At 47.2% G+C, this 142,250-nt stretch overlaps 4 protein-coding genes and 1 pseudogene across 7 annotated transcripts; 4 read left to right on the top strand and 1 right to left on the bottom strand.

Moving 5' to 3' along the window:
* The first annotated feature begins 27,415 nt into the window (after positions 1 to 27,415).
* CHI3L1 (chitinase 3 like 1) lies at positions 27,416 to 36,948 on the top strand. The gene is made up of 10 exons (XM_047752910.1): positions 27,416 to 27,570; positions 27,848 to 27,877; positions 29,031 to 29,232; positions 29,734 to 29,790; positions 30,526 to 30,676; positions 31,439 to 31,560; positions 33,696 to 33,819; positions 35,078 to 35,260; positions 35,993 to 36,109; positions 36,309 to 36,948. The coding sequence occupies exons 1-10, from the start codon at positions 27,546 to 27,548 to the stop codon at positions 36,447 to 36,449; spliced, it is 1,152 nt and encodes a 383-aa protein (XP_047608866.1). The 5' UTR covers positions 27,416 to 27,545; the 3' UTR covers positions 36,450 to 36,948.
* Positions 36,949 to 37,155: 207 nt separating this feature from the next.
* MYBPH (myosin binding protein H) lies at positions 37,156 to 49,351 on the top strand. The gene is made up of 11 exons (XM_047752905.1): positions 37,156 to 40,275; positions 40,383 to 40,517; positions 41,226 to 41,393; positions 43,841 to 43,929; positions 44,316 to 44,511; positions 44,693 to 44,832; positions 45,716 to 45,875; positions 47,730 to 47,866; positions 48,022 to 48,208; positions 48,543 to 48,593; positions 49,086 to 49,351. The coding sequence occupies exons 1-10, from the start codon at positions 39,969 to 39,971 to the stop codon at positions 48,557 to 48,559; spliced, it is 1,536 nt and encodes a 511-aa protein (XP_047608861.1). The 5' UTR covers positions 37,156 to 39,968; the 3' UTR covers positions 48,560 to 48,593; positions 49,086 to 49,351.
* Positions 49,352 to 49,713: 362 nt separating this feature from the next.
* Positions 49,714 to 87,198, bottom strand: ADORA1 (adenosine A1 receptor). 4 transcript variants are annotated; one of them, XM_047752911.1, is made up of 3 exons: positions 86,974 to 87,198; positions 85,728 to 86,124; positions 49,714 to 51,614 (listed from the first exon to the last, which is right to left on the bottom strand). In XM_047752911.1, exons 2-3 carry the CDS (start codon positions 86,066 to 86,068, stop codon positions 50,975 to 50,977), a joined length of 981 nt encoding a protein of 326 aa, XP_047608867.1. In that variant the 5' UTR covers positions 86,069 to 86,124; positions 86,974 to 87,198; the 3' UTR covers positions 49,714 to 50,974. The 4 variants fall into 4 exon arrangements, with proteins under 4 accessions (XP_047608867.1, XP_047608869.1, XP_047608868.1 ...); XM_047752913.1 differs by having other exon boundaries at positions 85,728 to 85,792; XM_047752912.1 differs by lacking the exon at positions 86,974 to 87,198 and adding an exon at positions 86,432 to 86,649 and having other exon boundaries at positions 85,728 to 85,792.
* On the top strand, positions 86,450 to 113,581 carry LOC125112179 (annexin A2-like; annotated as a pseudogene).
* Positions 113,582 to 136,845: 23,264 nt separating this feature from the next.
* MYOG (myogenin) lies at positions 136,846 to 139,782 on the top strand. The gene is made up of 3 exons (XM_047752918.1): positions 136,846 to 137,400; positions 138,181 to 138,262; positions 138,888 to 139,782. Exons 1-3 carry the CDS (start codon positions 136,855 to 136,857, stop codon positions 139,007 to 139,009), a joined length of 750 nt encoding a protein of 249 aa, XP_047608874.1. The 5' UTR covers positions 136,846 to 136,854; the 3' UTR covers positions 139,010 to 139,782.
* Positions 139,783 to 142,250: the final 2,468 nt, after the last annotated feature.

Here is a 142,250-nt window from a genome sequence, read left to right as displayed (position 1 = left end):
GATGGGGTTGTTTTTTTGTTGTTGAGTGGTAGAAAGTGTTTATAAATTTTGGAGATTAATCCCTTGTCAGTTGATTCATTTGCAAATGTTTTCTCCCATTCTGTGGGTTGTTTTTTCATTTTCTTTAGGGTTTCCTTTGCTGTACAGAAACTTTAAGTTTAATTAAGTCCCATTATTTTTGTATTTGTTGTCATTACTCTAAGTGGTGGATCTGAGAAGATGTTGCTGTCATTTATGTCAGAGAGTGTTTGGCCTTTGTTTTCTTCTAAGAGTTTTATAGTGTCTGGTCTTATATCTAGGTCTTTAATCCATTTTGAGGTTATTTTTTGTGTGGTGTTAGGAAGTGTTTTAATTTCATTCTTTTACATGTGGCCATCCAGTTTTCCCAGCACCACTTATTGAACATGCTGTTTTTTCTCCATTGTATATTTTTGCCCTGTTTGTCATAGATTAGATGACTGTAGGTGCATCGGTTTAATTCTGGGCTTTCTATCCTGTTCCATTGATCTATATTCCTGTCTTTATGACAGTACCATATGGTTTTGATGACTGCTGCTTTGTAGTATAGTCTGAAGTCAGGGAGCCTGATTCCTTCACCTTCATTTTTCTTTTTCAGGATGTCTTTGGCTATTCTGGGTCTTTTGTGCTTCCAAACAAACTTTAAAATATTTTGTTCTAGTTCTGTGAAAAATGTTCTTGGTAATTTGATAGGGATTGCATTGAATCTGTAGGTTGCCTTGGGTAGTATAGTCATTTTCATAAAATTGACTCTTCCAATCCAACAGCATCATATGTCTTTCCATCTGTTTGTATCATCTTTGATTTCTTTCATCAGTATCTTATAGTTTTCAGAGTACAAGTATTTTATTCTTTTTAATGTGATGGTAAATGGGATTGCTTTCCTAATTTCTCTTTCTGATCTTTCATTGTTAGTGTATAGAAATGCCATCAATTTCTGTGTATTAATTTTGAATCCTGCAAATTTGCACATTCATGGATGAGCTCTAACAGTTTTCTGGTAGATTCTTTAGGATTCTCTAGGTATAGTATCATGTCATATGTAAATAGTGATCGTTTTACTTCTTCCTTACCAATATGGATTCCTTTATTTCTTTTACTTCTCTGATTGCTGTGGCTAGGACTTCCAAAACTATGTTGAAGAGTAGTGGCGAGAGCAGGCACCCTTGTCTTGTTCCTGATCTCAGCAGGAATTCTTTCAGCTTTTCACCATTGACAATGATGTTTGCTGTGGATTTGTCATATATGGCCTTTATTATGTTGAGGTAGGTTCCCTCTATGTCCACTTTCTGAAGGGTTATCAGAAATGGGTGTTGGATTTTGTCAAAGGCTTTTTCCGAATATATTGAGAGGATCATATGGTTTTTATTCTTCAGTTTGGTAATGTGGTGTATCACACTGATTGATTTGCAGATATTGAAGAACCCTTGCATCCCTGGGATAAATCCACTTGATCATGATGTACAATCCTTTCAATGTATTGTTGATGCGGTTTGCTAGTATTTTGTTGAGGATTTTTGCCTCGATGTTCATCAGTGCAATTGGCCTGTAGTTTTCTTTTTTTGTGGTATCTTTGTCTGGTGTTGGTATCCGGGTGATGGTAGCCTCACAGAATGAGTTTGGGAGTACCCCTCCTCTGCAATTTTCTGGAATAGTTTCAGAAGGATAGGTCTTAGCTCTTCTCCAAATGTTTGATAGAATTCACCTGTGAAGCCATCTGGTCCTGGACTTTTGTTTGTTGGAAGTTTTTTAATCACAGTTTCAATTCCAGTATTTGTGATTGGTCTGTTCATCTTTTCTATTTCATCTTGGTTTAGTCTTGGAAGACTGTACTTTTCTAAGAATTTGTCCATTTCTTCTAGGATTTCTGTTTTATTGGTGCATAGTTGCATATAGTAGTCTCTTATGATCCTTTGTATTTCTGTGATGTCCGTTATTACTTCTCCTTTTTCATTTCTAATTTTATTGATTTGAGTCCTGTCTCTTTTTTTCTTGATAAGTCTGACTAAGGGTTTATCAATTTTGTTGATCTTTTCAAAGAACCAGCTTTTCGTTTCATTGATCTTTTCTATGGTTTTCTTTGTTTCTATTTCATTGATTTCTGCTCTGATCTTTATGATTTCTTTCCATCTACTAACTTTAGGTCTTGTCTGTTCTCTCTCTAGCTGCTTTAGATGTAAAGTTAGCTTGTTTGAGATTTTTCTTGTTTCCTGAGGTGGGCTTGTATTGCTATAAACTTTCCTCTTAGAACTGCTTTTGCTGCATCCCATAGGATTTGGAGTGTCGTATCTTTGTTGTCATTTGCTGCTAGGTATTTTTTAATTTCCTCTTTGATTTCTTCAGTGATCCATGGTCATTTAGTATCATGTTTAGTCTCTACGTGTTTGTATTTTTTGCAGTTTTTTTCTTGTTGATTTCCAGTTGTATAGCATTGTGGTTGGAAAAGATGCTTGAAGTGATTTCAATTTTCTTAAAGTTACTGAGGCTTGATTTGTAGCCCAGGATGTGGTCAATCTTAGAGAATGTTCCATGTGCACTTGAGAAGAATGTGTATTCTGTTGCTTTTGGATGGAATGCCCTATAAATATCTATTAAGTCCATCTGGTCTAATGCTCCATTCAGGGCCTGCATTTCCTTATTGATTTTCTGTCTGGATGATCTGTCCATCGTTGTAAGTGGGGTGTTAAAGTCCCCCACTATGATTGTGTTATTGTTGATTTCTCCTTTTAAGGTTGCTAGCAGTTGGCTTATATATTGTGGTGATCCTATGTTGGTGCATAGATATTTAAAATTTTTATATCTTCTTCTTGGATTGATCCTTTGGTCATTATGTAGTGTCCTTCCTTGTCTCTTAAAATATTCTTCATTTTAAGATCTATTTTCTCTGATAGGAGTTTTGCTACTCCATCTTTCTTTTGATTCCCATTTGCATAGAATATTTTCTTCCATCCTCTCACTTTCAATTTGTATGTGTCCCTAGAAGTGAAGAGGGTCTCTTGAAGACAGCATATATATGGGTCTTGTTTTTGTATCCATTCAGCCAGTCTACGTCTTTTGGTTGGGGTGTTTAGTCCATTAACATTTAAGGTAATTATTGATATGTATGTTCTTATTGCCATTTTATTAATTGTTTTGGATTTGTTTTTGTTGCTCTTTTTTTTCCCCTTCTTCTCTTGTTCTTTCCTCTTGTGGTTTGATGACTATCTTTAGTGTTTTATTAGAGTTGATTTTTCTTATTTGTGCATCAATTGTAGATTTTTGATTTGCAGTTACTCTGAAGTTTTTATGTAAGAGTCAATATATATGAGATTGTTTTAAGTTGTTGGTCTCTTAATTGCAGATGCATCTCCAGTGTCCTGCATTTGTATCCTCCACTTCTCACGATTTCTGATTTTGCTAGAGTAATTGTGCATAGATGATTTTGTATCTTTACTATATGTATGCCTTTACTGGTGACCCTTGTCATTTGTGGTATTTTTGTTTCTGGTTGAAACAAAGAAAAAAAAAAAAAGAAAAAAAAGCTTTTATTTTCTGCCTAGAGAAGTTCCTTTAGTATTTGTTGTAAAGCTGATTTAGTGTTGCTGAATTCTCTTAGCTTTTGCTTGTCTATAAAGCTTTTGATTTCTCCTTCAAATCTGAATGAGAGCTTTGCTGGGTAAAGTAACCTTGGTTGGAGGTTTTTTTCCTTTCATCACTTAAGTATATCATGCCACTCCCTTCTCGCCTGCAGAGTTTCTGCTGAAAAATATGCCGATAAACTTATCGGGGTTCCCTTGTATGTTATTTGTTTCTTTTCCCTAGCTACTTTCTATATTTTCTCTTTGTCTTTAATTTCGGTCAGTTTGATTAACATGTGTCTTGGGGTGTTCCTCCTTGGGTTTATTTTATACGTTACTTGTTGCACTTCCTGGATTTGAGGGAGTGGTTCCTTTCCCATGTTAGGAAAGTTTTTGGCTATTATCTCTTCGAATATTTTTTCTGTCCTTTTCTCTCTCTCTTCTCCTTTTGGCACCCCTATAATACAGATGTTGGTGTGTTTAACATTGTCCCAGAGTTCTCTTAGACTGTCTTCATTTCTTTTCAATCTTTTTTCCCTTTTCTGTTCTGCATCAGTGATTTCCACTAATCTGTCCTCCACCTCACTTTTTTGTTTTTCTGCCTCCTGTATTCTGCTGTTAGCTGCTTCTAAGGAATTTTTCTGTGTGTCTTTTTGCCTTTTCTAGGCCCTCTCCTGTGGTATATGGAGGTTCCCAGGCTAGGGGTTCAATTGGAGCTGTAGCCACCCACCTACACCAGAGTTGCAGCAATGCAGGATCCAAGCCACGTCTGCAACCTACACCACAGCTCATGGCAATGCCGGATCCTTAACCCACTAAGCAAGGGCAGGGATCGAACCTTCAACCTCATGGTTCCTAGTCAGATTCCTTAACTACTGCGCCACAACAGGAACGCAGGAACGTTTCCTGTAAATTATCCATCTTTGCCTCCAGTTTATTTCCAATGTCTTGCATCATCTTCAGAATCAACAGTCTAAAGTCTTTTTCCTGGAGGCTGAGAATCTCCTGATCACTTAGCTGTTTTCCTGGGATTTTTTCTTTCTCCCTTATCTGGGTTATAGTTCTCTGTCTTTTCATTTTTATAGGTATTTGGTGTGGTGACCTTTTTGCAGACAATAGAGTTGTAGCTTCTCTTACTTCTGGTGTCTGCCCCCCTTGTGGCTGAAGTTGGTACAGGGGCTTGCTATAGGCTTCCTGATGGAAGGGACTGGTACCTGTCCACTGGTAGGTGGGGCTGATTCCTATCCCTCTGGTGGGTGGAGTTTTGTCTCTGGGTGAGCTTAGAGGCAACTGTGTGCCTGGGGGGTCTTTAGGCAGCCTGTTTACTGATGGGTGGGGTTGTTTGGCCTGGGGCTTCTCAGCACTGATAGGGGCCAGATTTTCCCAAAATGGCCACCTCCAGAGAAAGGCATGCTGATGAATATTCCCAAGAGCTTTACCTCCAGTTCCTTCCCCCACACAAGCTATATTCATCCCCTGTTTTCCCAGGAGATACACCAAGAACTGCAGTTGGGTCCAACCCAGATTCCTATGGAGACTTTGTTTTGCCCCGAGACCCAATGCACGTGAAAATTTGTGTGTGCCTTTCAAGAATGGGGTCTCCATTTCCCCCAGTCCTGTGGAGCTCCTGCACATAGGCCCCACTGACCTTCAATGCCAGATGCTCCAGGGGCTCTTTCTCCCAGTGCCAGATCCCCTTGTGTGGGGGTTTGACATGGGGCTCAGAGCTCTCACTCCTGTAGGTGAGTCTCTGTGATACAGTTACCTTCCAGTCTGTGGGGCTTCCCACCTGGGAGGTATGCGGTTTTTGCTTATATCATGTAATCACCCCTACTACCTCTTGATATGGCCTTCTCTTTGTCTTCTGAAGTAGGGTATCTTTTTGAAAGTTTCCAGTCCATTTGGTTGAAGGTTGCTCAGCATTTGGTTGTAATTTTGTTCTTTTTATGAGAGATGTTGAGCTCCAGTCCTTCTATTCTGCCATCTTATTCCTGTCTGTCACTGGTATGTCTTGGGTCACTGTAGTGGTAGGGGTTTGATCCCTGGCCCCCAGAACTTCTGCAAGCCAAAAGTGTGGGTTTAATTCAAACAATTCCTTGAATTTTTCAGATAAGCTCCACGCTTGGCAACACTGACATCTCACAGGTTTGAGAGAACACCTAAAGCTCCTCTGTAGCTGCTCCTTTGTCCTTTCCTTGCTTCAATGGTGTTGAAACTCCTGAGTTTAACACCTTTGTTAAACTCAGGAGTTTGCATTTCCAAAATGGGTGGCTTACTTCACAGAATTTATGGGTCATTTAAGATTTGAAAGAGGACTTGAAGGTGGGTTCAGCCCTTTCTCAGTCTCAGAGGCAGAGCATGACCCAGGCAAGGACTGAGAGCCAGGATCCCCAGGGCCTGTCTAGACTGACTGGACCTGGGGTGCAGGAAGCAGGCAGCATAAGATAAGGGTGGAAGGAGAGATTGGGACCAGACTGTGCACGTCTGTGGACTTAGGTTCATGGACTGAACACAGCCATGTGAGAATGAGCCATGTGGCCACTGTGACCCTGGCAGCAAAGTGAACAAGTGCAGCCAGAGCCCTACACTCAGAAGTGGATGGGAGCAGGGATGGTAGTGAGTGGAGGGTCCTCTCCTACAGTCACAGGGGGCTGACCTGGCTTCTCTCTGAGAAACTCAGTAAGACAGATTTCTCTCTTTCCTTCAAGCAGTGAGCAAAACAACCTGGTCAACACACATGATTTCTCAACAACAGGAAATGAAGCAACAGTTTTTGAGACAACACCCTGCCTTGATGGAGGGCAAGGCTCCAGCCTACGGGTCATTTTGCTAAGAAGCTAATCCTGTTTTTAGAAAACAGTTCTCCTCCTAAGGGTGCTAGCTTGTCTGGGAAGGGGTGGAGCCATGGGGGACTGAAGATGGGGCTGGAAAAGAACAGAGCAGGGCTCTGTGGTGCTGACATGAACAGTGGGGTCTCTGGTGGAGGAAGACAAGGGTGTGGAGGATGGGGGAAAAGCTGGGCTCACAGGGACTCAGGGAGTCTCAAGGGAGATCCACCAGATCTGGAATAATTCCAAGCCTCTATGTCCTTTCTCTTCCTCTTCTGGAGGCCCAGGGCCCCTACTACAGACTTGCCCACATCTCTAGTTTCAGGGACCTGAGACCTTGGACCATCTTCTTGTCCCTTCTCTTGGGCCCATCTCTGTGGTACTGCATTGTACTGTAATTACCAGCTCATATACCTGCTCCCATACACTGTGGGACCCTTGAGAGCAAGGGCCTCTTCCACTACCCTGGTGTCCCCAGTATCTGTGGCATGTGGGAACAAGCCTATAGGCTTGATAAATATTTGGGTGAATGAAGTAGTTGCAGCTGAACCTTTTTGATTTCCTCCTCTCTGTCTGATCTCTAAATGTAACAGGGGACTTCTGCCTTCTGGGCCTAGATAATCTCACCCATTCCCATGACTTTAAATAGCATCATTATTCTAGTGACTCTCACACTTACATATCTTCAGCCCAAGGCTCCCCTCTCAGCTCCAGATGCATCTATCTACTGGCTTACATGCCATCTCCACTCAGATGAAGTGTAAACAACTCATCTTCACTATGTTTGAAACAGAGCCCCTTGTTTTAAAAATCTATCCTCACCCCAAGTGTTCCTTACTTTTTAGAAAATTACTGCAATCCTCATCAAGTTGCTAAAAGTAGAAGCCCAGGGTGGTTCCTGATTCATCCTTTTCGCTCATCCCTTTACCTCTAATTCATCAGCAATGTTGTTAATTTTCCCTCCAATGAATGGCTAGCTTCATTTGCCCGCTTATCATCTCCATCCCCACCTGCTTGGTCCAGGACACAATATCTCTTGCCTGTACCTCTTTAATAGCTATTTATGCTCTCACTTCTTCCTGCTCCATATCTTTTTTTTTTTTTTTTTTTTCTGTTTATGGCTGTACCTGCGGCATATGGAAGTTCCCAGGGTAGGGGTAACAAATTGGAGCTACAGCTGATGGCCTATACCACACCCACAGCAACACAGGATCCAAGCCGCATCTGCAACCTACACCACAGCTCACTGCAACACCAGATCCTTAACCCACTGAGCAAGGCCAGGGATCGAACCCACATCCTCATGGATCCTAGGTGGGTTCGTTAACTGATGAGCCCCAAAGGGAACTCCCATATCTATTTTCAACAGAGCAGTAAGAGTGGGTTTTCAAAACAAATCCTATTGAGGCAGAATAATAATTCAGGTAGTTAGTGCGGGAAAATGGGCTTCAATATATTCCCTGATTAATGCCCACGGTTTAAGATTTGTAAAAACTAATCAAGACAAACAGTCCTTGCTTGTTGAAAGACTAATTATTGAAAATACATTTGTTTTACGTCGAGGTGGGAATTAACCCCTGACCTATACATTTGACTGTTAGCAAAAGAATGTAAAGAGTGGTGCCTATAAGTCTAGGGGAAAGAAGCGCAAAAGGCTCGTAAAACTCATGGAGCATACCCTAACTCTAAAGTCCCTATTGGACGAGGCCCGATATAGGTGCTGTGCAAGGCCATTAGGGGGAGGAACTGATAGAAGGACCCCATGTTGGTATCCCTGTCCTTAAGAAATAAAAACCTCCAGGAGTTCCCGTCGTGGCGCAGTGGTTAACGAATCCGACTAGGAACCATGAGGTTGCGGGTTTGATCCCTGCCCTTGCTCAGTGGGTTAAGGATCTGGTGTTGCCGTGAGCTGTGGTGTAGGTCGCAGACGCGGATAGGATCCCGCGTTGCTGTGGCTCTGGCGAAGGCCGGTGGCTACAGCTCCGATTCGATCCCTAGCCTGGGAACCTCCATATGCTGCGGGAGCGGGCCCTAGAAAAGGCCAAAAGACAAAAAAAAAAAAAAAAGAAAGAAAGAAAAAGAAATAAAAACCTCCATAGAACAATAGAGAGGGGGATTTTTCCAGTGTCTGTGCTGGGAGCTATTTGCTTTCCTGTAATAAAGACTTTTTGCTTGCTTGCTGCCTGTGGGTGTTCACGAAGTTATTCTTCTGCTCCGTATACAAGAACCTGGATTCCGGTAACACTATTGTGTACCTCCTTGCTTTAACATTCAGTGGCATCTGATTGCACATAGAATGAAACTCCTCCCCTGGTTTATAAGGGCCTCCTAGGGAGTTCTCGTTATGGCTCAGGGTATTGAACCTGACTAGCATCCATGAGGATGCAGGTTCAATCCCCTGCCTCACTCAGTGAATTAAGGATCCAGTGTGGCCGTGAGCGGTGGTGTAGGTTGCAGACTCTGCTGGGATCCTTTGTTGCTGTGGCTATGGTGCAGCCTGGCAGCTACAGCTCTGATTTGACCTCTAGCCTAGGAACTTCCAAATGCTACTGGTGTGGCCATATGAAAGAAAAAAATAAAAAATAAAAATTAAAAATAAAGGCCCCCTAACCCAGACCTTCCTCTCTCTCTACTGGGCCTCCTGCCTCTCTCCCTTTGGCTCAGTCTACTCTGGCCACACTGGCCTTCTCTTACATTTTTTTTTTTTTTTAAATACCAGAGCTGTTTCTCACCTCTCAGGCTTTGCATATGGTGTTTTCTACCTAGATCATTTCCCACTTTTTTTTTGTCTTTTTTGTTGTTGTTGTTGCTATTTCTTGGGCCGCTCCCGCGGCATATGGAGGTTCCCAGGCTAGAGGTCGAATCAGAGCTGTAGCCACCGGCCTATGCCAGAGCCACAGCAACGCAGGATCCGAGCCGCATCTGCAACCTACAGCACAGCTCACGGCAACGCCGGATCGTTAACCCACTGAGCAAGGGCAGGGACCGAACCCGCAACCTCATGGTTCCTAGTCGGATTTGTTAACCACTGCGCCACGACGGGAACTCCTCATTTCCCACTTCTTGAATGTGGCCAGCTCCCTTTCATCCGTCAGATTTCAGCTTGAGCTCACCTTCCCAAAGAGGCCTCCCTGACCATCCAAGCTAAAGGAAGTCCCCCACCCACTCCTCACCCCGCCCAGCTTAGCCTAGGACTTGGCACCTAACAGAGGCCCAGTAACTGCTTCCTGAAAGAACAGGTAGGTATAGCCCTGGGTCCCAGCTCCTGTGAGCTCTTTTCCTCCTCCTTCCACACCATCAGGGATTCAGCACACCTCCCCCCTTCGTTTTTACACCTTCTCAAAACTGCCCACACAAGCACCATATTGTGGAGTTTGTTTCTCCTCCAAAATTAGCTGCACGCCTGGACAAAAACCCCTTTCTACCTGCTTCCTGGCTGTCACCTTCAGTTTCAAGGTTTAAAAGCTAGTCACGGCAAGGGAACAGTGGGGAGAATGGAAAATCACCAACAGGGAGAAGTGGCAGAGTCCAGGGCTCGACACAGTTCCTGCCGACATGGTCGTGCTCTATAGTTAGCTCCTGACTGCTTTTCTTGGCAGGATCTTACCAGTTATCTAGGACAGTCCTGATTTCAACCCTCCTGTTCTATTGTCTGACTACGTATCATGAGTTTTCTTACCATCTGTCCACTCTACCCTTCTCTTCCTGTTCTCCCCATGAGAGCAACCTTTCTTAAACCGCCCCCACACTCAACAGTTGAAAGGCCACAGTCTGGTTCATGTTATTGCTCTGACACATAACATCTGTGTGTCTCTGGGCAAATTCCTTATCCTCTCCAAATCTCAGTTCACTCATCTGCAAAATTGGGATAAGAACAGTATCTCCATTCCAGGAATTGCCAAAAGGGTGACGGCATCGTATGTGTCAAATATTTGGAACCCATAGAATGTGCTCCTCTCCCCTTCAGGATGGACAGGGTGATGTTTTTCAACCAACAGATGCCTGGGCTCTAGTGAACAGTTTAGTGCTTTAAGCAAACAGTGTACACGTGTAACTGATACGGTACAGGATGGCTGGGACATACTCGTGGCCTGAATGGTGAGCCAGGTCACGTCTGTAGGTCAGGAGCCCAGTCTCCCTGAAGAGGGAAGGGAAGAGGAGTTGGCTTGGGACTATAACTGAGCTACACACAAGCCTTTCTGTGGCCTCCATTTCTTGTTTTTAGGGAATGAGCGTCAGCTTCCATGACCTTCCCTGAGTTCCAAAGGGCAGTTGCCAATCAGAGAAGGGAGAGGATACAGAGACCAGGGGGGAGCAGTCAGGAGACAAGAGCGCAGATTCGGGGCAGGGTCCTGGTTCCTCTGCAAGGAATATACAGAACAATATTTTTTTTTCAATTTTTTTTTGTCTTTTGTCTTTTTTGTTGTTGTTGTTGTTGCTATTTCTTGGGCCGCTCCCGCGGCATATGGAGATTCCCAGGCTAGGGGTCGAATCGGAGCTGTAGCCACCAGCCTACGCCAGAGCCACAGCAACACAGGATCTGAGCCACGTCTGCAACCTACAGCACAGCTCACGGCAACGCCGGATCGTTAACCCACTGAGCAAGGGCAGGGACTGAACCCGCAACCTCATGGTTCCTAGTCGGATTCGTTAACCACTGCGCCACGATGGGAACTCCTACAGAACAATATTTTTGAGCCTTTCTGCAGAACTAAAACCCCCATCAAATGGAAGAATACTTGATGAAACATTCTTCATTCTGGGAAGAAGGAGGACCACCAGAACCAGGGTCACTAAATACCAGCTCTGAAAGACAACACAAGCCTTGCCTCTACCATGATCCTTATCCAGGGCCCTATTTTCCAATCCCCAAACCATAAAACTGAAACTGACAGCACTAACGGCCTGAACCGAGCTAGAACACAGACTGAGACTTGAACGCAGCCTAAACCCAGATGGGGACTCATACCAACATGCCGGGACTTGAACCCAGCCAAAATCTAGATTGGGACTCGAACCCAGTTTTAAATTAGAATCACTCACCGGGTGGCTGGACTCCCTGAGGTTCAGGTTCTTCATACCTCGGAGCAGAAGGAATTCAGCGAGAGCAATGGACAAGAAATAGATTTATTAAGATAGGACGCTTACGAGAGATGCAAGCGGGCGGCAGTTAAGGAGGCTCTGCCCTGGGGATCAGGTGGGCTAGTTTTATCATCAAAGGGAGTGGGGTGGGAAAAGACCGCCTCTTCCCTTCTGGGAGTAGCTCCTTCTTGGTATCCGGTATTCAAATTAGCGGAAGGGTGGTCCTTAAACTCCTGCTCTAGGTCTGAACCTGAATGCAGGCCTCACCCCATCCCCTACGCAACCACCTGAGGCAAATCTCGTGCCTCCATTAGTCAAACAAGCTGGCCTGGTTCTTTTTTGTTTGTTTGTTTTTTTAATTTCATTTTATGGAGGTTCCCAGGCTAGGGGTCAAGTCAGAGCTGTTGCAGCCACAACACCACCAGATTCAAGCCATGTCTGCGACCTACACCACAGCTCATGGCAACACCAGATCCTTAACTCACTGAGCAAGGCCAGGGATTGAACCTTCATCCTTATGGATACTAGTCAGATTTGTTTCTGCTGAGCCAAAATGGGAACTCCAAGCCTGACTTGTTCTGATGCCTTTCTGGAGCAATTAACTTAGCGTGATCTCCCAAAGTCCTCTAGGTTTGGGAGGTTCTATCTTGGGAACCTCCATATGCCTCTCTATCTATGATCTTTTACTGGGACTTCTACAATTACCTGTGCCTACTCCATCCCTATTAAAACCAGCTCTTTGGAGAGCTCCCGTCCGTGGTGCAGTGGTTAACGAATCTGACTAGGAACCATGAGGTTGCGAGTTCCATCTTTGGCCTCACTCAGTGGGTTAAAGATCCGGTGCTGCGGTGAGCTATGGTGTAGGTCGCAGACGTGGCTCGGATGTGGCGTTGCTGTGGCTGTGGTGTAGGCCGGCGGCTACAGCTCTAATTAGACCCCATCCTGGGAACCTCCATATGCCACGGGTGCGGCCCTAGAAAAGGCAAAAAGGCACACACACAACCAAAAAAAAAAAAAAAAAACCCACCTCCTATAAAAGACAAAAAAACAAAACAAACAAACAAAAAAAACTCCACCTCCTAATCTCTCCCAAAGGGGGTACTGTCTTTAAGGCATTAGCCTGCTCTGGCCCCCTTTGCCTGGCAAAGCAACGCAGCTATTTTTTCTCCTTCACCCAAAACTCTTTCTTCACGTTTATATTCGGCAATGGCGAAGAGAGGCCGAACTTCAGCAATAGGACGAAGGGCTGCATTTAAGTGGGGGAAAGAGCAAATCTTGGAAATCAGAGCTGGGAAGACTGGTCTAAGGCAGACAGAAGAGGGATTCCCGTATCTTGGGCTTGGTTCTCTTGGTCCCAGCTTGGGAGCAGTTGCCCCTCCCTGAACAGGGGTTATGAGGTGGTGCCCTTCCTGTGGGCTCACCAGGCGGGGTGGGGAAGAGCCCAATCTCCCTGTGCACTTCCCACTGATACCCTGCAGCCCTCCCTAGAGTCTCATTTGAATGCTGTGGCTCAGACTCAGCTCTGCAGAGGGAAGGTGTGCCACCTTCTGGGCTGGAGTGTTAAGGGACAGCCAGTGTCCCCAAGCACCTTGGTGATAGTCTCTTGAGGGGAGGGTGCATCCTAGTGAATCCTAGGGACGGCGCAGGGATCACATGATCCAGTGCCTCTCCCACATGGGAATTCTTCTCCAAGCAACAACTCTGACAGTCCTGCCTGGAGTTTGTTTTTACTAAGGGAGCTGAAATGCCTCTTTCAACTTATCAGAGGCATTCATTTCACACTATGAAGGTTTCACCTCTCCAAGGCCACTGCATGTTTTCACTGTCTCTGAAGTCAGGTCTGCTTTGGGCTGTGCCTGGTGAAACAAAACTGAAGTCTGGGCTCTAGGGCAGGCTCTGTCACCAGTGGATGAATGACCTGGAAATGTCAACTATTCTTAGTTTCCTTGTTGCCAGCTGGAGAAAACGATCTCTGTGTTAGTTTCTTACTGCTTCTGCAACAAATTACCACAAACTTTAGTGGCTCTAGATGACACATATTTATTCTCTTACAGTTTTGGAGCTAAGAAATCCAAAGCAAATTTGTTTTTGGCTGCACTAGCGGCATGTGGAAGTTCCTGGGCCAGAATGACCCACATTGGAAATTCCCACGAATGGGATTGAACCTGTGCCACAGCAGTGACCCGAGCCATTGGAGGGACAATGCCGGATGCTTAACCCTCTGCACCACAAGGGAACTCCCAAAGTAAGTTTTATGGGGCTGAAATCAAGGTGTCAGCAGGGCTGCATTCCTTCTAGAGGCTCCAGGGTGGAATCCATTTTCTTGCCTTTTTCACCTTTAAGTCATCTGCAGTCTTTGGCCTGTGGCCCCTTCCTCCACCTTCAAAGCTGATCACTCCAACCTCTGCTTCCTTCATTACATCTCCTTTTCTGTGTCTGAAGGACTCTGTGATTACAGCAGGCTCACAAGATAATCCGAAGTAATCTCCCCATCTCAAGATTCTTGACCTAGACACATCTTCAAAGCCCCTTTTGCATGTAAGGTACTATGTTCCCAGGTTTGAGAACTAGGATATGGGTAACTCTGGGGAACCATTATTCTGTCTACCATAGTCTTCTTATAATAATCTGTTCTCTTCAAACCTTATCCGTTTTTCAGGCTCCAGAAGGGACCTTGTTATCTCATCTCATCTCAGGCCAAAGGGCCTAGCTTAAGATCTCTAAGGATTGAGGGTCTATAGATGCTTCTAGTTGCTTGTTTTAGTGTTGAAGAGTCTTTTTTTTTTTTGTCTTTTTGCCTTTTCTAGGGCGGCTCCCGTGGCATATGGAGGTTCCCAAGCTAGGGGTCTCATCATGCCTACGCCAGAGCCACAGCAACTCGGTATCCGAGCCGTGTCTGCAATCTACACCACAGCTCACGGCAACACTGGATCCTCAACCCACTGAGCAAGGCCAGGGGTCGAACCTTCAACCTCATGGTTCCTAGTCAGAGTTGTTAACCACTGCGCCACGACGGGAACTCCAGTGTTGAAGACTCTTAAAGGAATTTACTATTCTCTGAATCATCTCCTGGCTATGATATGAGATCTGTGTAGCTCTGCCCTAGTGCTACACAAATTCCGTACTTAGTGGGGAAGCCAAGAAACATCTCAACTGCAGAAGATGGAAATCCCACAGAAGAGCCAGAAATTAAGGTGGGGAGTGGTGAAGGAAGGTAAACTGCATGCAACCCTTACATACAGTTTAGTCATTTAATCCTGGGGGGAAACTGAGGCTCAAAGGGATAGAATAATATTCCCAAGGTAAGCAAGGGGCAGAGCTGAATAAGAGTGAAAGTGTTCTTTTGAGTCTTCCTCAGCACAGTGTGGGCGTGGGGTCGCGGGCGCCATGGTTTTATATTTTACCAACACTTCTTCGCTCCTGGCATTCCAAGCCATCCCAACGAGAGGACCATTGCTTATGGTGAAAATGGCTATTTAGACAGGTTGGAGCTACACATTTGTAGGTGAGATTTAGAGCCTCCATAAAGGAGAGAGAGAGAGAGGGAGAAAGAGGAATAGTAACTCTTACTTACCTCTGGATATCCAAATGAGAGGAAAAGGGGGAGAATGTCCTACTGGATGGGAGATGAAGATTGTCACCTGGAAAGGAAGGGAGGTCCAGTGAAGAGTCACTAAACACCCCTCTAAATTCACTTTGTAGCTGAGTGCGAGACACCCCTCAAAGCAGTGGCTTGAAATCACCACCACCACCATCATCATCATCCAAAGACATTTGTCAGAGAATTTGGTCCTTGAGCTAAAGAGAGCTGTGGACAGTCATACCTCCGCACAGACATGGTGCTGAAGCTGGCAGAAGGAAACAAAATCCTGACCCTTAGGGCGCACCAGATCTGAGATGGGAAGGAGTAGAGAGGCTTTATTTACCTCCAGGGCGATCCGTGGGCGGCATTTGGAAAAGAGACAACCTATTCCCTCAGCGAGTTCCCAGTCTGAGAGAAAAGCTGGAACACGCAGGCACTAAACACATCACCAAAGAGGCAGTGGTGGTAAAGCCAGAGTTGGGGCAAGAGCCATTAGATGTGAGCTTGGTGAAAGAGGAGGAGGTAAGCCTGGAAGCAGGGAGAGGAAAACTCAAGTGGGGAGTTGGTGCCGGAGTGCTGGGGTGGGGGAGGATCTCGCCAACGTGAGAGGTCTGCGAAGGGGAGACAGGGAGGGGGGAGCAAGCCAGCCGAGGCATTGGACAGAGACTCGCCTCGCCGAGATCAATTGGCGTGGTCATCCTGTCCTTAACTAGATGGGTCCTAGAGGAGAATACGCATGCCCTTAGATAGGTGAAGACTGCTGGCCCCAAGTTCTTGAGTGGTTCCTCACCTGGCTTTCTCTTCCCAGTTCACATCTCAGAACACAGACCCACAGGGAGCCACTGCTCCCTTCAGAGAAAGACACCCACCCCTCCCCGACTCTCACTCCTGGCACGGCCGTCCCACCTGTCCAGGGAGAAATGGTGCCTGGGTCATTTCCCAGCCTGTCTCCTAACCCAGAAACTGATTTCAGGTCAGCCAAGGTGACCTTGTACAACCACCCGTTCACTATCTTCGGGTGGCTTCTCCAGAGACACCATGGTTTTCAGGATCCTGTAATGGACTGTGAACTGCCGTTAATTTAACAAATGTGTGTTGGGCACTGCAGAAACAAAAGCTGACACTGCCCTGTTTCCAAAATGACTAAACATGCACATACACACCACAGTCAGGAAAAAGGGGGAAAACAAACAAACAGGGGTGGTCCCAAATAGCAAGCCTTGCTTATTCTCCAGAAATTTGGACTCCCTAACAGAAACAGTTTGATCCCTGAGTTGTGCTATGCTGGCATCTGAGGGATTGATGTGACTCTGATGACTGTGTGAGAAAACTGCTCTTTTCCACCATGAATAGATTAATGGAAACATGGTCTTCTTGGCCATTAGCAATGTTTTCCTTTAACTATTTGTGCTTTGTGTTTGGCCAGCCAGCTGTCTGAAGGCCAACTCATTCACAGATCTTGCAAATGAATGTTTTCTTCCCTTTTCTAAATGCGTCAGTCTCCAGTCCTTTGACAAATGACAACAGATACATGGAACCTGCAGGGCACCATGTCCAGACCTGGTGCCTGGCTCATCCCTCCCTGATTCCTCTGGGGAATCTCATGTGAGGTGATGGAGCTGAAGCTGATTCTCAGCCAATCTTGTTTCTGACTCTGATGGAACATGGTTGGTTGTGCCCACACTAGTGCCAGCAGGAGTGGTACATAGCCATTAGTCCCCAGTAGTCTTTTGAGGGGAAAATGTGTTTGTTTGAGGATTCTGATATTTCCTGGCATTTGAGAATATAGAGTAGAAAAGGGGTTGGGTTTTGTGTGTGTGTGTTTCTATGACTATTGATAGAATTCTCCATCTTCATATGTTTTATGTTGCTGCCAGTGGGGATTCTATTAATACAGAGCTTCCTTCCTCATCCAAAAGTTCTGGATTAAAAAAATTTTTTTTAATTAAAGTATAGTTGATTTACAATGTTTCTTCAATTTCTGTTGTACAGCAAAGTGACACAATCATACACAGCACCCTATGCTTTTTTAAAGTGTATAACTCATTATAGTCCCAATAGCTAGTAAAAGCCTACAACACTGGCTTAAAATAAAAATCTTAAGGAAAAAAAAAACCTGATTTAATAATTTTGCTTTAAAGCAACTTTATGTCTTCTCCACCATTTAAAAACAATGATTTTACCACCATTTAAAAATAATGTAGACACAATATTATAGTTTGTAACTCCTGGGCTTATTTTCTCATGAAAACCCCAATTACTTTCTGTTTTGTTTTGTTTCCAGAAAGTAAAGTGAGGATTTATTTAAGCAGGAATATCATCTCAGGGGGAGAGTGGGCAGACAAGTGAGTCAAAACCCAATTATTTTGAATTGCCTAAATTTCCTCTACTGTTTTGTCTGGCCATATACCCTAACATCAATTTATTTAAGATTATAAAATTGCAAAATAAAAAGTTCAGCTAAGTAGTTGATAGTGAGTAATATCTTTGTAAAAGGAGATTATTTTACTTGATTTATTTATTTTCTTTTTTGGCCACCCTGGAAGCATATAGAGTTCCTGGGCCAGGGATCAGATCCAAGCCACAGTTGTGAGCTATGCCAAAGTTGTGGCAATGCTGAACCCCACTGTACTGGGCTGGGGATTGAACCTGTGTCCTGGCACTGCAGGGAAACTGCCATTCCCTTTGTGCCACAGCAGGAATTCTGAAATTATTTTATAGAACGCTGAAAGAAGACAGTCTTGATATGTCAACTTAAATTATAATTTCCATATCCTTAGATAACTTTATGTCCTTAAGTTAATACTGTATTAATTTGAGGTAGCAATAAACTGTCTTTGGATACCTGAACAACAATTTTTAAAACACTCCTACTGTTACTTAATACATCCTAGTATAGCTAGCAGTAACAGGTTGAAAGCTTATACAAATGCCTTTGGATTATGATAATGTACACACCAAGTGTTAAGAAAAGTACAAAATGACTGTGACGGTTGGAAGATGTGTGTGCAAGATAATGGATGTGTTTTTGTTTATCAAGGGGAAAAAAGAATAATTTTATCCTAAACTAAAGATGTTCTTGTTGTGGCAAAGCATAAAAGAAAAGATAATATGGAATAAATTTAAAGTTATACCATAAGCTTAGATGGTCTGAAGGGAAGTAAACTTTATTTTCTTGTGTTTAAAATAGCTACAAATAATAAGTTTGAAAGGCATAGTGATGTGTGTTAAATTTTTAAATGAAGTCAGCCCAATGCGAATTAATTTACTCATTAGTATTGTATTCTTTACTGAGATTTTTCTGCCTATATATAATCAATTTAATCTATTCCAAAACAGAAGTCTCTTTTTATCATCAACATAGTCTGTTAACTCTCTGTTCTTTTGGTGTGTTTTTACATTTTAATAAAAATAGCTTCCTTGACATGATGCCATTTGCAGCAACATGGATGGAGCTAGAGAATCTCATCCTGAGTGAAATGAGCCAGAAAGACAAAGACAAATACCATATGATATCACTTATAACTGGACTCTAATATCCAGCACAAATGAACATCTCCTCCGAAAAGAAAATCATGGACTTGGTGAAGAGACTTGTGGCTGCCTGATGGGAGGGGGAGGGGGAGGGAGTGGGAGGGATCGGGAGCTTGGGCTCATCAGACACAACTTAGAATAGATTGACAAGGAGATCCTGCTGAATAGCATTGAGAACTTTGTCTAGATACTCATGTTGCAATAGAAGAAAGGCTGGGGGAAAAATGTAATTGTAATGTATACATGTAAGGATAACCTGACCCCCTTGCTGTACAGTGGGAAAATAAAAAAAAAAAATAGCTTCTTTTTGTAAGAGTTCATGTTTCTAATAATTATAACTACCAATTTCTGTGTTTTTACAAAATGCTGTAATTACTTCTTGCCTTTAAATGCCTATGATGTAATGCAGTTCTGTTTGTGGCTCAGTGGTAACAAACCCGACTAGTATCCATGAAGACATGGGTTTGATCCCTGCCCATGCCCAGTGGGTTAAGGATCAAGTTACTTTTTACCTTATAAAAGGTGAGGTATGAAAAATAGTTTATATTGGACCTTCTCCAGGTGATTGATTAGTGCAACACAATTGTTAGAACCTTTCCATTCAAAACAATGATAACACAGGTTAAGTAGTATGGAAAGTGTCTTTACTAAGATCCTATACTTTTTATGGCCAATTTTCCTCTTTTATAAACTTGAGGCAATGTAATCAAACAAATTGATATAACATTTACTTCTTATGGTCAGATAGATTATTTATACAGGTTCATCAAGAACTCTCCTTTTTCTGGAGTTCCCATTGTGGCTCAGTGGTTAATGAATCTGACTAGGAACCATGAGGTTGTGGGTTCCATCCCTGGCCTTGCTCAGTGGGTTAAGGATCTGGGGTTGCCGTGAGCTGTGGTGTAGGTTGCAGACTCGGCTCGGATCCTGCGTTGCTGTGGCTGTGGTATAGGCCAGTGGCTATGGCTCTGATTCGACCCCTAGCCTGGGAACTTCCATAAACCACAGGAGTGGCCCAAGAAATGGCAAAAAAGCCAAAAAAAAAAAAAAAAGAACTCTCCTTTTTCTTACCAGAATATAATTAACTGAACATCAATTATGCCAAAAATTCTACGTAATTAGATATGATAAGCCCATTATCAAGGAACAAAGACTGAATTTTACATGTGGGAATGACAACTATGAAGTCCTTCCAGGAAAACTTCTCTGGGACGACTTCACGACTTATGAAACTTCAGCCTCACAGGTAGTAAAATGTTCATTTCTTGGCAGGGCAACAGTATTAACAAATACGGGAATCTTAGAAAAAACAGTGAGAATAAGTGTAGCAAAAATTTTTTGACATGTAAAAGTATTCCCAGCCCTAGGAGTTTTACAAATCTTCAGACAGAAGTTCTCTGTTCAGTCTCAATAACAGGTGGCTCTTGTTCTGTTCACCAAAGAGAATGTGTTTATTTGTTACAACACTTCTTGTTATGTCTTTGGAAATAACCTCCGTCACATAAAATGAACTATCAATTCGATAACACTGAGTCAGAAAACTGTCAACTTAAGTTATCTCAATAGCAAGAACTTGCCCACATGAAAAGAAAAACCGCAGAAGCAAAAACTGACTTAGCTCTTCTTCATTCATGACTGGGTAACACGGGGGTGAGGGTGGGGACATTGTGCACATAGAGATTAAACCCCAAACGACAGGTTATCCTGACTTGTTCAGGACTCCAAAGTAATAAACCTTGACTATTTCTCATCAATATGGACTCTCTGACAAAAATAATCTTCTCCCTGGTTTTTACTATGCTAACAAGCTAATCTGAGAGTATGGTGGGCCTTTGAGAATGAGACGGGCTGGAACCTGGGACCTGGGGCCCTTTGCTGCAGTGCTTGCACCAGGATAAACATCCGGAGCAACAAAATACAAAAAACTATAAGGGACTAAACATAACTGTGGGCTTGCACAGTTGGGGCAAATTAGGGACCAGAAGATACCAAAAAACCTTAAAAACCAAGTACTGGAGTTCCTGTTGTGTCTCAGCGGAAAGGAATCTGACTAGCATCCATGAGGATGCAGCTTCAATCCCAGGCCTCACTCAGTGGGTTAACCATCCCGTGTTGCTGTGGCTGTGGTGTAGGCTGGTGGCTGCCGCTCCGATTTGACCCCTAGCCTGGGAACCTCCGTATGCTGTGGGTACGGCCCTAAAAAGACAAAAAAAAAAAAAAAAAAAAACCCAAACAAAAAACCAACCTACCACTTCTGAAGAGTGGAGAGCAAAAGCAGATACTGCACATGCCTCCTGCACACACCACCCCCAAAGAGGTGGGAAGACAACCTAAGCCACCCCTCTGGCCTAACTCCTGGACCCATCCCTACCCTCACCCCATGTAAGAAACCAGCTCCCCCCTCTGTCCCTGAGGAGAGAGCAAGGGAATCTATTGCTTATTTTCACTCCCCTTTGCTGCACCTGGGGCCTCAATAAAGCCTTGCCTGAATTTCTTTTTCTTTTTCTTTTTTGTCTTTTCTAGGGCCGCTCCTGCGGCTTATGGAGATTCCCAGGCTAGGGGGCTAATCGGAGTTGTAGCCACTGGCCTATGCCAGAGCCACAGCAAAGAGGGATCCGAGCCGCGTCTGCAACCTACACCACAATTCACGGCAATGCCAGATCCTTAACCCACTGAGCGAGGCCAGGGATTGAACCCTCAACCTCATGGTTCCTAGTCGGATCCGCTAACCACTGAGCCACGACGGGAACTCTTTGCCTGAATTTCTTGCCTGGCCTCTTATCAATTTCTAATGACTAAGGAAGGTCAAGAACCCAGATCAATAACAAGAAAGCTGCTGATTTCTACCATGAACATGAGCTTTGGTCATTTTTTTTTCCTTTAATACTTGTTGTGTTTTGTATTTGACAAACCAATCTTTCATTCTAAAGTTGGACTTCCTTTTACTTTTTGCAGTAAATTGTTTTCTCATCTAAATGTTTCTGTCTCTGAGACTTCAACAGCATCTGCTGTGTGCTGACGCTAATACCATGCTGCAGTTGAGGACTTGGGAATGAATTTGGAGGAAGAGACCTGCCTGTAAATAAATAACTTCCCCTCAAATACTTGGTGGGATGTTAACACCACCTTCATTGGCTCTGACACTCCCTGCAAAAGGAACGGTTCCTCAAAATAAGCCCAAGAGGTGCTCCTGAGACCCAGGAAATTGTCCTCTGTGGTGGGTCTGTTTACCCGCAGGCTCCTGACTCATTTGTGCCTTCCTTGCCCCCATTCCCGTGCTTTGACCACATTTTTTTTTTTTTTTTGTCTTTTTAAGGCCACACCTGAGGCACATGGATGTTCCCATGCTAGGGGTTGAATGGGAGCTGTAGCCACTGGTCTATGCCACAGCCATAGCAACATCAGATCTGAGCCACATCTACAGTCTACACCTAAACTCATGGCAATGCCGGATCATTAATCCACAGAGCGAGGCCAAGGATCAAACCTGCATCCTCGTGGATGCTAGTCAGATTCATTTCTGCTGAGCCACAACAGGAGCTCCATGCTTCAACCACTCTTGAATCCTTCAAGGTCCCAGAACATGGCAGCCTCTTCCCACCCCAGGCTTTTTCTATTTCTCCTGCCTCACAAGCTTTTGCCAGGCTAGCACCTATCATTCCTTCTCACCTCAGCTGAAACATCATTTCCCCAGGCCTTCCCTGATCACCCACAACTTTCATAAAGTCTCTAACCCTCAGAATGGCCTTGATGAACTTTTCACGGTTGAAATAAAGTACTTATTTATGTGATTCTTTGTTTGATGTCCATATTCTTTGCCAGACCATATACTTCATGAGGACAGGCACTGATTCTGCCTTTACCACCTCCCATGGTGCAAGGCTACTGTCCACTCTCACTAAGCATTGATTAAATGAGCAAATGAACAGTGAGGGTAGCATGAGGGCTTGGAAAGGTTGGATCAGGGAAAGATTAAGTCAGGACGTTTTGTTTTGCAGTTTCATTGTACCTCCTGAGTTGGTTATTCACAGGGTGACAAAAACTATTGAAAGAGGTGAAATTTCTAGAACATCAGGTTCCAAATTCAAAATTTAAGAGTTTGGAATTATGTGCAATCTTGAGATCATGCATTCAGTCACTCAATACATCCTTTACTAAGCATCTACTATGTGTCAAACGTTAGGAATGGATACAAAAGCGAATACTATACTCTAGCCCTTGTCTTTACCGAGTTCACAGTCTAGTGAGAGAGGCAGATATTAATAAGACATTCACACTCACGATTCAAAATGTAAAATTATAACTGAGTCATGTACTAGAAAGAGAGGCACAACATACTCTGACAGCCCCATTAGGGGGTTTTCCCCACCAGAGGGCCTGCCTTTTCTGAAGATGCCTGCTGAGCTGCAGTAGGAAGGATGAATAAGAGGGAACTGGTCAAAGAAGGGCGGTATTGCAGAATTCCTGTCGTGGCTCAGCAGTAATGAATCCTACTAGTATCCATGAGGACGTGGGTTGGATCCCTGGCCTGGCTCAGTGGGTTAAGGATCTGGAGTTTCTGTGATCTATGGTGTTAAGACACAGAGGTGGCTCGGATCTGGTGTTCCTGTGGCTGTGGTGTAGGCTGGCAGCTGCAGCTCCAATTCGACTCCTGGGAAGTTCCACGTGCTGCACATGCAGCTCTAAAAAGTAAAAAAGTAAAAGTAGAAAAAAAAATTTAAAAAGGAAGGGCAGTGTTGGGAGACATTTTTCCATGGGTCTCTTGCATTGCTGCATGTCATATGACCAGAGGCTCTGGCTGCCTTTGTTCCATGCTACTTCTCAATGTTTTTAGAGCAAATAGCCTGGTATGATAGAAATAGCATTTTCCCCTGGAGCAGAAGGCAGGCTTGTTTACTGAACCGGTATAATAAAAATTCTCTCCCATCATGGGAAAGGAGAGGCAGATTTACTGCTCATTATGGAAGATTCAGGTTCCCTAAACTCAGAGTTCCTCTTCTCTGATGCTGCTCTCTGCATGCACAGAATCTCCTGCGCTGCTCCAGCATCACCCCCTGGAACTTGGGTCCAAGGGAACTGTGTTAAGTCGACCTTCAGCTGGTGTGTTTAGGAATATGCACGGTATGACCCGCCAAATGAGGAGGCACCAAGCATCCACACAGGATGGGCAGGCAGCTCCATTATGGTCTGGGCTCCCACCTTGGGGAAATGAAAACCCTGGGCCATTTTGATAGTAGGCATAGTTTCAATACACTCACTCAAAGGAAGTAAAGTGACAAGATTTATTACTTACAGATTCTAGAAACAGAGGAGGGGGGTGGGCTATGAGCCAGGGGAGGGACTGTCCTCAGTCCTGGGTCAAAGGCCATCAGGAGACAGAGAGCAAGCAGTTTTTACTTATAAGGTGCTTGAGGGAGCAGCCCACTAACTTTTTGATAGCTCAACTGTACGTACTTATTTTATTTTATTTTATTATTTTTTTATGTTTTATTTATTTATTTATTTTTGCTTCTTAGGGCCACACCTGTGGCATATGGAAGTTTCCAGGTTAGAGGTTGAATCGGACCTACAGCTGCCAACCTACACCACAGCCACAGCTACATCAGATCCGAGCTTCGTCTGCGACCTACACCACAGCTCATGGCAACGCCAGATTCTTAACCCACTGGGTGAGGCCAGGGATTGAACCTGCAACCTGATGGTTCCTAGTCAGAGTCATTTTCACTGTTCCACGATGGGAACTCCTATAAGTACTTATTTTAAAAGATGCAAAGCAGGACATTATGGCAGGTATCCTAAACGTGGATCCCTATCTAAATATCTAGACTCTGGGTGTAAGCAGTGTCATACTATAAAATGCCCAGGTAACAATTCAAAATAGCTGTTTCTTTTTCACAAGAAGTGATGTAAACATGAAGTTCCTGCTGCTTGCTGTGCCATGAACAAATCCTTTGTCTCTGACCTAGGAGTCTTGCCTTCTGCCAGAATCCATGAGGCTGTGGCTGTCTGTGTCATTGGCTTGCAAGTAGTATAAAATCTTGGGCCCTTCATAGTTATTTTTTAATTTTATTTTATTTTTATTTTTTGGTCTTTTTGCTATTTCTTGGGCCGCTCCCGCGGCATATGGAGATTCCCAGGCTAGGGGTCCAATTGGAGCTGTAGCCACCGGCCTACGCCAGAGCCACAGCAACGTGGATCCGAGCCGCGTCTGCAACTACACCACAGCTCACGGCAACACCGGATCGTTAACCCACTGAGCAAGGGCAGGGATCGAACCCGCAACCTCATGGTTCCTAGTCGGATTCGTTAACCACTGCGCCACGACAGGAACTCCCCTTCATAGTTATTGACAGGCAAGTAGATGGCACATACAAAGGTCCTGAGGTGAGAGAGAGTAGAGTGAATATAAGGATCTGAAAGAAGGCATGCATGGGCGGGTTAGAGGGAGTAAACTGGGCATGGAATGATGTGAGATGAGGCTGCGAGGTGATGTGCCTGGGACTTTTGGCCAGTCCTGCTGGAGCAGGCCCAGGGTTGGAGCAGGCCCAGGGGATGTCTTGGATATTTGTCATGACGATATCATTATTATGTAATTCCATCTTTACAGAATTAATAAACTGGTTTGGGGGGAGCACAGGACAAGGCTTAGGCCATTCTGAGCCTATGAAATAATTCTTAACAAAGAAAGAGGGTGAAAATAGGTGTTTTCTTAGCATCCTGCACTTTGTTAGGAAAAAATTTGCATGCCTGCTACTTTGTAATACTTCTACCAGGGATGGGAGGAAGTTCACTTCCCAACCACCCAAACAAACAAGGATAACTTTTCGTGGACTATCACCATTGTCAATCATTTAGGCTACAAATGATTGTTGCTTGAACAAGGAGAAAAAAATGTCCCTTTAGCATTCGTGAATATGACTCTGGACAAACCACCTTCTTTCCTCTTCTCTTACAATAAAGGGGTGAAGTTGTTTTGGTCTTATAGGAAGAGGAAGGAAGAGAAGGGGGACAGAGGGAGAGACCACCAAGAGAGGGATGTGAAAGCAATGTGGCTAACATCGGATTATTACCTAATGTTACTGTAAAAATAAAGGTATCTGTTGAGAAGCCCTCCAACCCACGCTGGCAATTCAGAACTTTCACTCACTATCTATTAATTAATATATAGCCTGTAAAGAATTGAGCTGACCAGAATCTTTGGCCAAAAAGTTTCCACAAACAGGGGACAAATCATGCAAAGTCTTATTAAGAAGTTTGTTCTTGGAGTTCCCATTGTGGCGCAGTGGTTAACGAATCCGACTAGGAACCATGAGGTTGGGGTTCGGTCCCTGCCCTTGCTCAGTGGGTTAACGATGCGGCGTTGCGGTGAGCTGTGGTGTAGGTTGCAGACGTGGCTCGGATCCCGCATTACTGTGGCTGTGGCGTAGGCCGGTGGCTACAGCTCCGATTCAACCCCGAGCCTGGGAACCTCCATATGCCTTGGGAGCGGCCCAAGAAATAGCAACAACAACAATAACAACAACAACAACAAAGACAAAAGACAAAAAAAAAAAAGAAGTTTGTTCTTGGAGTTCCTGTCGTGGCTCAGTGGTTAACGAATCCGACTAGGAACCATGAGGTTGCAGTTTCGATCCTTGTCCTTGCTCAATGGGTTAAGGATCTGGCATTGCTGTGAGCTGTGGTGTAGGCCAGCAGCTGCAGCTCCAATTAGACCCCTACCCTGGGAACCTCCATATGCCGCTGGTGTGGCCCTAGAAAAAGACAAAAACAAAAACAAAAACAAAAAAGAAGTTTGTTCTTATCTGAAGAGTGATACAAAATCAGTGAAGGATCTAGAAAGGGATAACTTCGTTGAGCTTGCATGTCAAGAGAGAGGAGCTCAAGTTATGGAGATTATTCATCTTCTGAGATTAACCTCTCCTGGGGGAAATCAAAAGTTATCAAAAGTTGTCTCATTTTTACTCCTTGCTACTTTGTTGAAGTCCCAGGCTTGCCAGATCCAGATCCTTTCTCGCACCTTTTTTTTTTTTTTTTTTTCATTTTTGGCCACCCTGAGTCCTATAGAATTCCTAAGCTAGGGATCAGATCTCTGAGCCGCAGTCATGACCTAAGCCACAGCTGTGGCAACCAGATCTTTAAACCACTGTGCCCAGCTGCGGATTGAACCCGCACCCCAGCACTCCCAAGACACTACTGATCCGGTTGCGCCACAGAGGGAACTCCTTTTCTCACTCATTTTCACTGGCTTTTCAAAAAGGAAGAAAAACAGCACCAGGTCTCAGAGCATTCTTGGGAATTTCCCACTGTCTCCAGCTTTTCCTTTGAATAATCTGTACATCAGTTGCTCTCTGACCCTCTACTCTCAGGCCTGGCTGTGGGAAACAGGCTTGGAGAAGGAGAGTAGGTCAGGCAGGGTGCTGCTGGGCTCAGGGAGAGACTAAATAGCAGCCTTGTTTGGGGCACCATGGATTACAGAACTCAATTGTGACCAGTTTCAACCCGACCAAGGGCCTAGGTGGATGGAGTGCTGGAGAGGAAAAGGTAGAAGCTGCCAGAAAAGCCCAGAAACTGCCAATGAGAAAACAGAGAAAAGTGAGTGTGAGGTTGAGTCACTGGCCCTGGGAGCCCCCAGATCATAGCCCTAACAGCTCTTCTGCTGGCAGATGCCTCAGGGAGATCTGGCCCAAGTTTTCAAAACTCTCCAGGGTTTCTCAATCGCCTTGGTGGCAGGGCTCCACCCCCACCACTTTCAAGCCTGGTAGTTCCTTCATTGACACACAGCTCAGTTCCCATAAATGGGATGGTATGGGGTGTGGGGGAGTGGGGTGGGACAGGTATAAGAGGAAGTTCAAGGTCTGAGGAAGTGTCCTGCCTACACTGTGGGCTGCAGGAGGCTGAGGGCACAGGAAGAAGCCACACAGCCACCCCTCTGCTACAGCCAGGATGGGTCTGAGGGTGGCTCAGACAGGTCTCTGGGTTGGCCCTTGAGCCACTGCACAGAGGGACTGGCCTCCTACCTGCAGAGTGGGAGGGGCAGTGGGAAGGAGAGGGAAGGGGGTGGAAAGCAGAGCTGGGGAGGGAGGGAGGAGGAGCCTGGTCTGAGGTGGCCCATGACCTTGATTCCCTGATTGGGGTGGCTGGGGGCCGGGAATGGGGTGGAGGGGTGGGGGGGGGCGGTGAGGGGGAGCAGAAGGATGGGCAGGAGGTACTTGCAGGAGGTGGTCTCACCTTGCATTTCCTTTCAGGTTTTGTGGCCCTGGTGCTGCTCCAGAGCTGTAAGTAACCCCCTTTTAAGTCCCAGCAGGTGTGGGTGTGGCGAGGGCTGTGAGGAGGAGACCTGGGCACTGACAGAGTGTGTTTCCAATTTCTTCTGTGACTTAAATGGCTCAGAAATATTAGCACTTGTTAAACCCAGGTGATGAGGTAATGAGTATATAGATGTTTATCATACTACTACTCCCTACATTTCTACTACTTTTCTATATATTTAAAAAATTTCAAAATTAAAATTTTTCAAAGACTCAGATTCAGTGAAGTCTTCAACTAATGGTCTGGTGGGAACCACTAACAGGAGCCCAGAGGCAGCAACGATGAAGGATGCTCACTGCCAGAGGGCAGAAGAGGCCTACTTTGCAGCAGGAGAAATCAGAATGAGAGGAGAGGAGGAATTGGTCCATTGAGCTATTGTACCCCAGCTTGAGGGATGGACCAAGAGAGCCTGGGGACTGCTGTTCTGGGTGGGTTGCAGGTTAGGGGCACTCCCACAGGAAGGCAGAGAAGAGATGAGCCAGAGAATCTCAGATCAAATACTCCACTGAAGGTCCTGCGAGAATCTCCCCTGAAGGCCAGGGTCTCCTGACACTGGCTGTTGAAGACTGGGCACCTCCTCTCCTTCAAAGCCACTGTCTCCAGGAAGCCTTCTTTACTTGTACCAGGTCCCATTTCATCTTTATTCATCAGCCTGCTCCCCTCGCACCCCACCCTGGCAGTATATTTATCCATTGCATTTGATCTTTTCTAAGCGTTTTCAGAATTGACCTTATTATTTTGCTTTTTAGGGCTGCACCCGAGGCATATGGAAGTTCCTAGGCTAGGGGTTCAATCTGAGGTACAGCTACTGGCCTACACCACAGCCACAGCAATGCCAGATCCTTAACCCACTGAGAGGGGCCACGGATCAAATCCACAACCTCATGTTTCCTAGTCAGATTTGTTTCTGCTGTGCCATGATGGGAACTCTGGAATAGGGCCTTATTTTCATCAAACAGGGACAAAAAGGCAGATGCACCTGAGCCAGACCCTTTCATTTAGGATTCTAATTTTGCTCACAATTCTGTCCATCTATCTGCCCCCTAAAATCCCATTGGTGTGCAGCTTGGGGCTCAGGCTCAATCCTGGCCCAGGCCCCACCCTAGCCTTCTCCTTCAGGTGCTGCCTACAAGCTGGTCTGCTACTATACCAGCTGGTCCCAGTACCGGGAGGGTGATGGGAGCTGCTTCCCAGATGCCATCGACCCCTTCCTCTGCACCCACATCATCTACAGCTTTGCCAACATAAGCAACAATGAGATTGACACCTTGGAGTGGAATGATGTGACGCTCTATGACACACTGAACACACTCAAGAACAGGTTGGGCCATGGGCTGGCCAGGGCCGGAGGAAGATGGAGGGTTAGCCGGGCTGGCTTCAGGGCAGAGTCCCTTTGCCCAAGGGGATGGCCCTCAGTACTCCCCTCTGGGTGGAGAGTAGGAGGGCCTTGGCTTCAGTGGGAGGAGGTGATGAGGGGAAGTAGCAGGTTGTTGGAAGAGGCAGACTGTAGAAGAAGGTGCAGCCGAGCTCCCTTGGGAAAGGGAGGCACGTCTCTCATCACCTCTCCATGGAGCCTCAGAGTGTTCATGGCTCTATTTTGCCATAGCCTGGCTTCCCCATTGGAGGGAATGAAATTGGGCAGCATACCTAGGAGTAACTGCCACAAATACTTAGCAATTCTTAGCCTACTAAATCTCGGGGTTGGAAGGAAGGGCCTCCCACTCCAAGCTAGAAGCCTTCCACAGCCTCCCAAACATGGGGCCACCCCATGCCCCAACAACTTCACTTCACCCCTACCCTCCTGCTTCCCTGTGCCCCACAGGAACCGCGACCTGAAGACCCTCCTGTCTGTTGGAGGATGGAACTTTGGTTCTCAAAGGTAGGACACATTCCCCAGAGGATGATGGAGTAGGAAGAGGCGTAAGTTTCTCCTCACCTGCTGTGTGTGTGGGAGGGGGTCACGGGGACCCCAAACTGGTCAGGCACAGGGTCCTAAATGGTTTTCAGGGGTCTTCCTCATGTACAACCAATAAATCAGAGCCCAAAAGGGAAAGGGACTTGCCAAGAGTCACACAACAAGGTAATGCTTCTGATTTCCTGCAAATGCTCTTTTAAACTGCTTCTCAGACATGAAAGCAAAGACTTTTGGGGGCTACTGTCCAAAGGGGCTGGAAAGAGAGAGATGAAATGAAAGGAAACATTTGGGAGTGGAGGCCCTGGGAAGACTTCATGGAGTGGGTAGAGTAGGAGCTCTGAAAAAGGGACAAGGTATGGCCATGAGAGCTCCCATGCATGCCATGCATCCTGTCCAGCTGTATCACATGTAATCCTCATAACAGCACTACATGATATATTTATGCCCATTTTACAGATGAGGAAGCTGAGGCTCAGGTTATAACCCGCTCAATGTGTCTTGGATAGTAGATGATAGATCCAGGGATATCTGGCTCCAAAGAGTACACTCTAAGATGCCTAGAGATGGGTCTTGTCCCAACCATGGCCTCTTAGAGCTGTGTGGGTTTGAGCTCCATATGTCCCAGAGACCTACCCCCAGAGGGCCAAGGCATTCAGCATTTTGGTGCTGAGAATTCTACTGGGGTGATTTCGGTTCCAGATTTTCCAAAATAGCCTCCAACACTCAGAGTCGCAGGACTTTCATCAAGTCGGTGCCACCATTCCTGAGGACCCATGGCTTTGATGGACTGGACCTAGCCTGGCTCTTCCCTGGGCGGAGAGACAAGCGGCATCTCACCACTCTGGTCAAGGTGCTGGTCGGGTTGGGGAAAGGAACAGGGAGGGTACAAACAAGCTGTCTTCAGGGATGTTCTCCTGAGGCAGGCAAAGGAGGACTGAGGCCTCCTGGCTGCAGGATCCTGAGATCTGGACCAGAGATAAGACCCGAACTGGTCTGTGTCCTGAGATCTTACCCAGCGAGGAAGAATCACATGACACCATGGGAGATGGATAGGGCTTCTAAGAGGCAGAGGTCACTAAGCAGAGTGCCCGCTCCTCTCTGCCCAGATAGGGGAGCATCACTGGCCCCTCTTCATTCCCACATGGATGCTGCCCACTCTCCAGCATGCACTGCATCAGAGGCAGCCCCATCTGGGACAGCCCAAGCGTCTCTAGTTACCCCAGGGACATAGTGATCATTTAAACAAATCGTTCACAGAAACAATACAAATCATTTTAATTTTGTGTTCTCATGTACAAGCTTGAACAAGGCACAGACCAACAGGCAAATTTCTTCCAACATCAACTGTGGGCCAAGTGGGATCACCCTCTATTTTTATGGACCCTCCAGGACAGAGAATAATTGAGTGTTGATAGGTCTGCATGGGGTGTAGGGAGGAGATTGGTCCAAACAGTTTTGAAGGAAAAGGATGGGTGAGCCTGAGGACGGAACCACTTCATCATTCCCACTGAGCCCCAGTCAGGTTGGGGATGATGGCAGACAGGAAGGCCAATGATGTGCCCAGAGATCTTTCTCTATAAGGCTTGTGCTCATTTGCTTCACTCCCAACCAGGAAATGAAGGCTGAGTTTGTAAGGGAAGCCCTGCCTGGAAAAGAGCGGCTCCTGCTCAGCGGAGCGGTGTCTGCAGGGAAGGTCGCCATTGACAGAGGCTATGACATCGCCCAGATATCTCAGTGAGTCTCCAACCCACTCTGCCCTCACTCTCCATTCCATGTTGAGTCAGAAGACTGGGCTTCCAGTCCTAGTTCCTCCAAAGGCTTGATGTGTGACCCTGAGCACACTCAAGTCACTTTCCCTCTCTGTGCCTCAGCCTCCCCATCTGTCAAATGGGGCATAATAATCCCTATTCTTCCTTTTCACTTGGGGTATTATGCTGACCAGTTGAGACAGTTGCTATGAATGTATGTATTTGTGGAAGGGAAGGCAGGGAAAGTTAAACAGCCAGTCAGTAACAAGCATTGCTCCACGTCTGCCTGAGCAGAGTGCTAGTCTCTGGAGAGGCAACACAGCAGGAACCCTTCCTTCCATTTCTAGACTGCTGGGGTCCACAAGGTGCAGGGGACCCCTCTCCTGTTTGCCTTGCCCCTCCTCCTCAGCCAGCCCTCTTATGCATGTGAGAATGAGCAGTCCCCAGTCAAACAGTCTGTCCCCATGGAACAAAGCCATGGGTCTTAGGAAACCCAAGAGTAAGAAACAAAAGCTCTTCACTCTGACTTTCCTTTTTTTTCCCGAAGGGCCATACCCACGGAATGTGGAGGTTCGCAGGCTAGGGGTTTAATTGGAGCTACAGCTGCTGGCCTACACCACAGCCACGCCAGATCCGAGCCACACCACAGCCCACGGCAACACCAGATCCTTAACCCACTGAATGAAGCAAGGGATCAAACCTGCAACCTCGTGGTTCCTAGTCGGATTTGTTTCCTCTACGCCATGATGGGAAATCCTCTTCACTGTGACTTTAGAATCTTCTTTAGGGTCTTAGGGAAACGTAGACAAGGTGTTTTAATTGATCACTTAGCAGGTGGGAATGAGGTGGCTCTCAACCATTTGCCTCAAGCACCTGAAACTCATGTTCATGTAATCCACAGCAGACCTTCCAACTGCATGTGTGGCAATCTCCCCACCACAAGGAATCATAAGTTCAGGTCATCATTTGGTCCTGCTCTTTCTGCACAAGGCTGTTGATGCAACTTATTTTTTTTTTTGAACTTGTCCTTAAAGTATTTATTTTATTTTTTAAAGTTTTTCTTGAAGTAGAGCTGATTTACAATTTTTTTTTTTCCTTTTTAGGTTTGTACCCATGGTATATGGAGGTTCCCTGTCTAGGGGTTGAATCGAAGCTACAGCTGCCGGTCTACATCATAGCCACAGCGATGCAGGATCTGAGCCACACCTGCGACCTGCACCACAGCTCAGAGCAACATTGGATCCTTAACCCACTGAACAAGGGATCGAACCTGCAACCTCATGGCTTCTAGTCGGATTCATTTCTGCTGAGCCACAACAGGAACTCCATTCACTTTTTAAAAATTTTTGTTTTTTTTTGATTTACAACATAGTGATCAATTCTGCTATACAGAAGAATGATTCAGTTATACATGTACCCATATCCATTCACTTTCAGATTCTTTTTTTTTTTTTTTTTTTTTAGGGCTGCACCCGTAGCATATGAAAGTTCCCAGGCTAGGGGTCAAATCGGGGCTGCAGCTGCTGGCCTACACCACAGCCACGGCAACACCAGATCCAAGCTGCATCTGTGACCTATGCCACAGCCCAAGGCAATGCCAGATCCTTAACCCACTGAGCGAGGCCAGGAATCGAACCCATGTCCTCATGGATACTAGTCAGGTTCATTACTCTAAGCCACAACAGGAACTCCACTTTCAGATTCTTTTCTCACATAGATTATCACAGACTATTGGGTAGAGTTCCCTGTGCTGTACAGCAGGTCCCCTTTGGCCAATCAGTGTTGATGCCATGTTTAATCTGCTTTCACCAAGGTGAATGCGGCCCAAGTGGAGAGGGTGAGGTGAGATGGAGGCCAGCTCCTAATTGTGTGCTGGAGGCAGAACGGAAGAACACTGTTCTTGTCTTAAATGCACTTGTGGGGCTCTGAGCCCACTCCCCAGTATGGCACAGGTGAGGTGTTCCAGCAGCCTAGGCAGTGAGTTGCCAGGTTCTACTGGGTTGGGGGTTAATGTGTTTCTTCTGGTTACCTGTTACTCCTGCTCACATCCCCTGGGGTGGGGCCTGTGTGGCCAAGAACATTCTTAATTTTTCACATTTTCCTCCATCCCCTCTTCCACAGACACTTGGACTTTATCAGCCTTTTGACCTATGACTTCCATGGAGCCTGGCACCAAACTACAGGACATCACAGTCCCCTGTTCCGAGGTCAGGGGGATGCAAGTTCCGACAGATTCAGCAATGCAGTGAGTGCCCCAGTGGAGGGAGGGTCGGGTGGGGGTACCACAGAGACCTGCCACCTGACAGAGCTCACACTCCAACCTCTCTACTCCTCAGTAATCCTGCAAGGGATGACTTCACAGATGAGGAAACTGAGGCCGCAGTTTTTGCATCTCCAAAGCCCAGGGACTGGGGAGATGGCATGTCCCTAAAGAATCAGCACAGGGAGGGCATTCCCTTGGTGACTCAGCAGTTAATGAACCTGGCTAGGATTCCTGAGGATGCAGGTTTGATCCCTGGCCTTGCTCAGTGGGTTAAGGATCCGGCATTGCCATGAGCTGTGGTGTAGGTCACAGAAGCAGCTTGGATCCTGTGTTGCTGTGGCTGTGGGGCCAACAGCTGTAGCTCTGATTCGACCCCTAGCCTGGGAACTTCCATATGCCATGGGTGCGGCCCTAAAAAACAAACAAAAAGCAATTACATCCGGTTACTTATGATAGAACATGATGAAAGTTAATATGAGAAAACGAGTATATATATATGAATATGTGTATATGTGTGTGTGTGTGTGTGTATGACTGGGTCACTTTACTATATGGCAGAAATTGACAGAATATTGTAAATCAACTATATAAAAAAAAAAAGAATCAGGACATCTCCTGTTGGGCCTATAGGGAGGGCCAAGTGAAGGCAGAGGGCAGATGGGAGGGAACACAAAGGGGGCTGGGGGCTGAGAAAGCAAGAGTTTAGTCTAGATTTTGCTGTGTATCCTGAGCCAATCACCTGAATTCTGCAACTGTCAGATACTGACAATCCCTTCCTATACCTAAAAGGATATTTTTGAGATTGAAACTATACAATGCATTTTATCTATTTATTTTTTGATTTTTAGGGCTGCACCTGCGGCATATGGAAGTTCCCAGGCTAGGGGTCAAATGAGCTGCTGCTGCCAGCCTACACCACAGCCACAGTAACATGGGATCCAAGCCGCATCTGCAACCTACACCACAGCTCATGGCAACATTGGGTCCTTTAACCCACTGAGCAAAACCAGGGATCAAACCCGCATCCTCAAGGATACTAATTGGGTTCATTACCAGTGAGCCACAATGCGAACTCCTATACAATGCATTTTATACTGACCTTACAGGTCCCCAGAAAGGAGGGAAGTCCAAATGACCCGGCACTCTGCCTTCCAAGGCAGCAGTGCGGTCTGCACAGCCTTCCTCCTCCTGCACCACCAGCACCTAACTGGTCAACCTGTCCTTCCTCACCCACATCCAGGACTATGCTGTGAGCTATGTGCTGAGGCTGGGGGCCCCAGCCAATAAGCTGGTGATGGGTATCCCCACTTTTGGGAGGAGCTTCACTTTGGCCTCTTCCAAGACAGACGTGGGAGCCCCGGCATCAGGGCCAGGAATACCAGGCCGGTTCACCAAGGAGAAAGGGATCCTTGCCTACTATGAGGTATGAGTTGAGGCGGGGGAGGTAAGTTTTCCCACACTGCCAGCAGCCCTGGGGAAGGTAAGCCTCCTATCCCACCCTCACTTTTACTCCGCTGGGAATTAAAAAAAGAAAAATTCCAGGAGTTCCTGTTGTGGCACAGTGGGTTGAGAATCCGACTGCAGCAGCTTGGGTCACTGTGGAGGCATGGGTTCAATCCCCAGCCCAGCGCAGGCACAGTGGGTTAAAGGATCTGGCTGGTGTCGCAGTTGCAGCGCAGGTTGCAGCTGCAGCTCAGATTCGATCTGTGACCAGGGAAATTTCATACCCTGAGTGTAGGGAAAAAAAAAAAAAAAAAGTTCCAGCAGATCCAGCACTTTGGTGAAGAGAGAGGTGGGGGGCAGGCATATCCCGTCTACATCCCTCTCCAGAGAAGAGGCAGTTTCTTCTATTTTGGCCCAAGCTCTGCTGTCTGTGCTGCCTTGGGCCAGTCCTCAGTGTCAGCCCACCTTTTCCCATATCCCTGTTTAAGATGCAGGAAGCTAATTAGAGTCCCCTTGATGCCCTCAGTCACAGAACCCTGGGATATTTACAAATGTTTTAAGTCAAGTTGAGTGAAGACTGCAGTTCAAGGGACAAGTGTACCCTGCAGAAAGAAATGAGGGGCTGAAGGGGATTTGGGGAATGGCAGCTTTTCGGTGACCTGCAAAGTCTAGCGCGGTCCCCCATATCACGCCTACTGTTTTCTCTGCTCAGATCTGTGACTTCCTCCAAGGAGCCACAGTCCGTAGACCCCTTGGCCAGCAGGTCCCCTATGCCACCAAGGGCAACCAGTGGGTGGGGTATGATGACCAGGAGAGCGTCAAAAACAAGGTAGGTTCCTAAGACCACACCCAGAATGAAAAGGGGGAGGGAAGCTCCCTGCCCTGAGGGTGGGGCTGGGCTACAGGTGTCTTTTGGCTCTCAGGTGGCTGCTTTTCTCTCCCCTGGGGAGGCGCCCACATAGCACACTCCCCACATATACACCCTGGCCTGGGACCCCAACTCTGCCCCCTCTGGGTCTCCCTCCCAGGCGAAGTACCTGAAGAGCAGGCAGCTGGCTGGTGCTATGGTGTGGACCCTGGACTTGGATGACTTCCGGGGCAACTTCTGTGGGCAGAACCTACGCTTCCCTCTCACCAGTGCCATCAAGGATGTGCTTGCTGCGGCGTAGCCTCTGTCCTTGGCACACGGTGGGGCAGGGATGGCCCTTGCCCCTTGGCTCTAACTGGCTAGGAGTCGGAGTACCTGCCCTGCTGGGTCCCTTGCTGAGCCTCAGGCTCCCTCCCTGGGGCCCATGCAGAGGCCACAGCTCTACCACCTGAGAGCAGCTCTAGTGGACAGGCAGGCAGGAGTGGTGCTGCAGGACCGGCACCATGTAAGACACGGGTCAGCACACACCTGCTGACTAGTGAGAATGCCCAGGGACTCCAGGCTCCCCCCTCCAAGGAGATTTCTTCATCTCCCTTGCCCCCCAGTCCTCCGTGCTAGGGGGCACCATTTTGGCAAGCTCCACCACCACACAGCCAACCATCTCACAAGAAGCAGCAGCCACACTAATTATATCCTCTGCAAAGCCTGACTTGAAACTTTCACCCAGAAACATACTCATGGCCCCCTCCCACTTCCTTTCCTAATTCTGCAGCTGCTCAATAAAGCACCAGCGCTCATCATTTGTTGCCATTAGCTTCAGTCTATCTCTGTGGCCTCGCTGGACCCACTGGGCTCATCTCCCCCAGCTCTTCGGGATTCTCCCCTCTCAGGCTCAGGAGCCCTGAGTTGCAGAACGTGAGACCATCCTGTCCTCTGCTGGGCCCCAGAAAGGAGGCCGGCATCCTCAGATCCATCAGTCGTAGACTTCACCCAAGGTAGCTGGTGGCCATCCAGATCTTCAAGGCATTGCTGTCCAGACTTCTTAATGCAGTTGCTTGTTGAAAGAAGGCTTTTCTGTTTCCAAGAGGCTAGCAGGCACCAGGAAGGAAGCCCTTTAACCCCAACCCTTCATCTTCTCTCACCCTGGGGAGGTGGAGGAGCCAACATAGGGCCAGGTTAGAGAGCCCTAACCCTGGTCTCTCAAGGCTAAAAGGAGACACCAATGTTACCTCATATACCCTCCCTCCATCCTAGACCTGGAGTCTCTGTAGGGCCTGTGAGAAGTGGCCTTCCAGCCTCCCGCAATGCTCCCAGTGGCCAGCTGCTCATTACCTTAGAGGAGCCCTTTCTGTTACTGGACTGAAATCTGTCAGAAGTCCCAGGACTAGAGCCCAGCCCTCTGTCTCTCCTCTCTCAGGACATAAGCAGCCCGCAGCCTATGCAGAAACCAGGGCTCCTCGACTCAGCCGGGGACAGGAGGTGTGGGGCAGATGGGTGGGTTGGGAGGGGCTCAGAAGATCAGCCAGCCTGCCAGCCTTTATGAAGTAAGATGTTAGCACCAATTCCTGTGAATTCCCAGAGCCTTGGACATGCCTTACCTCCAAAGAGAGTACAGATGCACATTCCAAAACCAAGGTGAATTTATTCCCTGATGTTTAAATTATTTGTGACTTGGCCTAGTGGCTTGTGACACTGGTTTGAGATGTGGGGAAGGAAATACCTATCAGCCTCCCTGAAATCTGAACCAGCTGGAGCTGGGCAGATGCAACCGATCCCAAGGTCACAGCCCTGCTCAAGGCAAAGGGAATAAGAACTTGGCCAGAGCCTCTAGGGGTACCTGGCATTTCACTGTTGGCCAGTGGGCCAAGCATTCCCTAATCCCAGCCCACTGCCCACCCCACCACATAGGGATCTTTGAAACCCCTGGGTCTGTGAGTTCTCCAGGGCAGCAAACCCCCACCCCCTTCTCCTGGCCACCCTCCCCCATCCTGGGACAGGCTCTGCAGGGCTGACTCAGGGTCCTGCAGAGTTAGTCACATTCACTTATAGCTGCAGAGTCAGAGGCCAGGGATGGGGATCGGGTCTCCAAGGCCCGCCCCCTACCGGGCAGGACATTTGTCATCTGGCAAAGGGCATAGGCACCCAAGCGGGGCAGGATCTGGAGGCTCCCCAGGCCCTCTGTGGCCTCTCCTCAACAAGGACAGCCAGTGGTAAGATGTGGCCACATTCCTGTGCCCCCGGCCCCAGGGAAGGGGGAGAAGGTATGTGCGGCTGAGGACCCTAAATAAATTCCATGTGTATTTATTTTTCAGTTGTGAGCTATATCATACATGCTGAAGAGTGCATAAAATGTATTTATTTAATTGAAAGAATGCCTTTATAGTGAAAGCCTGTGTAACCACTACGCAGGACAGGAATCAAGACCTCATTAGTGGCCCTGAGCTCCAATCACATACATCCCCGTCGCTGCCCCCAGGGGCCAGCACTCTCCTGACTCTCCCTGTCTTCTTTTGTAGAGATGCCCCTTGAAGAAGAGAGGTGGTGCCGCCTGTGTGTGAATTGAACACGAGTGGGAATCACACCACTCTGTGTGTCCAGCTCCTTTTGCTCCCCATTATGTCTGTTAGGTCACCCGTGTAGCTGAAGTTTTTATTCTAGTTTTGGTTTCTAGGTGCAGAGACACTGCACAGTTAATTATGGATCCCCTTGCTGAGGGAGGGCTGCTTTCTCCAGATTTGGCGACTGCAGACAACACTGCCGTCAGCATTGGCATGTGTGTCTCCTGGGGTGCAGGTGTGAGGGTTTCTGGGGTGGGCCATAGAGTTTGAACATTTTCAACTTGACCAGATGCTCACCCACTTTTGTCCAAAGAGAATGCTCCCATCTACACTCCCACCAGCAATGGGTGTTCTTGTTCCTCCCCCTCCTCCCTAACACATGTTATTTTCAGGGTTATTAAATCATCACCAATCTTAACGTTTTATTGGATGAATGACTCAAGGACTAGCAATTTGGTCCTGCCTGCCTCATTTTCCCTATGGCATGTACGTGTCCATGCCATGCCCTGCTTTGAAGCGTCTAGACGTCTCAGAGTGCTGTCCTTCTCCAAGTTCTCTTCCAAATCTTCCTTATGACTTTATTCCACCCTCAAGGGCTAGGTGGGGGACTCTCATGGTGCTGTCTTTAGCAGATAGGGAGACCAAGGGCCAGGCCAGGGGTTGGGGAGGCTGGGTGACCAGGGGACTTAGTTTCCCTTCCTGGGGTCCCATTGCCCTAAGATCCTCCTCCAATCATCCCCGCCTCAGGCATCCCAATGCCCTCCTTTTCTTGGCCCTCAACCTCACACAGCACAAGTGAAGCTCCTCGGGAACGTGAGGACCAGGGAATTGTGGGAATTCCCTGGCAACAAAGCGGGGAGTGCTCTCTGGGGAAGCCTGTTTCAGGCTGTCTGGACCCCAGCACCCAAGCTGAGAAGCCTTGAGCACAAGGGCCCCACAGAAGCCAAACATGCAGAGTCTGATCTGGGTTTATTCTCCAGATGAAAGCTCTTGTTCCCAAATGCCCTGACCCCTGGCACAGGCTCCCGGCAAGTCCCATCTCACCCATCTGTACCCTCCTCCCATCTGGGCACCAGAACCCCAGCTACTGAGATCCAATCAGGGTGATGGACAAGGTCCCGTGCTCCTCAAGGGACCCTTACAGTTCCTCCCCCAGAGCTATTCCTGGCTTAGGCTCCTCCCACGCTCTGGTCCCCCTGCCTGACCTGACCCCACAGCTGGGAATCATTTGCTTGGGGGTGGGGCAGCCCCCCTGACTATATATGCCTGGACCTAGGTGTCCCAGGCACCCTGGAAGCACAGACCCTCCACTGCTAATCCCTGCACACTCCAGCCTGACCCCTCAGCCAACCCCAGCAATGACAGGAAAAGCCACCTTGGAGGCCCCCGACTGTGGTCCAGAGGAGACTGCCTCTGAATCTGCAAATGTGCCCGCCACAGAGCCCTCTGGAGAAGTGACAGCTCCGAAGTCTACGGGGGAAGAGCAGACTCCCAAGCCACAGGAACCTGCCCCTCATGCACCTGCCCCCGATGCCCCCGCAGCCAGTAAACCTGCACCTCCGAGTGAAGGTGAAAAGAGGGGGGACAGGTGGAGGAGGGTGGCAGGCATGGCACGGAGCGGTGGGTGGAGAGCTTTTGACCATGAACCCCTTCCCCTTCCCCTACTTCTCCCTCAGATGTCCCCAGTGCCCCGCTGCTGCTGGCCGTGGAGGACGTGGGTGATAGCTCGGTGACTGTGAGCTGGGAGCCCCCGGAGTGGCTAGGGAAGCTGGGTTTCCAGGGCTACGTGCTGGAACTCCGCCGAGAGGGAGGTGAGCTCTGGGCTGAGCCCTGAATACACGCAGGGAGGGGGGATTGGAGGGTGGCAGGGACAAGCCCCCAGTTCTGCAGTTGGGTCAGTCCAGGAGGAGGGATGGGAGAAGCAATGCTTTCAACCCACTCACCCAAGGCTTCTTGCTCCACCAATGCCCCTCTGAGAGCAGGAAGATGTCCAAACCACCTGGGGAGGCCCCTTGTCCTTGAGCTCCCGAAAGAAGAGTTGGGGACACCGGGGCACAGCTCCGTGAGAATGGAGGCTGTGCTAAGTCTCAGAGGACCCTGCTTGGGGAGGGAAAGCAGGAGGCTGAGAGCAGAGAAACTGAGGGGGAGGGCTAAGTCATAGGAGGAGACAGTGAAGAGAAATAGGCGGCGGCGGGGTCTCTGGCCAAATTCCTGATGCCACTGTCCTGCTGTCCATCTCCATGACAGTCAAGCTCAGCCTGGCCTCTGCCTTTGCCCCTAGCTTGCTGTGTGACTTGGCAGACGTGTCCAACTCTCTCTGGTCACCACTTGAGGGCTCTAACATCAGGTGTCTTTGATGCAATTTAACAATGAGAGGCAGGGAGGGAGAGCGTGGGGAAATTCAGGCTCCAAAACATCCTCGATCACTTCCTCCGATCACCAGTGAGAAGGGTAGCTGCACTGAGAAGGGTGCCCACGGCCATGGAGCCAGGGCCATGCACTCTCTTCATTTCCCTCAGCCTTGGAGTGGGTGCCTGTGAACACCCGGCCCATGATGGTGACCCAGCAGACCGTGCGGAACCTGGCTCTGGGTGACAAGTTCTTCGTGCGTGTGACTGCGGTGAGCTCTGCAGGGGCTGGCCCACCGGCTGTGCTGGATCAGCCTGTCCACATCCAAGAGACCATTGGTAAAGCTCATCCCTTCATCTTCTTGCACCGCACCCCTACCCCCGCCCCACTGCCAGGATCCTTGTCTAATGGGTGGAGAAACTGAAGCCAATGGGCAAAGCGAGCAGGGCAGCCCTCTCCCCCATCCCACACTCACGTGCACAAACCACCTGCTATCACCATCTTGCCTCAAGAGAACTCCGGGTTCCTCAGCAGCAAGGGGCCTCTGGAGCTCAAAGAGGCCATTTCCCTGAGTGGCCCTGCCCCCAAGAGGGAGAAGGGCTTCTTGACCCTCAGAAATGAAAGCTCAAGCTCCCCAGGTCACCTGCCTTAGGGTCCCAGTGCTTAGAGTCATTCAGTTCTTCCTCCTATCCAATCTTAATCCCATCAGAGACCACGGAGGCTCATTTCATAGTGCTTGGGTTCCAGATTCTCCCCTAAATTTTGAAACAAAGAGGTGTTTCCTTGCCTCTTGCTGCACCACATCCCTAGTGGAGGAAGACACATGCCTGCAAAAGGCCCGTGAAAGTTTCTCCATCCCCAGAGGCCAGTGCCATACTGGGAACCTGGGAAGCCAGCTGCTGTCCCCTTGCAAAGATTTCTATTTGTAGGGTGCATTAGCCTCAAGCCTACCCTTGCTCCCGTCCCAGGGCTGATCAGGTTTCAGTCTGTTAATGGCAGTGAGTCATTTGGTCTGATCTGAGGTCTCTGGGGACAGCCCAGAGCCCCAGGGTGATGAGAGATATAGGCCAGCAGGTGGCCTGAGGCCTTGTCCACCTTCCTCCTTGTTGCCCCCTGTGTCTCCCAGAGGGGGACCCCATAGTCCTGGACAGGGTTTCTAGAAAGACAGGGCTTCACAGCCACAAAAAGGGTGAAGTTTGGATTCAAGGAAATACTTCTCAATCCTAAGGCCTGGGAGATGTGGGAACCACAGGGCTAGAGAATGTAGAAGTGTAGATTGTCATGGCCAGTCAATCCAAGCTAAGGAGGTCCCAAGGCACCCCAGGACTCCTTCGAGGTCACCCAACGTACTAACGGGGCCTCAGAACCTGACTCCCACACAGGCCCCTCATGTCCCACCAGTAAGCAGGGAGTCTTCTCTAGTGGTTTTCAAAACCAGAGGACATTCCCACTTTTTGAGTCTGGGCGAGACCTGGCCCCTCTTGGCAGCTCAATATGGACACATTGACTTTAGCCTGGAGGTGCCAGGAAGCCCTCCTGGCTGGGGCAGATGCATCGTTGACTTCCTCTGGGAGCCCGGGGAGCTCAGACCCTGGGAGCCTGTAGAGAGTAGGCTTCTGAGAGCCTTCATTGAAGGAGTCAGCCAGACTCAGCACCCACTACTCCATTAAAATTCCTCTGGCAGGAGAGAAGGGGATTTCCTGGAGAGAAGAGGGGAAGGAGGCCATGAATAAACAGGGAGCAGCAGGGCCTCCTCATGGGCAGGGAAGGGTGGGGACCCTGTCCAGAATCCACAGCTACTCAGCTGTCCCTCCTCAGCCACCTGGAGCTGCCAAGCATTCCTGGCCCCCTGCAGCTGCCCCTGGAACATTCCAGGCCTGATGCTCCCAGGCCAAGTGCCTGCACAGCTAATCCTCAGAGACACAGTGTTCCTTCTTACTGTCTCCTCCCTCTCCACCCTGTGTTCCATGGACCAACTGCTGCCACCTGTTTGCTACCGAGGAGCCTCAGCCACTACCACCCCTGCCCCCGTCCAGTGGGACGGTGGCATGGTTGTTGCAGCTTCCCTTGGAAGGCTCACAGCCTCAGCGGTTGCATTTGGTGATGGTCAGGAAAGTGGTTCTCTACTGTAGCATAAGGCTGAAGTAAGGTGTCAGGAAGGACTTCCCAACCATCAGACTGAAAGGTACTGGGAGAGGGAACAGAGAAGGAAGGGGATATGTCTACTCTGGCTTCATTCAGAAAGGGAAATATCCCAAGCCTCCCATATGGCTTGGAGACAGCAATGGGCAAATGGGTCTCACTGGGGCTTCTCTGAAGGCCTGAGCTGGTACAAGGCAGGGGGAGAAAAGACAGCACTGTCACCCTTCCTAGGAATGCAAGGCGACAGGTGCAGCACCTGCTTCCCACTAGGGGGAGCCAGAGAGCCAGCCAGGGCCCATCTGGAGCCCAGGAATGCCTGGGCTGCAGGGCAAATCCCAGCCTGGCAGGGTCGTGGCGCCAAGGGAGTGCCCAGGATGCCTACCAGTTCACACCGTGGAGGCCCTGCCCTCCTGGAACCTCCTGGCTCTCAACTCCCCAAGGGCCTTAGGGGATTTGGGCCCCTGGAACTGGGGCATGAACTTTGCCTTTCCCATAAGGAGGCAGCCTCAGAGCACACACAGGAGCCCTCCTGCACAGCCAGCAGTCTTCACCAGCTGTCTCCTACCCCTGCCAGAGAAGCCCCCAATCAGCAGCCCCCTCGCCCACCCCACTGTGCTAAGCCTAGACCCTTACTTTAATACAGAGGCCCCCAAGATCCGTGTTCCCCGCCACCTTCGTCAGACCTATATCCGTCAGGTGGGAGAAGCAATTAACCTGCAAATCCCCTTCCAGGTGGGTATGCCTCCTGCCCAGGGTAAGAGCGCGGGTGGAAATCAGGCCCCCATTTGAGAGTGCTGGAGGAGCCCCAGGAAATGTTTGGATCCCCATGGGGGTCTGCCTGGGAGCCACACACCAAGACGACCTCATCTCCCTCTCTTGTTCACTTGACTCAGTTGTGTTTCTCTAGCCTGCGAACAGGGCAGATGGTCCAGGGCCTGGTCGGACACTTGATGAATGGGGGTCTGCGCAGCACCTGTGGCTCTAGTCTCTGCCACCCCTCCTAGGAAGGGCTGATGGGGCCGTCTTTCCTGGGCACAGCTCCAGAGATCCCTGAACCTGAGTGAGTGTGGGTTGCTGGTACCTTTTGCACCCACTCTGAGAGGTCTGTGCCCTCCCAGGGGAATCCCACGCCTCGGGTCTCATGGACCCATAATGGCCACGCCCTGGACAGCCAGCGGGTGAACGTGCGCACTGGGGACCAGGACTCCATCCTCTTCATCCGCTCAGCCCAGCGCTCGGACTCAGGCTGCTATGAGCTCACCGTCCAGCTGGAAGGCCTGGAGGCCAAGGCAGCCATTGACATCCTGGTGATTGGTATGGAGCCAAGGGAGACGGGGCTGACTTGTGGGAACCCCGAGGCCCCACCTGCCCTAGACCTGATGGCTGACGGGGTCAGGCCAAGGGAGAGTGATGGGAGCCAGATCTTGGGTGGGGGGATTTTGCAGCAAGCCCACTTCTCCCCCTCACCCCGCCCCCCAACACTCTGTTCCTGCAGAGAAACCCGGATCCCCCAGCAGCATCAGGCTACTGGACGTCTGGGGCTGCAATGCTGCCCTTGAGTGGACACCACCCCAGGACACAGGCAACACAGAGCTTCTGGGCTACACAGTGCAGAAGGCAGACAAAAAGACAGGGGTGAGGCCTGCTAGAGCAGACCAGGGGGAGGAGGAAGGGCTGTGTGTGGCGGTCGTGGGGGGAGTGGCCTAGGTGGCTGGGAAGGCCCATCCACTGAGAGTCCAGAGACTGAGGAGCTCTGGTCTATTGCTAACCTGACTTCCTGTGTGGCTTTTGGCAAATCTCTTTCCTCTCTGGGCTTCAGTCTCTTCCCAAGGACTGCAAGGGGGACTCTCAGAGGCCCTTCAAACTCTAGAGCAGTGCTTCTGGAAATGAAAGGTACACATGAATTACCTGGGAATCTGGCTAAAATGCAGATCTTAATTCAGTAGCTCTGAGGTGGGGGCTGAGACCCTGAATTTCTATGAAATTCCCAGGTGATTCTCTCTCTCTCTCTCTTTTTTTTTTTTTTGGTCTTTTTTAGGTCCATACCCATGGCATATGGAGGTTCCCAGGCTTGGGGTAGAATGGGAGCTGTAGCTGCCGGCCTACACCATAGCCACAGCAACACCACACCTGAGCCACATCTGAGACCTTCACCACAGTTCATGGCAACCGTGGATCCTTAATCTCCTAAGGGAGGCCAGGGACTGAACCCACGTCTTCATGGATACTAAGTTGGGTTTGTTTCCGCTGAGCCACAACAGCAACTCCTCCCAGGTGATTCTTAGTTTGCAGGTCCTTGAGCCACATTTCGACCAGGAAGTCTCTAGAATTCCCTGAGAACACCAGAAAGGTCACCTCCTCCCAGGGCTCCTTCCAATTCAAAGTCCCTTAGGCTCAAACGTGGATGGTTGTGCTTCCTAGGGATGGGGCATAGAATAAGCCCCTCTAAGGAAGTGGTCACAGGGCCAGCAGGGAGGACGAAGGCAGGGGGTGCATGACGGGGCCTGGGTCATTGCAGCAATGGTTCACGGTGCTGGAGCGCTACCACCCGACCACCTGCACCATCACTGACCTCATCGTGGGCAACTCTTACTCCTTCCGGGTCTTCTCGGAAAACCTGTGTGGACTCAGTGACTCGGCCGCTGTCACCAAAGAGCTCGCCCATATCCAGAAGACAGGTGTGTCTGGGCCCAGGACTGGAAACCAAGCCAGGCCTGGTCATGCCGCCCTTCTCCCCGTCTCTGCCTTTTCTTTGGTGTGTCTGTCAGCCACCCTCCCTTGTGTGTTTCTTGTGGGTGTTCACTTGCCATAATCTTTGCTGCTCTCTCCACAGCTACGTGGGCACAAGTGCTGGTACGCGTGCGCGCGCACGCGCGCACACACACACACACACACACACACACACACACGTTCATATGGAGGGACTGTAAAGAAATAGATGTGGTTGGAGTTCCCGTCGTGGCTCAGTGGTTAATGAATCCGACTAGGAACCATGAGGTTGTGGGTTCGATCCCTGGCCTTGCTCAGTGGGTTAAGGATCTGGTGTTGCCGTGAGCTGTGGTGTAGGTTGCAGACATGGCTCAGATCCCGCATTGCTGTGGCTGTGGTGTAGGCCGGTGGCTACAGCTCTGATTCGACCCCCTCCATATGCCATGGGAGTGGCCCAAGAAATGGCAAAAAAGACCAAAAACAAAACAAAACAAAAAAAAGAATGTGGTTGACTGAGTGTAACAAACATGTCAGAGCAAACCCATGCCAGTAAGAAGCACCCCCTGGGAGGCTGTGCACGTATTCTAAAGATGCCACATGGCCAATGTCATAGTGGCCATTGGGTTTCATGTGTGTGTCCCCGAGGGAGCTACCGTGAAGGGAATGCACAAGGATAGGCAGACTGGCGAGTCTGCTAAAAGCACAAACCTCCTGACCCTAATATGATGCCACAAAGATGAAGGAGAGATATGGGTATTTACTGTCTCCACACAGGCACATGGCCCTCTTGCGTCAAATGTGAAATTCCCAGCCCTTTCTCCCTGTCACCCTGCACGCTCCCAGTCCCCTACCCCCACCCCCGCCTTCATGAGTCTGTGTGGGCTGCAGAAAGCATGCTCTTTTAAACACTAGCCTGAGCTGCACAGAATTAGGAATACATTTTTGTTTAAAAGAGGAAAGCCAGTCAGTTCTCCTAAGACAAACAGAAAAGAAATGTGGAATCTCTGGGGTTTTTCATCTCTACCCTCAGCCAAGATCATTGCAACTCTTTGGCTTTGCTGCCACTCCTCTCTGTTCTCCTCTCTGACTTGCCCAGCCATGGTGTCGGCTTTTCTCTGCCCCTTTGAGACATTCTGTCTCCAAGTTCCTGTAGGTGGGCTGTGCCTGGCTTCCCAGAGATCCTAGGAGACTGGGGTCCTACCAGGAGGCTCCAGAGGAGGCAGGATGAAATGAATTGGCACCGCCCTCAATCTTCCTCCAGATCACCAGCTCTCTGCCCAGAGAGCCATAGTCATCACATGACCTTCCACCCCTTAATTTTTTTTTTTTTGTCTTTTTGCTATTTCTTGGGCTGCTCCCGCGGCATATGGAGGTTCCCAGGCTAGGGGTCAAGTCGGAGCTGTAGCCACCGGCCTACGCCAGAGCCACAGCAACGCAGGATCCGAGCCGCGTCTGCAACCTACACCACAGCTCACGGCAACGCCGGATCGTTAACCCACTGAGCAAGGGCAGGGACCGAACCCGCAACCTCATGGTTCCTAGTCGGATTCGTTAACCACTGCGCCACGACGGGAACTCCCGCTTCCACCCCTTAAGCTCCAAACTCACTAGGTGATACTGTGCAAGTCCCTCATCCATGAAGGGCTTCAGTTTTCACCTGTGAACTGGGATGACAAACCTACCCTTATGGGCGAATGCTATATAGATTCAATGAAACACCCAGCTGTAAGCTGTAGGGATACTTTAGGAAAATAGACGAGGTCAATCCTAAGAGGGCTCCTCCTGTCACCTAGAAATTACCACACTTTCTCTCCTGAAACCAGATATTGTTGCCAAACCTAAAAGCTTTGTTGAGCGAGACTTCTCAGAAGCCCCTTCATTCACCCAACCCCTGGCTGACCACACCTCTACCCCTGGCTACAGCACTCAGCTCTTCTGCAGTGTCCGAGCATCACCCAAGGTGAGGGGCAGGGCCTGCTGTGCCCTGGTGGGGGCAGTGGGGTTGAAGAATCTTCTCAGGCATCCCTGCCAAAGCCTGAGGATGGCCCGATGGCCTTCGAGAGTCTTGACCTAATCCACAACTTTCTGAGCTCTCCTCTGACCTTGCTCCCCCAGCCCAAGATCATCTGGATGAAAAACAAGATGAACATCCAGGGTGACCCCAAATACCGGGCCATCTCTGAGCAAGGTGTCTGTACCCTGGAGATCCGGAAACCCAGCCCCTTCGATTCCGGGGTCTATACCTGCAAGGCCATCAATGTGCTGGGGGAGGCATCTGTGGACTGCCGGCTGGAGGTCAAAGGTGAGGGCTTGAGGGGGGATGCTCCTTAGGAACCCTCCCATGGATGGGAGAACAGGAGAAGCCACCTCTTCTCCTGGTGGCCTAGAGCACTGGGCTGAGCCCTGAAAATCAAGGCAAGACAGGGAGCAGTAAAGATTGAGCTCGGGCAGAGGACTTTCCACAAGGAAGGAGGGCTCAGTGTGGGGAAAGGAGGTGGTAGAGTCCACCTCGTGGACAGACGGATCCTCGGGGTGAGGGTGTGAGCCTCACTCACTCCCCTTCAGCCCCCTCCCCCGCTCAGGTCCCCAGCAGACACCCACCCCCTCTGGAGCTCTAACCTTTGGGTCTCTTCCAGCCTCAGCCACACACTGAAGAGCCCCTGGAGGAGGCCGTGATGAGGAGAAAGGTAAGTGGCTGCATGTATTCCCCCTGCTGCGTCTGCCAGTGGAGGCCAGGAGCAGGGGTGGGGGTGAGAGGGGGTGGCATTCAGCTCTAGGGACACATCTGCAGTCACAGGCAATGCACTGGCACAGTCCCAGAGTGTTCCAGAGACTGCAGGGCAGGCTGATGCTGGTGAGGCCTGAAGTGGGTGATGCAGTGGACGGACACCATGCAGGGTCTAGTCCTGGCTCAGAATGACCTTAGGCCAGGGAATTCCCTTGGACCTAATGCAGTGGGTGGCATTAACCACCCCCTGACTTCCCTTACCCAGGTGAAGTTCTGGACAAGTGAAAATGTCCAATGGGTAGAGCTCAGACCTGGGCCTTGGGCCCTTAGGGAGGGAGGCCTGGGAAAGGGAAGGGGTGCTGCTTTGCCCACCCCATCTCACCTCTTCAGCAGGGCACAGGTAGCCCAGCTCCGCTAACAGCAGGGGCTCATGAAACCTGTTCTCTGCCAGGTGCTGCAGGCCTGAGGGGTCAGGGCAGCCGGGCCCAGAATCAAGCTCCACGGATGCCCCAGATTCCCGTTTCCACAGTGACAGCTGATGGCTTTGCTCCTTGGTACCTGCCAGCCCCCTTCCTCCCCCAAGAGTGGGCCTAGCAGGTCTCAGGCCAGGCTTCCTGGACACAAGGGGCCCCAGAAGGTGCTAAGATTGGAGCACTGCTGCAGAGAGTAGTGCGCTGGGCGTGAAGCACTTGAATAAAGGTGTGTGGTGTTACAGTGCAGGGGCCTCTGTGACAGTGAGCATCATCTGTGTGGGGGCGGCCCTGTGTCACCGTGAGGGGGATGTTGAATGTGTCACTACGAGGGGGTCTCTACCTATGACACCACGAGGAAGGTGCTGGCGGGAGGGAACGCAAGGTGTTATGGGTGTTTGCGGGTATGAGATTTTTTAGGATCTCCTTTCACATTTAGGGTTTGCTCCCCTAAGAGGATAACTGTAGGAACAGACATGGCCTTCTCTGGAACCCTCCTTGCTCCAATCACCCCCACATCCTACCTCTCTTCACTTCTCCTCCATCCCTCATCATTGCTTCTTTTCTGCCGAAGCTGTCTGCAGCCCTTGGACAGTGGTAGCTACGTTCTCCAGGAGGCTTCACAATCTTTTATTAGTCAGGGGGCCAGGGGACATCCCACATCTGAGAGAAGAAAGGGCCTGAGTTGCTATTCACACTTGGAACCTGGCCCCTCTCCCCTCTGATAAGGGGCTCTGGACTTGGCAGGGAGTGAACCCTTCCCCAAGGGTCTAGGCTAAAGGCCTAGACCCTGTAACAGAGCCTCAAAGCCCATGAAAACTGTGCTAAGTGCAAGGGGTACTGAGGGAACGTAAATGCTGGCAAGACTTTCCTGTCCACACACTCAGGAGGCTAGTCTCCTCTGGCCTGACTAGCCTGTCTCACTCCATCCCAGACTGTCCACGGTAGCCTGCTTTCCCTCATCCATCTCATCCCCTGGCAGGCAGAATGCTCCCCAAAGCTGGCATGTCTGGAGTTCTCCTCGCCATCTGGCCCAGAAGCAGCAGAGATGGGTGTCACCTAGGAGGGTACAGGCCCATCATCAGGGGCTGGTGGAGCTGGTGGCCTGGATGACAGGTGTGCTCCACCAGGCTCCCACTTAGGACGCTCAGGCAAGAATGAGGGCTCAATGCTGCCACCTAGTGGCTCCTTGAGGTCCACATCTAACATTCCACACTAGCGCTGGGGCTTGGAGCTGCCACTCAGGTCCCAAGGGCTAGTGGAGAATAAAACAAATATTGGCAATTATTTCTGGACTCTTTCTTTCTTCCTCTACCAAGTATAACCCCAGGATACCCAGGTGAAGGAGAACAGGCACCCTGACACCCAGCATGGCTGGGAACGCAGGGTTCTGGGAGGTGGGGACTGAAGCTCCTTGATTCCTGCTTGTCAGTGGTTCTGGCCACTTTTTCCTAGAGAAAAAGAGAGAAAGAAAGCCAGGATATCCAGCTTCTCTCCTTCCTTCCATCTTGGTGGGTATCTTCTTTTCTCCTTAAGCTTGGTCCCAGGGCTACACCACAACAACCTAAGACAAGCACACTTCCCTGCCTGCTGTGAGAGCTGAGCTCACCCTCAGACACAGGGCCCCTTGGCAGTCTCAGAGTCCCCAGGCTCTGCCCAGACAACTTTCCTCCTCCCATCAGGTTACCTGGTTCTTTCCCCATGGACTGCCCTCCCAAACCTCCTCCAAGCCCCAGAGGTGCAAGGCACCCACAGCCCGCAGCCCAGTGGGGAAGAGTCGGGGAGATAAGGGAGACAAGTGGGACAGTATGGAGGTGAGGACTGGGCTGAGATGCCCCAGATGTGGGCAGGTGGGAGCAGGAGGTGGAGTCTAGTCATCTGGCCTCTCTTCTGGAGGGTCCCCATCAATGGGAGGTGCAGGTTGGCAGCGGAAGTGGTCATTCCAAATCTTAAGAAAGGTAACCCGAAACTTCTGGATGCGGAAGGCATAGACGATGGGGTTCATGGCCGAGTTGCCGTGTGTAAGGAAGATGGCGATGTAGATGAGGATGCTGGACTTGTGGCAGGAAGGGCAGAAGAGGGCGATGCAGTTAAGGATGTGTAGGGGCAGCCAGGTAAGGGCAGAGAGGAAGAGGATGAGGGCCAGTGACTTGGCGATCTTCAGCTCCTTCCCATAGTACTTCTGCGGGTCGCCCGAGGATGCTGACACCTTCTTATTGAGCTGCTTGCGGATAAGGTAGAAGACCTCCAGGTAGATGAGGACCATGAGCAGCAGTGGGGGCAGCACCCAGACGAAGAAGTTGAAATAGACCATGTACTCCATGCTGATGACCTTCTCGAACTCGCACTTGATCAGGGGCTCACCCACACTGCCGTTGGCCACCCAGTCCTGCTCCACTTCACTCAAGTTGTTCCAGCCGAACAAAGGCGTCAAGCCTACCAGGAAGGAGAGAATCCAGCAGCCAGCGATGGCCATCGCAGCCCTTCGGGGAGTCACCACCGTCTTGTACCTGGGGGAGAGGAGGGCAGAGCGTGAGGCCCCTTCCTCAGCCCACCCAGTCCCTGAGGGTTTCTAAGAGGAGGCCCCCTGCCCAGCCAGGACCCAGGGAGTGGGGAGGTGCATGTCTTAAGCTAGAGGGCCAAGCCTTCGGGATCTAAAATTTAGGGCAGAGCTTGCAATGCCCTGGTGCATGTCTCCTGTGGGAAAAAATCATAGCCGAAAAAACAAACGACCTCCTTTAGGAGTTTTACTAAAATTACCAAAGTAAAAATTGCTCACATGCACTTGGCACACCCTCACCAGAGACCTTATCTTTGCATCGTGCTTTGTGTTCATGGGGTAGAAAAGCACCAGCAGAATGAGTGCCCATTTGACAGCTGAGGAAACTGAGATTCAACGTAGACACGTGTTCTGCCCAAGACCATGTGTTGGGTATCAGCGCTGTCCTGTGCTTCCTAACACACATCTACACTGCCCACAACAACCCGGTGATTAACACATTATCCCTCCCCTGGGGCCAGCTCTTCCCTGCCATCCCCCTCCCCCCCGCCCCAGCATTGGCTCTGTCCCATCTCTGCCCACATACCCCACCTCTCTGCCCCTTCAGTCACTGTACAGTGCTTATCTCCTGAGGGACTGAGTTCAAGAACCAGCTTTCCACCCCCAAGCTAATTGGGAATTATTCTCAGGGAAGAGAACTGATGTTCACTGAGCAAATACTACATAGGAGGGACTCCTATTTAGGTATGTTTGGGTGCGTTCATTCATTTTTGTGTGCTTTCTGTGCCAGGCGTTGGGCTCTGTGTTGGGAATAAGATAAATAATCCCTACCTCTATGCAGCTCACATTTTGGGTGAAGAAACAGATAACACAAATGTAAGGAAATAAATAAACAAGACAACCAGAGGTTGTGATATGGCACGTGAAGGAGATAAACAGGACGATGTCAAGAGAGAGAGCTATCAACCTTTTTTGTGTCATGACACACAAAGAAGATAAAAACCTTTTTTTTTTTCCTTTTCTTTTAAGGGCTGCACCTGCAGTGTTGGAAGTTCCCAGGGTAGGTGTCGAATTGGAGATGCAGCTGCCGCCTAAGCCTACGCCCATGCCACAGCAACTCCCAAGCAACACTGGATCTGAGCTACACCTGTGACCTACACCATAGCTTGCAGCAATGCTGGATCCTTAACCCAGTGAGCGAGGCCAGGGATCAAAACCACATCCTCGGAGTTCCCACAGTGGTGCAGTGGAAACAAATTCGACGAGGAACCATGCTGTTGTGGGTTCGATCCCTGGCCTGGCTCAGTGGGTTAAGGATCTGGCATTGCCGTGAGTTGCGGTGTAGGTCACAGATGCGGCTTGGATCTGGCATTGCTGTAGCTCTGGCGTAGGCTGGCAGCTACAGCTCCAATTAGACCCCTAGCCTGGGAACCTCCATATGCCACTGGTGTGGCCCTATAAGGAGGAAAGACAACCCAACCCCTGAAAAAAACAAACAAACCCTGAATCCTCACAGACCCTGAGTCGGGTCCTTAACCCACTGAGCCATAACAGGAACTCTGTGATGAAAACATTAGGATGACACAGAAAAGAGATGAGGCTGCCCTTGGGCAGGGAGTCTCCCCCTGCTCCCATTATTACCAGGGTTAAGAGGATACTCCAAGGGGCTCCCCACTTCTCTTTAAACCAACCCAGCCAGCAGCCAGTGTGTCCTCTGCCAATTCACTGGCCTTGGAGTAAGTGCCAAGGGCTGAGGCCCGCCCAGCTCTGTGCCGAGGAGCTAGCTCAGCCTAGCAGCTTGCCCAGTTGTTATTTTCCAATGCGGCTTCTGAGATGGATGGAGTGCCCTGGTGAGCTTGTAAATAGCCACCGAGACCTGTGGGTGTGGAGGGGGAAGCTGCCCTCGGATTCCGTTTTCTTCTGTCCCATGACTGCAGAACTGTGGCTTTCTCCTTCACAGCAGTGATATGTAAGATCCCTCTCACCCTGGACTTCTGGAAGCCTTTACAGGGGAATGCCTGGGGTGGGGGTGGGGGAGAAACCAGACTGCACCCCACCCCATCTAGAAAGCAAGCACTCGAAGGGACCTTGGATACCTCACTTCCAATCTCACCATTCCTGTGGGGAAACTAAGGCCGCTAGATGACTTCGATATCTTCGGTGTGATGCCCTGTCCCCTACTCAGTAATCACAGTGTCCTTGTGTCCCCAGAGCTCCAAGGGGCCTTGAAAGTATCCCGGTTTGCTTGTGCCTCTCCGAAGTTTTCTGAGAGCTAATCCTTACTCTCTTGCTGCAACTAAAGCCCAGTTCCGCCTCTTGGAACCCCAGCAGGCTACTAGCCCGGTGCATTCTTCAGTGTCAGAGACCCATGTCTGGGCTCTGGGTCTGCAACCTGCTGGGTCAATTCTTCTGTAACATGAAACTGTGGGCCCACTTCAGATGAGATAGCATGTGATGTGAGCACCCCACCAACATTCCCGCGCCTGAGCTCCTACCCTCCAAGTGCCTGGGAAACTCTGGTCTCTCTGGATGCTCAGCAAATGCTCTGCAAACATCTGGCTCAGGGCTTGTATCTGATGAGCTCAAAGTGCTCCCCACATGCCCTGTGGTGAAAGAAGCTCTGGGTGAGTCTAGGGGGTGAGACCAAAGGAACACAGATCATTCTGTTAAGAGAAAAAGACTAAAGGACACTGCCACAGCTGTCACTAGGTGGGTGGGGTTAGGGCTGCAGCTGCAGGAGAAAGGCTGGAGGCTAGGCGCCCCCTGTCACACCTACAGTTTACATCATATCTGTCACTTACAAAGCCCTTTTACATTCATGTCTCAGGTCATCCTTGTAACCACCTGCAAGGTGAGTGCAGCACATAATGGAATCCCCATTTCACAGATTAGGAGCTCAAGGTCCAGAAAGGGTCAACACCTTGCCCAGATCTCTTGACTCCTCAGGGCACCAAGCTGACAGTGGGCTGTTCAGATGTGGATGATTGAGAGACTGGGGATGTCCCCTTCCTACACGAGCTTTAAAATGGGAATGTCTGCTCAAAGGTGGTACTGCCCAGAGGAAGGGGGGTAGACAAAGTGACTGCTGGTATTGCCAGCAGGAGGGGAGGGGGGTCCTAGCCCAGACCCCACGTCTAGGCAATGGTGATCCCCCAAGAGAGGAGGTGAACACTGACAGTGTCCTGAGTAGGAGAGAAGCAGGGGGCAACTTCTAGCTAGAGCGGTGTCTCCCTCTCCTCTTCCCCTCACCCTTCCTACTGCCTGGAGCCCTGGGGTTAAAGCTTTCCTGGGGCTCCTCCAGGGCCAAGTCCCAGCAGACCCTGTAGCTGAGGGTATCAGTTCTCATCTGTTTTTCTTGCTATTTTCTCCACGGTGGGAAAGGGCTGGATCCAGGACCTTAGCTGAGGTGGGGCAGGCTCTCACAGGAAGGGCTGCCTCCCGGGGCTGTGAGAGAAGCTCACCTCTGCCTACACGCAGAGGCTACAAGTCCCAGGGTGCACATGGGGTAGGGTATGTTGAATGTGCCTCAAATGCTTGTCCCTCCCAAGTCCTGGACCAAAGCCTCATCACCCCCAGGGATATGCTGAGAACTAGCCAGAGAGGTGGCTCCCCTCTGGAGGGTTAGTCTCAGACAGACACAGGAGGGAAGCAGCAGCATGGAGGCACTGAGACACCAAGGGGAGCCCTGTCCACAGGCAAGCAGGGCAGACAGCTCCTTAAAGATGCCACTGAGGAGAGCCCCGCCCCCTTCCAAAGCTCCCTCGTGTGCCTCAAATCCCACCATGGGTGAGATGTTCCTTTGGGTTAAGAATCTCCCTCTCTGTGTGTTATTGCTAAAGCCAAGATAAGACTAACTCCATAGTATGAACTACTTTATTCGTCAGTATCTTCTTACTGATGATGATAACATGAAAAAACTGAGTACTTAGAGCAGAGGGGTGGCAGAGACTCCAAGAGGAAAGGGAGACCTTTAGTATGTAGGCAGCAGAGGCTTTGGTTGCTGAGAGTGGACCTAGCAGAAAAGACAAGTATTTCATAGCCTACCTGCTGTGAGAGTTAGTGTGGTTTAGAGGCAGAAACTAGACAAGGAGGGCCACAAATCCTGTACCCAGATAGGCCAAGGCAGAGCAGGCTTTTGCTACTTCTGGGAATACCCTGGCTGGGCCGCCACAGGAGAGGCACCCTGCTGCTCTGGAGGCTAAGGGAGGCAGATGTTCAAAAATAATAATTGATCAATAATAGTTACAATGTCAGATTCTTTTGCGGCACAGCAGGTTAAGGATCTGGCATTGTCACCGCAGCAGCGCAGGTTACTATTGTGGTACAGGTTCGATTCCTGGGCTGGGAACTTCCACATGCCTCAGGCATGGCCAAACAAACACCCCCCCCCTCAAAAAAAACCAAAAAAACAAAAAAACAATGCTAATAAAAGCTAATATTTATTGATCCTTTTTCTGTGCTGGTACTGACTTTATAGAAAGTCAAATTGGAGCTACAGCTGCCAGCCTACGCCACAGACACAGCAACACCATATCGGAGGCACGTCTGCAACCTACACCACAGCTCATGGCAATGCCGGATCCTTAACCCACTGAGCAAGGCCAGGGATCAACCCTGCAACCTCATGGTTCCTAGTCAGGTTCCTTAATCGCTGAGCCACAAATGGAACTCCTATTCTCATTTTCTAATTACAGTAACTGAGACTTGGATTATGAACTATGTCCAAGGTCACTCAGCGCGTAAAAGGCAGAGATGGAATTTCTAAGACTGAGATCTGACCAAGCCCAAACCAGGAAGATGGACCACGACAGGGGCTCATGGTGGGTCTCGCCTGCTTCAAGGAAACTCCCGGATCAGGCGGTTCTGGAGACGGCAGCAGACTGCCTGGGAGCCTCCCCTTCGCTCAAGTCTGACCTCTTTGTAGCCCTCAGACTGAGCTGCTCACAATCTGGTCAGGTGTTCAGCTCTCTGTGAACTAGGCAGCTGAGGCTGCCTCCCTTTCATTCCCGGGGGGTCCTTAGGTGCCGGTTCCAAGTGGTAGGGCTCAAGAATATTGAAAGCAACGTTCTAGAGGCAGGGGATAAGAAACCAACCCAGAAACCAATGAACAGATCATTACAGAGTGAAAAGACCAATCAAGTGAAATAAACCAATCAAGACTCTGAGAGCGAGTGGCTGGGTGTGGAGTGTGCTGACTTGGGTGGGTGGCTGAGCAGGCAGGATGGGCCTCTCTGGGGAGGAGACGCTGAGCTGAGAGCACGATGACCACCTGACCACCGAGGGCAGCCAGGCACGAGGGAAAGGCTGGAGTGGGCTCAGGGACAGAGTGGCTAGTGAGGGGCATCCTGGGAGTGAAGGCAGGGGCCAGGGTGGGGCAGTCAGAGACACGCTCAGGGACGGCCACCTGAGGCTGGGCAGGTCACAAGAAAGATTCCAAGGTTTATTCCTGTGCAGGGAAAGCCACTGTAAGCAAAGGAGTAACATGACCCAATTTCTGTTCTTAAAAGATAGATATCTCGAGTAGCCGTGCAGAGAATGTGATGTATGGAGCAGGGAAACAAGAAGCCAGCAGGGAGCCTATTTTATCTGTCCAGGCAGGAGACGAGGCTGTGTGCTCTGGTGGGCAGCAGTGGGAAGCCAGGAGAAGTGTATGGCTTTGAGATGTATTTGGGAACCAAGACAACAGGGCCTGCTGCTGAGTCTGGATGCCCAGGTGAGAGAAAGCACCATTAGGCTGCTGCTCAGGGTTTGTTTGTTTTGATTTTGTTGGGTTTTTTTGCTTTTTAGGGCTGCATCCGGGCTAGAGGTCAAACCAGAGCTGCAGCTGCTGGCCTACACCACAGCCACAGCAATACCAGATCCTAAGCTGTGTTTTCGACCTATACTGAAGCTCACAGCAACACCAGATCCTTAACCCACTGAGTGAGGCCAGGGATCAAACCCGAGTCCTCATGGATACTAATTGGGTTCGTTAGTGCTGAGCCACACTGGGAACTTCCTGCTGCTCGGGTTTTGATCCCGACCACGGAGGGGAGGGTGGCGCTGTCCCTGAGCCTCCCTGACGCCTCTCTTGCCAGGGGTCTGACCCCCAATCCCAACCCCACTCTGTGCTCACTCTGGACCTCCTGGACACTCCTTTCTGTGCACCTCCCACCTGGGTCTTTGAACTTGGAGAGGACTGGGAAGGCTTCTTCCCCTCATCTACATCTCAGCTCAGCTGTCACCTCCTCAGAGAAGATTCCCTGACGACCGGCAAAAGGAGCTCCTGTCACGTAGTCTCCTGCCACTTTTAATTCTCTTGATAGACCTTATCACTTCTTGACTGTCTGAATCCATCCATCCTGCCTTTCTCTTCCTCTCTCAACTGGAGGCAGATATAGACTGACAGATGTTTATGAATTTATTATTTGTTTCTCTCCAGTGGAATGTAAGCTTCATTAGGAGAGACTTTCTTTTGCAAGTTCATCACTACATCCCCTGCACCTAGAACAGTGCTCAATAATTATCTGCTGAATGAATGAATAAATACATGTGAAAACCAATACATGAATCCATACATCTATTTATTCAATCATTTGGACTTATTTGATGATAAGTACATTTTATTCAATGATAATGAAAAATGATTTATTTCTCATTCATGATTGACTGAGTACCATGTGAATACATCTCTAAGAACCACAGATAAGGATTAAATGGTAGGTGCTCAACTAGAGAGAGATTAAAAAGCTATAGCCATAGCCTCAGGAGCAATTACAGTGCCCCAGATGGGAAAAATCATTCCCTGTTTATTCCTCTCTGGGCTACAGCTGTTGGGGATCCGCTGCTAAGCCAGATAAGTACTAGTCCCCTGCTTAGGTCCTGTGACATAAGGTTGCTTTGAAGAGGGCCTCTTCTGAAAGGTATGAGTGCCACCAGGCCACCAGCCAGCCTCCAACACACACATGGCAGCTCTGAGCCCCAGAGCTGGCCCCTACAACGAGACCGCCAGAGGCTCCCCTGGCCAGAACTAGCCTCCCTGCAGTCTTCCAGAGAAGTAGTATCTCCATCTCAAGCTAAACTCCAGCAGGAGCCAGGAGAGTGCCTGAGCTCTCCATTGGTCCTTTGCCGTATGGATAGATGCCTTCCATGGAGGACACTGCTTCCAGTTGGAGGCCTGACTGGTGGCCTCTCCCTGCCTCCAGCCCCAGAGGAGGGCTCTTCTTGGACACCCCTGGGGGCTGATTTTTAAGCTGACTCTGAGAACATGAACAATAAGCCTCCTTCAAACAGGAAAACTCAGAATGCCATTTGGTGATGAACAGACCAGGGGACCTTGGCAGGAAAGAAGCTTTGACAGTGAAAAGAGAAAGGTTGAGCATAGATCCCATACCAAAAAATTTCTTTGGTAGATGGAGAACTGACTGACAGAGGAAGGTGCCTAGAGAAGTTGCTCCATCATTGCACAAACAAGACTGGAACATGCTGGACCTGAAGCTGTCTTTAGCTTTCTCTCCTTTCCCTGCCTTGTGTCACAGAGGCTGGAGGCTTACCCCTCTGGGATAGCTTTCCCAAGCTTCTGGGTCTTAGGGTTCATCAGAGAGACTGGAGTGCTGGAGGAAGGAGATGGAAGGATATTTCCACCCCTCTCGCTGTGGTAGATGGGTGTCAGGCAGTGTTACATCTCTTCCTTGGCTCTACCTCCCACTAGACAGGTCCACTATGGTTCCAGCTTTCACTTGCCCCTTGCAGCCCCTGGGATCCAGGACCACCTCCTCCCTTTGTCCTTCAGCCTGGAGGTAGCTTCCTGTTGATGCTAACATCCAAGTTATTTCATTATCTCATTTGGCTTCTAAGATGCTTCATCACCTATGTGATCAATTTCTGGCATTAAACGTCCTCACTTGTAAACACCTAAGTGATTTCCATGTTCCTGGTTAGATCCCAAGTGTTCAGCAATGAAGTTAGAGCAGGAAGAATTGAGTGCAGTCATCACAAAGAATTCCCCGCCAGAGGGATGAGAGAATTGATCAGACTCTTTTTTTTTTTTTTTTTTAGGGCTGCACCTACAGCATATGGAAGTTCCCAGACCAGGGGTCAAGGCCACGGATTGAATCTGCATCCTCACTGATACTAGTTGGGTTCATAGCCCACTAAGCCACAACAGAAACTCCCTTATCAGACTCTTAATAAATATGTGTTAACTCAGAAGAGAGAGAATTCACGGGGTAGGCTTGGAAAAGGCTAAACATGGTTTTGTTTGAAGGGGTGGAGAAGTGTCCTGTGAACTGTGGAGACCAGGGCAGGACCTTAGCCTGGCTGTGCCCCACTCCTCACCCAGGCACTGGGCATTCGGGCTCTGTGGGGGCAGGAGGGGTCCACATCTTTCTGCGACGTGGAGACAGGCACTGACTCCGTCTTCCCTTTCCTATTCCTTGACATCTAAGAAGGGGCAATATTCCACGGCTCTGCTTACCTCTGTCCTTGCCTCCCTTCTTATCAAGGATCTCAGCCACTTGTAACTGGAAACTTGGATCTCAAGACCAGGGAAGTAAGGCTTTCAGACTATTACAGCACTTCCTGCAGAGAAATTTTTCCTCTCAAAGGAAACAGGAACCTGGATACAATCAAAGGCGCTGGGCACACTCCAGAGGCCATATATTTAACAGGAACACTGCCCAGGGGAGTCTGGATCAGGGACCCTGGGGAAGGTTCAGGATGTCTGGGTACTAAGAATCCTGCCTCAAATCTTGCTGGCTTCAGGTCCTGTGGCATCACTCACCATCTCTATCAGTGTCATGAATCTATACAAGGGGGAATCCATCCAACACCCTCAGGCTAGTCTGCAGGGTTACAGGGAGGGGGAAGCAGACACTAGAACTCCTTGAAAGAATAGAGCTGGATAAATTAATTAGGTCATTAGTGTAATGGGCTTTGGAAATAACTCCTGGTCACATTCTGAGGACAATTACCTCTACAGCCTGGTGGGAAATACAATTATGTCTATGTATGTGACTCAGTAACATCCCCTTTTCTGAACAACTTCCCCCACCCTCCCTGCTTCAAATTCAGAGCTCCTTGCTTGTAAAGGGGAGTGAGTAGAAGAAACATAGCCTCTGCCCTAAAGGAACTCCCCGTCTGCAGAGGGAGGTATCACCCCTGAGCAGGGGGAGTGCCAGTCTGACGGGAGAACAGCCCAGGCTAAAACATACAAGGTCAAAGTTCCTAGCATTGACCCCAGACTCCAAGGTGGCACAGGTAATGGACTTCACAAGTTCTACTTCCCCGCTCGCGTGTCTGTGACAAAGTCTCTCTCCTCTTTGCACTTCCTCTCATTCTTACAAGGAGGGGCTGGCCTTTGCTCAGTGGGTCTGATCCAGAGGAGGCTGCAGGGGCTGAAGGGAGGTTCTCAGGTTTGAGGAAGGCATATTTTCAAAGTAGGTTTGCCTAAAATCCTCAACCCTTTCTCCTAGTCCAGGGCCCATCAGAATGTCCCCACACAGATGAGAGGTGGCCCAGGCACTGCGCTTGTATAAACTTTGGGTAATTTTGAGATGTGGCCACCTCCTCCCAACTCCCAGCCCTCTGACTCCTGGGGCCAGTGCAGACCCATATCCGAGTGACAGGGTGGTCCCTCAGGGGCAAGGGTGTCTGACCTGGACCATAAATTCAGGAAACCAGACCCAGACCTCAGCATTCCTGGCCATTTCCTGCTCTGAGACTTGATTCTCTCTAGCTCTGAGGATAAAGGTCAGGAGGGCAAAAACACCAAGGCCAAATGGCCCCACCTGCTGTGGGAGACCTTCTGACTCATTCGTTGGTACGGAAAAAACCATCCTGTGTGCGTGTACATTAATGACCTATGAGTGGCTGGTGCAGTGAGGCCTTACCAGGAGGACTATGGTGGTAAAGGGAGTCAAATTCCTTCTCCAATGAAGTGGAAACACCTGACGTGACAAGGAGAGGGGGCTGACTGGATCATTCCCCATAGGTCTCTCAGACAGTGGTCACTTTCGAGAGGTGGCAAGGAATCCTGCTGCCTGGCTGGTGCACCAGGAAGGTGAGGGCAGGAGGGAGCTGGAAATGTGCAGAGCTCCCAGGGCCTCAGAGAGCAGGGGGCCCACACAGCCCATCGAGATGCCTGCATGGTCAGCAGTGGCATGAGGACTTCAGAGCGAGGCAGTCTCCCTTGAAATACCTTACTGAGGTGGGAGCCACGGGACCTGGGTTCTGGTCCAGCTCTGTGGGGAGGGGGTGAGCTGGCTTTGGGTGAAACTCTTTCCATTTGGAACCCTCTAAATCTTCATCTGGCTAATGATGTTCCCCAAGCCCTGGCAGGTCAAGTTCCCCTCTTCTAGAATGTGTCAGATGGTTTTTTTTTTTTTTTTTTTTTTTTGCTTCTTAGGGCCATACCCATGGCATATGGGAGTTCCCAGGCTAGGGATCAAATCAGAGCTATAGTAGCTAGCCACAGCCACAGCCACACCAGATCCAAGCCACAACCTGCACCACAAATCACAGCAATGTTGGATCCTTAATCCACTAAGCAGGGCCGGGGATCGAACCTGCATCCTCATGGATACTAATTGGGTTTATTTCTGCTGAGCCACATCAGGAACTCCTGCCAGATCATGTTATATGGAGAGTCACTAACAGAGGAACACTGAAAACCAGTTTGGGGATGGGGAGCTGGGGGGCAGCAGCTGAAAGGCACTTATAACTTCCCAGAAGGAAATCCTCCAAGGATTTCATGCTCCAGTCACATGACCCATGAAAGGAAGATGGGGAGCAACATGGGAAGAGAAAGAAGTATTTGTTGTGAGTGAGTGAATGAATGAATGATGAGTGCTAGGGAGTCAGAGTTCTGTGGCATCACCAGTTAATAGTTTGTAGCTTTGACAAAGTAACAATTCCTTGCAACTGTGTTTTATATCAACACAGTGGGAGGAGATGACTTGCTTGGCAGGTTCACTGTGACCATGGCATCAGTGCCTTAATTTACCTAGGCAAGTGGTGAATAGTGGCAACTAGTGCCTACTATTATCACTGCACCCACCCCACTCAAGGACATCCCTGACACCACAAAAATACAGTCAGTTCCTGTAGAGATACAAAACAGGTTGCAGAAACAGAGACAAATGAAAAGTTAATTTGTTTCACTTTGGAAGGCCGGTCACATGACCTTAGTATCTATTTTGCAGCCAGCTCTCCCACCTCACTCAACCTTGGTACAGAATTGGTCTGTGTTCCCTGTTCTGAGTCTGGGGTGGGGAGCAGATGGGGACATTCAAGCTTTCTGAGCCCAGCACTAAACCCTGCAGAGGGCCCTGGCTAAGCCCAATAAAGCTCTCTTGAGTAAGTGGCCACTGTAGACTGGAGACAGGCAGGAAGACTCAGGTGGAGCCTATGCCCTTTCTCTCACCTTCCTTCTGCACATCTCTTGGCCTGTCTGGAACCACAGAGTACTCATCATCTTCCTGAAGGCCTGTTTCCCTCAAGGGCCTATGATCCTTCCCCAGGGGATTGACAATATGCAGACTCCAGAGCAGCCCAAAGGCAAAAGCCCTCTAAGAGCCAGGCGGCAGACCCAGTGCCTTAGAGCCCAGAGACTGGAATCAGAGGCGCTACTCCGCCCAGACCTTCCCCGGCCTGTGAGACAGGGATGGCTAGCCTCAAAGAAGCAACTGCTCTCCCAGGACTTGGGTTCTTCTTCTGTTTTTGCTGCCTGGGCATTTAGGGCTCCTTAAAATATCTAGCTTTCTACTCTGAAAAAGATGCAGCAGACGGCAGGCTGTGGGAGGACAGAGAAGACAGGGAGACTCTTCCACCTTGGAAATCTTTCCAAAGAGCGAGCTCACCCCCACCCTCAGCCTCCATTCCCATAGCTTGTACTTTTACATCAGAAAGTCCTACACAAGATCTAACTTCAGTCCCTCCTGCTCCATCACAACCCAAGGCAGTATTGCTCTTGGGACTTGGAAGAAGCTGCAGTCATACTCTCTAGGTCTGGCCTTTCTCCCCACCTCACATCCAAATTGATGGGGTTAGGAGCCCAAATAACAGTGGTAAGAGCCCCAGCACCCAGCTGTGTCCCATCATTCCTTCTTGGTGCCTCTTGATGCTTTGTCTTGTGTCCTGTGACAAGCCAATCTACTAAGTCCTAAAGTGTTCAGAACATTTGCATGAAGCCACAGGCCAGGCCCAATCCGTAAACCAGTGCAGCCACATAGGCAGGAGCACAAAGAGTTTAGCAATAGCTGCCAGGCCTCAGCCCTACCCCACCCTGACCCTCAAACTCCCTGCTCCACATTTTCTTCTTTTCTGCCCCAGTCCCAGAGATGAGCTGTCAGGGAGGCCCTGATGCAGTGGATGGTGGAGAAGCCCTGGGCTTGCCCAGGTAGATACAGAGTGGGTATAGACTCCCCTTCCCGGGCCAGCATGCGGCAGCAGGATCTCCTGGATCAAGGTGGGGGCCGATGCCCTCCTCTTCCCAAGTGAGACAATCAGTAAAATTATCCATTTTGCTCCCTGAGCATAGAACTGCAAGTTCCCCCAGGGCAGGAGTCAGGTCTAGGTCAGTGTTATATTCCTATCACCTACCATAGTACCTGGCACACAGGAGGCACACAATACTATTTTTATTTTTATTTATTTTTTAGGGCCACACCAGTGCTATATGGAAATTCCCAGGATAGGGGTTGAATTGGAGCTACAGCTGCCAGCCTACACTATAGCTACAGCCACAGCCAGAGAAGTGCCAGATCCAAGCTGCATCTTCGACCTAAACCGCAGCTCAAGGCAACGCCAGATCCTTAACCCACTGAGCCACAACGAGAACGCCACAATATTATTTTTAGAAAGGAAAACAGACTCATATAAAATACTCATTTCACTGCTGTATAGCCCTGGGAACTATATCTAGTCACTTATGATGGAGCATGATAATGTGAGAAGAAGAATGTATACATGTATGTGTGACTGGGTCACCTTGCTGTACAGTAGAAAATTGACAGAACACTGTAAACCAGCTATGATGGAAAAAATAAAAATAATTTAAAAAAAGAAAAAAAAACCCACTCATTTCAAACCAGAGAAGGCAGGAAAAAAAAAAAAAAAGGAGGTGGGGGAGAAACAAACAACAAACCCAGTGAATAGAAAAGAGTTGTAAACGTCGTAGGTATTAATCCAATTGTATCAATAATCACATTAAACATGAATAAAGTAAGGAGAAGGGTAAAAGGAAGCTAGCCTGAGGCTATTTGCTTCCCTTTACAACATCCCTCTTGGCAGGAAGGAGAGCCTGCTTTCCATTCAGCCAGATGAGGGGCCTTCCATAGAATCCTGGAGATTTCCACTTCAAGATTCTGCCTCAGTCACCCTTTCTGTTATAAGATATCCAGCTTCATTAAGCCACTTAATTAGGTGGTTCTAGGAAGAGTCTAACCACACTTCCTCCTGCTGAAAGACCAGCTCTTTCTTCTCACTGTTGGCTCTGGGTAGAAGGAGGGAACAGCCTGTTCTCATCCTCTACAGGGAGCTGGCCTGGACCCCTGTGATTTGCACTAGGATGATGGAGCAGTGCGCAGCCACTGGCAGCATCCCAGAGCACAGGCCTGGTGAGGCAGCTTCTCTGAGGGGTGTTCAATGACCTCATTTTCAGTCGCTTCTGCAAAACCCAATAAATCACTCACATCTGCCACGACCTTGGATAAGGGAATCTCACATTATGAAGTGTGTGGGAGAGGAGGAAGCTTATTAAATCAAAGCCCCCCCCCCCCTTTTTTTTCCCATCCACCATTCACAAAAACTTCAAAGTGCTGAGCTCAGAGCTTCAGAAAGGGAATGCAGACTGCTGGCCATGATGGCCCTTAGGGATTCAACCAGGCAAGAATTGGGCAGGTCAGGCACTGCAGCCATGGGATGGGGATACCAAAGTGGCTTCCCTTCCTCAGCAGACAGTAAAACTAACAATCTGGGCCATTTGGAAGGTCCAACTCAAGGTCCACCAACTTTCAAATCCCACAAAGGCCTGATCACCCACGACTCCCCCTTCCCTGACCTCCATAGCTGGTACTCACTGTCTCTGACAGAGTCACACCATTTGGCCAGGGAAGCAAGAGGCTCAAGGTAACAAATGCCTGGCAGGCAGTCGACAGGCATTAGAAGGCCTGGGTTCAAATCAGAATCTAACTCACTGTGTTAGCAGATTGCATCACCTCTCAGAATCTTGGCTTCCTCATCTAAAATGGAGATGCTATCTGCCCAGCCCACCTCCCAGTGTTTCTATAGTAACCATTTGGCATTGAGCTTTACCTACAGTCTTTCCTCTTTTCACAGTCATCCTGGGAGGAAGGCAGCAGCTCTACAGAGGAGGAGCCGGAGGTAACTTGGTCAAGGTCGCACAGCTGGTGGCCAGAACTGGAATTGCAACTTAGGCCAGCCAGCCCCCAAACCAGTGTTTTGTGTCTCACATTCCATGAGGCTGGAAGGACTTTGAGGGGCAGGGGTTATAGCCTAAGTTCCCCAGAATTCCTTATTGTTCAAGCTTCTCAGACGGCAATGTATGTGAATAGCAGTGCCCAGTGGCATTCAGGCTAATGGCTGGCACAAAAGCAACCCTCCCCATCCTTGTTTGGTGAGGAGGTCATCTGAGGAGCCCAGAAAAAGGAAAGGCATTGTCTTGGATCCTACAGGAAATAGGAACTCAATCCCTGCCAGGTCCCTTACAAACCACCTGTGTGACCTATTTCTCTTAATGGACAGTCACCTCCACCACAAGGCAGGGAGCCAGGCAAGGAAAAAGGGAGCAGGCAAGGGACTCTCCACCTCAGTGAAATGAGACTGGCATGGCACAGCTCTCCTTACAAAGCACTACCAACCAGGGATCCTCCTTGTTACACATCAGCTTGCGTTACAGAAAGGGCAGATTTTGTTGGTGCCATTTTACAAATGGAAAAACTGAGGCCCAGGAAGGTTTGGTGTGTGCCCAGGGCCACTGCTTGGCTGGAGACTGTTTGGGCTGAGACTGAACCCAGGTTCCTCTGCCTCTGGCCCAGTGCTGCTTGCAGGACACATGCCACCTCAGAAAAGGCTTCCCTGAACCCTCACAGCAGGGTTCCCAGGACTGGGCAGCTTCTCCAGCCCATCTTCACCGCTCTCACTTCCATGGACCGCATGGGATTATTTCTGCTGCTATGATGCTAGCAACACCTCCTGATTTAGCTTCCCTGCACTTGTGATCAAGGCAGCTGTGCGAAGGAGCATGCACAGGCCCTAGGACCTGAAAGAAAGCAGGCAGGGCCTAAAGGAAACCAGGCTGCAGGTCAGGCCAGGCCTGTGCCCACCAGCAGCCTCTGTCCCAGAAATCTCAGCCCTCTTCACTCAGCTGATTTCTTCTGTTATCTTCAAAATCTTATGTTCTCTCTTCATGTCAGCTTAGAAGCTCCCTGCGGACAGGGGCTGTGGTCTCCCACAGTCTGGTCATCCCTGAGAATAGTGGCCAGAGGCGGTGGTATATCACAGATAACATTCACTTTGGTATCTGGCAGGCAGGTGTTCAAATCTGTTTTGTTACTTACTAGCTGGGTAACAAACTGCAAGTTCCTTTACCTCCCTGGTTCTCTATTTCTTTACTTGGAAAATGGTGTTGATAGCAGCCTTGTAGGGCTAAATAAAATTAAATATGCAACCAAAGAAGGTCCTCAGTGCTGCTCCTGACATTGAGGAGATACTAGGCAGGCAGGTGCTCCCTCTCCTCTGGGACCTCATGTTTCCTTCTTCCTCAGGATGCCCTCCTGCCAGCAGCCCCCAGGTTCATGAAGGAGCCTGAAGAAGGGAGGGAGGTACCCCGGGCACTGTACCCAGAACAGTGACAGAGCACCTTATACAGTGCTATGTGCCTCCCAACCCTGCCATAGCCATGTCCCCAAGGCCAGGCTCTCCAACAGTAGGCTTGTAAAGGATGCATGTAAAGGAACCCCTTAAGCCATGCTGGTGGATGGGTGTGTCAACTGTCCACCCCAACCACAACAGAGACATACATGCGCGTGCTCACACTGCTATCCATCCATCACCCTCCCTCCCACGAAATAGCAGGAAAGGGGAAGAGTGAACCCTCTGGGGAGAGATGGGGGGTTTACATTATTTTCCTGTGTAATCCTCTCAACAATCCCATGAGGTAGAAGATGTCATTATTTCTATTTGACAGATACAGAAATTGAGGCACAGAGAGTCATAGAGCAGTAAGTAGCAGAGCCAGGGTTGGGAGGCCCTCAGGATTCTGTGGCTCTCAACATCCCCACCTTCATTACACTCAGCACTCGCACTGCTCAGTGGATCCTTGCAGCAACCCTGGGAAGTTGGGCAAGGATGGTGAACCCCCTTCACTGATAAGGACCCAGGGCCAGAGAAACGAGATGGCTTGTCCAAATGGACACAGTGGCAGACTGGGCCCTGAGTTCCAGCCTCTGGGTTCCCAGCTTCGAGTCTCCCTCTGTACTGGGCAAATTGGGGAATCACTTTCCCCTGGATGGGGAGGGGGATCCCCTGTCCTTCATTCTCCTCTCAGATGTTTTCCTTGAATATTTTTTTTCTTCAAATCTTCACAGCAGATCAAGCTCAGAGTCAGGCCATGTTCTGACGGGAAGACTGGGGCCTAGAAAATGTCCCCTCCTTGCCTGTGTGGACATCAGCGGTGGGAGGTGACACCTGCCCCTGCGCAGACCCCTTGAGGACCTGGAGCTGCCTGTCATAGAGGTGCTAAAGCCCAGCACCAGCCAGCACATCCAGTCACTGGTAATTCCTTCCCATCAACCCACGATACCACCCACTTCCCCACCTAGTGTGGTCAGGGAGTTGATGGTGTGGAGCCTCCACTCCACAAGTGCTGGAGGTGCATGGCTCAGCTCCCAGCAGCCGGGAGCTGTCTACAGCTCCAGCAGATGGTAGACAGCGTGGCACGACACCCGAGAAGGAAGAGGTTTTCTCTTTAAACGTCAGCTCCAAAGACAAACTCGGTCCCTCTGCCAGGCATGGGGCAACACCCACTTCCTGATCCCAGCTGCAGCTGTGTCTGTCTCTCGGGGCTCTGCTCCACTCACATGCCCACAGCCCTACAGCCAATGTTAGCTCCTTCTGCCACCTCAGTGCCAGGCAGTCGGGCCAGCCCTTGGGCTGTGCTCTGAACTGCAGGCCAGAGAACAGACTGGGGTGGGGGGGTTGGGGGGACTTGCCTCCCCCTCCCCTGCCACAGAACAATCTCACCCCTGAACAATGAAGCCATTCTTCTCTCCTATTCCAAGAGCACTGCCTTACAGACAACTCTTTGCAGTGGGGATAGGAATTGCGCCCGTTCTATAGATGTGGAAACTAAGCTCCAACAGGGTAAATGATTTACTTCAAATCACCCAGCAGCAAGTGTTGGAGAAAAGGCTCAAATACAGGTCTTTTCATTCATCCATTAAATTATTCATTCATTAATTCCAATTACACTTAGCTGCTATGGGACTAATAACAGGATGTTTAATCTCTCTGAGCCTCAATTTCCTCAAAAATGGAAAATAGGAATATAACTATTGCTATAAAATGCTATTAATCCCTTTTCATAACATTGTGGGAATCCATATAAATTAGCACAGGGCCTAGCAAATATTCGGTGTTCACGAGTCACTTTCTGCTATTACCATTCATCTATCAATTCATTGGGTCAGGCACTGAACACCAAAAATGGGCAGAAGAGATGAACAGGCTTGGACCCCACCCTCAAATTGCTCACAGGCCAGTGAGGGAGGTTAGCTCACTGTAATCTGACAGGGGCTGTGTTAGTGAGTGACATGGAGAGCTATAAACACAACAAAACAAGGAAGTCTTCCTGAGCTAACTTAAATAATAGGAATTAGACAAGAGAAAGAAACAGCTGTCTGAGGTGTATGTTTGTGTGTGTATGTGTGTGTTTAAGACATGGTCTTAGGAGTTCCCGTCATGGTGCAGTGGTTAACGAATCCGACTAGGAACCATGAGGTTGAGGGTTCGATCCCTGGCCTTGCTCAGTGGGTTAAGTATCCGGGGTTGCGGTGAGCTGTGGTGTAGGTTGCAGATGCGGCTCGGATCCCACGTTGCTGCGGCTCTGGCGTAGGCTGGTGGCTATGGCTCTGATTAGACCCCTAGCTTGGAAACCTCCATATGCTGTGGGAGCGGCCCAAGAAAAGGCAAAAAGACAAAAACAAAAAAACAAAACAACAACAACAACAACAAAGACATGGTCTTAGGTGTTAAATATTCTTCTTTCTTTTTTGGGGAGCACACCTGTGGCATATGGAGGTTCCCAGGCTAGGGGTCGAATCAGAGCTGTAGCTGCTGGCCTACACCACAGACACAGCAACACCATATCCGAGCCACGTCTTCGACCTACACCACAGCTCACGGCAATGCCGGATCCTTAACCCACTGAGTGAGGCCAGGGATCAAACCTGCATCCTCATGGATGCTAGTCCGATTTGTTTCCGCTGAGCCACGATGGGAACTCCTAAATATTCTTCTTTCATTCTTCTCCTGAACTCCAAGGCCTGGACAAGTTAAGATGCAACTGAGCAGGAAGCAGAGAAAGTGAGTTCTGAGCTCAGGCAAAAGGCAGGGTGGGGCTGAGCATCCTAGGCTGGAGGAGTATCACTGTGTGCCTGTGTGTGGGTCAGGCTTGCTCGGGCCTCCTGCTACAGGGCAGCTGGTAAATTGTCAGCCTCGCCCACAAGAGTGTGGGACTGTGTCTGTGAGGGCAGGTCTAACATTTGTTGCCTTCAACATATAAACTATGTTCCTACATCAAGGAGGATTAATGGTGGGGGTGGGGCATGAGGACTGGGTGGGCACAAACAGGAAAGAGATTAGCTTGGTTGGGACTCTTCCCTAGGCCTTGAATGAGGGATTGGGATGGGAGGGGGCAGGGGTGAGCCAGCAGAATTAAATGAGAGGTCTGGAAACCCAGAACATAATTTTTTGATTTTAAAAATAAAAAGCTATAGCTCCCCTCCCAGAGCCTGGAGCTGGCCTCCTGCCATGATGAAAGGTGGTGGTGGCAGAGGGAAGGTGTCATGCCTTCACACCCCTTGCTGGCTTGCTGGCTGCTCCCAGACTGGCAGCCCCTGGGCCTGACACAGTTGCTCTGGGTGGTATCTGTGTCTCTTCCCGCCTGGGCCATTCTCATCAAGGCAGCCCTGGGAGTCTCTGATGTGGGGTAGGGGGTGTCGTGTTCACTCTGCAGAGGATGGACCACTGTGGCAGGTGTGTCTTCTGAGCACAGGGAGTTCCCAAACACAGTGAATATTTTCTTCCCCAGAGAGGATTTACGGAGCCGCCAGTCCCCAGGGGAGCTCTTGCTTCAACTCCCTCAGATGCCAATCCTCCAGGAAAAGCAGGATGAGGCCCTCGGGAGAAGACAGACAGAGCTCAGGAGGGGCTGTGGTACGCTTTCCTCAAAGAAACGGGAGCAGCATGGGGACTGACGGGAGCTAAGCTGGGGTCAAGAGATCAGGCTACTCCCCCTGTAACTTGCCTGGTAAGTTTGAGTGAGACCCTTCACTCTTCTGGTTTCCTGGGGATGTTTTACTGAAATAACCCTTCATTCTCCAGTACCTGCGATTACCCTCTGTGGGTGAATATAAAATAGCCAACTGACTTCTTCCCAACCTGGTGACTCAGTCACCCCCACTAAGCCTTCCTTCCCCCCATGGACACTGATTCAGCCACCTACTAAGTGCCAGCCAGGTGTGTGCTGTCAGGTACTGAAATATAGTGAGCCAGGCAGATGGAGAAAACCACATCCTGCTCCCGCGGAACGTGCAGCTCATCCCAACAAGGGCTTGATCTGAGTGGGACTACAGCAGCCATATAACAAGTGGTAAATGAAAACCAAGTTTGGATTATCCGCATGAGTAACATCTTCTACTTACTGAGTGCCTGCTATGTGCTAGCCCCTGAGTGTATCTCATCTCTAAGCCTCATAACAACCTGTGGAAGGAAGTAATAAGAAGCCTGTTTTACAGAAGAGGAAATGGAAGCTCAGAAAGGTTAAGTAACAACTTCAAAACAACACAATTCTAAGTGCTTGAATCATCTGTCTGGGAAGACTGCTCTCTCTTACACTTTATTCCACTGGTGTACCTCCATACAGCAAGGGAGAGAAATGTCCCTCTGAAAAGGTGATCATTAAAAACAACTGGGATAAAATAAGTCATGGGGATGTAATATACAGCAGAGGAAATATGTCAATAATACTGTAATAACTTTGTATGGTGACAGATAATAACTAGACTTATCCTGCTGATTATTTTGTAATGTATAAAAAAAACCCTGCTCTGTTGTACACCTGAAACTAATGTAATATTCTAAGTCAATTATGCTTCAATAAACAAAATGGAAAAATAATCTGGGGTAGAAAGGCTTTTTTCCAGCAACCTTTCTCCTGTGCCCACAAGAGAATCATTGCTGGGTGAGTTCCCATTCCAGCTGGGTGAGTGGGCATCAGAGCCCTTGGTACCTTTGAGATAGGAAAAAAAGGGCTGAGAAGCAGCTCTTGCCCTGCTGTAGTCTTGGCTCCTGCTCTCCCAGGGGTGGGAAGCAGAGAATTGAAAGCCTGTGGACTCTGAGAGCAAGCTGCATGGTGAGAGCTGCGAGGTCTGGCTCTCAGGGCTTGGGCCAACCCTGCCAACTGCACTGTGAAGCTTTCTCAGATACACAAGGCTAAAGGAGATCATTTCTGCATGGAAGAGCTGACAGTGCTTCTGCAAGTAGTCCATGGAGACAGAGACCCTGACCCTGTGTGCCCTATGTCAGCCTTGGGGCTCGCCCATCCTACCTGCTCTCCCATCAGGGCTAGGCTGAGCTGATACTTGATAACTGCCTGCTGATTGGGTGACCATCTTCTCTGCTGCATTAGCTGAAACTGAGCGAAGGGCCAATCTAGCAGCCAGGAGAAGAGCCTGTTGTGGAGCTGGGGAGGAACACCTACTGTGTAGGGGACTCACCTGTCCTCAGTGCCAGGCCACCAGGAGGCTCCAGCAATGAGGGTGGGAAATGAGGCTGGGGAGGCGCACAGAGTATCTAAGGAGAGGGCCCACCTGACTGAGGATAGGCAGAGGCTTGGGGGACCTCACCTATCATAGAAACTACTCTGTCTCATTCTGAATAAAAGCCTGGCAGGAAAGATGAACCCCCAACTCTGCTGCCTTCTTCCCGAAGCTTTAGGGAGTCCAAAGCCACATGTCCTTATTGCTGTGGTTTCAGCCTAAGAAAGCCAATAGCCTCCTGAGAAGTGAGGTGGGAAGAGGGGATGGAGAAGCTGGAGGCACCCAGGAAACTTGCTGGATATCTGAAGGACTCTGTGAGGAGGGGTCCATCTGGGGGAACCACAGGAAGGGATGGAGGGTGAGGAATGAGCAAGAGAGAGACCACCAGTGGGCCTGCCAATATATCGCTTCTACTTGAGTACCTGCTAGGATCTGAATTTCACCCCCATTCCTCCCTTCCTCACCCTTCTCAATCTCCAGAAATGGTACCATCATCTACCCTGTGGCTTCAGCCTTAATCCTGGGGTTCACACTTGATCAGTCTCCCACTTTGCACAGCCAGTCCACTGCCAGTTGGTTCTAACTCCAACATATTTGAATCTGCTGTTTTCCCGATCACTCACCACCTCTTCAGCTCCCTTCCTGCCAAAACCCCCCTACATCATGCTCTCCTACTGTCCTTTCTTATCTGCACCCTGGCCACCAGCCCCCCCCCCCGCCCCCCAGAAAACATCCTCCACACAGCAGACAGGGTGACCTTCTTATGTTAATGTGGTGAATACACCAATTGATTTTTTTTTTCTTCAAATGTTAAACCATACTTGCATGGACTAAAACCTATTTGGTTGTGATGTATTATCCTTTTTATGTATCACTGGATTTGATTTGCTAATATTTTGTTAAGGACTTTTGACATTTAAAAACTGTAATTTGGTTTATGTCATTCCCTGCTTAAAGCACTCAAGGGCTTTACTGTGCACCTAGAATGCAATCCAAACCCTTGACCAGGAACCACAAGGCCTACAAGGCCCTATCTTAGTTCTTGGGCCCCATGGGTCTCTCTGGACACTAACACAGGCTTTGGAGAAGCCAGCAAGAGCCAGCCACAACGAATTCCAGGATGGCTTCCTTCCTCAAATTCTTCTCAAGTTGTAACTGTAGCTACCGGCTTGTTTATCTGTGTCTTGGCTCGCCACCCAATTAGGTTCTAAATTCCATGAGGGCAGGGACCAGGGCCGACTTCTGGACCTAATGCCTAGCACGGAATCTGGCACTTCTGAATTAGTGAAGGAATGAACTCTTTGCCTCCTCCATGTCTATGCCTGTGCAGCTGCACACACAAATTTATCACCTCAAACTTTAGGTGGGCCTTTAATGCTGCCCCCAGTTATACTAGACTTTCTGAGTCTAGTCATTCTCCCACTTCCTAAAGAATTATTTCACACTTGCTACTCGATCCATCACTTCCTCCCTCTCAGCTGATGACCTTGCTTCCCACTTCACTAAGACAACTGAAACACTTAGAAAGAACTTCACCTCCACACATGCTGCCTTCCGGCTTGTTAGATGATCTCTGGGCTCCTCTAAAGCCAGTCCCTCTGTATCTGTCCTAGGTCCCATCCCTGCTTGCCTATAAACAATCCAGAAATTCTCTCCTTTGCCCTATCATTTATTTTGCACTCTCTAATGGGTTATCTCAGTCATTATACAGACATATTAATATACCTCCTATCTTAGCAAACAACAAAACAAAAGCCTTGTTCCCACTTCTCCTGACAGCTCCTGACCCACAACTTTGCGTTCTATAACAAAATTCCTCAAAAGAGTAATCTATGCTAGCTGCCTTCAACTTCATTCCTCTTCTCTTTTGAGCCCTCTCCAATAAGGCTTTCTGTTCCCACCACTACATTAACATGGCTCTTGCAAAATACAATGGTAATTCTCAGTCCTCATCTCACTTGACCCACGTGGCAATATTTGACAGCCAGTCTCTTGTTTCCCCTGGATATACTCTCTATACTTGGCTTCTAGGACACCATGCTTAGGGCACTGGGTTTCTTCCTGTCTGTGATGCTCCTGCAGTCCCTCTTGCTGATTAAAGCACTCTCTCCAGCCTCTCAATGCTCAGTCTTGGTCCTCTCCTCTTCTTTTAAAAAATTTTTATACAATTTCGAAAGCTTATTTTCCATTTACAGTTATTACAGAATATTGGCTATATTCCCCATGTTGAATAATACATCTTTAAGCCTATTTTATACCCAATAGTTTGTGCCTCCCTGCCCCATTTTGCTCCTCTGTACTGGTAACCACTAGTCTGTTCTCTGTTATATCTGTGAATCTGCTTTTTTAAAATGTTATATTCACTAGTTTGTTGTATTTTTTAGATTCCACATATAAGTAATATCATACAGTATGTTTTTCTTTTCAACTTTTTAAACTTAGTATATGCCCTCCAAGTCCTCCATGTTGCTGCAAATGGCAACATTTCATTCTTTTTATGGTTGAGTAGTATTTCATTGTATACACAGATAACACATTTTCTTTATCCATTCATTTGTTCATGCACATTTAGGCTATTTCCATATTCCGGCAATTGTAAGTACTGCCACTATGAATATTTAGATGAATGCACCTTTTTGAATTACTGTTTTGGGGTTTTTGGATATATACCCAGGGGTGGAATTGCTGGGTCACATGGTAGTTTTATTTTTAGTTTTTTTGAGAAACTTCCATACTATTCTCCACAGGGGCTGCACCAATTTACATTCCCACCAACAATGTAGGAGGGCTCCTTTTTTTCACATCCTTGCCAACACTTGTATGTGTGCTCTTTTTGATGATAACTATTCTGACAGGTGTGAGTTGATATCTCATTGTGGTTTTGACTTGCATTTCCCTGGTGATTAGTGATGTTGAGCATCTTTTCATGTGCCTGTTGGCCATTTTCATATCCTCTTTGGAAAAATGTCTTTTCAGTATTTCTGCCCATTTTTTAATCAGGTTGTTTGGTTTTTTTGATGTTGAGTTGTATGAGCTGTTTATATATGTTAGATATTAGTTCTTATTGGCCATATCATTTGTAAATATTTTTTCCCATTAAGTGGGCTGCCTTTTGGGTCTGTGGATGGTTTCCTCTGCTATGCAAAATCCTTTAAGTTTAATTAAGTCCCACTTGTTTATTTTTGCTTTTATTTCCTTTCCTTTAGGAGACAGATCCAAAAAAGCATTTCTGTGATTTATGTCAAAGAGTATTCTGCCTATTTTTTTCTTCAAGGAGTTTTACATTATCTGGCTTCACATTTAGGTCTTTAACCTATTTTGAGTTTATTTTTGTGTATGGTGTTAGAGAGTGCTCTAATTTCATTATTTTACAGTAGCTGTCCAATTTTCCCAACAACACTTATTGAAGGCACTGTTTTTTCTCCATTGTATATTCTTGCCTCCTTAGTCATAGATTAGTTAACTGCAAGTGCTTGGGCTTATTTCTGGCTCTATCCTGTTCCATTGATCTATGCGTCTGTTTTTGTACCATTACCATACTGGTTTTGTTTGTTTGTTTTCACTTTTTACGGCTGCACCCACAGCACATGGAGGTTCCCAGGCTAGGGGTCCAATTGGAGCTACAGCTGCCAGCCTACACCACAGCCACAGCCAGGCAGGATCAGAGCCAAGTCTGCGACCTACACCATAGCTCACAGTGACGCTGGATCCTTAACCCACTGAGCAAGGCCAGGGATTGAACCTGGATCCTCATGGTTCCTAGTCAGATTCATTTCTTCTGTGCCATGATGGGAACTCCCTTACCATACTGTTTTGATTACTGTACCTTTACGGTATAGTCTGAAGACAGGAAGCCTGATTCCTCCAGCTCTATTCTTTCTCAAAATTGTTTTGGCTATTCTGGATCTTTTGTGTTACCCTACAAATTTTAAAATTATTTACCCCAGGTCTATGAAAAATGCCATTGGTATTTTGATAGGGCTTGCACTGAATCTATAGATTGCCTTGGGTAGTATGGTCATTTTAACAATATTGATTCTTTCAATCCAAGAACAGGGCATATTTTTCCATCTATTTGTGTCATCTTCAATTTCTTGTATGAGTGTGTTATAGTTTCCAGAGTACAGGTTTTTTGCCTTTTTTTTTTTTTGCTTTTTTAGGGCTGTACCCACAACATATGGAGGTTCCCAGGCTAGGGGTTCAATTGGAGCTACAGCTGCCAGCCTACACCACAGCCACAGCAACGCAGGATCTGAGCTGCATTTGCAATTTACACCACAGCTCGTGGAAAGTGCAGATCCTTAACTCACTGAACAAGGCGAGGGATCAAACCCGCAACCTCATGGTTCCTAGTCAGATTCATTTCCACTGTGCCACAGTGAGAACTCCAGGCTTTTTGCCTTTTAAGTAGGTTTATTCCCAGGTACTTTATTCTTTTTGATGTGATGGCAAATGAGATTATTTCCTTAATTCTTCTTTTTGATACTTTGCTTTTAGAATATAGAAATACAATAGATTTCTATACATTAATTTTGTGTCCTGCGACTTTACCAAATTCATTGATGAGCTCTACTAGCTTTCTTGGGGCATCTTTAGGCTTATCTATGTATAGTATCATGTCATCTGCATCATCTTCTCTATTGCTACTTTCTCTCTTGGGGATTTCATCCAGCTTTGTGGGTTTAAACACCATCTATATGCCAAAAGCTCTCACATTTATATCCCCAGCCCAGACCTCTCTCCTGAACTCCATCCTTGTATGTCCATCCAACTGCCTGCTCAACATTCCATTGAGGTACTTAATAGACACTCCAAACTCAACCTTTCTAAATCCAAACTCCTTTTATTACTTTCCAAACTTGTATCACCTGCAGACTTTTCCACCTTGGGTAATGCCCACTCCATACTTCCAGTTGCTTAGAACTAAAAGTTTGGTCATACTGGACTTGTCTTCCTTTGACACCCTACATCAAATCCATAAGCAACTTTTTCTTTCTTCAAAATACATCCAGAATTTAAACAAATTCTGGCACATGTATATAATGGGATTCTAACAGCAATGAAGAAAAACAAAAACAAAAACAAAATCCAAAACATACTACTTCATTTGATAATAGGGATGAATCTCAGACATATTTTTAAGCTTCAGAAGCCATACGTAAGAGTTTATACTGCTCAATTCCCTTTATAAAAGTTCAAGAACACGTAAAACCAATCTATGGGGATAAAAGTCAGAATAGTGGTTACCTTTTGGAAAATACTGACTGGATGGGACACAAGGGAGCCTTCTAGATTACTGAAAATGTTCCAACTACTGATCTGGGTGGTGGATACATAGATATATCCACATGCAAAAGTTTATTGACCTATACATTTAAGACTCATGCCTTTTTATTTTCACCCCCCATTTTAGGGCCGCACCCATGGCATATGGAAGTTCCCAAATTGTATCTGCAGCTGCCGGTCTACATCACACCCACAGCAAAGCCAGATCCGAGCCACATCTGCAACCTACACAGCTCATGGCAACACTGGAACTTTAACACACTGAGTGAGGCCAGGGATCAAACCTGCATCCTCATGGATCCTAGTTGAGTTTGTTAACCTCTGAGCCACAAAGGGAACTCCAAGACTTATGCACTTTACTGTATGAACATTTTACCTCAATAAAAAAAGATATAAAAAGTTAAAATTTGAAAACGCACATCCAGAATTAATCACTTCTCATCACCTCCTCTGCTTGCTATCATTCTGATTCAAGCCACCTCCCTCCTCTTGCCTGACTTACTGCCATAGCTTCTAATTAGTCCCTACAGAATGCTGCCCCTACAGCATATTCTTAACACAACAGCCAGTGTGAGCCTTTAAAATTTAAGTCAGATCATGTCACTTTCTTGCCCTACATCTGCAATGGCTCCCATTTCTCTCAGAGTAAAAGCCAATGTCCTTTCAGCTGCTTCCAAGCTCATTAACTTTCCAGCCCTATCTCCGACCACTCCTCCCCCTTTATCCCAGCCGCACAGACTTCCTTGCTAGTCCTCAAACACTTGAGTATGGTCCTTTCCTAGGACCTTTGTTCTAATTATTTCTTCTCTGTGGAATATTTTCCCAATATCTGCAAGGCAGAGTCTCAGCCTCAAGACTGCTCAAAAGGCACCTTCTCAAGGACGCCTCTCTTACCATACCATTTAAAACTGCAAACCTTTCTCTCCACCCCACCCTGGCATTCCCAATCCCATTTGCTACACTCTTTTCACTTAATAACAGTCTACATAGAGGTACTATAGATTTTTTTTTGTCTTTTTTTTTTTTTAGGGCTGCATCCATGGCATATGGAACTTCCCAGCCTAGGGGTCAAATCGAAGCTGCAGCTGCCAGCCTACACCACAGCCACAGCAATGCCAGATCCTTAACCCACTGAGCAAGGCAAGGGATCAAACCCATGTCCTCATGGATACTAGTTGGAGTCCTTATAGCTGAGCCGCTATGGGAACTCCTGTTGTATTATATTTATTATTTAGCATCTGTCCGCCAACTCATTAGCATGGAAACTCTAAGGAGATCTTTGTTTTGTTAATGAATATATCCCAAGTATCCATAACAATGCCTGGCACAAAGGAGGCACCTGATAAGTACTGCTGAATGAATGAATGAATAGATCTTTCTATATTAGGGCTCTCTGCATGTGAAGACAAATCAGGGTGACCAGTTGCCCTCCTCAAGGACAGAGAAGCTCTGAAGGCAGGCATCAGGAACAGTCCCAAAGGTCTTTTCCTACGTGGCCAGGGCTGCAGAGAGTGTGTGTGGAGTTGGGTCCAGCTGCCCAGCCCAAGCACTGCAAGGTGTCTGGTGCCAGTCTCCAGCCACCCCAACTCCTACCATGGGCAGGTTGGGAGTTTTAACTTGGCCACCTTGGTCTGTAGGAATCCACAGTCCTAACAGTGTCTAAGAACCAGATAATGATAGAGACCAGACCAGCCTGCCCATCTTTGTATCCACGGGTCCCACAGAGTACCTGGTACATGGTCAGTGCTCAAAGCATGTTTATCTAATAGACAAACTGATGCCTCCAGTTCCTTAAACCCCACAGCTCTCTACAATCCTGCTAAGGAAAAAACTTGTGGGGTGAGGAGCATTGCAGGATAAGACACCCAATCCCCTTTTCTTTTGGGTCAGGGAAGCCCCTTGCCAGTTGCTCCCAACTCCCTGCCCACCCCCAAGCCAGTATTCCCAAGGTGACGTAAATGCCAAGGCTCACCCTCCTGCTTCCCCTTCCCTCCCCATCCCACCATCAGCTGCCAGCCTTTTCTTTGTTCTACAGCAGCTGGTAGCCGTGAATTAAGGAAGGTGAGGCTGAAGGGGTGATTCATGCAGCTCAAGGAACCAGGTATCCTCCTTCCTCTCTGTTCTGTGACCACCCTGACAAATGGGGCCAGGAAGTACCACACTCCAAGCCCTCTACACTAGGTGCTTTTCTCCTAACCAAAAGGCAAAGAAAAAGGATGCCCAGGTCTCAGGGAGTAGAGACGAGCAATGTGGACCAGACTCAGGACCCAGATGGTCCTGCTCTTCGGAGCCCAGCAGGGCAAATGGGCTGAGGAATGCCAGAGGCACTCTGGCGATTTGCAGTTTTGGCGAAATTCGGTGGGACAAACAAAGAGAGTTAGAGGAAAGGGAGTTGGGAAATATTTAACCTTATAAGAAAATCCTTACAGATAGAAGGTCTGCTATTTACCAAGACGCACAACCCAGAGTTCTAGGCTTGGCCCTGATTCTACAATGTGAATTGTGGGCATCACTGCAGCATTATTTGTAAAAATTAAAAATCAGTAACAATCTAAATAGTCAAAATTATGAGCCAATAAAATATGATAATCATTTCTTTAAAAAAAATGTTTACAGCAGGCCTACTCTGTGCCAGGCATGAGGGATACATGTGCATGCGGCATATGTGGTCCTGGCTCTTTTGGTGCTTACCAAGCCCAGAAAATCTACCTGGGCCAGGAGAGATGGGGAGGGAGAGACAGATCCAACCGGAGTACCTAACAGAGGAAATTAACCTGGTCCAGGTGAGGAGGGGCTCAGAGGAGTCCTCCCTAAGAAGGAGCTGTTTTAGCTAAGACCTAAAAGATGAATAAAAAGACAACACGATATTATACCACTATAAAAATCCTTACAAAATCGTTTTTTACTGACATGGGGGAAATGCTTATAAGATAACACTAAGTGAATAAAATGGGATATAAAAACCATAGAGGCACTCAATTATATAAAAATAATTATCTATCATCTATTTATCTATCTATCTACCTATCTGCATGAAAAAATTTTCTTAGAACACCATAATGTTAACAGTAGTAATGACAGAATTACTGGTGATTTTGTCATCTTTATTCTTTTCTATACTTCTCAAACATTTAACAATAAACATGGATTGCTTTTATGCTCAGAAATAAATGACAAAGGTCAAGGCACAGCCTCTAAGCCTCCACCCTATGACCTCTGGGTAGAGCGGTTCTGCAAAAGGTGTCTTAGTCATTCCCCTGCTTCCAAGCAGCACTCACACCCAAGCATCTTGCTCCTAAAGCTCTCAGAGGCTTCCTAGAAGCCTCTTCAATACCAGCCGGGAGATGCTTTCACCGCATACACTAATCCAGATGGCCCAGCATGATCTTTAGAAAAAACCACCTGAAGCCCATCCCTAATTCGAACAAAGAAATTACCTTTACAATCACAAAGCTGACATCCTTCCGTCATTTTCTCCCTCTAAGCCCACCATTAATTTGCTGCCTTAACTTGTAGGGGCTGCATTTCTCTGTTCTATTCCTTGAGGGGTGACTGCCTTTTACTCAGAAGCTGGGGAGAAAGACTCAGAATTGGGAGGAGAAAAAAGCCTGTGGCTGAGTGACCTTGAACATCCTGGAACCCTAGGCCTCTCTTTCCTCCTCTGCAAATGTGAAGGAGTTGGGCTGCAGGGCTTGCTAGCACTCCTCTCTGTCTCAGACACTCTAGGCTGATGACTAATCCCCATCCTTAGACAGAGGAGCTAGAGAGAGCCTACCTCTGCTGAAAGCAGATGACACCCCTAGAGAGCAATTGTTCTGGGACCACGAGGCCACAGGTGGTCGCCTGAAGGGGTACAAGCACAGGAGGTAGTTTAGCAGTCAAGAAAAGTCCAGTTAGTTGGTGGGGGAGGGGGCTGAATTGATCCCCCCAAGCAAAGCCACCTTCATCTACCAGATCTCTTTCCTGTCAGAGCTCTTGGCCAACAGACCATCCTCCCCTACTCCACACTGTGCTTCTCTGGTCAGCAGCCCAGTTGGGCAGGCCTCCAGCTCTGGACAAAGGCCGGACTGCCAGGGCTCAACCACCCACTGGAGTGAAGGTGAAGGGGGAGGAAGAGGCACTAAGTATGGACTGGAGCAGAGGCCACTGGCGAAAATCAAAGGAGAAAAATCACCCCCACTGAAATCTTTAAGGAAACTCCTCCATAAACCCTACAGTTTCTTGAGGCTGATTCAAAATGCACAAGGGCTCACTGCTTAAAGGCATCTGTTAGACTGACCTGGTTTCAAACCCTGTCTCTGCTTCCGACAAGATATTTGGGCTAATGACTGAATCTGAGTTTTAGATAAACTGATGGGGGGAGCTGTGGGAGGACAGGAGGCTCAGAGGGGTTGAATAATTTATTCAAGGTTGCACAGCTAGTTTGTAACAAAGCAAGGTTCAAACTCAAATATTTCTGACTCCCAAATACCCATCACCCCTTCACCCCACCTCAACCTATCTGGTCACAGACCTTCCCACAGAGAGGGCTTTTGTGAGGGAGCCCGTGGTTGGCGCTCCTCCCCATAATGAGCCTCTTGGAATAGGTATCAAACTGGCACAGAGTGCCACAAAGAAAACCCAGGGTGAGGGGGTGGTGCAGTGCATGTTGGAGATTCCCTAGAAGTAGGAGCTGAGGAGAATAGGGTATCAATTACGAAGCCATGTGGAGGTGCTATGAAAATAACCAGCAAAATACATGTAAATGACCTTAGGTTATGGATGAATCAACAATTTAAGCTTTTTCTTCTTTTTTTTCTTGTAATTGGATCACACTGCACAATGCGAACCTTTTTTTTTCTCTTGGCTTTTTGCCAAGTGGAAGGAACTAAAATTTGTGATGGACAGATCAAACCATCCCTTGCTTGGTGAAGGACCCAGATGACTCCTGTCACTGAATGCCCCCAACATCCCTCACTGATGCTTGGTCACTATCACTCCCAGGTGGTGCCCGGGGCTGCACACACTCCCAACCGGCTTGTCAGGGCAGAGAGCCAGGCATGTGGAGACCTCCAGGGAAAAGGTGGTCTCCCAGACCCAGCAACTTGCTGACTTCAGCTGCCCAGAGGGTAGCAGCTATTCCTTCTGCAGGGGAACCTGGGCAGTGATCAAAAAGGGGCTGGACTGGCTCATCACCTCAGCCTAGCATCTAGGATCCCAGTTTTGGAAGCTAGCTCCAGCAGCCTTTCTCTAACTCAAGAGAAAGACTCTTCTCTCAGGCACTGCTGGAGTGTGGCTCTGAAGGAGTCACCTGAGTGGATGTGGAGGCCGCCACCGTCTGGGCCCTGAAGTAGAATCCTGGGAAGGCATAGGTCCCAGCAAGAAGATTAGAGGTTTAATTGCTGGAAGGCCTGCCTGAGGCTCATGCGGGTGAGCTCTGAAAACTCATTCAATTCAGTCGACATTTACTGAGTGTCTGCTGGGTGACAGACACTATGCTAGGCGTTCTGGAGAAATTGCAGAAATGAACAAAATGTGGTTGCTCCCAGGTGGCTGCCCTTGACGCATGACAATCTAGCGAGGGACAAAAACCATGCATAAATATCACTGAATAGTCCTTTGACATCTCCTGGGACATATGATGTGTTGTGTGTGTGCATGTGTGTATGGGCATAGGTGTTGCTATATAAGAACATGAGTGTGTGCAGTGGCACAGGGCTTTTCTATCCAGACCCACTTGGAGCCATATGTTAATAATGATAATAAAACTACAAATATAAACCTATCATTTATGGCTTGGATCTAATACTAAGTGTATTGCACTTATGAGGGAGTTTATTATAGTCTTCCAATCATCCCAGGAAGAAGGTACTTTCATTATTGTCTCCTTTTATTGATGTGAAAAGTAAAACTGCAGATTAACAAGGGACTTTCTGCAGGTTAACAAGGGACTTTTTCAAGATCACACAGCTAGGAATTCATAGAGAGGATTTGAACCCAGGCCTGTATTCTCAGCCTCTATGTACACCCCTGCTTTGGCCCTCCAAAGACCGCTCCTCAAGACCCTTAGCTCTCTGAGGCTGGAGCAAGGAGCTACAGAAACTGTCTTTTGGAGGAATGAGCCTGCAGTTCCTGCCAGCACATCCATCCTCATCTCCACAGGACAAGCAGGGCACATTCTGCGGGCCCGTGACCACCGTCACATCATGACCAGGCCTTTGGTTTGCCTTGGCACCACTCAGTAGACTGAATTTCTTAAGTAGCCTTCCTATATCCACATATCTGTATGACTTTCCTAATGTGGCAACACTTTGTTATAATGGCCAGGCTCAGAGGCCCAGCCCACTCTAATGGGTTGAAACCAGCTTTATTGGCACAGCCCAGCCATGACCTGGGACTAATGGCAGCATGAAGGCCCCTCAGGGGCTGAGCTTACAGGGCTTCTGGGCTGCCTTCCATGGCTTCCCTTCCCCCCTGAGCAGCAGTTTTCACCTAACTTCCCCAGGAAAACCTGGAGGTTGTGAGGGGAGTGAACAGGGCAGAGAGACTGGCATCTGAGGGATGAGGTGCGGGGGAATCGGGAAGGAAGGGGGACAGTGGGATCAAGGCTCTGCTTCCAACCAGCTTCGGGAGAGTCTCTGGATCTGCTTCCCTTTTACCAGCTCCTACTTCACCTCCCTTACAGGATCATGGTGAAAAGAGGGGAAAATATGGGGCATTTTAAAAGCTTTGAAAAATTAAATGTGCACAAATGTTATGCAAACAGGAGAAACATGGATGCCATAGGCCTGCCTGGGCAAGGTGCCAAATGCGGCCAGAGGCCACATGTCCCAAATAGGGAAGCTACCCCAGGAATGGCAGGTGCTGGAGATGGCCAGAACTCCCCAGTAGAAAGGGAATCTGCTGGGGAGAAGATTTAAAGAAGGGGCAAGCACACCACAAGAGTGTCCCAGTGAGGCCGGCGCTGGCAGTGTGCCCAGGCATTTGCTGGCACTTGGTGGTCCAGGCACTGCCTGGTGACGAGATCCTGGCCTGGCAGGCTCGGGGAAGGAGCCCTAATGTGGATTGGACACCTGCATGAGAAGACTGCCTCTCTTAGGCCACCCACCCTGGTACTCTCTGGACACAGCATAAGCGCCTCTGCCATAACTGTAAAGAACCGCGGTTTTGCAACCAAACAGGAATATTAAGAGTGGGAGCCTGTATTTCTCCCTCCTCCTGCCTGCAACAGAGATTCCATAAGTGGGAGTTGGGCAGAGGTCATCAGATTGCTAGGGCTCAACAGGACGGCCCTGGAGCAAAGAGCTGGCTAGCACAGAGATGTCTAAAGAACAAGGGAACTGAAAAGTGTCTTCAGGAAACCTGTCTAGGCCGGGTCAAAAAGCAGCACTCCTGTCTCTGGTATCTACCCTCAGCCCACCCGAGCAATCTGCCGTCCCTTCCACGTCCCTCCACTGGTGGAGCTCAGCTTACGCCCACCTGGCACTCACTGTGACTGTCTCGGTGGCCCCACCCTAGGCTGCCAGGCAGCCTCAGGGTTCCCTGGTCAAGTCAGGAGAAGAGCAGCAGCTTCAGCCCTGGGGTCCTGGGCACTGCCATGTTCACATTCCTCCAGCCACCCAGCCCTCTCCTATTTCAACTGCAGTTTAGCCGGGTACTGCAGAGCAGAGAATAGGAAGGCAGAGTGAGGGCTGGGGAACAATGGCCCAGAGAATATCTGGTTACTTGGGGTCTTATGCTCTACCTTTTACCTTCTCTAAATGACCCTCAAGCCACCCAACACGGGGCATGGCAGGTACCTTCAGCTGCTCTGGACTCACCTGAGCGGGATCTTGACACGGAGGTAGCGGTCGACAGCAATTGCCAGCATGGCCAGGATGGAGCTCTGAGTGAGGATGAGGACAGGGCAGGTGACCATGAGGCAGGTGTGGAAGTAGGTCTGTGGCCCAATGTTGATGAGGATGGCAAGTGGGATGACCAGAGCACCCACTGCCACATCAGCCACTGCCAGTGACACGATGAAGCAGAAGGTAGCATCCCGCAGTGCCTGGTTCACCTTCACTGCCCAGATCACCAGCACGTTCCCAGGCACGGAGACTAGGGCGATGAGCACCTCGATGCCAATATAGGCAGCCTGGAAGGCCGAGATGGAGGGCGGCATGGTGGGCACAGGCTGGGCACATCAGCAGGCAGCACCAAGGGGCAGGAGGCAAGCACCTGTGGTCACGGAAGTCTGGGGTGGGAAGGCCTGCCTAGAGGGGGAGGGGAACCCAGGCAGCTATGGAACTCCAGCTGCCCTTTGGGGTGTACCCCACTTGGCACATCCAGTGCCTGCCCAGCCTGGTGGGGTACCCTAACACTTTCTCTGCCTAATCTTTGTTCCCTCCCCTAATCATCCCCAGAGGATCCATTCAACAACTTAAAATAGCAGCACTCACTCCTCCACTGGCTTTTTTATCAGGTGTGAGGCAGTTCCTAGCACACACACACCCCACAGGGGTCCCCCATGCTTGGCTCTGCCTACCCATGCCCACAGAACAGGATGCAGGGAGCTCCCATCCTGTCTGCTGGTGGCCAAGGAGTTCCAGAGGCGGTGCCCAAACTTCCGGGCACCTGGTGCCGCCCAGGGCTCGCGGCCCCGCCAGGCAGGGCTGGGCTCCGGACACCACAAGGCAGCTCACCGTCCTCCAGGCTCCCGCCGCAGCGCTCCCAGCCCGGCCTTTCAGGCAATCACATGGTGCGGCAGAGGCTCAGCCCGGACGCTTTTAAAGAGGTAGCGCCCCTGTTTCGCACCTGGGACGGGGCTCGCAGACGTGGGTCTGGAGGACTGAGGCCAGCAGCAGGCTAGGGCGCGGCGTCCCCTTTCCCCAGCTTGCCGCGCGCACAAGCCCTGCACCCACCCACCTGAGATGCTGCTGGTGCCTGCTTCCTAGCACACCCCGGTCCCGGTCCAGCACTGCCAGGCACCCTTGCACACACCCTGCTCCAAGGGGGCATTCTAATCGCCTCTTTCAGCCCTTTCCTGCATCCCCACTGGGAATGCCCAGGAGGCGAACTGAGACTTACCCAAGGCCACTAAAACTGGCAGGGCTTGGACGGTTCTGTTCAAGCGCCCTCCCACCTCGACGCCTTCGGCAGCTGTTGGCTCCGGGGATGCCTGGAGAATCCACGGCCAGCCTGTCAGGTCCTGAGGGATGGTAGCTGGATGCGACTGGACCCCGGCACCAGGCGCTTCCGTCGCCCCTGGCGCGGGAGCTGAGTGGCAATCCGGCTCCGCACACCCTGAGGGGGCGGAGGCGGCAGCGGCGGCACCCGCGGGCCCCTCCCTCCTGGCTCTGTCTCCTCCTCCATCCCCTCCTCTAAACAAAGGCAGTGATTCTGGGTGAGAAAAACTGGAAAAAAAAATGTGAGCTTTTCGAAGCTTCTGATGTGTGAATCCGTTCTCAGGAGTGGGCAGCGGTGCAGCCTTCCTGGGATCGCTCTCTCCTTTCTCAAATGTGGGATTCCCAGGAGCTCGGGCCTGGATTCCGTGATCCCTCCACTGGTCAAAGCAAGGCATCTCACCTGCAAAACTCCTGGATGTTCCCCTTTTCCACTCTCCCCACCCCCCCAGTCAGTTGGAAGCCCTAGCACCTCCCCCACCCCTGAATCCTGAAATCCTGCCTTCCCTTAAAATCAGCCCCTGCATGTTCTTAGGAGCGAACATCCTTCCTGCATACACTGCTTTGCAGGCTCTTTCCTGAGTCATGACATTCCTTTCTCCTCTTTCGGAACCGCCTTTCAGTCTATCAGCAATTTCCATTTTACAGATGAGGGCACTGAGGCTCAGAGAAGTGACCCACCTTCTCAAGGTCATCTCCAATAATGTCACTTCCGCTTGTGCCCCTTTTCTTTCCTCCTTCCCTCTCTTCATAGCACAGAACTTAAGCCATAAGGTATCCATTCCAACTTCCTAATGCTACTGATAAAGAAGCAGACACGAAGAAGGAAAGGACTTTTTCAAGTTCCCACAGCAAATCCTAGCAGGATCAGAGTAAGAAATCAGGTTCCTGACTCCCAACACTGTGCTCTCCCCACTGTGTGCCATCCTGATCCCTCTCTTGGCTGTCTCCTGACGAAGTTTTAGTTTAGGTGGGCCACTGGTACTGCTTAAGGACCACCCCAGGGCAGATGCTCACTCAGACTAGGTGCCCTACAAAGATCCCGACCTGAGAAATTCTAGTTCATGGATATTGGGAAAGGGCCCTGGGAGGGCAAAGGATTCAGGCTGGGGGACCCCAGTGCTACCTGGCCATATCCCAGCCTCTGCGGTCACTACACTCTTGTTGGGTTTCAAGATGTGAAGAGAGGAGTTCTGCTGAGAGGAGGATGCCAACAAATCTGTCACTTGCCGTCTGTCACAAGTCACAGTAGTTACTGACCTTCAATACAGGAGTTAAAGGAAAAGATCAGGAATGAGGCACTCTGTGCTCTGGGAAAAACTGTCAGAACAGGCCCTCAGATCATCAGATATTTTCAGGAGAAGATTTTATGTGCCCAATTTCTTGCATCTTTCCCAAATCTAAAAAAGCACTATAACCATTAATGGAGATATTTGCTTCTCATGACTAGTAGCAACCCTCTGTCAAAATGTGTACTCGATTGCTTGTATTCTCCCTTTACCAAAATCACATACATTCAGACCTCTGTGTCCCCCCACCCCCAAAAACCGCTGGCCTTTTGGAGCAACTCCTAAGAGCTATCTGAGAGGCTGTCTCCTGGTCTAGAATCCTCATTTTGCTCCAACTAAAACTTAATTCACAACTCTCCTGTTGTGCATTTTTTCCCACTCAACCGTTTTGGTGACCAGCAAAGGGATCCAGAGCAGACTTCTCTCCTTCCTGAATTCAGCAAGAAACGAGGGTTTGGTACCAGCAGAGGGCCCTTGTACCAATCTGCCTCCTCAGAGAGTCCAAATTGGATGAGTCTCTCCTGGTTCTTGGATCTCCCATACTAGTTGGTGATCCTGAGTTTTACTTGGTGATGTGTAACTGGTAACTGGCCACTCAGTTGAAAAATACTAGGGGAGGGGGTGCTGGTTGAAAAACCCTGGAACACTTAGCAGTCTGGGCTGAGTAGTTAGTCAGGTAAGAAGCTGATCTGACGCCTTTCCTCAGTTCAGCTGCTGTAACAGAATTTGTTGGGATAAAACTGAAGATATTATATGAGAGCTTTGCTCTGAAGAAGAAGGACATGACTTCCCCTGGTCACTTATGGCTTTTTCAGGCAACCAAGAAATTTTTGTTGTTGTTGTTGTTGTTATTGTTGTTGTTGTTGTTGTTGCTATTTCTTGGGCCGCTCCCGCAGCATATGGAGGTTCCCAGGCTAGGGGTCCAATCAGAGCTGTAGCCACCGGCCTACGCCAGAGCCACAGCAACGCGGGATCTGAGCCGTGTCTGCAACCTACACCACAGCTCACGGCAACGCCGGATCGTTAACCCACTGAGCAAGGGCAGGGACCGAACCCGCAACCTCATGGTTCCTAGTCGGATTCGTTAATCGCTGCGCCACGACGGGAACTCCCAACCAAGAAATTTAAGGAAGTGGTGGAAGCAGCGTCTTCATACTGTGCAGAGGTTCCATAGGGAAACCACTCATTAATTAAAAGACCTTCTCATCCAGGGATCTTACATAAGAATTGGCCATTTGGGGAGTTCCTGCTGTGGCTCAGTGGAAACAAACCCAAATTAGTATCCATGGGGATATGGGTTCCATCCCTGGCCTTTCTCAGTGGGTTAAGGATCTGCCGTTGGCATGAGCTATGGTGTAGTTCAAAGACACAGCTCAGATCCCATGTTGCTGTGGCTGTAATGTAGGCCGGCAGCTGCAGCTCTGATTTGACCCCTAGCCTGGGAACTTCCATATGCCTCCAGTGTGTCCATTAAAAAAAAAAAAAAAAAAAAAGAATTGGCCATTTGGTGATCTGAGTACTCTTGGTCGTCTTAAGTCACCAAATGGAGAACCAAGCCATGAGGGCTGAACTGACTCTAGGTTGGTGCCTAGAGGAGTTAAGCACTCAAGCAGCACCCTGGCCCACCACTCAATTCATTAGAAAATTTTATCCCTGACATATTCAACTTTCAAACGGGAATAGAGTATCTCAAACAGAAAATGAAGAGCATCAGAAAGCCATCCTCTAACATCCCAGCCAGGTTCAGATTCATACAAAACTTGTAATACAAGTACTCACCTAATTGAAAATGAAAGGACAATTCTGCCCTGAAAATGGCCAATATGGGCTCTTTGATTAGATATAAAGTTGTTAGAGAAAGCTGGATTTATAAAATCTTTTCAGAATCCTGACCCTGAGAAAACAAATCCTTTCTAGAAGAACTTACTTTTGTCTCCCTGAGCCTTGAGACCAGGGCTCTTAGGAACACTTGTCTTATCTAGATCATCTCTAATTCCTGGGATTGAGAAAAAAATGGTGGTGGTGTTGGGGGTATCTTTTAAAATTAACTTTTCTGTTATAATCCAATGAGCTTTATATTATAATACTTGACCGAAGTCTAAAAGGAAGCTATGCATCCTCTGGTTGTATCTATCTATATGGCTGTGTGTGCATATATGTCTATACCTTTAGATGGCATTAGTTCTACTTAATTGACTTAAAGAAATTAAGTTCTTATATAAATTTTCAGAAACATAAAAGGAAACTGGCCAGAATGAATTCAGGTTCATGTGAACTGGGAAATATTCAGTATTAAATGAATCCTTGGTATTCAAGTTTGTTGATTTAATTAATATAGACACGTATTTAGAGTCATCAACATTACATCTAATACTTTCATTGTACCTAAGTTTAATACGAGTCAAATAAGATTTTATTATATCTGTTGCAAATCTGTCAGCAAGAAAAATAACTTGGCATGATGAAACTTTTACAAGTAAATTAAATATAAATGAGATAAGAGCTTTTGGGTAAACTCTTTAGGAATAATTATATTTTAAGAATGCCTACTTAAAAACAACCTCTCCAGATATTTGGTAACTTAAAATTTTAGAGTTGTGCTAAATTAAGTGAAATGACGGAAGTTTATTGAATAGCCAGGTCATTCCCAAATAAAATAAGATGCTGAAACATCCATTACTGAACACTGACTTCGTCTTACAGAGAAACAAAAGGTATTGAGGAGTATTAATAAATATGTTTGGTGTCACTGAGATTTTTTTTAATAAAAAAAGCACATTTTTAGAAATTATTATTGATATTTATATTTGCCAACCTACAGAATGATAATGTAAAAGATAATTCATAATTCCTTTCTTAGTTTGACCAAAAATTAAGGTTGTTAAGAGTTGACGATTCTAATTTAAATATGTCATTAAAGCTACTAGAAATAATAAAGGAAACGTTTCAGTATACAGTAAGAAAGAATGTGTGTTTTCAATAAAAGAGGGTATGAGGGATGGAATTACATTTCGTTAAGGGAAAAGAAAGTAATTTTGTTCTAGAGCTGCTAATTTCTGAATAGTTAAAAATACAGGACCGAGTTCCCGTCGTGGCGCAGTGGTTAACGAATCCGACTAGGAACCATGAGGTTGCGGGTTCGGTCCCTGCCCTTGCTCAGTGGGTTGACGATCCGGCGTTGCCGTGAGCTGTGGTGTAGGTTGCAGACGCGGCTTGGATCCCACATTGCTGTGGCTCTGGCGTAGGCCGGTGGCTACAGCTCTGATTGGACCCCTAGCCTGGGAACCTCCATATGCTGCGGGAGCGGCCCAAGAAATAGCAAAAAAAAAAAAAAAAAACCCACCAAAAAAATAAATAAATAAATAAAATAAAAAAATAAAAATACAGGACAAACTAATATGGATACAGAAAGTGATGAAAGGTTTGTGGAAAAAGAACCCTGAGAAAAGAGTCTGAGGCATGGTCAGGGTTGGCTAAGTTTAGAATAAATTTAGCTGAGTAAATAAATTTTAAATGTAAGCTGATACAAAACGAATTTCATTTTTCTCTCCCTTTTCTGGGCAAAGTTTTCTTAAACTGTTGATCTGCTTTTGATAACAGATTTTAAGTTTCTTTACCTTTCAAGTGATCTATTCTGCCTTTGAAGTCTTTTACTGTCACTTTGGTTAAGTGAATAAGCATTGTTTTATAGTGACTTATGATCCTATTTGACTGTTTTAAAATGGTTTTGATATTTTTTGACGAACTTCCCAAATCAAATCCTAATGAAATTCCTTTGAACTCTAGCTAACTTTAGGATGCTTCGAAGGGGCCCACGAAACATCCCAAAGAGAGATATTAAACTAATTAGGTTCATTTGGTATGTAAATAACATGGGAAGCCTTGTCAAATGAGTAATGAATCTTTGGTTATATTGTATAGGTAAATGTTTTTAATGTAGACATTCTGGATTATATGGAATTTCTAAAAATATGGCATCATCCTGGAAAAATGTCATCAGTCATAATTCTAATTATTATCTTAAAATGTTGTGTCACAGCAGGAACCAAGTTTCCTTGTCAATTGCAATGTAATCAGGTCCTCAGCGTGCCTTAAGTCTTTTGTCATCCATAGACAGTTATTGCTTTACTCCGATGTCTTTGCAAAAGTGCTTCCTCCTCTAGGAGACTCATAGCAAGGACTTTTTGACAAGTATATGGTTTCTGATAACTTTCAGATCACACTGCTGAACTGGTTAAGAAATTAAAGAATTCTTATGGAAAATTTGATAGCTTCATAAAACTGTTAAAAAAGACTAGTTACATAGGACTGAGTGAACAGGTGAATATGGCTATAATTTTATGGTTTCTGTCTGAAACATTACTGGCCTTTAATCTGCTTCCAAATATAAGGAAACCCCTCCCTTCAAGTGAATTATGACTTACAGAAATTTGGTAAGTCATAACTTTGTAAGCAGTATTGAGATACTTATCATTTCTCTACCTGATCCCTTCAGAGACTGGAAAATCTTAGGTTCTCAGCAGCTCTGTCAGATAAATTAAGAAGGCTACCCCCTAATAGATGGAGGAATCCTAAGGTAATTTGGAGACCTTGAAAACAGAAGAATTCACCTGAATCTATATATATTATAGGCAAAATTTGTGACAAGCCTTTGGCGTGGCTTCCCTGGCCTTGAGAATGCATTAAAAAATTTAATCTGAGATTCCTATAATAAGTTTCAGGCAATTTTTTAAAAAGCCTGTATTTACACTTATGTAAATCATCAGACCAAGTTTATTGAAACTAGACTTATTTTGCAAACAAATTAGCCTTAATTTGACTATATTTGGTAGAAATGAGAGTAATTTTAGAGAGAAAAAGATTATGTTTCAGTAGACATTAAATTCTTGTTTTGTTAGTTGAGGTCTATATTTACTGCCTAAAAATCTCTTTCCCGATAGCTCCTTGCTGTTACATTATTATAAAGTTAAACTGAATTATTAAAAGAACACTAAGTTTGTTTGGGATGCTTATCTCAGTAATCTGTCTTTGGATGAAGATCAGATGCGCCATGACCTGCAACCAGAGGAGCATGCATGCATGCTGCAAAAAAACATAATTTAAAGGACTATCTCCAACCTAGATGGTAGGACCTTTATCAGGTACTCTTTAACTAGCTCATGCACAGCAAAAGTGAAGAGAACTGATGCTTGGATTAGTATTTCCTCTTAGAAAGGGCCTCTGCACTGGTCTGACCTATTGAGAGTACTGCTGACCTCAACAGTACATTGTTTAAGGATCCCTTAAAACAATGCTCAAACAGAGGAGAAACTACCAGACCAGGATAAGAATAAGATGGTATCTGAAGGAGACAGCTGACCCAAGATACTGGACCAGGCCTGTAAACCAATTGCTTTGATAACTTCTCAAACCTTTGCTTGTGAACCAAATGTATATCACAATCTTACGCAAAGTTAAAATTAACCCAATCGTTAGGTTTACAGTCAATCACCAATACCCAGTAGTTCTGGGTTACCTTGGTGAATTTTTTCTATTCCAAGGCTCTAATTGGAAGGCCCTTAGAAAATATATCCTAGAAGACAGAAATTATAGTTCTGTTAAGGCCACTATTGATATTACTAGGCAGGATCCCCTCACCTGTTCAATTAATGATACCTGCTCTGATCCTGGTCATAAATATGAATTTCCTTCTAAAGTTAATTAAGCTCAGTCAGAGCAACAAGTACAACTTCAGCCAAGAAATATAACCTCCTTAATTGTGGGATGGATTTATATAACTAACACCAGGCTATGATCTTTTAATTTTTAAGGGCCCCCCCTTAAGTTGGGAACAACTAAAACATACTCAGGATATTCAGCCTAATAACACCGGGAAACTGGTCTGAGTGCCCTATGAAAAATACCAATAGATATGCAGTTCCTGTGGTGGCTCAGTAGTAATGAACCTGATTAGTATCCACGAGGACATGGGTTCAATCCCTGGCCTCGCTCAGTGGGTTAAGGATCCCGCATTGCTATGGCTGTGACATAGGCCAGCAGCTGCAGCTCCGATTCAACCCCTAGCCAGGGGAACTTCTATATGCTGTAGGTGTGGCCCTAAAAAGCAAAAGAAACAAACAAATAAAAAACACATAAACTGCCTCCCCCTCAGGATTTCCCTTAAAGATAAGAATTGGTTCGAAATAGACTAAGTCACTGGGGATATACCAGGCCACACGTAATGGAAGTTCTTGGCATGAATTTTTACTAATACTTTTACTAATACCACTAGCTATACTATTTGTATTTTGGCTTCGTTACAAAATTGTTGTTTCTTGCTCATACCAAATGTATGACTGAGCCTCTGATAAAATGATGACTAGGTGGCTTGAAGCAGTTGACCAGATTTATAGTTCTATATGAGATCAACGATTGTAATAGTGTAAATCTAAACACGGAAAGAAGCAACGGTAGGGAATCGTCTCCTGGACTGTAACAGGCTAGTATGACAGGTGGTCCAGAGACTTTGGTTACTGTCAATATGGTCTAGTCCTGTAAGAGCCCACTGAGTGGCTTATTAATGAAATCCTCACCTGACCTAGGAATGAACATTCCTAGCACTGTGGCATGAAATGGTCATAAAATGTCTCCCAAAACATGGTTGAATTTATGAACATGAGAGGACCCTGCCAACTAAAAATCGTCACTTGCTATTTGCCTTTACAAAGATTAGGTCACCAGCCACTAGTTGTAGTCACTGACCTTCAACACAGGAGATCAGGGCAGAATAGGCCTTCAGATAGATATTTTCAGGAGAAGATTTTATGTGCCCAATTTCTGGCATCTTTTCATACCTAGAAAAGAACTAAAATCATTAATAGAGACATCTGCTCCTCGTGACTAGTAGCAACCTACTCATGACCAGCTGCAAGCCTCTGCTAAAATGTATGCTTAACTGCATGTGTCCCCCTTCACAAAAATCACGTATATATTCTTCGGAGCTATCTGAGGGCTGCCTCCTGGGCTAGAGTCCTCATTTTGGCTCAAACAAAACTTAACTCACAACTCTCACATAACATTTTTTTCAGTCCACAAGGGTGAGCACATGGCTTCTGTTGGGGGTCTGTGCTGAATCACGGTGAGGTCTAGGTTGGGGCTGGAACCTGAGGAGCTGGGGTAATGAGGGTAAGCGTGGGTTGAATCTTCCTGGGGAAGGAGGAAGCCCAGCATGGGGAAAGATAATTTCCATTTCTTCTTTCTGGGGGAGCTAGGAATCCATCCCTCAGATAGCAAAACCGCGATCTTTCCAAAGAGCCTGGCTGGAGGAACTGGGACATGTCAACGCCCCTTCCCCCCATCCCTTCCACTACCTCTCTAGATTTCCTCCACTCTCCCAATAGCATCCTGCAGATATGCTTACTCCCAGTGCCATGTGAACATACAAGTCTTTGAGTCCATGCCCCTGCCTCTCAGCCCTTTCCTTGACCCGAATTCTTTTGGTTCAAGGCTTTCTCTTAACTTCCACTCGGATTCTAATTTTCACTCATCTGGCTGTCAGAAAAACCTGCAAAGACCCAGAAGTCTATCTATACTTCAGAAGCATCTTCAGTCCTGGGAGGGCAACTGAGCTCTCTGTCCCCTTTCCCCCAAGCATTCCCATCCCAATTCTTCTCACTTCATTTGCATAATACCTGCAGGTAATTTGTTTGTTCCTCAGTTCTGGGTAAAATAAATCAAAGCCCCCTTTCCCTCCTCTCTTCCTTTCCTTCTTTCCTCCATCCCTCCACCCCTGCCTGTTTCCAGGGTCAGGCCTCCTGGGGGATTAGACTGGCCTTGGAGAACAAAGCTGATCCAGTCAGAGTCTGTCCTGGAAAGCAGCTCTGGGAAAAGCAATCCTCTCCTCAGAGGCTTCTGGGTGGGAGAGGGTGGGGTGGTGAAGGAGAACCCGGTGCCCCCAGGCAGCAGGGCCATTTGGTGCAGTGAATGTTGCTCTTGATGAAGATCAGAAGAGCCAGATGCTGGCTGCTAGACCCTATTCTGCCACTCACTGGCCACATGGCCCAAGCAAGTTACTTTTCCTCTCCTGGCTTCAGTTCATCTGTCAGTCCTCTCAGACAATTGAGATCTATCATCCTATCCAGCTCTGACAGCCAGTAAATCTGTTCCAAGGTGGAAAAGATGCCAAGATGGAGATGGAACCCATGGCTCCTGGACTTTTCCACCTAGAAACCTTCTAAGTCTGGACTGTTTCATCTAGAGCAGATTCTAGGGCTGAGAGGAGGGGAGGTTTGTGGTAGGAGAAGAAAGGGAGATCAGAGGTCTATAGTGGACAAGAGAGGATGTGAGGAGGTATGGGCTGAACAGGCGGAGCCAAGCTGCCTGGAATTTACACTGAGCTGAAAACTCTCTGACTAGGTGACTCACTCCATGGCCAGGGTTCACTTACACTCTGCAGACACGTGACCCTCCATGCTTTCACCTGCCTTGTACAACTTAGGCTTGGTTACCTCATTCATAAAACTGGACTAGGGCTACCACTCCATAGCATGGTTATGGGGGCTTAATGAGCTGAATTATGGAGGGTCTAGGCCAGATTTTTTTTTTTTTTTTAGGGCTGCACCCACAGCATCCCAGGCTAGGGGTCGAATGGGAGCTGTAGTTGCTGGCCTTCACCACAGCCATGGCAACGTGGGATCCTTAACACATTGAGTGGAGCCAGGGATGGAACCTGCTTCCTCATGGATACTAGTTGGGTTCATTACCACTGAGCCACAGTGGGAACTCCTAGCACAGGTATTTTATCAACAAGGCAAGTAGGCAGCACCATGCTGGTGGAGTAGTAGGGGTGGAAAGAGGAGGGGATGAAAAATTCAGGAATCTGCTTTGTGCAGCCAGTCATGCTAAAGTCCCATAGGTACTAGGCTTGGGTGTCCTTAAATGTACCCAATGAAAGGCTTCTATTTGGCATGTGACTCTGCAGGCAAGATCACATCACACTGAGTCTAAAGACTCCCAGGAACTGGTCCTCAGCCCCCTACCCCTTTACCTCTTGTCCTGCTTCTGTCCTTCCAAAGCCCCTGTCCTGGCCTTCTACACTGGCCCCTCACACCTGCAGTCTCTGCACTGGGGCAGGGGTGAACAGGAGAGCAGGGGCGCTGAGGTGGAAGCACTCCTGAGGGGCAGCCCTGCACTTCCTCCTTTCTGGAGTTCTCCAAACTGAGCTAGACACCCAAGTTAGGAAGGGGCCCATCCAGGGAGGCTCAAGCCATCCCTCTCACCTCTCAGGACACCAGCAGGGAAGGGGTGTGTCAAGGTTTGGCTCAGTTCCAGTGGGGGGAGGGAGTAGATGAGGTTACAGGATTCTCCTCTTCCCAACAGCAGGAGGTTATTTTGGTCCTTGTCTTATTTTTCAGCATTGTTCTGAGCAGCATGTGTACGAGGAGGAGGAGGAGGAGCAGGGCTGGGCAAGGACAGGCAGGTTGGAAGGAAAAGATTTCTGGATGGGGGCCCACTTCCTGGCCACTTCTGCCTCTGCAGTGGCTTCCCTGAAGTTCCCTCCCTCTCCTCTTTTCCTCTACCCTCCCCCCTCCAGATCTGGAATCTAGGTCTCCCTGCCTCCTTCTCCCTCCCTCCTCCCCTCCATCTTCTCCAGGACCCTAGGCTCCTATGGGGGAGAGGCTGAGTCTGTGGGAAGGAACATGGACACAGGCTGAGTATTCCCCGTGTGTCTGTGTGTTTGTGAGGACAGGAGGTGCAGGGCAGGTCGGGGACAGTTAATTCAAACCCCTCCAGATAGCATGGAACTGTTTCTAAATCCTCAAGTGAAAAGGTCACTTCCATTTCCCTCTTAAACTCATTGCTCATTCGCTCATTCATCCATTCACTTATTCTATTCAACAAACATTTATTGAACCCCCTTTGTTGTATCGACAGCGAGCTGAGCACTGGAGGTAAGAGAGATAAGAAAATCTCCCAGGCAGGTAGGGAACCAAAGGCATAAATAACCTTAATGTACAGTCTCTCCCGTGAGGATGGGGCAGGCTTTTCCTATTTATTGTTGTTGAATTTCAGCAGGGACAGAAAAGAGTTCCTGCCAGTGGCAGAAGGATGGCTGGCAACCCTCTAACTCGGGGATTTTGATGCTGTAAACTGAGAACCCCACAGGGCTTGGCAGAGGAGTCTGCAGAGGCTGGGAAGGAGGGTCGGGTTTTAGGGGCTCATAGAGCTGCCCTTGCTTTAGCTGTTTTGATATATATTACATATGGGTTTCTGGTATAGGATTTTCCTGAAACATGAGATTTTATTAGCCATGTGGCTTTAAAAAAACTTGAAAATCTGAGCTTCAACTCCACTGTCCACTGTATAGATAGGGAAACTGAGTCCCAGAAAGGCAATAAACTTGTTCTAACCCTGAGTCAGGGGCAGAACCTGGTGCCCAGGGAGACGTCCGAAGGTGAGCTGTGCTAGGGGAATACCTCAAGTGCCAGCCCTTCAAACTCAGGACTTGGTGAAGTGAGGGTCGTGGCTTCCGTACTCTCCCCATCTCAATGGGGAGGGAGGCAGGCTGGGAACACACCCAGAGAGACCAGCATCAGGTGGACACTTGTCTCTACAATAATAAAGGCTCCTCACAGCTGCACTGCAGCTTGGCATTTACACAAACACACATTATGCCTCACATGCAGCATCCCATTTAATGCTCACCACACCCCTGGGAAGTTGCAAAGCAGGTATAATTAGTCCCTGATCGTAGATGAGGAAACCAGGCTGAGGGGAGTTAAAGGAAAGCCTTGTGGCAGAGCTGAGACTGACCCAGATGTGATGGGTTTTACTCAGAGAGGTGTAAGTGAGGGTTGGGGTGTTCCAATCAAAACCAGTGAACCAATTGTCTGCAAGGGGTTTCTGGAGGAGGAGACGCTCCAGCAGCCCCATCTGTGCATTTACTTGCTCAACTGATATTTATTAAGGACCTCCTATGAGGATGGCATTATTTTAAGGGGACTTCCAAGAGCTCAAAGCATGGAGCTAGAGTGTCAGGTCTGCTCTGGGGTGTGTTCCAGGTGCCACTGACAAGAGAGAGCAGTGGAGCCAGCAAGGGCCAGAAGCAACCTTGGAGGAGCAGCAAGATGCCTAGTTTTTGTGCAGAAGGGCTGGGCAGACAGCAAGAACAAACAGACTGAGTAGGAGAGGCATGTTTTGGGCAAGATCAGGGGCTTGTCAAGAGCACTGACCTCACTGGGCATCTGGTGATAATGAGGGGCTGCATTTCTAGAGGCTTCCCACAGGAGGCAGAGAAGACCAGAATGGGCAGTGCACTCAATTAAAGCCGGAAGGCCTCAGTGCACCACCCTTCAGCCCTGGGTGAATCCCAACAATTTACTGCATCTCTCTGAGCCTCAGTTCTCCTATCTGTAAAAGAGGGATAATCACATTACTTATTTTATTTATTTGAAAGTGCTTTTCAGATTGTAAATCACTAAACAGCTATCGTGGTCTACCTTACTGGTGATGGGAAGCCTTTGTAGATGTTTAAGCAGGAGACTGAAGGATCTGAAAGAGACTTTGGAAAGATAATTCTGTGACTCTGTGCAGAGCACACTGGAGGAAGGAGAAGGTAAAAGCAGGGAGACCTATCAGAAGTAGCAGCAGTCTTGGTCAAATAACCCAAACATAAGAGGAAGCAGTGGGATTAGAGAAGAGGAACAAGGGAGATAGATGTCACATAGGTCTCTGGGAATTCTTGGCAAGTCAAACAGAACAGCCAGGGAGAATGGAGAGGCAAAGAGAACTCTTGGATCTCAAGTTTGGGCTCCTGGGGAAATGCTGATGCCCATTAAGAAGATGGGGAGCAGAAGAAGCTGGTTGTGGGGACTGGGAAGGATAGAAAGTCCACTCCTAGACAGACTGATGGGATGTGCCTGCCTATGGGGACATCCAGGTGCAGGGTCCAGCAGGCTTGTGGAAATGGCCAAGGGCATGACTGGAACTCCACCTGGGTCATCTCAGTTGAGGTCTGGGAGAGATGAGATCACTCAGGAAGAGGATGGAGAAGAGAAGTTGGGAAGAAGCTGTGCTCACAGCACCTGGAAGGGAGAGCAGCCAGAGTGGAGAGCAAGTTAGCAGGTGTTTTAGGAAGAAGGGTGCTGAGGGGTTCAGGGCTGGAGAGCAGCTGTGAGTGATTTGAGGGGGAAGTGGTAAGATTTGCTAACAAGAAGGGGGAGGAGGGGAGGTAGAAGCACCATCCCACAGGTTAATGCTGGAGCAGACAGGAAAAGGTGGGGGCGTCAGAGCAGATGAAGCTTTAAAAGAGCTTGGCGGGGAGAAAAATAAAAGATGGACTGTGAGCTGCAAGAGAGTGGGGTCAGAAGTTCCCTTGTGGCAGAGTGGGTTAAGGATCCAGCATTGTCACTGCAGTGGCTCGAGTCACTGCTGTGCTCTGGCCCAGGAATTTCCACATATGGGGGGTGTAGCTAAATAAATAAATAAGGTGGGGGGAGGCTGTCAAAAAGGTGTTAGTTTTAGATGAGGCACTCTGAACATGCTCACAACCTGAGAGAGGGAAGCAGTGGCAAGAAGGAGATAAATAAGGGGGAAGAGAGACTGAGAAAAGACTCCATCTGTCCAGGTCCTAAGTGGTTAATGATGGCTGGCTGGGCACAGAGTTCTGGATGCTCAGAGACCTGGAAGTATGAGTGCTCCAAGCCCCTCTTCCCTGCCCCCACTGAATCTTGAGGGGAGGCTCCCAGGCCTTCTGCCTCAATTCAGTCTCTCCCCTGATGTCCCTCCACAACCCCCTCTAACCTCCGTTCCCATTTGACAGGAGGCCAACAGTTTGCCCTTCTATGTTGTACATCAATTAAAGAATCAGCCTTCTCCTGGCATCAGCTCCTCTTCATCTGGGCCATGGCCCAGCCCCCATCCATGACCAGCCCACAGGGCACTTGCTATGAATTTCTTGGCTTCTCTGGCCCTGACAGCAGCCAAAGAGGTGACTCTGGGGAGTCTGCTTGCCACCCCATCACTTACCTGGAGTCAACACGACCATGTAATAGACTCAGGAGACTTCCCTGCACAGCCCACCCTATCCTGGCCAAAATATTCACGCCCATCTTCCTGAACTCAAATATCACCTCTAAGGGTTCGAGGCAAGGATTTTCTGCTCCCCCTTCCCTTGGTGGGCAGAAGGGAAAATGGAGGTGAAGTGATTTCTGCTGGTAGATTCCTCGATGCCACCCTTATTCCTTCTCACTCATCAAAGTGTCCTTGCCCTGAAGAAAGAAATATGCCCACTACCTTCTATGCTCTGAGAGGGAAAAGAGGGCTTGATGAACTGGGGGAAAGAGCGAAAGATGGATAAAAGCAGAGTTGCCAGATTAAATTCAGAACCAGTTAAATTTTTTTAACAGCTTTATTGAGATATAATATACATAACTCCCATATAAAGTATACAACTCAACAGTTTTTAGTATATTTACAGGATTGTGCAACTGTTACCATAATTTAACTTTAGAACATTTTTCTCATCCCCTCAAAGACCTTACACCCATTAGCAGTCATTTCCCAAGCCCCTCCCCACACCTACCCAGCTCTAGGCAAATGCCAATCTCCTTCTGGTCTCTGTGGTTTTCCTGTTCTGGACATTTCATATAAATGGAATCAAACAATACATGGTCCTTTGTTACTGGCTTTTTCACTTAGCATAATGTTTTCTATGTTCATCTATATTGTAACCATGGGTCAGTATTTCATTCCTTTTTATGGCTGCATTATATTCTGTTCTGCAGATATCCCACATTTTCTTTATCCGTTCTTCAGTTGATGTACATTTGGGTTGTTTCCACTTTGACTATTATGAATAACGCTGTTGTCATCATTCATACACAAGCTTTTGTGTGAACCTATATTTTCATTTGTCTTGGAAAAGTAGAATCATGAGCCTGACCCTTTCTTATATTTATTTCATATATCATTATGCTGCCTGGTTGGGGAGCTATTATGATTCCCTTTAACAGATGAAAACACTGAGGCTCTGAGGAAGGCCTAAAAGCACCGAATGCTCAAGCTGAAATATGAACTCAGGCCTCTGATTCCCAGTCCAGGGTTCTTTCCACGAGAGCACAATGAGGCCCTCTCAGAGAGTCTGCAGTCTACTCAAGGGAGCTGAACGCATGGACTTAGAAAAGCAACATGACGTGAACAATCCCCTCATCACTCTTGGGTGCTCTGTGGACTGTATCCTGGGATAAGGGCTTAGATTGAAGCAGAATCTTCTTGGAAGGAGTGAGGTGTAAAGAGAACCAGTGGAATGTCCCCTCTCCTCCGACGGGACCCCTGAGGCCCCTGGAGGCCTGTCAGAGAGCCCACCACACACAGGTTTTTACAGTAATTTGTCTGACTGAAGTCCTGCTCAGTAGAGATGGAAGCCAAGAGTCAAAACACTAGATACCACATAACGCCAAGGAGACATCATTCCTGGGAAAGAAATCTGGGAGAAGAATGGACAGGAGACCTTTTTCTGACCTCAGCTCCTTATCTTAGCTCCAGTCTTACCCTGGCCCTAAATCCCTGACCTTAAGCACAACCTAATATTTCATTCACATCTGCCTTGCTCCTCTGCCCTAAACCTGAGACCCTGTCACCAAAGAGTGCTGGGAATGTGAAAAGACTCTGAAGTTAGGATGGAGAAGTAGCCCATGGCCTGGTCTCCCCAGCCTCTCCATGAGCCCATGCCAGAGTCCCAAATTTCAGGACAGGAGAATACACAGGAGCTTGCCAGAGGTGTCCACCTATACCTAAGAGGCATCCACTCTACTTGGCTGTTCAGATGGGGTGGGAGACACAGAGGAGCCTCTAGGTGCTGGACTTTTCTTTTTTCTTTTTGTCTTTTTGGGGCCGCACCCGCAGCATGCGGAGGTTCCCAGGCTAGGGGTCTAATTGGAGCTACAGCTTCCAGCCTACACCATAGCCACAGCAACACCATATACAAGCCGAGTCTGTGACCACAGCTCACAGCAACGCTGGATTCTTAACCCACTATTAAGCAAGGCCAGGGGTCAAACCCTCAACCTCATGGCTCCTAGTTGGATTCATTTCCGCGGTGCCACGACAGGAACTCCTGCTGGACTTTTCTATTTCAACCGCTCTCCCCGGCCCAAGGGTTAGAGGGATTCCAGTTGGGCCTTAAAATCACTCCTAGTCCATGGTAGAGCTCAAGAAACATTGACCAAATGCTGAACTTTCAGAATAATATAGGAAAAGAGCACAGAAAGAAGAAAGTCTAGCAATGCTTTATCGTTTTTTAGAACTCATTTAATTCTCACAGCATGGCTGGCGAAGGAAGTGCAGTTCAGTGAGGTGTGTGAATCTGCTGAGAGGGGATCCAGAGCCAGAAGAAGCCGCTGAGCTCAGGGCTGTTGCCTGGGGCTCAGGGTCCCTCTGCTGGCCGCCGGAAGCCTGGGTGTGGGGCGAGGAGCTGGGAAGGGCCGGCCCCAACTCAGGCGCCCTCCTTGCGCCCTCTCTGTGCTAGGTTCCAGAGGCTGAGAGGAGGCTCAAGGTTAGGGTGACCCCCGGGTACACTGTGAAAGGCTTTAGGTGGGATATTCCGGGGCAGAATGGACCAGACCTGTGGGCTCCAGGCTTTGCCCATCTCCCCTAAAGAGGCCATGGCAGGGAGGGGTGGGGGGAATGCAGAGACTGCCTTCCTGATGCCCAATCCAAAGTACTTTATTCCCTTTTTTTCCCAGGCAAAGTCTTCTAAGTCAGCCCAAAGGGATGGGTAGAGAAATCTCTAGAGAAAAGAGAAAAAGATTTTCCAGCTTCCTTTTCTTTCCATCCCACCACATCCAGCAGCTCTCAGCTCTGAGAGTGAGAAAGACTAACTTAGACCTATCCTACCTCGTTCCTTCTGGGAATGTGGAATTGCTGGCTCTCTGATGGATATTTTGTTAATTTAATCCTCCTCAAGGGTTATGAGATTGGCCTGCAGTGTCAAACAAATTTGGCATCAAATCTCACTTCTGTCCCTTCTTAGTGTCTGACTTTGAGCACATTACTTAACCAAGAAGCCTCATTTTTCTCACCTATAAAATGGGCTTTACTTTCATAACGGGCTGTTGGGAAGGCTCAGTGATATAAAATCAAAAGCCTTGTGTATATAATGAGTGTTCAGTAAATGTTAATAAAAATTATGATTTTCATAGTTCTTTTACCTTTCCTACTCTATTACTTAAGAGGAATGAGGTGAAGGGTATAGTAGGCAGGTAGACATTCTGGACAAAAAAGCGTGGAGTGCCCTGTCATGTGCTTGGGATGGATATCCCCAACCTGGTTACCTCCCTGTGCTCCTACCCCTTGTCTGCAAGGGGAGGGGTGGCAGCTGCTCCCCCCCTCCGCCCCCGCCCGGGCCCTGACCCAGCCAAAGGACTGGCACAGCTGCTGGAATGGCCCAAATGCCTTGGGTTTAGGGCTAGGTAGAGGACAGCTGAGGATGGGGGAGGAGGGTGAAGGGGAAGATAAGGAATACTCTTCTCTCTCACTGTGTCCATTTACCCTGCAGCTTCCCAAGCCTTTCAGGTCAGCCTGGGACCTCTGACCTCAAGCCTGCTCCACCCTGGGCGTTGGACAGGAGGAGCTCCCCCTCTTTCCCGCCCTTGTCCTCTGCCCTCTCATGCCTCTTCCCCCATGGCTAAGCCCATCCCCCCCACCCCATGCCCCTGCTCCCTCCCCAACCCATGTGCAGCCCAGCTGTCACTGGCCCTGAGCTGGGCACTCCGCCTGCCTGTACCACTCATGAATCGCCACCATTCACACTCTGGCCCCAGAGCCTCCACCTGTTCCCCTTGGTCTGGGCAGCAGGGCTGTGTGGCCTCATCTGTTGTCCTTCATCCAGAACCCAGTGCAAGAGACTAAACTTCAAAACACCCAACTTCCACCTGCCAGGCCTGGGGTGGGGAGGACTGGCTGAGAGGAAGAGTGTGAGTTAGGGGAACCCTCCTCTCCTGGAAGAGCAGGCTTGCTTATTCCCTGACCTAGACTCACCAGCAACAACAACCCACAATGTAGTGTGGAGAAAAGCAAAAAGTCCACTCTTCCCCAAAGGCCATTTGCATATTGAATCACATTCTCCTATTACATTTCATTTATTCGGGGCCAGCTCCTGAATCAGGGGCTGGTCAATTCACAATGTAAACAGAAAGACACACAATGGCAACATTTTTTAAATTAATTTTTTGTTATACAAACAATATGTGAGTACACTTTCCTTGATTTAAAAAAGGAAACCGCTGCAGTTCAGGCTCAAATTCCCTTTGATCAGTCCCCTAAATCTAGACCCTTCCCCTATACACAGAGGTGACCACTGTTACCATCGTGTCTATATATTTCCATGATGTATCTATAGAAAATATATAATTCTATCATGCGGGTTTGGGTTTTGCTGTTATTTTTTACGTAAGTTGTAAACTATAAATATTTTGCAACTAAATTCACTGAAGTCTAAGTTGGTGCATGTAGATTGACAACAGTCTCTTTAAATGCTGTATGATATTCCTAGACACATCATGGTTTATTTAGCCATCTCTTTATTGATATTCAAGTTCTGTCATTTCCCCCCATTGTAAACATTGTGTCTTGTCACATGCTTGAGCCTTTCCCAACCAGGTCCGGCCTAGTCTTGTGCTCCTACCTCCTATGAATGGGAACATTTATCATGTCTACTGTATTAAGGGTATAAAAATAGTAAAAGTGTCCTTAGGAGCCCTTTGTTACAAATTTTTAGTAATTTAAAAAAAAATCCTGGGTCCCACTAAGATGATTTCTACACCCAGTTGGGGGCAAATTACTGCTCTAGGAAATGGAGCACAGCCAAGGAGGTAGAAGGAGAGCAAGAGAGAGTGAGGAGAGTAGAGCGAGAAGGAAAGTCAACAGGAAAGAGCAAGAAAGAGAAAGATGTAAAAGAACATGTATATGACAAAGATTTCTGCAATGGGGACAAACTGGAAGTGCCTAGCAGAAAAGAAACAGTTAAGTAAAATTTGGCATATTCATTCACCAGAATATTATGCAGTCATTAAAATGGTAATTATGGAGACTATGTAGGAGCATGAAAAATGTTTCTGATATTAAGTTAAAAAGCAGACTACAAAATTAAGACTACATTACAATAACAACAATGCAAAAGGATGTGGACATACAAAAATGGGAAGGGAATACAGACAAAACAATTTGATTTGTGTAGTAGCAGGATTGTGGGTATCCTATTATTATTGCTTACTTCCATAAACATTGTCATAATATTGTTTTGTGCAACATCTGATTAATATTAAAGGTGAATAGCAATAGAAAGAAGGAAGGAAAGGAAAATGAATAAAAAGAAAAAAAAGAAAAAGAAGAGAGGGCATGACAGAAGAAATGAGAGGGGAAAAGAGAGATGAGAAGAGGGATTGGAGTAAAGTCCATGTTTTGAGGACTGCACCATCTTTAGCAGCCATGTCAGATACAGTGTTGACACAGGCTCTTCAGATTGAAAACAGTTTTCACTGTACACAGAAAATGTTCACCTCCCACCCTCTTCCCTTCAGTATTTTTTAAAGGCTATCAAGGAGTTAGAGAACCAAGCTCAGGATTTTAAGCAACGCAGAGTCTTCTTTTTAGAGAAAGATGGGAGCATAGATGTATGAGCAAACAATTATAGCCCGTCAACAAATGCTCAAATGGAGGTCTAATCTTCTGTAGGAGGAGGCTTTAGGGTCCCAGAAAGCTTCAAGAGCAAGGGACGTTTGAGCTGGATTTCAAAGGACGGGCAGGAGATTGTCAGGCAGAAAAAAGGGGGTAGCATCCTAGGCAGAAGGCACACGTGCAAAGGCACTTGGGGCCTAAACACACGCACACACCCCTCACATACACTACCATTTAGTATGGTAATGAGATGCATTAAAGGGTTTAATCAGAGCAATAGCACATTCTAATTTGTGCTTTAGAGAGATGACCATTGAGGCAGTGAGGAAAGTGGGTGGCAGTAGGGCAAAGTGGAGAGAAAGAACATAAGTTAGGAGGCTATTTTAAGAGTTCTGGTAAGAAGGAGTCAGACCCTAAACTGGGGCAATTAATGGGGTATGGGTAGAAGGATTAACTCAAGAAATTCTTACATAGAAATAATAGAAACTTCATTCATTAATTTATTCAGCAAACAGCTTTTGAGGACCTGCTATGGCATTGAGTAGTCAGCGATCAAAGACAGTGTCTGTCTTAAGAGGAGGAGGTGGACAGGGAGACAGCTGATCACTGTGAAAAGTGCTATGACAGAGAAGCCAGTGAGGGAGAGGCCTTGAGAAAGTAGGAATAAATGGGATACAGGGAGGGAGGGAGGAGACATCTAGGATGACTTCTAGTGTTTGCCTCTAATGTTCAGTGGAGAGTGGGGCCATGGCTGAGGCAGGCGCACAGGGTAAGGTCATGTCCTGAGGCAGATGGTCCTTGCGATTTGGGTCTCTCACCCTTTCTTTGCCCTCACCTCATTGAGAAAGACCACTTGTGGCTTAGGCTTAGGGAGCCTGCTGCTTACCCGACTGGATGAATTCCATGGAAAGCACCTAAAATAGTTCCTGGCACATAGTAAGTACCCAATAAATGTTAACTTGAATAAAGAAAACAAGCAAAAAGTGCAGAAACTTAAAGCAAGATTCATATTTAACATGCTGCCTCTTTCCATAAGACCGGGGGTGTGGGGACCTGTGGCCCCTCTAGTCCAGACACTTTTGACAGAACTAGACCTCAGCTTCCCAAGAAGAGGTTGTCAAAGAGGGTGTGGATATAAACATGCAAAAACTGAGCTCACTGTTGGGAGATGGGGCGCCCACAAAGAAAAGAATAGATGGGGCAGAGGCTTCTCGGCAGTTTATTCCCATCAAAAGGCATCTGCATTGCATCATTTGTTTGAAGAATATGTACCTTGAACTTTGCAAATCATACTCATGGCACCAAAGTTATGAATTTTCTTTTTTCTTGTGTTTTCATTATTGTAGGTTTACTGAAATTTTGGAAGAAGATGAAGCAGAGTACAGAGACATTATGTCGATGCTGTTGGGTAGTGAAGTCATGGAAACTTGCCGAAAAGATTTACTGAACTGCTTCTCCACCATCAGGAATTAAAAGGCTTTGAGGGACCCAATTCATCAGACTTTAGGCAGTTCATGTCTTCTAGATGTTACAAGCCTTATAAACACTCTAATCTTGAAAGTGAAACACTGCTGATGCATTGGATGGAGGAAGTAGTCATGCTGAGCTGAAGCTAAACATGTGGACTAAGTGACTGACCACTGGAACCTCCTTTCATCTCTTATTGCTTCACTGCTCTGAGCATGACAAATCACCAACAGTAAAGAAATTCAGTGCTATTTGATGACATAAAGTCACTTTTTTTTTTTTTTTGGTCTTTTTAGGGCTAGACCTGTGGCATATGGAAGTTCCCAGGCTAGGGGGCAAGTCAGAGCTCCAACTGCCAGACAACACCATAGCCACAGCAACGAGGGATCCAAGCCACATCTGTGTCCTACACCACAGCTCACGGCAACGCTGGATCCTTAACCCACTAAGCAAGGCTAGGGACGAACCCACATCGTCATGGATACTAGTCGGGTTTGTTACCACTGAGCCACAACAGGAACTCCTAAAGTCATATTTTTAGGAGACATTCTCAGATTTTGATAAGTCTTGCTTTAAGTTTAATATATATATATTTTTTTACCCTTTTGCAATGAACATCTCTATGCTTACATGTTCCAGGCACTAGGCTTGGTGTTTTACATGTACTAATTCTTTCAAGGCTCACTACAAAAAAATGCATGGGATAATTTCAACTTGTTAAAATTTACCAAGGCTTGATCTGTGGCCCAAGATGTGATCTATCCTGGAGAATGTTTCATATGCACTTAAGAATGTATATTCTGCTGCTTTGCGATGGAAAGTTCTATAAATAGCCTGTGGGGTAGTTTCTAGCATTATTCTCATTTCACAGATACTAAAACAGAGACAGTGAGGTTAAGAAGACAGACTTTTAAGTGAGGAAGCCTGGACTCCAACCCTGGCAGTCTGACTTCAGGGCTCTTAACCACTCTAAGTAAACTTGAGGATGCATCTAAGTCACCAAGCATCAGCCCTATCAGCAGGGCTTTGTTTCCAAGGAACTGATTATGATGAAAGTGAATTACACCCACCAAGAAGACTCAATTTTCCTAGAATTTTAAAAAGCACTGGATAAATTCCAGAACCTAAACATATTCTACTACATGGTCTAACTTTGAGCAGTGCATGAGTCCTTTTCCTTTTTCGCATGAAAACACTGAGAGCCGTGCTTAGAACTGTCACTAGTGAGTAAACCTGGAGCCTATGTTGAGATGTGCCCTTTGGGAGCAGTCACCACAACTCCATTTGTTAAATACCTATCCCCATGGACTTCATCAATGCTCTCACAACCAATCCACATCTAGCATGGACCTATAAGAGGTTTTTTTTTTTGGTCTTTTTAGGGCCGCACCCATGGCATATGGATGTTCCCAGGCTAGGGGTTGAATCGGACCTGTAGCCGCTGACCTTTGCCACAGCCATAGCAACGCCAGATCCAAGCCGTGTCTGTGATCTATACCACAGCTCATGGCAATGCCGGATCCTCAATCCACTGAGCGAAGCTAGGGGTCATTGAACCTGTATCCTCATGAGTACTAGTCAGATTCATTTCCGCTGTGCCATGAAGGGAACTCCAAGAATACACTTTTGTATCTGTTAATCTAACTGCTTCTGTACTGCTTTTGTGTTGTTAAAAATCCATAAATCTGTTCAGCCAGCTTCACTATTGATATCCATTTTTAAAAGTTTTTTAAAAGTATGAACTTTAGGTACTGAGGTATAGAATAATAGTTTAGTGATTGATCCTCTTACTAACGAAAACCAAAAATACTGGACAAAATAATTAAAACATCTTTTTAAATGCACCAATAGATCGGGACAGAATTTCAGGTAAATTTAGAAGCCTTAAAATCATTCAAAAACCCAAGCTGTACTAACGTCAGCATTTTATGTTTCGATTTTCACAAATCTTGCAAGGCATGAAGGACTTGTCAAAGGAAAAGAGTTCAATAGAAGACCACACTCCCAGTATAAACCCATAAACTTGGAATCCAAAGGCTACAATTCATTACAAGGGTGAGGTCAAAATAAATCTGTGCCCTCCCCACCTGCCTCAAACCTTTAACTGAATAGAAGAGAGAAAAACTTTCTCTCTTGAGAATTAATAACTATCAAGCTAGCCCTTTAGCAGATTTGCTGCTCCAAATTCACCCTATGGTGGCTCAAAAAATCTAAAGCCGAATGTTTATTTTTTGTGATCCTGAACTGGCAGTGCCCTCAGGTGCCTGGCAGTGGCAAATAGAAAACAGTTCTGGAGAAAGACATTTTCAATCTAGGCATCAGAGAATCCCCGCAGATATAGGTTTAAGAAACATGAGCTTATAATACATATATCACAAACATAAGGAAACAAGACACCAAGAGTGAGGCCCCATAGGGGAGAAAACAGAGGATACGGTAGTTCACAACCCAGGGCAATTTTGCCCTTCAGGAGACATTTTTGGTAGTCACAAGTGGCAGGGGCATAGGTGTGATATTGGCATCTAGTGTTCAAAGGCCAGGGATGCCATCAAACATCCTCCAATATGCAGGACAGCCTCCTACAAGATATCAATAGTGCTAACACTGAGAAATCCTGAGGTAGCAGAATCATGCCTGCAAAGTTTCTATTTTAGACTCATCTGAGTAAACATATAAGTATTAACAATAAAATGAAAGAAGAAAATTAAAATATGCATATAAAGCAAGGGAATATATTATGCAGATATGAAGAAAAATAAAATTTCTAAAAATGAATTAAGTAAAATGATTAAAGGATTATTAAGTTAAATGATTAAATGATTATTACTCAGCCATTGAAAGGAATGAAATACTGGCATTTTTAGCAACATGGATGGACCCAGAAATTATCATGCTAAGTGAAGTCAGTCATACAATGAGACACCAACATCAAATGCTTTCACTGACATGTTGAATCTGAAAAAAGGACGCAATGAACTTCTTTGCAGAACAGATACTGACTCACAGACTTTGAAAAACTTATGGTCTCAAAATTTCAGGGGGTGGGGGGATGCGCTGGGGTTGTGGGATGGAAATCCTATAAAAATGGATCGTGATGATCACTGCACAACTATAAATGTAATAAATTCATTGAGTAATAAAACTAAAACCAAAACAAACAAACAAACAAAAACCCAAACCAAAACAAAAAAAAAATAAAATTAAAAATCCAGGTGTAAGGTTAGATTGTTTATTTGAGCTTTTTCTTCTTTCCTGAGATGATTGTATTGCTATAAACTTCCCTCTCAGAACTGCTTTTGCTGTGTCCCATAGGTTTTGGGTTGTTGTATCTTTGTTGTCATTTGTTTCTAAGTATCTTCTGATTTCCTCAATGATCCTTTGGTTGTTCTGTAGTATATTGTTTAGCTTCCATGAGTTTGTGTTCTTTGTTGTTTTTTTCTTGTAGTTTATTTCTAGTCTCAACATTGGGGCCGAAGAAAATGCATGGGATAATTTCACCTTGTTAAAATTTACCAAGGCTTGATCTGTGGCCCAAGATGTGATCTATCCTGGAGAATGTTTCATATGCACTTAAGAATGTATATTCTGCTGTTTTGAGATGGAAAGTTCTATAAATATCCGTTATATCTATCTGGTCTAGGGTGTCATTTAAGGCCTGTGTTTCCTTGCTGATTCTCTGTCTGGATGATCTATCCCTTGGGTAAGTGGGGTGCTAAAGTCCCCCACTATTATTGTGTTGCTGTCGATTTCTCCTTATATGGCTGTCAGCAGTTGTCTGATATATTGAAGCACTCTTATGTTAGGTGTGTATATATTTACAACTGTTACATCTTATTGGATTGATCCTTTGATCATTATGTATTGTCCTTCTTATCTCTTGTGATTTTATTTATTTTAAAGTCTATTTTGTCTGATATGAGTATTGCTACTCCTGCTTTCCTTTGATTTCCATTTGCATGTAATATCTTCTTCCATCTCCTCACTGTAAGTCTGTATGTGTCCTGTATGTGGAATTCAGTTCAGAGAGACAAAGAGATAGGAAGTAGGAAAGAAATATGGAATTGGAATTCTAAAAGACATGAGACAAAGAAGGGGCAGAAGCAATATTTGAAGAGTTAATGGCTGAAAATTTCTAGAACAGAATTGATAGCAACAATAGTCTACTGAATTGGGAAGCCCAACTAATCACAATCAGTTTAATCCACACCTATAATACATCCTAGTGAAACTTTCAGGATGTCTAAAATTAAAAAAAAAAATTTCACATATGGGGATGCTCATAGCTCTTGGTGCCTGACACGGCTTCTGTCAAAACGTATACTGTTCATGAAATGCTGTGCAAATCCAAACTGGCAGGTGATCATGCTACACCCTCAAAGCATATATCTTCAATGATGAGTAGAATGCTTTTAACAGTGAAATAAGCATCGGGACAAAAGGTGTGGATGAGGTTACCATTGTCAACATTTTGACCAAATGTGACAATGAACAAGATATTGCTCATTGGAGGAGGACCAAAAAGGCACTTGCATTAGCACTGAAGTCAGCCTTGTCCAGCTATCTGGAGAAAGTGATTTGGGGCCTATTGAAAACACCTGCTCAGCATTATGCTTCCAAGCTGGATTCCCTCATGGAGATCATCTGCTCAAGGACCAACCAGGAACTATAGCGAATTATTTAGTAGAGTCTACAAGAAAATGTGCATAACTAATTTGGAAAAGGACATTGTTTCCAACACATATGGTGAGGAGATGTTGGCTCTGTCATTGATTATGTATATCCCCAACATGCTGGGGGTCTCTATGATACTAAAGAGAAGAGGAGAGGAATTCTCAAGTAGATCAGCATCATGACCAAGTGGGGTGTATGTCACCTCCAGAAAGTAATTGAAAAGTATAAGAGTTATGACATGTTAGAGAGCATCAACAAAGAAGTCAAAGGAGATCTGGAAAATGCTTTCCTGAACTTTGTCCAATGTGCTCATGTATTCATTCACAAACCAATGTATTTTGCTGTATGAAGGGCAAGGGAACTCATGATAAGGTCCTGGTTAGAATCATGATCTTCCACAATCACAAGTTGCTGTACTGCTACATTCAGTAAGACATCAAGAGTGACTGCTGTGCTGCTGTACCTGGGGATGGGGCTGACTGAAGCCTGAGACAGCATGAGTGTCCAGAATTGGTACTCCTATGCTTCCATCTAACAGTTCCAAAAAGGTCAGCTTCCCATTAACAGCCCCCTTGTGCCCATCCCTGTGAGGCCCAGGATTGCTCTTCCTGGTCCTAACCTTATTTTAGTTGCCTAAGCATTGCCTGCCTTTCCTGTCTAGTCTCTCCTTTTAGCCAAAGACACAAACATTCCAAGGAGTTGAAGTGTGATCTATGATGTGAAACACTTTGCCTCTGTGTACTATGTCACAGATGGATAAACTAAATTTTTCTTTTAAAAATTAAAAAATAAAAGAAAAATTAAAAGGAAAGATATTAAAAGCAGTCAGAGAGAAAAGATGTCAAGTAAATGACAATTGTCTGACTCCTTTTTTTCATCAGTAGTGAAAGCCAGAAGAGGGTGAAATAACATCCTTAATGTGCTAAAGAAAAAATAAGTCTCTTCCTAGAATTATTGTACTTAGCAAAAACAACATTCATAAGAGATATAAAAACATTAAACAACTCACAGATTAAAGAGTAACTATAATGGAAATTTAAAATATAAACAACTCACAGATTAAAGAGTAACTATAATGGAAATTTAAAATATTTATAAATCAACCATACTCCAAGAAAATGAACTTTAAACATTTTTTAAAAGAAATAAAATATTAAAAAAAGATAAAACACTACGTCAAACTTGTGAAATATAATTGAAGTGATACTTTAGAGAAAAAATTATAGTCTTACATGCTTATATTAGAAAATAAAACAGGCTGGAAATCAATATGCTAAGCATTCACTTTAAGAAATTCACCTCACACCTGTCAGAATGGCTATCATAAAAAGGACCACAGAAAACACATGTTACTGCTGTGGCTTGAGTTGCTGTGGAGGTGCAGGTTTGATACCCAGTCTAGCACAGTGGGTTAAAAGATTCAGCATTGCTGCAGCTGCAGCATAGGTCTTTAGTGGCATCTGGGATTCAATCCCTGGCCTGGGAATTTCCATATGCCATGGATGAGGCCATAAAAAAAATTAATAAGGAGGAAACGAAATTGTTATTTTTCACAGATTATAAGATTATCTACTGGCAAATCCTAAGAAACCCATAAATAAATAATGAGAATAAATATAGCATTTTGCAAGTTCACTGGACAAAAAAAAAAAAATATATATATATATATATACAAAAGTCAATTTCACTTAATCACTTTTATTTCCATGAACCAGCAAAATCAGATAAAAATATAACCTTTAAAACTATAGTCATTCAAAATATGAAGTAGGAGTTCCCGTTGTGGCGCAGTGGTTAACGAATCCGACTAGGAACCATGAGGTTGCGGGTCCGGTCCCTGCCCTTGCTCAGTGGGTTAAGGATCCGGCGTTGCCGTGAGCTGTGGTGTAGGTTGCAGACGCGGCTCGGATCCCGCGTTGCTGTGGCTCTGGTGTAGGCCGGTGGCTACAGCTCTGATTCAACCCCTAGCCTGGGAACCTCCATATGCCGCGGGAGCGGCCCAAGAAATAGCAACAACAACAACAAAAGACAAAAAGACAAAAAAAAAAACCCAAAAAAAACCCAAAATATGAAGTAACCAGGAATAAATCTAACAAAAGATTATAAGATTTTTGCAATGTATTTAAAACTTTATTGAAACACATTAAAGGAAAATTATTATTTTATGTAACAAACACTTGTGCAGAACCTACTACATGTCAAATGATTCTAATGCTTTACAATTATTAACCTAACAAATCCTCAACTACTCCTATGAGAAAGACACTTTTATTATAATCATCCCATTTAGAGGTAAGGAAATTAGAAACTTTCACAATATCACAAACCTATTGAGTGACAGAGCTTGGATTTGAACTAAAGCAGTTTGACTATAGAATCCATGCTCTTAATTATGTTGCCTTTCTTAATGACTCAAATAAATGGAGAGAGACATCCTATTTATGGGTTAGACTATACAAAATTATAAAAATATCAGTTTTCTCCAAAATTATAAGGATATCAAATTCTTCCCCAAATTAATCCATAGTTCCAATGTAATTGCAATAAAAATTCCAGGAGATGTCATCATCGTTCATGTGCAGTATCCAACCAGATTTTTTTTTTTTTGCCTTTTTGCCATTTCTTAGGCTGCTCCCATGGCATATGGAGGTTCCCAGGCTAGGGGTCGAATCACAGCTGTAGCCGCCGGCCTATGCCAGAGCCACAGCAACATAGGATCCAAGCTGTGTCTGCAACCTACACCATAGCTCATGGCAACGCCAGATCCTTAACCCACTGAGCAAGGCCAGGGATCGAACCTGCAACCTCATGGTTCCTAGTCGGATTCATTAACCACTGAGCCAGGACGGGAACTCCCCCATCCAACCAGATTTCGAAGTTCACTTGCAGTGTAAGGGACAAATCAAATAACTGCTGTGACTCATGTAGAAGCCAAGGACTGGGCTGCTACATTTATTATGCACCTACTATATTCCAGTCATTGCTCTAGAAACTAGGATACAATGATGAACAAGACAGAAAAGGTCCTTGCTCTCATTAAGTTTTTATCTTAGAGAGACTTTTGTTTCTACCTGCGAAAAAATAATTGGTATCAGATTACTCCTGGAATTCCCATTGTGGCTTAGCAGTTAACAAAAACAGCTAGCATCCATGAGGACTTGGGTTTGATCCCTGGCCTTGTTCAGTGGGTTAAGGGTCTGGCTTTGCCATGAACTGTGGTGTAGGTTGCAGATATGGCTCCCATCCTGAGTTGCTGTGGCTGTGGTATAGGCCGGTGGCTACAGCTACAATTGGACTCCTAGCCTGGGAACCTCCATATGCCGCGGGTTTGGCTTAAAAAAAAAAAGAAAAAGAAAAGATTACTCCTTACACTGAGAACTTTAAAAGCTGGATAGCTTAAAGGCAAAAAACTGGTATCCAGGACTTGAAGGGCCAAGATCCAAAGAAAAGGGAAATGTGCTCAGTTGAGCCCAATATTCTAAAGGCAAATTTCAATTAAGATATTTGCTTAAATTGTGCATATATGAGGCAGTGCTTCAAGTAGAAATTTTGGCTATTCTTATGGATCAAGGGAGACAAAATTAGAGTTCAGCGTCTCAGGCTTTCAGTTTAGCCTCCAGAGGACTATATCCTGGAAGCAAGGGTAACATGGAAACAGATTGTCTTAACTGGATCAAGTTAATCTGATCATAACTTATCTGCTTGCCAGAAGACAATTAAAGCTTTATTGGGAGGAAGTTAAGATCACTGAGAGTTTCTATAATTTCTGAGAAAAAAAAATCCAGCAATTAATTGAAAACTGACAACACATGAAAGACTGAAAGCCAAGAAGGAAAAAACAAAACAAAACACACCCCTTCCCTTAAAGGAAAACCCAGACCCATAGGTGATTCATATTTTTTGTTTACCAGATGCAGAATTTTACTGTGATTAATGTATTTAAGAAAATACATTTGAATTGAATGGAAATCCTAGGATGGAAACATATAACACCATAAATTAAGAATTAATTTGATGAGTGTAACAGCAGATCACACAAAGCAAAAGAGAGTACTGGTAAATTGGAAGATGAATCAATAAAAAATATTCAGATTAAAATATATACCTCCAAAAGGGCAGAAAACACATGAGGCATATAGTATATAGTTAAAATTCCAACATACATGTAATTGGAGTCCTAGAGGAGAGGAAGAAGGATAGACAGATGCAGTATTTGGAGAGACACTTCACATAGAGGTATTTCAAATCTTAGAATATTTCAATATGAAGCTACAGACTCAAGAATATCTATAAGATATCCCTCCCCCCACCCCCAATACATCATAGTAAAACTGGAGAAAACCAAAACAAAGAGAAAATGTTAAAAGCAGAGTAAAAACACACATTGTTGCAAAGGAGCAACTATAACACAATTTTTTTTTTTCTTTTTGCTATTTCTTTGGGCTGATCCCGCGGCACATGGAGGTTCCCAGGCTAGGGGTTGAATCGGAGCTGTAGCCACTGGCCTACGCCAGAGCCACAGCAACGCGGGATCCGAGCCACATCTGCAACCTACACCACAGCTCACGGCAACGCCGGATCGTTAACCCACTGAGCAAGGCCAGGGACTGAACCCGCAACCTCATGGTTCCTAGTCGGATTCGTTAACCACTGCGCCACGACGGGAACTCCCCAATTTTTTTTTAATAATACAATTAGTGAACCTTTCAACAGAAGCTGGAAGATACTGGAAGAGCATCTTGAAAGTGTTGAAAATAAATAACTCCATCTGCAGTGTTTTATAAACAGCAAAAATAACCTTGGAGTGACATCAGCAAGATGGCAGAGTAAGGGAGAGCAGCATTGTCCCCCAACAAACAAAAGACAGTTATCACAGACAAAAATACCCCGGGAGGGCCCAAGAGTCCAATTAAGACCTATAGCAATGCAGTGGAATGAAAATCAAAGAATAACTGCACAGGAAGATTGCTAGTGACATTGGCTTAGCTAAGATGTATGGAGATGGCTAGGAATAAAAAAAGACTTTGGACTATAAGAATGAGTAACATCACAGTTCCCAGTGGCCTGCTCTATGGAGAACCCTGGAACCTTTGCCACTAAGGACCTCAAAAGCTTCCACAATAGCTGCAGGCCCCCCACAGCTTTCACAGCAGAGGACACTGTAGTGCTTGTTGGCACAGACCTCAGAGGCCTGCTCACAGCCTCACATCATATACAAAACTCAGTTCCAGACAAAGAGACATAACATAAAGGTGAAAAAACAAAATTTCTGGAAAAAACAGAAGGAAGTACCTTTACAACCTTCCAATAGGCGAAGATTTCTTAAATAGGAACTAAAAGCATTAACTCTAAAGGGAAAGAAGTGGAAAAGCATCTTAAGAGAGTGAAAAAGCAAACCTGAGTGGAAGCGTTTTTTTTTTTTTTTTTTTTTTTAAAGCCTACACCTGCAGCATATGGAGTTCCCAGGCTAGGAGTTGAATCAGAGCTACAGCTGCTGGCCTACTTACACCACAGCCATAGCAACATGGGATACAAGCCATGTCTATGATGTACACCACAGCTCATGGCAACGCTGGATCCCCAACCCAGTGAGTGAGGCCAGGAATCAAACCTGCATCCCCATGGATACTAGTCGAGAATATATGAGGAACCGCTACACTCAATAAGAAAATAACAATCCAATAGAAACATGGGCAGAATATTTGAAGAGGAATTTCACAAATGAAATAACATGGCCAAAAAATATCTGAAAAAATATTCATGGGTGGTTTCCTGATGTTTTCATTAGTCATCACATGCAAATTTTAACCACAAGAGATGCCATTTTGTTGTCACAAAATAAATAAATGAACAAAAATTCGATCTGACAATATCCTTAGTGGAAGTATAAACTGGTGCAACCACCTTGGAAAACAGTTTTTACTTTATCCAGCAAGGTTTAAAATGTATATACTCTGTGATCCAGCAATTCCACTTCTATATATATAGCTTAGAACAACTCTTCCATACACGCATCAAGAGACATGAAGAGTATTCACTGTAGCATAATATTCAGTACTCCCAAACTGGGAAAAATACTTTTCCATCAGCAATACAACTGAAGCATAGGTTGTGCTATATTCACATAATGGAATTCTGAACTATAATGAAAGGAAAATGAATTGTAATACACACAACACAGACAAAAGAAGCAAGTCACAAAAGAAGATGTATACTCTGCTTCCATTGATAGAAATATTCAAAAACATATAAAATCAAACATTATGCCATTCAGGGATTAAAAATGTGATACAACTGTAAGTAAAAGCCAAAGAATTACAAGTACAAAATTAATGATGGTTACTTCATATTGAGGAGGGAATGGATGAGATCAGGGAGGCATTCAAAGGCAGTGCTAACATGTTGTCTTTTTTAAACTGGATGGTGGGAATACAAGTTTTTAAATTGTTATGTGTATACTTCATTACTTAAAAATCTTACTTTCCATTGAGTAAAATTTGATATACAAATTAAAACTGTCTTTCATATAAATGTGTACAGTACAAATCTTTACTATAGATTTCTGATCATGTGGCTCATGATGGAAAAAAAACACGTGGCTCCGGGTTTCACAAAGTCATTGATACTGTCTCCAGGAAGGCCCTACTGACATGCTGTTCCTGAGAAGAAGGAACATCCTGGCCATTCTGTTTATAGAGTATTACTGACTCAGGCTGCCATAACAAAATACCAGAGACCAGGTGGCTTAAAAAATAAAAATTTATTTTCTCACAGTCCTGGAAGCTGGAAGTCCAAGATTAGGGTGCCAGCATGGTCAGGTTCTAGTGAACTCTTGCCGGCTTAGAGACAGCGGCCTTCCTGCTCTGTCCATACAGCCTTTTATCAGTGCAAACATGTGGAGGGAGAGCAAGCTCTGGTGTCTCTACTTATAAGGGCACTAATCCAATCGTGAGGAGCACACCCTCATGACTTTAGCTAACTTTATTTCCTCCCAAAGGCCCCATCTCCAAATATCATCACATCATTATATCAATCACATTTGAATTCAGGGGATGGGAGGACAACACATTTGGTCCATAACATATAACCACCCAGATTAGCTAATTATCACTTTGGCCAGTTGGGAGGGGTGGAGGCCCAGAGGCCTTATGAAGAATATGTTTTTAGGGGGTGAGAAGGAGAGTGAAGAAAGGTCCCAAGGATTCTTAGCTTATTCCCTCCAACAGGATTGAGGGTTTGCTTAGCTCTGGGGACTTAGAAAGCCACTGCTTCTGAATCCCTTTGCATGGTGGCACCTGTCTCACAGGGTCCTCAGGTTTTCTGTGCACATCCTCTCCACCTTGCAGCTGCTGGCCCTCCCTGGCCAACGGATGAGGAGGGAGAACACTGTTTCTGTGCAATTCCCTAAACAGGCACTTTCTTCTAAGAGAACGCTTCCCCAGAGATTTCCTCGACATTTCCAACGACAGAGAGTCCACAAGCTTGGGGCTGGGGAAAAAGGCACAAAAAGGAACAGCTTTAAATTTGAAAGCAGAGAAAATTAAAATCCTGCCAGAAGTAGCATAAGATGGGAAAGGATGGAGAAGCTTCTGCTTTTGGTCTCAGTATCGGGGTTTCATAGAACAGATGTCTGGGGGTTATTTATAACTTAGAACAAGCAGAGCTAAGATCTGTGAAATGCCAGTGGTTGGCTGACAATGGATAAGGCCAGGGTAAGGCCTGAGGACTCCACAAGGACTCCTGGCATGTGGGTTTTGTGTGTATTTGGGGAGGGAGGGTTTCTACCATGGAGAAAGGTTATGGAGCCTGAGTTCCATCCTCCAGGCTAGGGGAGACGCCTTCCAGAGAATTGTTGCTTTCAGGAATAACAATGGTCCCACTAATAACAATAGTAATAGTAACAGTAATAATAATAATAACAACATGTTATTAGCTGACTGGGTGCCAGACACTAAGCTAAGTGCGTTATTATCCCCATTTGCAAAATGAGAAAACTGAGGTTTTGTGAGGCTAAGAAACCATCCTAAGATCTCGTAGCTATAAGCAGTGTCTGTCTGGCACCCTGGCTTGTACGGGAAGGGGGAGAGGCCAAGGGTGTAGACATCTCTCCCTGTCACATCAGTCCTTAACCACTTAAAGAAGCAAGATCACAGGGGTATAAATCTGGACCAGGAATTTGATGGGTGTGGGGAAGGAGACAGGGCACTGGCAGGCCCAGGAGAGGTGCAGAAGGGAGGCTCTGAACAACACATGTGTGTGTACAACCAGGTGACCACCCAGATAAAGGCAGTGCGGCTATGTATGTCGAAAACATCAAGTGCTTATTAAATAAATATCCTGACTCTTGAGGACAATGCAGGTAGGCACTGAAGTCCAAAATGACTTACTCTGCCATCTGTCACCTTGGGCAAGCCACTTCCTTCTCTCTAGTTCTCTGTGACTCCCCTTTAAAACAAGACAATTGGTCTAAGATGCTTCCCAGCTCTGAACATTCATGCATCTCTGATTTTGACATAGCATATGTGGGGAAGGGGAGTTCTGTGGATATCAGAAGTCAGAAGTCAAGCTCTTGGCTATCAATCTCCAAGGCCAAGAGCCAAGCCCAAAGAACAGACAGCAAGCACAAAGAAAAAGGAAGACAAGTCAGGAGGTGCCATCTGCTCTATGTGGCAGGGAGTGAGGTGCTATGAACACCACTGAACATGCCAAAATCTACTCCAAGGGCTATGGCACTGGTGCCAGGCATGCCCGTCAGTGAGTGGATAGAATGCTCCCAAATTCATGACTCCAGAAGAGAGGCTGTATGTCTCAGAATAAACAAAGGCCCAGGCAACTGATGCAGCTCACCTACTCCTCAGGCTCAACAATCCTCTTGAAGGTCAAGGTATTCGGTCTCCTGCCTCTATTAGTCTACAATTCTATGTCTCTCTAAATCACATCTTCATTTTTCCCCCAGTGGGTATATCATCAACATCCAAAGGGCCAGGAATTCACCCCAGGACACAGGAGCATGTGGGCTATAACATTCAAGTCAACCCAGAGGAGAAATGACCCCTGAACTCTCACTCTATGCCATAGAAGGGACTTGCTTTCATGATATGGACACCACTGTCTAGCTCAGCTAATTAGTAAGCATGTAGTGGACAGCCACTATGTGCACTTGCTGGGTACTTACTGTACACCCACTCTGAAGAGGAGGTGGTTACCTGGCCATCCAAGGCCTGAGTCTGAGGTAGCAGACCTTAATGGAGGAGACTGACCACCGACTGTGAGGTTGGTCAGGCCAAATTCTAATCTTGCATTTGCCTTCAATTAGTACCATTAGAAACTGTAACTCCCAGTCTGAAAATTGGAATAACACAAAATAGTTAACTGTGTATAAAGTATTTATCAAAAATACTGATAAACAGGAAAGTCCTGCGTGATAATATGGCTGTTAACAATTATACGGTGATGATGGTCACACTGCCCCCCATGAATTAATCCTACTCTAGGCCCAGGGTGCTTCCTTGACTACCCAGCTCTCACTAAGTCACACCAGATGGAAAATGCAGCCGGTTATGGGTTCAGGAACCCAAGAAAACATTGCCCTTCAGCCTGGGACCAGGAAACCTGAGAGCCTCACTAGCAAACAAATGAAACTGTCACTTTCAGAAATCTGGACACACTCAGGGATGATGAGGCAACTGGAGATGTGGGAATGGCAGGTGCCCGAGATTCCGTCCCAATCTGGTCTCCTGACTTACCTTCCAGTGCCTCAACTTCACTATCTGTAAATACAGGAAAGCAAACCGTAGGCTGAACTATGGTTAGAAAATTGAAGTCAGGGATATGTCTCTATTTTTACAAGAGCCAAGATGGGGTGAGAGCATAGAACAAAAAAGTTGGTGAATGTTTGTATGTGTGAACTCCATGGGTGGTCAGAGAGTGTGAGGCTTGATGCTTTAGGAATGGAAACAGTCTGCTTAGGAAAAGTCCCTGGGTCCAGGAAGCAGGTTCACCCAACTACACCTTTACCGCCAGGAAGCCAATTGCTTTCAGAGGCAGAAGAGCAAAGAGGTCTTTCTTTGGGCTGGTCCAAGCTCCCACCAAGAGGGGAATGCCGAGAGGCAACATAGCTCAGGGAAAACACTTCAGGCACCAGGATCTGGAGGGTGGAATGCAACGTTCCCACAGCCTGCTATGCAGGGAACGCAGCAGATGGAACTGCCCTGACTCAGGGAAACATTTGGTTCCTTGTCTCACACCGACTCACTGGAGAGGATTGTGAGAAGGCCCTAGAGATAGACAAACAAAAAAGATGGTCAGGAAAGGGCGAGCCAGGAAGCTGTGCACAAATTTCCCAAGATCCTTCCAGAGGCCTTGAGCAGGTGGTAACAAAAGGTCAAAGCTGGATGAGACCTTCCAGAACACAGAATCCAATTCTTTAATTTTACAGATCAGGAAACTATGGGCCCTAGAGAAGTCAGTGTAACACAATGGAAAGAGGCTATGGAGTCAGGGAGACGTGAACTCATCACTTAAGAGCTATGTGATTTTAATGCAAGTTTCTTAACTTCTCTGAGCCTTAGATTTTTCCCTTTGTAAAGGGATTGTGTCACTTGTAAGAAGTGAATGAGGTAGTGTATGTAGACCAATTAGCACAGTGGCCAGGACACCCTAGAGACTCAGTAAATATTAGCATCCGTTTCAGGGTCACACTGGGGTTAACAGCAGACCTAGGACTAGAATCCAAATGTCACGACTCTTGACCTAATGACTTACACATTCTACAACCCAGCTCCAGAGAAGCGTCAAAGACAAAACATGCCTGTGATGTGCCCCTACGGGTGGGGTAGAGAGGGAGTAAAGTGATGTTAGAAGGGATTTTCTCATAACCAAAGAATGGGAATGTATTACCAAAGGTTCCATTTTGGGAGCTTATTTAAGTGTGTGCTTGGAATGGATTAAAGCCTGGGAATGAACTAAATGTCATCTTGATGACCCGTTTGGCCTGCAGATGCTGGAATTCGACTTACCAGAGGCAAGGCTGGTTATGCCCTTCTCTAAACCCCCCAAAAGAAAGGAAAGGAGTATGCAGTCATTCATTCAAAATTTATTGAGTACATGGTATGCCCAGAGAAACAAAGTTTCTAATTACCATTTTGCCCATGAGGAAACAAAGATTCCAAGATGATAAATGAGTAAAAGGTCATACAACCAGCAAGTATCAGGGTTAGGATCAAGGCCATCTTGATCTGACCTTTGCCTTGGATTATACTGCATCTCCTGTCTTCTGATGGAGAGAAAGAAGTAAGCTTGTGTCTGGGGCTGACATCTTCAGAATGGTGTGCATAAACAGAGAGTCTAGGGCGAATGCCTGGCTTGCCCCTTCCTAAGGGTAGAAGGAGTCCTTGGAGACTGCCTTGTCTCTGGAGTTTCCCAGCTCGCTATGGGGGCCACCTGCCCTGTGTAGGAATCTCTATCTAGGATCCCATGGCTCCCTCACCAGGACTAGACCTCTCCCAGGACCTCTGCCCCAGACAGCCTTACTGCCCAGGAGCTCCCCTGGACTGCCATATTCATATCCCTGTCCTGAGTGATGAGGGGAAGGCACAGATGGAGCTCCTGTGTGATGGGGGAGATATAAGGGAACCCCTACTTTTAGGGGAGATACAGCGCCTCTCCTCAGAGAGCTCCCAGGGTGATAGGGTGACGGAATAAACACTACTGTTCTCAGGGAGCTCCCAGTGTGATGGGGGAGACATGGACAGAGGTAGGTTCAATAATAATAATGGAGCTAAAGCTTACTGAGTACATACTACATGGCAAGCATTCACATAAATATGAACTCATTTAATCCATACAGTGACTTGTATGAGACACGGCTTATTTTTATCCTTATTAAACAGATAAAGAAATGAAGCCACATAGAAGCCAAGCTACTTCCACAGCTAGAAAGTGATAATGCTAGGATTAAAACCCAGGTAGTCTGGCTCAAGGGTCTCTCAAGTAAAAGAGAAAGGAAAAGCAAGCCCCTGGGCAGTGCTGGACAGTGTGGGGATATTCTGACTACTGGTGGACTCTAGGTGCCCAGCAATAGTGGATCTGGTCTGAGAAGGCAGCCTGAGGAACATGGGCAGTCTTGAGGCTTGCTTAGAGCTCAGAGCCCAAAGATAAGGGTCTAGAAAGCCCTGGGGCAGAAAGCAGTCTTGCTGAGATTAGGAAAGCCACAAGTGAGGGCAGTGAAGGTGGGACTCTTAGAGGAGGAAGACCAAGAAAGCCTGTGAAGAATTTAGAGAGCATCTGAGAAAGGCCTGTGAACTTGTCAGGGAAAGAGCTGGCTACCTGCAGAGGAGCTCCATAACAGAGAGGAATCTGGGTGGGGAAGAACACAAGGAAACATCCAATGGGAGACTTTCTAAAGGGAAGGTTCTTGAGCACCAAGCCTGGGGGTGATACTGGGGATGGGGAGTTGGTGAGAAGGCAAGCACTCACTCCCCTACCCACATGCCCAATAGGGCTCTTCTAGCAAAGCTCTCTTTGTAGCACCCATCTCAAATGCTCTCACTAGCTGACTGTTAAATAACATACTGATCATGAGCTGGGCTTTGGCATTAGACTGATTTGAGTTTCTGGTCCTGCCTACCCTCTCTGAATTCTGGGTCTTCATCTGCAAAATGGTGATAGTGTAATTACCTTATGGGATTATTGTGAAGATTAATGAATTACAGGTTATCTAGCACTTAGCACAGGGCCTAGAAGAAAGGGCTCCATAAATAATGACCCATGAGTTATTAAAAAATTTAATTTCCAAATATTTGGGGATTTTCTAGAAATTTCTGTTATTGATTTTTAATTTAATTCTATTGTAGTCATGGCATATGCTCTTTATTATCAATGTTTTTATTTTATTTATTTATTTATTTATGTCTTTTTGCCTTTTCTAGGGCCGCTCCAGCGGCATATGGAGGTTCCCAGGCTAGGGGTCGAATCAGAGCTGTAGCCCCCGGCCTATGCCAGATCCAAGGCAAGTCTGCAACCTGCACCACAGCTCACAGCAATGCCGGATCCTTAACCCACTGAGCAAGGCCAGGGACCGAACCCGCAACCTCATGGTTCCTAGTTGGATTCGTTAACCACTGCACCACAACGGGAATTCCTATTATCAATGTTTTTAAATTTATTGAGACTCGTTTTGTAGTCTAGCCTATCTCAGTCATGTGTGGCTATTGTTGGGTGGAATATCTTCCAAATTCAATTGGTAAAATTGATTGACAGACTAGCTTAAGTCTTCTATTTCCATGTTGATTTTATCTACTTCCATGTTCTGAGGGGATTTCTGAAATCTCTAGCTAAAATTTTGGATTTGTCTATTTTTCCCTTCAGTTTTGTCTTTTTGTATTTTGCTTTATGTATTTTGAAGGCCTACTATTAGATACATATGCACTAAAGATTAATGTTGCATTGATAAATTGATCCCTTCATTTTTATATAATGCATCCCTTTATCCCAAGTAATACTTTTTGTTCTGAAATCTACTTTTCATGATATTTATATAGGCACTCCAGGTTTTTTATGATTTATGTTATCATGGTATATATTATTCCATCTTTCAACATACTGGTATCTTTGTGTCAAGTTAGATTCCTCTAGACAGCCTATATTTGGATCTTATTTCTTTACTCTAGTGTATTTATATTTATGCAGTGATAGATTTGATCCAGTGTGAATATAACAACTTGCAAATTGTTTTCAATTTATCCTATCAATCTGTTTCTTTTTGCCTCTTTTCCAGTCTTCTTCAAGATTAAGAATTTTTTAACATTCTAGTTTATCTCCAATGTTGGCTAACTATAACTCTATGTTTTATATTTTGGTAGTTGCTCTTATGTTTTATTTTTGTTAGTTGCTCTAGTGTTGACAATACTCATCTTTAACTTATTACAGTCTACTTTCAAATAATATTATACCACTTCATATATAAGAGCCCTACAACAGTATACTTCATTGTCCAAATCCCATTCTTTGTGCTCTTGTTGTCATACATTTTATTTTTATGTTATAAGCCCTACAATACATTGTTACTATTTTTGCTTTAAATAAACAACTATCTTTTAAATAAGCTTTTAAATGAGGGTGGAAAGTCTTTTTATATTTACCCACATGTTTACCACTTCCGATGTTCTCCATTCCTTTATGTAGATCTAAGTTTCAATTTTGTATCATACTCCTGCCTAAAGGACTTCCTTAACATTTATTATAGTGAATATCTCCTGGTGATAAATTCTGCCAGCTTATCTTTGTTCGGAAAAAGTCTTTATTTCACCTTCATTCGGTATAGAATGCATGGTTGACAGATTTTCTTTTCTTTCAGCACTTTATAAAGATGTTGTTCTGCTGTCTTCTGTCCTTTATATTAACTGATTGTAAATCAGCAGTTCTTAAAAATCTTTGTTCTTCTATACATACTATGCCCCCTTTTCTCTGACTGCTTTAAAATTTCTCTTTTTAATGCATTTTCAGAAATTTGATTATGATGTTCCTTGGTTTTCTTTGTATTTATCCTTCCTGGGACTCAATGACTTAGATTTGTGAGTTTATAGTTTCCATCAAATTTGGAAAATTTGTAGCTGTTACTTCTTATAATATTTTTCTGCCCCCTCTAGGACTTCAATTACATGTACATATCATGTGAAGCTCTTTTTAAAAATATTTTATCTCTGCATTTCATTTTTGCTATTTCTTATTGCTTTGTATTCAAATTCAATAAACTTTTTCCTGTAATGTCTAATTGATTACTGTGTTATGATATGAATGTCTGTAGTCTGCCCCCATTCACATGTTGAAACCCTAACTCCTCAATGAAATCAATGTAATGGTATTTAAGGACAGGGCTTTGGGGAGTTAATTAAGTCATGAGGGGAGTGGCCTGGACTGATGGGATTATTACTCTTACAGGAAGCACCACCACAGAGCTTGTTCTTTTTCTATACTGAGGAAAGGCCATGGGGGCACAACACATTAAGGCAGCCATCTGTAAGCTAGGAAAAGATCTCTCACAGGAACCCAACCATACTGGCACGCTGATCTCAGATTTCTAGTCTCTAGAACTAAGACAATAAAATTCTGTTGTTTAAGCCATCCAGTCTATGGTATTTTGTTACGACAGCCAAAACAGACTAATATATAAATCCTATCTGATGAATTTTGAATTATTTTTTATCTTCTATTTCTCTCATTAGGCTTATGTTTTTCTTTAAATCATTAAGCATACTGAACATATTTATAATATTCTTTTAATGGCCCTGTCTGCTAATTTTATCATCTCTATTATTTATGGGTCTATTTCAACTGACTAATTTTTCTCCTGATTATAGGTTATATTTTTTTCCTGATTCTTTGCTGCCTACTAATTTTTGATTATATAACAGACATTGTGAATTTTACATAATTGTCAACTTTTTTTTTTTTTTTAATGGCCTCACTTACGGCATATGGAAGTTCCCAACTAGGGACTAAATCTAAGCCACAGCTGTAAACTATGCCATAGCTGTGACAACACTGGATCCTTTAACCTACTGTGCCAGGCCAGGGATCGAACTCACGCCTCTGCAACAAGCCAAGCTGATAAAGTGGGGTTCTTAATGCACCACAGGAACTCCTGAGTGTCGGATTTTATCATATTCCTTTGAAGAATGTTGGACTTTGTGCTGGCTGGAAGTTATTAGTTTGATCGTTTGTTTGAAGCTTGTTTTTAAACTTGTAAAAAGCACACATAGAGTACTTTATTTTACTGCTTAAGTGTGACCCTAAGTGTGACCCTTTTGTGAGGCTCTTGCTATACCTAGTGGGAACACAAACAATTCCTGGCCCTAGGTGAAGCTAGGAATTCTATGAATTGTTAGGGTGCAGAGGAGAGCAGAGACTGAAGGGCTTTTTTTTTTTTTTTTTTTTTCCTGTCTTTTCTAGGGCTGCTCCTGCAGCATATAGAGATTCCCAGGCTAGGGGCCTAATTGGAGTTGTAGCCACTGGCCTACGCCAGAGCCACAGCAACAAGGGATCCGAGCCGCATCTGCAACCTACACCACAGCTCACTGGCAACGCCAGATCCTTAACCCACTGAGCGAGGCCAGGGATCCAACCCTCAACCTCATGGTTCCTCGTCGGATGTGCTAACCACTGAGCCACGACGGGAACTCCCTGAAGGGCTTTTTGAATAACTGGATTTGGAAGGTTAAGAGAGAGGAAATACTGGGTGGTGGTCACATTAGTTACCAACCGGGGAGAGACTGAAATGGGGGAAGTGAGTAAATGGATTCCATAGCAAATACGTTTAATTTTAGGAGACTGCGAGACTCCTAAAATGGATATGTATGTGGAGATATCTAACAAAACCTCGAAAGTGTGATCAGGGGAGAGAACAAGGCTGGAGTATAGATTTGGGAGTCATCAATATATAACAGTTTAGAACAGCTCACATTTTTAGACATGGTAGTTGAAACCTAGGTGGGAGAATGAGATTATCTAAGAAGATGGTAGAGAAGACGACTGAGGGTAGAAAATCCCTCTTCAGGGCAGACAGAGGACAAGCTTATGAAGAAAAAGAAGAAGGGAAAGAGAAGGAAGAGCGAAGGAGCAATGCTGAGGGAAACCAGAGAAGAACTAGGAGATGGAGGGGTCGTGGAAGCTAAGAAAACAGTTTTAAGGAGGATGTGGTCAACATTGTCAAATGACACAAACCAATCATGTAAGGTTAAAGCTAAGAAATAGCTCCTGGAGTTGGCATCTAGTGAGGCTGTCTGATATTTGGGGAATAGAAGTTTTAGTGTCCCAGGTAAGGTAGAAACCAGTGAGGAGTTAAGTGAATGGGAAGTGGAAAGGGTAAGTGTAAACTCCTCTTTCTAGAAACTTGAAGAAGGGCTACATGGGGAAAAAAAGAACTTTTTTTTTTTTTTTTTTTTTTGCTTTTTAGGGCCACACCTGTGGCATATGGAGGTTCCCAGGCTAGGGGTTGAATCAGAGTTGCAGCTGCTGGCCTACACCACAGCCACAGCAATGCCAGATCTGAGCAAGGCCTGTGACCTACACTGCAACTTATGGCAATGACGGATCCTTAACCCACTAGGCAAGGCAAGGGATTGAATCCGCATTGTCATGGATTCTAGGGTTCCTTACTGCTGAGCCACTACGGGAACTCCCAAGAAGGACTATTCGATGGGAGAGCCTTCAGCATGTTTATGAGCTAAGAGGAAAGACCAGCAGAGAGAAGGAAACTAAACATATTTGGGAGAAAGAAGGACAATGGGGTAAAATTCCTTAGAGAAGACAAGAGTAATGGTATCAATAGCACAGGGATAGTTCCCAAGTCTCTACAGTTAATAGGTGGCAGAACTACCTAGAGTTGACAGGGAAGACTACTCATCATTCCCATTTTAAAGATAGAAAAATGAATCCCAGAGGAGGAAGAAATTTGCCTCAAACCACCCAGCGTAGGACTTGGAAGAAGAGATCCTATTCTCTATACCTTGTCACACGACTTCCTATCCCATAAGGGTCCCTTTATATCTGTTTAGAGCCTTGGCCACCCCGCAGGAACCTAGGAAAAGCTGGATGTCTGAGTTCCAGAGAGAGGAATTCAGGGAGGGTCTTACAGCACATTCTGGGAAGGGGTGGCTTTTGGGAGAGGTATTGGGGAGGAGAAGACAGAGCTGGGAGAAAAGCAAAGGCACCTCCACCCAGGCAGCAGCTGCTCCCAAATATGTCACAACTTGTCAAAGAGGCAGAAATAGAAGCTGTCCAGAGACTAGAAGGGGGGTGGGGTGGCATGTTAGTGCTCTGAGCCCACACGGAGGGCAGAATGGAGAGGCTGGAAGGGAAGGGGGACAGGCAGGGGCAGGGGCAGGGGCTGTTCAGAGGTGAATATGACAAAGAAGGCCAAGCAGTTCTAGGTAGGCTGAAATGAGTCCAGAGAACATACTGGCTGCCTTTCAGTGAGACTGAGTATGGAAGCAGAAGCGGAGATGGGAAAGAGACAAAATAGCCAAGGAAACCTACCCTCTCTGATCCCATCTTTAGAGCTAGGTCTGGTTGAAACAACACTCTCCTATCCCGACCCCAAGAGCACTTCCTCTAGTCCCACATGCTGAATCAGAAAAAGAAAGTCACCTCTCAAAGGGCCAATCTAGCCTCTTGATTTACCAACAGGGGAGTTGAGAACCAGAGAGGGGAAATGACAGAAATGTGTCCTGAATCCTTGCCCAGGGTTCCTTCTTCCTCTCTCTCTGAACTTTCTGACAGTAACTGTCTCAACCAGGAGCTGAAATGCCCAGCCCATAGGAGCATAGGCTACTCTTTAGAAATCCTCACCTATCATTCCACAGACCCTCAGGTTCATATTGCAACACATGCTCTGCTGAGTCTGGGTCCAGTTATTTTAAAAACTAGCTCTGTGCTTTGTGTCTACCAATCACCTCTCCATGACTCTCACTCCCTGAGGACCCATCCTCTTCCACCTCCAGACCTGCACTTCCCTACCCCAAAGCCAGAGATTTTTGATGAATGAGCCTGGCTCTGAGCTCCAGATTCCAGCCTGGGACGGATTTCCCAGTGGTTATTTGATGCTCAGTTTTCAATGGAAACAATGTGTGGCCTCCGGAGGCCTGGGGCCCTCCCCTCCCCCTCATCTCTCTACCCTGACTCCCATCTGCCTCCAGACCTCTCCTCCTGTCTCGAACCTTTAAGATTCCCCTCCCTGGTCTAACCAGCCTATTGTCTCTCACCCTACTCTTGGATCTTCTTCCCACCTTTCCATCGTTACCTCTCCTAATGTCTCCCTGAAACCTAGAGCACCTCTAATTCCCTCAATGCCCCCCACCTGTGGCCTCAGGTCCACCTGGAAAGCATGTACTTACTTGCAGCACCCTTCACCTGTCAGCCTCAGAGAGGGAGAAGAGGCAACTTTATTCAGCCCTGAGGCCCAAGTTCAATCAGTACACCGCTTCATACTTCTGACATTAGTGCTCTGTGCACCCCTGAGGAAGTCACTTCCCTACTCGGGCCTCAGTTTCCCAGTATGTAAAAGGAAGAAGGTGCTCTAGCTGATCCTTAGACTACCTTACAGCTCTGACATTCTGTGATTCTGTGGGCTGTTCCCACCCTGTGACAAAGCTGCTGCCCCACAAGTAACTCTGAATTGCGTGCCATGTTCATGCATGTAGGCCCTATTGAAATGTACATGCATGCCCGCCACCCAACTCCTACCTGGTCCTCATCCACAATACCAGAGAATCAGCCTAGGAAAACAAAATATGGAGCCTGTTTGGAGAAGCCAGAGGCTCTCACCCTTCCAGAACTTTCCCCTTCAGCCTCTATACCCAGGCATGTGAGACCCTAGGATGAGAAACTTGTTTTGATGACAGCCAAGCAAACCAGCAGCCCAGGCTGGCCCCCCTGCCAGGTCAGTAGGGACTGGAAGATACTGGGAGTCAGAGAGGTGGGACTGGGAAGGAAGGAGTCAGGTGGAGGGGATTTCTGAGCATTCTGAAATCCAACCACTACCACGCAAATGAGATCAGCCCAGCATGCAAATAGGCAGAATCAAGTTGAGACAGTCAGAGTCGGAGCACAAACAGCCTGGCCCCAGAGCTCCAGCTGGGGAGGCTCCCTTCCTCTTGAGGGAGTGGGACTGCTATTGGAGGAGGCTGTAGTAGGAGCAGGGGGCCCTGAGTGCCCAAGCCAGCAGGGGTGGGGATTAGGGTCTGACGCCCTGCTGTCAGGTTAGAGCTGATGGATCACCGCTGATGGCAGAGCACAAAGGCTGTACTGTGCTTGGCACCAATGTGTTCCTATCCATCAGAGGGCAGCTCGCATGGGGTGGAGGAATCTGCAGGGGGAGCCTCTAGGGGCAGCTTTTCCACAGCTCAGCTCTAACAGAGGAACAAGGTGAGTGAGTAAAGGGCCAATCCCCACCCCCTTTAGGTTTCTGAGGTCAGAGACACCTGGGCAGCACTATCAGTTCTGAAAGGGTCAGTGCCCCACAGCTGAGACTTGACATGAATAAATTCCACTTACTTGGAAGACATACACAAACACACCCACAGACAGGGATTCATGGAAATGCAGGCATACAAGGTCACCCTAAGCTCCCAGTCTTGCCCTCACATTTGGTCAGAGGCAAACATCATAGAGACAAAGGCCAAACTCACACTCAACCTGAGGGCAGGTGCTGAGCTTATTTGCCGCTCTTGCCGAGGTCCAGTCTTGCTTTGGAATGAATTGAGTTGAGCAGAGAAAGGGGTAAATGAACAAATTCCTTCTCTGGATTATATTCTCTCTTTTCCTAGCCTACTCTTTTATCACCTATTACTTTCTACCTTGATTAGATCACTTTGCATAATGTCTTCCTCACTGATCTTCGAATACCTGGCGAGCGGAAAGATGATGTCATATTCACATCAGTGACTCTGATACCCAGCACAAGGTGCATAATATATGTTCCTCGAATGAAAGAGTGAATGAATACACACATGGGGTGGGGCCAGGTTTTCCCTCCCCCATTCCTGCTGCTCTGGTGCCTTGGAGACAATGGGGATGGCTAGGGAAATAGCCTGAGGGAAAGGCCAGGAGTGAGGAAAGGACAAAGCAAGGAAGAGGACAAGCATTTTGGGGGTGTTTCCCTGTGCCACGTGCCTGTTCATTAATACAATAACCATTCCCTTCGTGTAAACATGTACCATCCCTTTACCAGCTGAAACACGCATCCTTTCCCAGTTGAATCCATCCTCTTGGCTGAGTGTCTTGTACAGACCTTCAGCACCTCACTCCTGGATCACTGTCATGGTCTTCTATGCAGTCTCTTTGTCTCAGTTTTCAAGACCCTCCAGGCTGCCAGGTGGGCCTCCTCCCCTCTCCACAAACTTGTCCAATCACCCACTTACCTGAACCCTGAGCTCCATATAAATCCAGCTACCCAGTGCTCCCTCTCCTCTTCTCATCCAAATTCTCTTCTCCAAGATCCAGCCTAGTCCTCTCCTCCTCCTCAAAGCCTTCCACAGAGATTCTAGTCTTTGGTGGTTTTGATTTTCTATAAACTTAAACACTCATTTGATGAACCCACTCATTTGTAATTGATCATGGCCCCTATGTTTACTGCTGAATTAAAATAGCTCTCTCCTGCACTATAATTTTACATTCACACGGTATCCACACCCACCGAGAGAGTAAGATTCTGGAAATCATCACAGAACAAGCCCAGTTCTCCTGCTGCCATTTTTAGAGCATGTGGACATACTGTTCAAGGGTGAGGCAGACTGGATCCCAAAAGAACAAAACAACACAATTTCTGGGTTTCCATAGTAATTTCTTTTTCTCCTTTTTTATAGGGCCACACCTGCAGCATATGGAAGTCCTGGGCTAGGGGTCGAATTGGAGCTGCAGCTGCTGGCTTATACCATAGCCACAGCAACACCAGGTCCAAGCTGCATCTGCAACCTATGCTATAGCTTGCAGCAACGCCAGATCCTTAACCCACTGAGGGAGGCCAGGGATCAAACTTGCATCCTCACAGACACAGTGGTGGGTCCCTAACCTGCTAAGCCACAGTGGGAACTCCTTTTTTTTCCATAGTAATTTCACTGCCACTGTTTCCCTCAGGGCTCAGAGGACAAGAGTGTAAACCGAGGTAAGGATTTTCTTTTCTTTTTTTTTTTTTCTTGGTGGGATTTGTGTTAAAAATATAGATTCTTTTTCAGTTTATCTAGTCAGGATTAAAGCAAGGTTATAGCCTACAGCCCCCATGCTGCCACTTTTTATTACACTTTTTTCATCTCAAAGGCCAAGAACCAAATTATAGACCTTGCTACTCCACCTCGACATGCTTGGGTTTTGAAAAAAAAATTGTCTAGTTATGTCCCTTCCTTATCTCTGTTCCTTACCCTGAAAGGACACCAGCATTTTCCTGGCTCCTCAGCACAACGAGAGGAAGGAAAGCCAGGTTTTTCAAGCTCCATTCAGATCTTACCTCCCCTGTGACATCTTCCCTGAATCCCCAGCACAATCTCTCTTCCTCTTACTGTCCTTGTCACTGGTTAGAATATCTGTCTCATCTGTCACAGGAGAAGGGATCAGACGTAGTCCAAACGGTCCTAGGGGGAAAAACTGGGACCAAAGGATAGAAGCTAGAGGGAGCAGACTGCAGTTCAAAACCCAGAAGGCCTCCCTTCACATCAGTGGAATGGGCTGTCTTGTGAGGTCAGCAGATAACTGGATAATGGGAAGGGGATTTGGACATCAGGGGTTGGGGAGAACTCAGTGGCCACCAGTGTCTACTAGACAGTAAGGTCCTCAAGGGCAGAGACCCTGCCTTGGGCATCCCTGTAATCCTTCAGCTGTAAGACTGAACCTTGTTCATTGCCTGATCCTTGTTCACCTTCCTGTATTGGGAGCACTGTCCTCTTAGACTCCAAGGTCTCTGCTGAGAGGTGACTATGGACTGAGAAGCCCAAAGTTTAAGTAGTCCTCCTCCACCTGACATTTGAACTCAGCACAATATATATAAAACTAATGGCTTTGGAGTCCCCTGGCGGCACAGTGGGTTTAGGATCAGTCATCACTGCAGCAGCTCAGATTGCTGATGTGGCACGGGTTTGGTGCCTGGCCCAGGAACTTCCACATGCTTGGGGCACAGCCAAAAAGAAAACGAAAACAAAAAACTGAAGGCTTATGTGGGAAGACCACAACAATCAAGCCAAGTGGTAAGGAGAGGGCATATTAAATGGAGTTTGTAGGTGTCTGTTTTCTCTCCTTCCCACCACACCCACAGTAAGGAGCCAGGAAAACCCTAGTATTTGAAAGGGGTAGGAGACAAACTTGAAGAGGTGACATAGGAGGACAAAACAAATGATTCAGGGTGAGAAAGGGCCTAATAGATCTTGACCTTGCCATTGTGGGGAAGGTGGTGATGTGCAGACTGTAAATTCTAATCTTTGCTCTGACCCTGGCCAGCTGTATTAGAGAGAAAACTTCCACTGACCTCTGGCAAAAAGGAAAAACAGAACCAAAATATTCCTCTTGCCTCAATTTATCCCCAATCACATGAGACCTAAGAGCATGATGTCAAAGCTGCTCTGAAACCCCAAAATTGAGTTCATTTGCCCACATTTCAATCCTTCTTACCCAGGACACTGAGTACCAATACCTGCCTCTAATTTGAAGCACTCTCACCCTCTGGGAGGGGGATCTTTTAAAAGAGTCTCATCTGACTGACACAGTCTGGGTAAGGTGCTGTGAGGAAGCAGGGCGATGCATAAACTGACTTCTCCAGGCCCCTTCTAGCCTACACCTACCCCTTCCTTCTTTCTCCCCGCCCCCCCCCCCCCACTGGGCTTCTTTGGGACTGGCGAGTAGGCAGGCCGCCCAGCTAGGAGTAATTGAAAGGAGCAGATGAGAGGAGAATGTGTGTCCTCCCCCACCTCCCCAGCCCCCATGGGGGCTGCAGAGAAATGAAAACTAATCAAATTACACCGTATGGCCTCCTTACCCGTGCACAGGAGCCTGCTGGGGGCAGGCTGGCTGTGGGGAGGGGGGGTGCAGGGGGAGAGGGAAGGGGAATCACATCTAATCCACTGTAAACGTCTTGATGTGCAGCAACAGCTTAGAGGGGGGCTCAGGTTTCTGTGGCGTTGGCTATATTTATCTCTGGTTCCATGCCAGCGGGGAGGGTTTAAATGGCACCCAGCAGTTGGCGTGAGGGGCTGCAGGAGCTTGGGGGCTGGTGGCAGGAACAAGTCTTTTCTGACCCCATGGAGCTGTATGAGACATCCCCCTACTTCTACCAGGAACCCCACTTCTATGACGGGGAAAACTACCTGCCCGTCCACCTCCAGGGCTTTGAGCCACCAGGCTACGAGCGGACTGAGCTGAGTCTGAGCCCTGAGGCCCGAGTGCCCCTGGAAGATAAGGGGCTGGGGACCCCCGAGCACTGCCCAGGCCAGTGCCTGCCGTGGGCATGTAAGGTGTGTAAGAGGAAGTCCGTGTCTGTGGACCGTCGGCGGGCCGCCACGCTGAGGGAGAAGCGCAGGCTCAAGAAGGTGAATGAGGCCTTTGAGGCCCTGAAGAGGAGCACCCTGCTCAACCCCAACCAGCGGCTGCCCAAGGTGGAGATCCTGCGCAGCGCCATCCAGTACATCGAGCGCCTGCAGGCCCTGCTCAGCTCCCTCAACCAGGAAGAGCGAGACCTCCGCTACCGAGGCGGGGGCGGGCCGCAGCCAGGGGTAAGTGGCTGTCCCACCCCCCTGCCCTGGGGGCGGGGGCACAGGAGGCACCCAGACAGCCTCGGGGACCCCATGGTGGGGCTCGGTCAGATGGATGAACAGGAGCCAGGCAGGGTCTGAGAAGGCTTCAAGGTGCCTGCCTTTGTTAGAGCAGGGCTGCCCAGCTGACCTCCTGCGTCACCGTGTCCTTTCCAGATAAGATGAAGGCAGTGGGGAGGAGAAGCGTGTGGAGGGGGTGGCACAGGACCGAAGGAAGGATCCAGGAGCAAGTCCAGATGGAGCTGGATGAGGGAGAAGATTCACCCCCGGGCCTGGGGACAGGGCCTAAAAGGCAAGGCCAAATGTCCCTGAGAAGACTGCTTTTCCCCTCACCCAACCCCATCTTGGGTATGGCTGACAGAAAGAAAACCCACCCAGTCTCTCGCGTGACACCTGCACAAAAGTGGCCCTGGTTTGGCTGGACATTCTGCCTCCTTCATTCTGCCTCCTTATCCCAGGGTCAGGAAACCACAGACCCCCTTAAGCTGAGTGTCCTGTGAGGGCAGAATTGTAGCCCAGAATGGATGCTAGGAAAGACCTTGAAGCAGGGGTTCTGTGGCCTGACAGAGGCGTTGAAAGGAGCTGATTTTGAAGATTCTGGAATAGGAGGTTGGCTGGATTGGATGGTTCAGACTGTGGTCCACCTTCCACAGTCCAGTTCCCCTGCCCATTGGAAAGAGACAAAGAGACACTGCTAAGAACGGCTGAGCCCTGACCTTGGGCCTTCACCCTATCTTGCAGGTGCCCAGTGAATGCAGTTCCCACAGCGCCTCCTGCAGTCCAGAATGGGGCAGTGCACTGGAGTTCGGCCCCAACCCAGGGGGTAAGTGAGGCCAGGACCCTGGTTACTTTGACTCAAGTCCCACAGTCTATCTGTAGGTCCAGTTCTCCCCTCTTACCTTACACCCTGCTCCAGTCCTCTTTCCTTGGCCTCTCTAGGGACCTCTTGAACCCTGGGCCTCAAACGGTGAGCTAGGAGGCCCGGTGCCTCCCTGAAGCCTTGCCCAGCTAAGGAGTAGTCTAGGCCTCCTGCAGCTCCCTAGTTGGTGCCTGATGGCTGACCTTCTCCACGGAGAGGATAATGTCCCTGCCCAGGGGGTCCCTGGGAATTGCTGAGTCAGGGCTGCAAAACTGGTACCGCAAAGGGCAGTTCCGGTATCCCAGGATACACCACTCTGGCTCCACCTAGGAATAGCTGCTTCCAAATTCTAACCCCAGCAGGGGATTTCCGAGAGGACACACTTGCATTCTCTCTCTCTCTCTCTCACACACACACACAATCACGTGCATATAGCATCGGGAAAAGCATGGGGCCGGGAAAAGGACTCTGAGCTTTTCTCACTCATCTGTCCTGGAAAACCTGTGCCACTCCAAAGAGCTCAGCCTCTGCCTTGAGTCTTGAGACCCTTTCATTACCCAGGTAACATCTTTCTACCTTCTCCTTACAGATCATCTGCTCACAGCTGACCCTACAGATGCCCACAATCTGCACTCCCTCACCTCCATCGTGGACAGCATCACAGTGGAGGATGTGGCTGTGGCTTTCCCAGATGAAACCATGCCCAACTGAGACTGTCTGCCAGGATGGGTGTGCGTGAGAGCCCCCCGCAAGGCTGGCCACAGACGGCACCACTTCTGCAGCAGGGCTCTCCTAAGCCAGTTGTCCTGCTGCCAGGAAGCCAGCCCTGGGGTTGCCAAATGCCAGACTAACCCCCTCCTCATCCATATAAGGTTAGCCCACCGCCCAGAGAGGGAATGGATGCTCTCATTTATCTGACTCCTTAGAGCAGAAAGCAGTTCTGTTTCCAAGGGGATAAAACAGGGGACCAGAGTGCCCCCTTGCGTAAGCCCCCCTGGCTCAGGGGACAAACTCAGGAGCTTCCCTTTGATCATAATGCAGCCTTCAATTCCACCCCCTCAAAAGAAACAGTTTGAGAGACGAAGAGTGTCTTGACCTGGACAAGCTATGCACATCTCCTGTTCGTGTCTCTTCCTAAGCCAGTGGCTAGGCTGGGCCTGCCCTGAATTGAGAGAAGAAAAGGAGAGGAACAATCCTCTATTCCCAAGTCCCTGGGGGGCCAAGCTTTTGCAGTGAATATTGGGAAACTTCCAGTGGTTTTATGTTTTGTTTTGTGTGTTGTTTGTAAAGCTGCCATCTGACCAAGTTCTCTTGTGCTGAAGTTGCCAGGGACAGGCGGGGGGGGGGGGGGGGGGAGACGGGGGCAGGGGCTCCTGGGGTGATTTGTTAACTAAGCATCGTGTGGTTTTGCCATTGTTTTATATATTTTTTGCTAACTTATTTGGATTTCTTTTTTAAAAAATGAATAAAGACTGGGTGCTAGAGGAGTGTCTGTAATGATATAGAGGGAGGAGATGACTGCTGCTATAGACTCTTCCACCTAAGTGGTCCAGACCCATCCAAGGGGCAGGGCTTGTGGGGCAGATGGGACTCCAAAAGCATCAGAGGCACCGCAATGCTGGTAGTCACCAGGTGCTGGGGCCCCTGCTCTTTTTATCACTATAAAAGGAACCAGGTTTGGTCCATTGGCTGAGTGAAGACAAGATTCTACAGAAATCCTTGTGGGACATGCAGGAAACACCACTGAACATTCTGTTGCACTCTAATTCATAGACACTGTTCACAGTCTACAGCATTCCATTTCATAATCCCAATAGGACCATTCCCTTTCAATTAACTGAGCATGCTCAAATGACTAGCACTCAGCCCACAGCCAGCAGATGGGGTATAGAGCTGGAATTTGTGGGTTTCCTCTCTCTAATCCCTGCCTCTCCTCTGGTTGCCTGTGCCATTACTGGAGGCCCTGTGAGGAATTGGAGGAGTGATTAAATCAGGGTGATTGGGGTCAGACACTGTCACTTTCTTGCAGGCCAACTAGCATGTCCCCCTCACCACACCCTTCCATTCCTCCAGGCTGCAGGGGATTCTAGTCCCTGTCTACAGCTCAGAGGATGAAGACAATTCTGCTGGGGGTAAGGGAAGGGGCTTACCAAGAACAATCAAGGGAAACTAAGCTGGGACTCTCTTTACAAGGGATGCTATTTTCCAAAGGCTGGCTTCCCAAGGGGGAGAAATTGGTGTGTGAACGGAACACAGAGAATTTGGATAGACATCCCATAATATTAACTGCAGAGGCACCAGGAGCTAGATAGAATTTGAATGGACTAAAAACTTTATGGATGCCAACTGTTTCAAGCTAAGTGTGTTTGGCTTGCTGCAAATTGCAAATTTCAGAATCATTACAGAAGTCAGGGGATTCAGAGTATGGTACATTTCATCCTCCATTCAATTCTTGAGGGCCCTTTCCAACAGACTTAACCCAGTTTTACCAGCCAGGCTCTGGTGCCTATTCTGCACCTGCTCTGGGCTCAGCTGGGCCGTTCCTATCACACCTGCCCTAGAGACTTGCTCCTGGAGACAGGAGTGGACACACTGCTCTGAATTTTTCCAGAAACTCTGGAGCAAAAACAGAAGCGAAAGGAGAAGGAAGCCTCAGAGTAGGCTCACAGAACTCATATGGGGGTGCAGAAGGACGGGTCCCCCCAGGGCTGGTTTGTCCCAAACCACCAGTCAGGGCTGGGACTACTGGAATCATAAACTGGCCTAATCTGTCCCTGTTTATCAGATTTTCTTCTTGGGTTTATGTCACTGTTTACAGCTGTGAACAGGACATGTTACCTGCCATTTCAGTAAATGACAAATGTTGCCTGTCATCAAACCATCAGCCACTGTGGTAGAAAGATGCGCCCCTGAAGGGAATCCAGACTGGAGAAAAACAGGAAGCATTGTGTATTTCAGATACTGACACTAGATTGTTAAGGTGCATATCTAAGTTTCAATTAAGTCATTTCAACGAGCCCAGACTCTTGCATCTTCCCATAAATACATAGAAAAGCACTAAAACCACGCCTGTTTTTTTGTGATTAGCAGTAATCTTTGATGCTTGACTACATGGTTTGTTTTGTTTGTTTGTTTTTCAACAAAAACTCCCATATGATCTGGCTCCTCCCTTACCTCTTCAGAGCTGAGAGATTATCTCCTTGGCTATAGTTCTCCGTAAGGTCCCCAAGAAGAACATCTCTCATGACTTCTACGCTGTGCATTTTTCTTCAGTTGACACAGTCTTACCTTCTTGGAAGGGCTATGGAGGAACACCTAAGCTCCAAGAGGGGTACTCTTAGCTCTCCCTGGCTCACTGCCCTTGGAGATGAGGAGGGCAACATATGTAGGTGCAATGTCTTGGCTCTCAAAAATCTACATTCACTCCCTTATTATCCACCCAAAATAATGAACTACCCATTCAAGGGGGGGGGCGTATTCTCCCCTCAGGCTCATTTCCTCTGCTCCTGGCACCTCCCAAGCTCTTAAGGTGGATACAGTCCTTTGCCTTCAATTGCCCTCCTCACTGGGGGAATTGGGCTGGCCAAGAAAGGCACTCCTCTCTTTTAAGGAACCTGACAGGCTCTAGGGTTGCTGGATATATTTTTTGTATATTCCTCTTCAGTTATGTCAATTGGAACCCGAGGTTCATAATCTATTATGAATGAAGCTCTCAGCAATGGCTTTGTTCCTGACTAGTCACTGTCTACTTATTTATTCTTTAGAGTCTTTACATCCTTAAGCTTCCCGCTAGGAAGGAACAATTTGCTAGAACTGCACGTATATGAAATGGCAAACTTTGCCAAACTGACGCCCAGCCTGACTATATTCACAAATAAACACTTGTCATCAAAGCATAGGGACTTTCTTAAATTAACAAATGCTTAACCTTCACAACTGAATTAAAGACTCC

Source organism: Phacochoerus africanus, chromosome 11 (genome assembly GCF_016906955.1).
Source record: "Phacochoerus africanus isolate WHEZ1 chromosome 11, ROS_Pafr_v1, whole genome shotgun sequence".
NCBI lineage: Eukaryota > Metazoa > Chordata > Mammalia > Artiodactyla > Suidae > Phacochoerus > Phacochoerus africanus.
The sequence above is the reverse complement of the archived record's forward strand: the minus strand, read 5'-3'. Positions and strand labels throughout refer to the sequence as shown.

What these genes read in the sequence shown, in the direction of transcription:
- CHI3L1 (XM_047752910.1), top strand. Translation starts at nt 27,546, where the DNA reads ATGGGTCTGAGGGTGGCTCAGACAG. An exon ending in CCGACAGATTCAGCAATGCA is followed by an intron (nt 33,820 to 35,077) that starts GTGAGTGCCCCA and finishes ACCCACATCCAG; the next exon opens with GACTATGCTGTGAGCTATGT. An exon ending in GGATCCTTGCCTACTATGAG is followed by an intron (nt 35,261 to 35,992) that starts GTATGAGTTGAG and finishes TTCTCTGCTCAG; the next exon opens with ATCTGTGACTTCCTCCAAGG.
- MYBPH (XM_047752905.1), top strand. Translation starts at nt 39,969, where the DNA reads ATGCCTGGACCTAGGTGTCCCAGGCACCCTGGAAGCACAGACCCTCCA. An exon ending in CATTGACATCCTGGTGATTG is followed by an intron (nt 44,512 to 44,692) that starts GTATGGAGCCAA and finishes CTGTTCCTGCAG; the next exon opens with AGAAACCCGGATCCCCCAGC. An exon ending in CGCCCATATCCAGAAGACAG is followed by an intron (nt 45,876 to 47,729) that starts GTGTGTCTGGGC and finishes TCCTGAAACCAG; the next exon opens with ATATTGTTGCCAAACCTAAA.
- ADORA1 (XM_047752911.1), bottom strand. Translation starts at nt 86,068, where the DNA reads ATGCCGCCCTCCATCTCGGCCTTCCAGGCTGCCTATATTGGCATCGAG. An exon ending in CGTGTCAAGATCCCGCTCAG is followed by an intron (nt 51,615 to 85,727) that starts GTGAGTCCAGAG and finishes CCTCTCCCCCAG; the next exon opens with GTACAAGACGGTGGTGACTC.
- MYOG (XM_047752918.1), top strand. Translation starts at nt 136,855, where the DNA reads ATGGCACCCAGCAGTTGGCGTGAGGGGCTGCAGGAGCTTGGGGGCTGG. An exon ending in GGGGCGGGCCGCAGCCAGGG is followed by an intron (nt 137,401 to 138,180) that starts GTAAGTGGCTGT and finishes CCTATCTTGCAG; the next exon opens with GTGCCCAGTGAATGCAGTTC. An exon ending in GTTCGGCCCCAACCCAGGGG is followed by an intron (nt 138,263 to 138,887) that starts GTAAGTGAGGCC and finishes TTCTCCTTACAG; the next exon opens with ATCATCTGCTCACAGCTGAC.